This window comes from Parambassis ranga, chromosome 19 (genome assembly GCF_900634625.1).
Source record: "Parambassis ranga chromosome 19, fParRan2.1, whole genome shotgun sequence".
NCBI classification, from domain to species: domain Eukaryota; kingdom Metazoa; phylum Chordata; class Actinopteri; family Ambassidae; genus Parambassis; species Parambassis ranga.
In genome coordinates this window covers 16993447-17106387 of record NC_041039.1, presented here as the reverse complement: position 1 = coordinate 17106387, position 112941 = coordinate 16993447, and the positions used below count along the sequence as shown (strand labels likewise).

Below are 112941 nucleotides of genomic sequence, written 5' to 3'. Positions count from 1 at the left end.
TAGCTCATGCTCGTTTTTACTGTGTTCGGGGATAAATACTTGTTTAATTGGCTGCTCTCAGATATTTGAAGTCTTAATAAAGGATTCATAAGTTAGAGCTGATTAACCTTCATGAGGTTCATAAATAATTCACTCATACAGATAAGAGGTTGTCATTAGACTAACAGCTCATTAGTAATCTATAATAAATTAAGGAACTAAAAACAATGAAAGAATATTAAAAACACAACAAAATGAATACTGAAAAAACTAAAAATAATTATATAATGTATATAATTATATTGATGACACAACATGTTATAGAATTTATATAAATGAATCTTTTTTAATAGCGTTATAATTAAATAGATTTTATTTGTTCACGATGTTTATTCGTCTGACTTTCATGTGATTTTCTTTAGTTTACAGTTAACCCGTTCAGCCAGGTGTAATCTATCATCTCACCATTGGATGTCACATTTTACATGATGGTCCTTTAATTTATTGGAATTTTTCTTCTTGAAGTTGACTAAAAAAAAAGTGGCTTCCGCATTTTTTGATTTTTATTACTCCATCAAAACAACAAAGTGTGATCTGTTGCTTGGAACAATCATTTGTTGTAAAAAGTTCAGTTATAAATTCTTAAAGACTCCTCCTCCTCCTCCTTCCTATCAGAAAAATATTTTTCAGTCCAATTTGTGCAGCACGTCTCCAACCTGAAGAGAGGGAACGAACAAAATGAAAGAAACCGTGCAACGCATGTGTGCGCCCGGACTGAGCGGCGTCCAGATTTTAGGACGCCACCCCTAGCGGTTTGAAGGACAGCAAAGACAGACCGAGCCGGTTTGAGCGTGGACGCCTGTGTGCAATCGCCCCGGTTTGAAAATAGTTCTAAACGTTTTCGGGGGTTAAAACTACTCCACACCCGCAGGTGTCAATAGTGTGTATTAACCGTTCAAATCCATATTATGGCAAGGAAGTGAAGAGATGATTATACATCATTATTTTAGAACAGGAAGGGCCTTCATGGTCATATTGCTGCAAAGAAGCTGCTACCAAGTAACACGAGGGGCAGTAGACCCACAGAAATCTGTACTTAGGAGTTTTGGTTCCACCGTGTTCTTTCTGAGGCAGAAAGCTGAGCAGATGCTTTCTACACTGTGTGGTTCGCACTGTGAAGCATGGAGGAGGAGCTGTGACCAGCACGGCTTCCACAGCATTCTGCAGCAACATGTCATCCCATTGTGCTTTCTGGGACCAGATTTCCACAGGACAATGACCCCAAACACACCTCCAGCCTATGTGAAGGCTATTAGACCAAGGAGAGAGACACCAGACCAAAGCCCGATGGTAAGGATGGTTTGGGATGAGTTGGACCACAGGGTGAAAGCAGTGGTCTCTGGGAAATCGAGGTGACCTGGTGGCAAAGCTGAAAGTGCTTACCTTGAAGAATCACAGTTTTGTCTTCAGTATTAATCTATGAAGTAGAAAATTAAGAAAATGAAGAAAGCGTTGAGTGGAGGCTGGTGCAGTGTATTTAGATGCAGAGCCATGTCTGCCTGGTTGTAGCACATGGATTCCTCTCCTCCCTACTTTGTCCTGCGCCTCTGGAGATGGTAGTAATACTTGTATCGCAGAAGAGCACTTAAAGCTCCTAATATAATTATCTATCGGTTCACAGCCACAGACAAACGAGTTCAGCCTGGAGATGGCTTTATTTCCCTGTGGAGCGGTCTCTCTCCACCGACTGATTCCCAGACTCTACCTCGCAGCTGCTTACATTAACAAACACACAACGTAATAGGAGCCATTTATATTCCAACACACTCTCCACTCACTCCAGCTTTTCCTGCACCTCTCGCCCTCTCCAAAAAAACTTTTTTTTTTTTTTTACCTCAGGTTATCATGACTCCTAACTCCAGCGCTGAGTTGAACGACAGGGCAGCGGACAGTGGGCAGTTCGCAGTGGCTGCTCGCAGGTTGGTGAGGGCACCATCTGGCCTGCTTTGGTCCAGTGGCTTCTGGCTGGTGGTGGCATGAAGCCAGTGGGCACCTGAGTAGTGGTGGCACAGCAGGGCAGACTGGTCCTCCAGCTGGCTCCTAAATGTCCAATTTTCCATGGCAGCGCTGAACCCTCTGCAACAGATGCCCGAACCCACGGGGAGTCCACTTCACTGCCTGTCCTTTATTCAGCGTTAATGACCACACATATCATCGTGATAGTGGCAGCAGCGAAACATGTCTGTTTAACTTTAACAGTGTTTAAGCAGATAAATGCCGACTCAGTCTCTTTATTACACTTTCTGTGATCTAAAGTTCTTCAAATGGCTCTAATTGGTCTACAGGAATCCACCGCAGTGGCATTTAATTATTTTATTTTTAGAGGGAACAGAAGCGTGAAATTACTGGGCGGTACTCGCATGTTTGCACTTGACAATCTCATCTGTGCAGTCACGTAGAGGAGAATCACAGGGACACTTGCAGTTTGAAGCATCTACATGTAGAATGTTTACCTCCCGGCGCTGCAGGGCCGCTCTGTGTTTTCTGTGTGTTGTGACAGCTCGTGCTGTCACAAACAAACATACATACAGGCTCAGTTAAAACACCGTGCGGCCTTTCAATCATTTAAATGACAACGGGCACATAGCACATAGGGCACACAGACGCCTGCAGCACATATGAATGATTAAAAACACACAAAAGCTGATGCTGTTTCGCACACATCACACTTGAAATAGCCGCATGCAGCATCTTGTAGGTGAGGGTCCACATGATGACTCAGACACTGATCGGTGTGGAAGGCTCCTCCAACAGGCGAGGATCATATCAACATGTATGCATCCAAGAGTCCATGAGATGTTCATGTCATGCTCAGGAACGTGTACAGGTGTTCTTTGTGTCCAAAATTGTCCAGTGGTAGTTTATGCTCCATCTGTACTGCCGCCTGGAAATCCACCTCCGCTCAGGTTCCCCAGGCATCACATAGAATCATGGAAAGTAGCTTCTCTTTTTAACCCGGTCCAACAGCCGCCTCAGCCCAGACAACCATCCTTATGTACAAAAAAAGAAGAGTTAATCTGGTCTCTCTGGGCTTGAGCTGGATTTCCAGCGGCCAGCACCAACAGACGAAGCATAAACTCCATCTGGAAAAATGTGGATACAATCAATCAGAGAAATGAAGCATGTGAAGTCGGCAGAGCCACAGCCAGACTAGAAGACATTTAAAATGGTGTGCAGTGGAGTAGGTAGCCCGTCCCATTTTAGATAAACGCTAACCAGTACTGAGTGGAAGTGGACGCGTGTTAGCCATGGAGACGATGAAAGGAGTTTACTGTTTTCTCTGTGAATTTCTTCAGAGAATCAAACTCACTGACTCACTTCATATGACGACTACTGTCAGGTGTGTGTGTGTGTGTGTGTGTGTGTGTGTGTGTGCCTGATTCCACCATCAGATTTTCTTGGTCTTAATATTCTCTCCATTTGATTTGACTGGAGAACAGTTTCTCAGGATGTGATCCTCTTCCTCCCACAGCAGGAACAGGAACAGTGAGGCAGACATCATTACCACAACCCCCCCGCCTGGGGATTCAGTCCTCAGAGTGAGTTGTTGGAGGTGCTGAGAGATTTATCCGGGACCACATGTTCCTCACAATGTATCAGAAACCCGCAGAAGGACTCGGTGATGAGTTCTGTTCCCTCGTGGCCTCTCGGGACAGAAACCGTCTCAGGCTCGGTGAAAGGACTGGGGAGGGTGGGGGGGCATCTACTGGCTGACTGGGACTGACACTGATAAATTTCAGCGGGTCTCTGAGAGTCACGGAGCTGTCAGCACAGAGTGATGGGCCATGCCAGGACATGATACACTGATCTAATTGGAGGGGAGCTCAAAGACAGTGGAGGAGATTCCAGCTGATCTGTAGCCGTGGCTCGGCCCCTCCGGGGGATTCTCCTGCTTTATATTTAGCTGCAGGTGAAACAATGGCGCCTCGCCTTATGATGTGAGCCGAGAGAAGACTGTAAATGTTTCAAACCCGAGTCTTCAGACAGTCTGAACCTGTGACGTGGAAAAAACTAAAGAAGCTCTCTAAATATTTGATTAAAAGCGATCGATACCAACACAACCGTTGCATAAAGGGAAGTAGTCGATGCACCGGTAACACAACATGGGCTCCAACGCCGCACAAACATTTTTGAAACCCCGGTTTTGATGTGTTCTCTCAATTACTGCATGGTCCTCCAAAAAAATCAATATCTCATTTCTCAGCCCAACGGCAGGCTTGGAAGAGGCCGCAGTCAATCAGCTGATATGCAACAAGATTTATTTTCCCAAACAAACAACGAGCAACAGTCAGAAGACCTCAGGTGTTCCTTCACCTGCCGGGCTTCCACACAGCGGGGCTGTTTATTCTGACACCATTAACAGCATCAGGCTGAGGCTCTTATTACAGGTAATTTACAGCAAGTGGCAAGGCAGCGATTCAGTGCCGTGGATGCAATTACACTTCAGGAGCCGTGGTTACTGATGATGGACTGCTGCAGAGATTAAACCTGTGATGTCACGCTCACAGATGAGACTGCCGTTCCATCACTCTGCTGTGGAGAAGGTGGATGCATTAAAGTATGAGGTCTGATTGGACTCAGACAATCTGCCCTGTGTTCAGCCTCTCAAATATTTCATAGGCATTATGTTCACTTGACCACGGGTTCGTCAGCGTATAGTAAATAGTGAGAAAAAACTCATCATCATGGCACCTTTATGTGTAAAAGTCAGATTTATTGTTATTATTACAACATGAATCATTGTTGTTGTTGCTTCCTTTTGTTTATTTATTTCACATTTTTAGCTTCTAGTATAATAATTCAGCATTTCCCTCTGTACCCTGGCAGCATGTGGACCCAGGATTCCATAGGATTCAGTGTTCATGGATCAGTGTAGACCTGATGGCTCTGCGTACATTATCAGTCATCTCAGCACTGTGCCGATACTTTTGCTCTCTGTTCCTGAGGGTCCTGAGCCGTTCCTCGGATATTTTTGATCCGATCTATAACTTCATTTGTTCTCAGAATAAATCCCACCGGGAAGCTAAGCAGGTTTACAGATTCAAATGATTTCCCTCTGGCATAAATCACCCAGCAGACAGGCCCGGAGCCGGGCTCCTGCTAATCTGAGCTGGGTGTCATGTGCTGCAGGCTCCACGTTCAAGTGTCCTTGTGAAGATAGTATCATTATTTCTCATGTCGCCCACATTAATTGGGTCAGCAGCTGCAAGAAGCTTGACCTGTGCTGTTGCTTGGCAACTATTTCCCAAGCATATAGGAAAAACATAAACCAGAACTTTTCTCACTGGGAATTACTTAACAAGATCAGAAACCTCGTTCAGGAGAGATTCAGGCATTATTGTAGAACTGTAAGTAAGCCACGCGTAGAGGTTAGAACAAATGTATTCATTTATTGGAAACACAACATAGGACATATGTACAGTACACTGCCGACACGCTCAACCAGCCCCTCTGCTTCAGAAACACACAGAGGAACCGAAGGAGGCGTCCAAACGTAACCCACTGACAGGAGTCTGAAGGACAGAGACAGAGCCCTCGCTTTGAACAGAAACACAATCACAGACGTATCAGAGCGCCTCCATGTCCACAGAGGCGCTGCCCTTTGGTGCAACACCAACATCTGAAGTCTTCACAGAGGTTCATTATAAAAGGATCATTAGAGAACCGAGAGCTGCAAAGCAAGTATGCTAAATAAAATGACCTCTTCATAGAACGGCCTTTATATTGAAAACAAGTGCAACACACACACACACACACACGAAATGTGCCACCAGAATAATGAGGTTTTACCACATTAATCAATTAACAGAATGAACTGATTGATAATTACAGGTAACCTTATCATTACTCACACAGTTAAAATAGTGCTGATATAAGAACAGAGTGAGGATGCTGTTGAGAAATTGAAACATTTAAAGGGATAAAAATCTTTGGTGTTAGTATTTGCACCAAGCGGCAGCCTTCAGGCTCAGACTCAGGCCCATGCAGAAGTGTCAAAATGTGTAGTTCACACCGCAACCACTGGGGGCTGGCTCCAGCAGCGAGTCATTTCCCATAGACTCCCATGTAAAAATGGCCGACTTCACAGCAGAAAGGAACATGTTTACAGCCTGGTACAAAAACCACACTGGTCTCAGATGACAGGTTCTCTTCTAGTGTCAGTTGTCCGGGGGGGGGGGTGGATCTTTTTACAACTCACTCGTTTTAATTATATTTGGACTAAAAATTATGCATAATTATGGGCGACAGTTTCCTGCTTCCACGATCGCCCGCCCCCCTGAACGCCGCTCGTGCTCCCCCTCCTTGTCCACGTGACGCTGCCAACATGGCGGTGGTCAGAGCGTCCTGGAGCCTCCCACCGAGCCTCGAAACGGCTCTTCAGAAACAAACGGGTGACGTCACGGAAGCTCCGTCCATAGTTTTTACTGTCAACGCTTTGCACCAACCGACAGTCTGTCACCTCGGTCAGTGGAGGCGCAGTCACAGGTTTACATTGTTAGTATAAGAGCGGCGTTTCACAAAAGTCTCACTTTAGAAACATGCTGCAGTGACGAAGTGAATCCTCTCATCTTTTAGACGAGCCAATACAGATTAGATTACTGCCTTTCAGGATTATATTTCTTGGATTTTGGTCATAGATTGACACCAAAGATGTTTGTCCCTCAAATCATCTCATGTTTTACATGTGGGATTATAATCTATATCCAAAAAGCCTTGAAGTCATACAGTATGTGAAATAATGAACATGCTGGAAAGGTCTGCGGTGCTGTTTCTGGTGGCCCGGTCCAGACTCAACGCAAACAACAAAGCAAATGATGTTCATTTCATTCAAAGATGCTGGAACTGAATTAAAAAAGACACAATAGCACAAAGTGATGCAGGCGCAGCTGATACAATCCCTCATGACTAAATATTTAAATGCTGTATCATTTGGCATCTTTGGTCACAAACATATGCAACATATATCATATATGAGCTGAGATACACTGTAAATATGGATGATGCAGTAATGATTGAGCTGGTCTTTGCTTTCAGAGAGGAAAATATGAAACAGCACATTTTTTGACCAACGTGTGGATTACAGAGAACCCGGGCAGCACATGAAAACACAGATAAATGCTGCCGTTTTCCATCGCGTTTGAAATGAGGGATTATTTTTTTACAGTGGGTTAACATTCCAAATAAATAATTTCATGCATTTACCTGCAAAACTGCTTCTAAAACTTTTTTTTATCTAGACATAAAGAAGCCCTGAGCTTTGGAGAAGGCGCCAGCCCTGCTGCACTTCAATCGTTTGTTTATACCAAGGGCAAAAGCAGCTCTGCGGCTCCGTTGGTATTCAGCGAAGGTGCAGCCGCCACATAAGCAATCACAGCGCGGAGTGATGGTTTGCTATTTGATCTCTGATTGCATTTATTCTCTCTGCAACTAATATCAAGGAGGAGGTTATGAATAGGTCATCAGCCTGCACCCATCTTCATAATCACCTCATTTCAACAAGAAATATACATTAAAGATCAAAAAGTGACATCACAGGAAGAATAAATAAAAAAAAACCAGGATCCGATGAGGTAACAACATGACGTGAAAACACACATTAATAAAGCAGACTGTAAGTAGGACATCTTCCAATGTGTTGCCCGTGGTTTAAAGGCTGTCAGAACATGTTTCCGTCTGCATCTGGATGTATGAAATATCAAGGCACTGCTGTCACACACGACGTCTCTGACGTAGGCACCGTTAGTTTACCAGGACACAGGTGAAGTATGAAAAATCCAAGCCAGCACCAGGACAGTTTAACATCTGCTTGTTAAAAAAGGTTTTTATTACAAAAATATATAAATTAGACTGCAGTGTCCGTCAGGATTTGGCCATCGCTTCGTCCCTGTCTTTGTCTCTCGCTGATCTGAGACCGCAGACCGCCCTGCTTCCCAAACACCTGCCTGAAGTCCAGACCTTCTTAAGGTCATGGTGAAAGTTTTTGGACATCAAAAGAAACTGCTGGTTCATCCTGCGCCGCGCCGTCCACCACAATGCTCGGGTGTGTCTCTTGGGTTTCCATGGAAATAGTGGAGTTCGTGGAGGGAGTCGCCCCGAAGTGCGGCCCGTCCACCGACAAGAGCATCGGCGTTCCGGATCGTTTCAGGCTGTCGCTCATGGTCACGTGCATCTCCTCGGGCGTGGCGCCCATCTCCTTGCTGTACTCTGATGGCGACTTCCTCTTTATCCTCTCGTACGTCTTGTCCTGGTTTTCCGTGAAGGTCTCGCTGTCCTGAAACCTGCCGAACAACCAGATGAAGAACCCAAAGAGGACGAACGCCGCCAGGCTCGGAATAAAGGCGAGACATTTGACGTCCAGGCTGGTGCCGATGTAGCGGCTGTGGAGGAACATGTCGCGCTCCACGTAGGATACGTTGGTGGCCGGGTCGATGTTGGTGGAGCGCCACTCGTAGGTGAGCGTGCTGTGGTTGAAGTTCTGAAGCGTTTCCGGCTCCTCCACCGTGTAGATCTTCTCACCGGGCCCGACGTACTGACCATATTCATAGGGCTTGTAGAAAATCTGGTTCTTCCACATGTTGAGGTCCAGAATCAGCACGAGGAAGATGATGCCGTAGTTGAACCACTTACCTGCAACAAGATACTTGGATTAGATTACAAACCAAGCCACCTCTGACAGCTAAGCAGGGAACAAACATGTGCTGCCTGTACAGATCATTTAGCAGACACGCTGATGGATGCGTAACGCCAGCCTCCTCCAGACCAGATTTAGAGTCCGACACATAGAGACGCTGTCACATCCATTTATCAGGAATCCCCCTCGCTTTGCATGCAGACAGAGAGATCCATTTGCAGGTGCTACTTCCTCTACAGTATCTCCTAACGAGATCGCTATATTACCACAGACAGCCATCTCCCCAGGTTGACTGATAGCCGGCAGATGTCTCCCCACGTATATACGCGACACCACTCCCTTCCTCTCCCCGAGATATCATGTTAATAAGCTTTTAGTTAAAGCAATCACGTCTGCTGGAGCTATTTCCATAATGCTTAATGGATATGCACTGCATTAGGGTTAACAACCTTTTGCGAATCACTGCGCGTTTGAACAGCTTAACATTTAGCTCGGGAACATTGATTTTTCCATCTCTTGACGGGTTGTGAGCGACGGAACAAAATGGAGAAACCATGAGGACGGGTTTTAAAAAATGGGGAAACTGAGAACATTTAAAAAACATGGAGACGATTAGAGGGAGGCACAGTTGATGTGGCGGAGGCACCTGTGTGCCACAGTCGCACATGTATTATGAATACTCGCTGTGGTTTCACCAACAAACTCGTCCCCGTGGAGACCAGAGAGGGAAACTGGAGCAGCCACCACGCAAATCACAAATGGGACGAAGTTACAACTGCCTCATGCACATGTCTCACTACTGTTTAACCATATCAGCTGGGTTTTTGTTTGCAGCAGCTGTGTGTGTGTGTGTGTACCTGTGATATGAATGTGGTACTCCTCTTTAAAGATGCTCTTGCAGACAGGAAGCCTGACCTTCACATGTGTTGTTGACATTCCTGGTAGATTCATATCCAGGTCACCCATGAAGTGAGGAAACTCCCAGTCCTGAACCACACACACACACACACACACACAGAGACACACACACACAGAGAGAGAGAGAGACAGACACACAGACACACACACACAGACACACACACACACACACAGAGAGACACACACACACAGGTGATTTTATACACTACAAATAATGATTTTCCTGATGCTGTAACTCTTATCTTAACACACTGTCATGACAAATGTCACGCATGTTTCTCTCCTATTAGATGATATTAAATCTCTGTGGAGCCTCTTCATACAGTGGCTGGAGGTCAAGCACAGCGCCGGCCGCCGCAGACTCCACGCTGCACTGTGTGTTTACAGAGTGTACTCGTGTGCACTGGGATTTGAACACGTCAAAATACATCAACAGGAAGCCCAAACTGACATTTAAAAGCTGCCTGTGCCCTGTGGTGTCACTTCTCACTACTGTGCAGTTATATTTGGTGACTGTCAGGAAAACAAAGGCAGGATATGATGATTTAAAAATGAATGGAACAAGAAATAAAATGGATTTTTAATTAATTTCTTGGCTAAAGATCTGAACTGATTATTTTATCTGAAAAAATACAAACAATTGGAGATACGTAGGTATGTGTGTATGTAGGCATGTGTTTTAGCCTCCGGCCTCATTACTGTTCATTTGGTCACGCCATTTTGAAGATTTACGCCATTTTGAAGATTCAGTTAGTGATTAATATGAAGTATTGATGGGTCACAGGTCAGTTGAAGCACTTTCATTTAAAAACTCCGACACACCAGACAATTTGGAGAGGCCCACCTGGCAGGTGACTGGACCAACCATAAGTCTACAGCTAGCATGTAGCCATTAGCTGTTTGTCTCTGTACAGTAAGATGTGAAAAAGTAAAACAGTTGCCTCTGGCTGTCATGTGTACCAGGGTTCTGATTCCTTTTATTGTTAGGATTCCACCGAGGTACCGTTATTTTTGGCATGGTCTACCAACCGGTTTCCCACAGGACACTGTGATTTTAGGGGCATCTGTGGGACCAATGCAGACCTGACAGGTGGTACTAGTCTGCTACATGCTATCTGTGCAGAAATAAGGACATTTAAAGAGGCTCGGCAGCTGCTCTTTATTGCTGTGTTTTGTATTTTAGTAGTGTTTTCCATCACTTGCTACTACACTGGCTTTGAGACGTTACGGCCCTTAAAGCCTGTTGTGAGCTTCCTTTTAAAGGTAGGGGAGGAGATTTTAAAACTCAGTGAGAGTCAGCCAGATTTCAAAGTAAACACACGCGCCTTTCTCTTGGAGCTCACCCCGAAGCCACAGAGCAGGAAGAGAGTGACAACCAGCCAATACTCCTACAGGGTCCACCCGGAGGATTAGCTGATGTTTTTATGTTTTATAGCTTCAGATGATTCATATTCTTCATTTTAATGTGAAACTGCCGAACTAATCGGTTGGTATCGGACTGTAAAGAGAAGTTACACTGATTTAATAAAAAGTGCATCAGAGTGAAATCTCCTACCCGACCTTTAACCCTGCACTTCAGTGTTTGCTCCCTGGACAATACACATCTGACTGCAGCAGCCCACACAGTGGGGAGTTGAGTGTTTGAGTTTTCACAGGGATAATGCTCAGTCACAGACTTTCTGTGTGGACTCACCTCGTTCCAGTACAGGCAGAAACATGGCAGGTAGTGGTGCCTATAGTATGTTTACGTACATTGACTCTAAAAATGATGAATCACTGCCAAAAAAGTTAAAAACAATCATTTGTAATTGCCTCATTTTGTTCCTAAGGTTGTGAAAATGTCAGAAATGCTGTAATAGCTTTAGGCACACATCCTATTTTTATGTCTAAACTTATGTAACTGCAATTAGTGGCTTTACATTTCTGAAAGCACGTCATTAAAATGATAAACGCAAATGAAAATCGCAGAGAGAGGCCTACAATTAAAATGTTTAGAAACTGTTCCTTTCTACTGGGCTGACTTAATCATCTCACAAATGAGCTTTTGTCATTACAGAGAGGGAGAAAACATAATTTCACATTAGCTATGTTTCCCCTTGATTCTTGTTATTTGCACAGAGCGTCTCGCTGCATAAAATTACCACATGTCTGAATACACTATATTCTCATGTGATCCAGGGTCTCCTGCGCCGATATCTATGAACAGCTTAACAGCTTGGCGATAGCCCCTTTGGATATTAATTAAGTCCTCAGCTCTCCTTGCATGTCTGCAGTGTCTGCTAACAGGCATGGCATTTAAACCCTCCTCCCACAAAATAATGAGCCTCTGAGACAAACACTGCAAGGTGTATCAGCATATCTTCCACATATGTAAATGTGTGTATAGGCTGTGCATACACACAAAAAGGACACAAGAATCAGACATTAGGATGCAGAGAAGCAGCACAAATATACAAAAAAGAGTAAAACCCCACTGGAGGCCAATCCAGACAGGTCATTAATTGGGGCATTAATTAGTTTGAGAACAACACCACCCATCTTTTCTCATGGATGTGTGAGATTAAGTACAGGCAAGGCTCCAAGATGGAGGTGAATGAAGCTGTTGGGCTGAATTTTTATTGACCTGTTGGGAGGATGTAGTGATGGCTGCCGGTGCAAAGGGGGGGGGGGGCTCCTGTAACGGCGCGCGTTAACTCAGCTCATAAACAGCTGCAGTAAATGTGCTTGCTGTACACTGTGCAGAAAATGAGAAGGCCCTGTCGTAAACAAACCTCTGTGAGACAGGAGTGATGTACCACCAGGTTACAGAGACACACAGAGGGAGCGGGGAGAGTTCAGACAGGCTGAGGGAGTCCAGTTGTCAAAATAGGGACTTGGTGTCACATCAGGTCTGTGTCGTGAACAGGAAGCTGACTGGAAAACGGCGCCCTCAGGGGGCAAAGCATCCGTGTGAGGAAGTGCCTGCACAGTGTAAGCCGAGCCGTCTTATTATATAGCTGCATAATCACAATCATCGGGTACATGAACGAGGAAAAAACAGCACAGTGAAGTCATCGTGGCCACATCAGCCCGAGCCCTCCTTAAAAATAATGATTTGTTTCAGTAAATAAGTCCAGAAATCACTTCGCTCGGTGCACTTGTTCCTGCGCTCCATGTATCTGTAACACTCAGAGCAGCCGTGGCCTCTTTGTAATTAGCATAATAAACAGAAACCAGATACTGGTCGTCCTGCTGGTGGTGGAGTACAGTATGTTCATTAAGCTTTAGGAGGAGCTGCATGGTGAAACTTCTCCCACACTCTTCTTCCTCAGTTATGTGCTGTTTTTTTTGTCCAGACAAACACATTTGCATATTCATGAGCCACTGACACAGGCTGTATTGATGTACTCTCCTGTGGGAGGACAGTGGGTTGGTGGGTGGGTGGTGTGAGGGGGGAGTGAGAGAAAAACTCCGATCTTGTGAGTCATCATTAAGAAAAATAAACCAGGGAGCAAAGGCTGAGAGCCGGGTGGAGGAGAGGAGACGAAGAGGCGACGTAAAAGAGTCAACAACAGTCTGTGTAGCTACAGTAGATCTACATGCATGGTGTGTGTCTGTGTCAGAGCCAACTGACAGTGATCAAACCCCGTCTCTCTGCTCAGTGCCCCATCGAACAACATGGAGGCAGGAGGGGGGGCTGGCAAGGATGGCAGCAGAGTAAGAGACGTCCCAGCTCGGTGTGTGTGTGTGTTGTTTGTGTTCTCTCTCTCTCTCTCTCTCTCTCTCTCTCTCGCTGTGTGTTTTTTTTTTTAATTGGCCACAGGGGAGCGGCCTACCTGCATGACAATGAGAAGGTCGAAGACCAAGATGAAGGAGGCTAGGAAGGCTCGGGAGACCTCGTCACTGGGCAGGAAGCCTCGGTTCAGGTTGTCCCAGCTGATCCAGTCAGTGCTGATGACCAGAACCACCACTGATGTCAGAGAGATCAGCACGGTCCTGAGAGGGGAGGAGAAGGGAGGAGAGGGGGAGAGAGAAAGATCTCTGAATGACACCAAACTGGTATAAAACACTGAAATATAATTCCAAACCTTCACAGTTCACATCGTACATCTTGAAGACAAACGGTTCATGTGAGACAGCTACGAAAAAAAAAGATAAATCTGCCGGTAGCCGGTCTCTATTCACAGACTCAATAATGTATTGAACCCGCTTTCTTACCGAGATTTGACAAATGGCAGAAGAAACAGCTTCCAGGAAGATGAATGTGCAAAGTTGTGTTTGTTTGGATGCAGAGACGATGTAATTCAGAAGCCTGTAACTGCATACACATTTCCATGTATTTCCATATTTAACACCAGTCAAAATTCTTCATTTACCTGCATGCGGCGCCGGCTGTAACTCTGGCTTCACTGTTTACTGGAGAAAATATCCATCCAAGTGCAGCGAGCTACAGAGACGTTCGGTTTTAGTCTCCGCTCTGTATTTTGTCTCAATGTCACCCGACCATTATTGTGCTGATGTGTGCAGCCTCACGCCGCACGCCGCTTGGCTGAGCTGCAGATAGTGGCTGCCAGTTCGTATCCCGTCTCAACCGTTGGGAGATACATTTTGAGGGTTTTTATTATTCCGTTCCGGGATTCTGACGACTTTTGGCACCGTTCATTACAATTTTCCCAGAGGCCTTTGGGCGCATATTGACAAGGTGCGTTCGGCAACACATTTATCAATCACATCTCAGGCCCTGAATTCCAAACGATAGCTCGTCAAATCTGGCATTGATTGTGACAGCGCGCGTCAGGGCATCCATCAATAAAATGAAGGACTGCAGAAAAGTCACAGAACAATTCGTCTGCTTGCATTCTAATCGTAGGGGAATCAATTCTGCACACTGCAGGCGAAGTGTGTCGGAAGTTTGACACGAGTACGTCTTCAGCTCTCTGTGTGTGTACGTATCAAACAGACGTCAGGCTGCTTCAGTTTCTTCACCTGTCCTTCACTAGGCACGGCGACCTTAAAGTGAACCGGGCGGGGGTTTCATGTCGTACTTGAACGCCAATTACATCATACAGCACTTGACTGACAACACGGAGCCACGTTGGTCAATGAGCACCGCTGGGACCGTGCACTGGAGCTGTATTGCAAATCTAAAAGAGGGGGAATGGTTCGAGTAATGGGCGTATCAGACATGGTTTGCAGCATTTGTTTAGCACTAATTTCAGGGTTGCAGCTTGTGGTGCGAGCAAGTAAAAAGGCAGAGCTGTGGTTCGCCCCGTGACCTTGCTGTGTCCATTGATTTTCACCCTGTTTCTTCTAATTAAAGGTACTGACACTGAGTGAGGGAAGATTAAACACGGCTATTGACTGCATGCAACCCTGCAACAGCCTGGAGAGACCACGTAACACACACACATGCTCATTTACACACACCTACAGAAGGTGATGGATGACGTAAGCAAGCATGACATACCAGAAGAGAACGATCCGGTTGTTGCCTTGTTTCCAGAACCGTCTGGCAGCTTTGCCCCAGTCTGGGTAGTGCTGATCCTGGAGCATCATGTCAGTCACCTACAGGGGAAAAAAATATCTCTAATTACATATTAAGACTGGTTGTAGCGGTGGTTGCAGTTTAGCCTAGCTTAGCATCAAGGCTTTTTCTAAGAAATGTTCTACTGGTTCTCAGTAGGAAATTCCAGGTGAAGAAAGTCACCAAAATCCAAGATGGCTGCCCTGACAAAACCAGGTTAAACGTCTCTCCACATTTAGATTTACATAGCTGGGGACCTTTAACAAAGTTCTGGTCCCACAACATGTTAAAGGTCGGGTAGGAGGTTTCATTCTGATGCACTTTGTGTTAAATTAGTGTAACTTCTCTTTACAATCCGATAGCAACCGATTAGTTCGGCAGTTTCTCATTAAAACGAAGAATATGAATCATCTGAAGCTATAAAACATAAAACATCAGCCAATCCTCCGGGTGGACCCTGTAGGAGTATTGCTGGTTGTCACTCTCTTCCTGCTCTGTGCACCAGAGAGGTACGTGCATGATGGCCGAAGTCACAGACCGCAGCTCGTCTTCAGGTGATGTGCGTCCATGTGATTGGAGGCGTGGCTTCAGGGTGAGCTCCGAGACAAAGGGGCGTGTGTTTACTTTGAAATCTGGCTGACTATCAGTGAGTTTTCAGAATCTCCTCCCCTACCTTTAAGAAGAGCCTTTGAAATGGGGCTGAAATATAATAATATGCGTCCACATACTTTTGGACATGTAAACAATTAGAAACAGCAAATTAGTGGCATTATTTATGTGTGTATGTGCTGGAATTCATTGTTCCAGCTGCTGGTTACATTTCAATTTACACACTGAATAATGAATAGTGCTGCTCTATGACACAGTTATGAACCCGACATGTGACTCGTGGCTATTACTCTTCATCTGTGATTAGATGTACCGAGTACCTTCAAACATATTGGATCGCTTCATTATTAACGTTGTGTTTGTAGCAGTTCTTTTTCTAATGGATGCAGAGTTGTGTCTTTTTGTATACACGCAGCATAAAAATGTTCCACTGTATTCTTTACGTGGAGCCGCTGCAGAGGCAAGGTCAATTCGTCAATAAAGCACCTCACTGCAGAGAGCAGCGCCTGGTGTCGGGTGGGTGGGGGGGTGAATCTGAAAACTGTGAGATGTTTCGGGTGCTGCAGCATTTCAAAAACAGACGCTTCATGTCCACTCATCTGGTGAAGACACCACGGTAGATCTGTGATGCAGAGGAGACACAGAGGTCATCTTCAAAGTGCCGTTGAATTAATCCAACGTAAAAAAGAAAACGTTGTGAGTGATTTTAAGAATCAGCACTTTGCCTTGGCTTAACTTTGGCTCTCTTTTAAACACACACACCTCTGCCTCCCTTTTCACCTTCTCCCTCCCCCTTGCCTCCCCGGGCTCCCTTCCGACCAGACTTCTACATTTCCCTTTCCCCTTCACCTCTGTTTCTTACTTCTTCCCTCCCTCCCTCCTGCCTCTCCTTCCACCGCCTCTCTTTCTCTGCAGTATGTACTGTGGAATACTAATGTGAGCGGTGAGGAAGCTTGTCAAGCTGTCTCCGCTGTGTGCACGCCGGTGTCAGAGCCCCACTCCTCCCACCACAGGTAGTCCACTCCCACTGGAGCTCTTCTCCTCTTTTTATGTTGACAAATGAACAGAGGTAGGATCCTCCTCCCATGTATTCCGTCCCTCCTCGTGCATCAATTGTTTCCTCTGACCCTCCTCAGATCGCAGCTGCAGGAGACTCTGAGGGTTTGGTAGCAGGTTGAACTGCATTAGTGTGGAAAAGCTGTAGAGTGAGTGTGGCTGAGAGGAAACACCTGACCTACAAATTAGATGAATGTGTAAAGAGGAACTTCACAGTGTGTCCTGTCATCTGTCCTGATGTCCTGATCCGATCACGTGATTGGAAATTGGAGTTTGCCTCCCGATCAGGACTTGGATATATATTTATGAGGGCTCTCAAAGTTAACCTTCTGTGCAGGGTGGCTCTGTGTCCTGTAGTGTAGGGTTTGACAGTTTCCTTTTGGTGCGAGAGGTCCAGGGTTCGAGGTCTCGATGAGCTGCTGCGTGTCTGAAATCACCTAGCGTGGCGCTCTAGACACACACACACAGGTTTTGCTGCAACGAGTGACCTGCTATTTGCCGCCTTTATAGGGAATCTTGAAAGTATCGAATCGGGACTCGGTATCGGCAGATACTCAAAATCAAATGACTCGGACTCGAGGGTAAAAAAACCTGATCGGGACATCCCTAGTTAGCAGTTGATCTCACCATCCAAGCAGTGACAAAGTCTCCCATCCATGTTCCCACTGCTGCAATCTTCATGAAGCTCTCGTTCCGGATGCCCATGTATTCTGTCACCATGTGGGGCCTGCAAGAGAAGACGAGCAAAAAAAAATAAAAACATAATCTGTGTTATGAGGGTATTAGAGGCAGAAAGAGAAGACAAACAAGCGCCGAGGGGGAGACAGAAAATGGTCACTGTCGCTAAGTGTCATGATGCCAGCCGTCAGGGTCAATCAATATCAATCTAATACTGTGAAAACAATGAGTGATGGCTCCGCCTTCTGTAAAGCCCTCAGGATTGTAAACAATTTACGGCGGCGCAACAGAATTTATGCAGTATCACCACTTTCATTTGGTCCTGCGGCGTTTGGCAAATGATCCATTTGTTTGGCAAATTTGTCTTGTGTGTAGTTGATTTCAAGTCAACGCCGCCATCCCGATGAGCTTCCTCCTGTTACAGCGCTGGATCTGAGCGTGCTCAGTTAACATGAGCAGCGGCACAGGAGTAAAAACACAGAGCGGGCAAAGAGAAACAGCGTTGCATGCAATCGTGTCTGATAAAAAATGACATGCTTTCACCTAGTTATAGCTCTCATCTCTGTACAGTAGGAAAAGATGAGAAGCTTTTGTTCATCCCCACAAAACCCACCCACCCAACACACACACACACACACACACAATCACACACTCACACACACACACACACTCCATTTTCTCCAGGTAATAGCACGGGGGGGGGGGGGGGGGGGGGGGGGGAGGGAGGGAAAGTGGGTCAGTCGCCTCCTATATGGGACTTGCCAGAGAGAGGAGGAGACCAGAGGGGAGCATGAGGCCTGTTTGATCTCCTGGCAGCTACTGTCTCAGAAGCTGAGTGGAGCAGGTGGGCACCCATCACCCTCCATCTTCCCCCTCTCCAGCCTCCCTCCTCTCACCCCCGACAGGTCACACTCATGAATATAATAGATGGCGATGGATCGGGCTCTGGCTGTGCTTTCGAGGGGTCGTATTTGAAGTCAATGGTTCCATTTGTCTTTGTTTTCCTCGGTCAGTCTCTGGCCACGAGCAAACAACACAAATGTTTTCTATTGCACACAAGTCTCCCGAATACGAGGTCTATCATTGTGTTTCCTGTCCATGTTTCCCCATGATGTTTCATGTTCATTTCATCTTTTAGCTTCCACTTGACATGTTGCTCTTCTTGCAAATGAGCTGCTGTCACACAAGTCTAAACACGCCGCTGAAAAGGCAACAGAGGGCAATCTGCTAAAGCTATTAACTAATGTAGCAGCTTCAATAGGTGTTCATTTCTAATTAATGCTAATTGCTCGTGCCTTTTCTCCTCGTGAATGCAGATCAGAGAAGAATATCGGCTCAACCGCGATGCAGATACAACAATCCTGATTAATTGTGGCGAGGCAGTGACCCCAGAATGCCGAATGGTTTGCTTATACTGCAGCTGCTGCAGGGGGAAACATCCCTCCCTGGAAGGTAACAATATAAATCATACGTCATCAATGCAGCATGCATTTAACGGATTTGACAGGATTTTATTGACAAAAATGTGCAGCGCTGCAGGAGACGTATGGCCTCACTTAAGCTCGCAAATAAAACGGCCTTGATTGGAATGGCGATTTATATCTGCATTAAGTCGGTTAGACATTCAGTGGCTTGGCACTGCTCCAGTTACCAAGGAGATCCCATTGGGAGTCATTTACTCGCAGCAAAATTCTAATCGATACTTCTGGAAATGCTGTCTGGCACCACATGCTAGGCTTTAAATCTAAAAAACTACCCTGCTGCCAACCCCTGCCCTTCTCACATATTTAATTGAGCAAATGTTACCCCTGCACTGAAGAAGACTTTCTTTCCCTCCTCTTTCAGAGCACCTATGATGAGTTTGGGGACTCTTCGCACTGCATGATCAGAGGCAGAACTCTCTGACTTATTCATGCTGACTGAAAATTTAATGGCCTTTAGAGCTGGATGACCTAATGAGAGGATTCAGTGTAGTGGAACATCACTAACAGTAGCACCATGAATAATCAGCCCTAAAATGGCTCCCGTGGCTTAATCGCAGAGCCAGTCGCAGTGTCAGTGCCAGTGTGGCCGGCTGAGCCAGCTTTGACCCTCTGTGGAATGTTATCAGGTTTCCCACACTTGTTCAGACATGATATTCAAGGACATTTCAGCGCCCTCCTATCTCGTCTTGTTCTATCATACCCAAGAAATTGCAATTTTTGCGCTGTTGAGAGTAACAGAGCTTCAGAGTTTGGACGTCACCCCTGTTTGACTTTAGCGAGTGGAAAAAGTCAATTTTAACTGTTGCATTAATGTTTGCAAGGTTGTACAAATGTCACTGCAGGCACAGAGGCGCCGCAACAGAAGATTCTCATGCTTACACTAAGAACAGCATCTTTTTAATTACAGTAATAAACTAAGTTCTTCTCCCTGACCTGTCATGCTGCTTCTGCTTTTAGTCTGCCCTGCACTTAAAACGAGGCGATGCTGTTCAATGGTGCAGAGCCATTCAGCAGCATCCAGAGCTCGGGACAGAATGCTGCTTCAGCAGTGAAAGACACAGAGGCTTCAGTTATCTTTAATTATTTCACAATCAAAAGGTCCAAGACAGCGATGTACAAACAGCATTACCACTTACACAGCATATAATACTGTATATGACACATGCTGAGGCTGCTTTACAAACACACAGCAGAGGTTTGTCAGGTGATTGAGTAACAGAGACGATGTTGGAATCTGTTTTCAGTAACCTGTCATCAGCATAGCAATATCGAAAGTACCTCAAAATGATACTTGTATGATAAACCTGTTTTTATTTTGTAAGATTTGCACATTGCATCAACAGCTGCACTGTCATAGTTATAATCTGCTAGAAGTTCTTTTGTTTTTTATTATTATTTTATATTAAAGCGCTCAAGTGAAGGATTTCCAAGGCCGTATTAACCAGCGTGCTTTCACTCCTCTGAGTCATCAAATACCTTGATTCCTATTAATGTTTCCCCTGGGCTGTATATGCCTTCACGCTGCCTCCTATAAACTTGTTTTCTTTGTCAGACAGCCAGTGATTTAGTGACTGTAGCAACCCAGTGACCTCTCCTGCCCCGTAAAAAGCTGGACGCATTCACAACATTAAATTGCGACCTTGGCGTGCTCCACATTGAAATGCGCCTGCCGTCTCTCCTCCCTGTGCAGTACACCACCTCACGCTGTATTTACAGTATACAGTGGTGAGCGGCGGTAGTTACCTGGAGGCATAAAGCTGTCAATACACACTCTCTTCACTATCACTATAGCAGCTCCTGAGGCAACTTAAAGCACAATCTCAATTCATCACTCAGCGCAGAATCTCCCACGTATAGTATTAACCTGGAGGGACACTGAGTGCTTCAGTCCTTATCAGAGGCTGGCTCAGGGTTGGGAGTGAATTCAGTGCCGTATCAGGCCATTCATCCCGTCTATTAGCTTTACATTAGCTTCCTATAATCTCTACACACATTCTGGCTGGCTGTGTTTACTGCATGCTTTTAAATAGCACTTAACAAAGTAAAGAAACACAATGGTCAACAGGGCTACTTTTCAAAGATCATGATTATTGTAACCATAGTAACAATAATCATCTTGAAGAAGAGCCAATGATCTGAGGGTCACTGTAGGTGAAGTGAGTGGATATTTGGAGCAACAGAAGCTACTGAGCATCTCCCTCCCACTCATCAGTTATCCTGATAGATTTGTTACATTGCAGAACAAAATGAAAAGTGGAGCTGCTCATCTGCAGCAAAGCAACCTAAATACAGACAGAAAGGATCAATAACAAGAGGAAATTCAGGTTAGTACTGGGTATCCAGGTGTGTTTAGCTGGTGTTTAAATCATTCTGTGCCATATTCTCACATGCATGTCCACCTCAGCACCATCATTGCTTCTGTCTTCCATTACTGGTAATAAGGTCAAGAAGTGAAATGCAAAGCAGCAGTTAAAGCAGCGAGGAATCCTTGAGTCAGAGGTTACAGACATACAGAGGGTAAGATGCATGCATAATGTAAGGGCCATGTCTATCTATAGTGCAGTACATGTAAACAACAAATCAATCAAAGCACAGAGACAGCTCGCACACTAAATGTATGTAAAATACCTTAAATAAAAAAATAAATACCCTTAAAAATGGGCCTTCAGAACAGCAGTGAGTTGATGCAGCGTACACCCGTCCACCTATCACACACGTGCGCATATATTCCCAGATGACACTCTTCAAGGTTATAAAGCTCATTGTTTACACTGTTTTTCCATATGTGACAGTGACATACGGGGAGGACTGCGGCCACCGCTGAGGCTCCGCCCCTCTGTCCCAGAAAACAGCAGGATAATATAATCGACCGAGCGCACCGCTTCATATAGCACGCAGTCTGTTCCAGAGATGTCCCTGGAGGAGAGAGAAGGAGTCTGGGAGGGAACACTAACTAAACGCTCATTATCTCTGTACAGTAATGAGTCATAGTTTCACATCATGTGTGTGTAGGAGTGCGAAAGACGTGTGTGTTTGGAAAGTAGGTGTGGGCGAAGGAATAGATAGATCAATTAATCTGAAGAGGATGGAGCTGCGTTCCGATGCCAATAACACTATGACGTCACAATAAAAGTACCAGGATGTTCTGGTTACATTCTGCAGGCTGGTCCCGGAGGAGCATGTGTGTCTGTGGTGAGCTTAGAGAAGGACACAGGGCAAAGCTTCCTGCAATGGTTGTGTTAAAGGCATCGTTGGAGTTGTTGTGTACTTGTTGTGTACTTGTTGTGTACTTGTTGGCTGCTTTGCCTTCACTCTGCTGTCTAATTGGGTTTAGGGCGGCTGAACGTGGCACCTCTGTCACTCTGCTCACTGTCCTGTTGATGTGTTGTGTCCCACTAAGCACAAACCAAATGGGATTGGGTCAAACACATTAAGAAGGCAAAAGAGATTACAGAGATTAACTCCAGGCAGAGCACACCTGTTCATTTGAAACCATTCCAGGTGACTGGACTCACGAAGCTGACCACGCTGTCATCAGATTTGAAGACATATAAAACAGCTCCACTGTTTTAGGTTTACTACATTATTCCATACGTGTTCCTTCAGTTCTAATGTCTTCACTGCTAATCTGCATTGTAAAAACCATAAAAATCAAGAAAAACCATTGAGTAAAATGTGTCCAGACTTTTAACTGGTAGTGAACATCATCAATGTTTTTGTGAAGGACGGTCAAAAGCTACAGATGCAGCCTTATATACAGGGTCTGTGAGGGTATAGATTGTGATTAGGACCATGTGTAGTGCATGGGAAATTGATAGTTTTGGACTTCAAATGACACTTTACAGTGCACCAATGTAGGTGTGATGCACCCTTGTGCCAGGGATGCTGAGGGCATTAGGCAGCTAGCTGACACTGATCAGCCTGTAAACTGGGCAGATGTTGACATCTCATTTTCTTTAAGGGTCGGGCAGGAGATTTCACTCTGATGCACTTTGTGTTCTCTTTACAGTCCGATAGCAACCGATTAGTTCGACAGTTCAGTAAATAATTTTAACATATTTCACACATTGCAACTATATTCAAGAAAATACATGCAAATAGTCGAAGCACCAGGAAATACTGAACTGCTGTTTGTTGTTTATGCAGCTGAGCATTAGGCAAAGGGCAGCTCATAGAAGCCATTGTTAGCACTGTGCCTCTGTATCGTAGGCAGCAGCATGTCCCATGTGCGAGTGCATGCAACAGGAGGCATCTGCATACCACAACATGCTATTTATTTAGCCTTTTGTCCGTGGTATTACCCCAGCTTAGTGCCAAACAAGCACCCAGACAGACGAGCGGGGCTGGCATGCACGCAGCACAAAGGGATCAAAGACAAAAACACTTATACAGTGGGGTCTAATCCCGCTCAGGCGCACACTCTACTCAAATGCCAGATCCAACACTCTCTGCTGCTCATTAAATGATATCCACCCCCCATCCCCCATCCCACAGCTTACACCTCTCCCATCATCCTGCCATCCATCCATCCATCCATTTATTCCTACAGATGTCATTTTACAGTTTAGTGTCCCTATCCCACTCCAGCTTACTATGAGATCCCCACAACCTTCCTCCCTCCCTCCACCTCTTTGTACTTTACCTCCCCTCTGCCTCTAAATTAGTCATGATTAATGTGTACGCCGTGCATTGGGCCGTCTTAATTAAATAACACCATCTAATTAGGGGCTGATTTCGGCTGGTAATGGCACCGTAAGATGGCGGAATGGGATTGTGCGGCGTGACAGAGCACTCATGAAGCCCGTCAAACTCCGCGGGCGGTCACACTCTCCTGCTTCCACACAAACAGCCCCCACCTAATCTGACAGTTACATTAAAATGCAAATAGCCCAGATGTGAGGGTTTGGTAACAAGTGTGGATTACAGCTCCCAGGGCACCCCCCCCCCCTCTTCTCCTGGTGTGACATAAGCCAGGTAACAGGTTGATAGCTGTTAACCCAGAAGTGGCTGTTTAAATATTGGATGGAACGCTGCTGGACGTGTGTACACAGTCTGGAAATCTCTGTGACTGATAATGACACTGATGGATCCATTTTACTTGACTAATCATGGATAAATACTTGTCGAGCAAAAAGATACACAATCTCTTATCAGTGATTTGTTTGCGGCTCTGATGGCACTGTTTATCTTCTTTCCTTGTGGATGTATCCCTGGTTTTAATTAAATCAAGCTCAAGACCGGCTGAAAGGTCAAAGAAAATTAAAGCATATTAATGAGCACAGATCACTGGCTGCATGCAGCATCAGGTCAGGGAGACAGCAGGCGGGGGACAGGCGCCAACCTCCCGCTCCCACCTTGCCACACACTCCCACATACGTGTTCCTGCGAACTTGAGCGAGGTGTCAGACGTGGACAATATGTGTGTGTGTGTGTGTGTGAGAGAGAGGGAGAGAGGGAGAGAGAGGGAGAGATTGAGAGACGCCCCCTGTAGCCACCAGAAGAGCATCCCCTGCAGTGCACCATCATGGCTGGATGTCAAAGCCAGCAAACCCAAGCCAAAATACCTACCCTTTAAAAATCCTTGGCAGTAATAATACCTCATAGCAGCTTGTTCTTTCAATATAAATGAAAAGGAAAAACAACATTCATCCGCACCGAGGGGCAGCTGCACCCACAAAGGGACATTGTACTTTCCCTTTAGGCTGTGGCAGAAAGAGACAACTACAGCAGCCTTGCTGCTGTGGGTGAGGAGTGAGAGGGGAGATGCAAATCAGACTTGGACATAGATCAAAAGACTTAAGTTTCACTGCATCATCTGGGCTGGAGCTCTTCTCTCTCTCTCTCTCCCTCCCTGCTGTCCTCCGTCACCTTTCCGCTCTCTCCGCTGCCTTCATGGTATCGGCAGCCCGGAGTCTGTGTTTCTTCAGAGGGAGTGTCCTGGCAGAGTGTGAACATTGCTCTTACATGTCGGTCTTGAACAGAGATGTGAACACTAATGGTTTTTGGCAGGGCCCGGGTCCTTGGTGGACACACTGTTGGAGCAGAATGAAAACAAGCGGGAAACAGGGACAGGAGGGGGGTGCAGAAAGCGACCAGGTGTCTTGGCAAGCCGGGTTCACTCGCTTTACAACAGCACCATCTGTCTTTGTGCGGCCCGCTTTGCAGCGCTGGATCACTGATGCTCTGCACACTAAACACTTCGGATGTTGTTGTTGTGTCAGCTTGTGTAATTGTTTAATGGGCTGTTTTGCTTTGCTAAATTATGTGGACAAGAGGGGTGCAGCTTCTTGCAGATGATAGATGAATAGAAATTATATGTTACGTCTCTCAGAACGTCTGAGTAAGCCATTATTTCTCTCTATGAATTAAACTGATGTCATCTGATGAAACACTCCTGACAGTAAAAATGTAGTGAGTGACTCAAAGAGACCCATTTTCTTTCAAGGCTGAAATGAGAGGCGGTTTAAAAAAATGGAATCCTCTTTGTGACAGATGCTCTAAGTGCAACTGTGAATGTAACTTTTCCCTGAGCAAGCAACATTCAGCGCCTCGGCTCTCGGCGGACTTGCCCCTCTGCTCAGCCGCTCGCTTCCTTTTTCTCGGGCAAACCACAGAGAGAGTGAAACAAGATGGATGCCGGTGTCACCGCGCTGGCCAGAGTGACAGATGGGCTGATTATACAAACTCATCCCTCCGGCCATAGAAAAACACAGCACCTTGCCTGCTAGCTAATAGCCTTCATCTGCCTTCCACCTTATGGATAGCTTGTTGTTAATATGGAAAAGCAGAAGCGTGGTATGGACAGGTCCCATTACAGCCCCTGCCTCCCTCTCCTGACAGCTTGTACCTGAACAGACACCTGCCACGCTCTGTTTTTACAGTCCAAACAAATAAAATGGTAAATCACCCGGCGGGCGCCCTGGTGTCTGGCTGGCTGGCTTCAAGGGCATGTTTTCCCTTCCTCTGGATGGACACATTGCAAATGCATAAACGGATTCCTGTCACTGGCTTGATGTGTGGGTGTCAAGCTCTGCTATGCACGGTGCTGTCCCAGCAGGTACAGAAGGACAAATACCAAGATCCCAACTGAGAGACATGGCAAACACAGTTTGGTTTCATGCCAGAGAGGTGTCAAAAAAATAAGTCAAGATCATGGGAGAATAAGTGCAGGTGCTGAAGGTGATCTTTCAGGATTAACCACCATCCCCGCCTGCACCTACCTGTGATTTAAAGTCTGATTAATCAGGACCACTATCGAGTCTCTGTTCAGGCAAGACATTTAGATCAATCATGCCAGCCAGGGGGGAGTACAGTGGCTCTAACAAATGGGAAGCACAGAATGGGGGAAAAGGGACAGAGACAGAGACAGATTGAATGTCTTACTCCATGCTCCCAGCCATCAGCAGGAAAAGGTTGTAGATGTGTGAGAAGATGAAGAGGAAGAGGATGGTGCTGAAGAACATGGTCATCCAGGAGCCATGATCCTCACGGAACATTTTCAGGCGCAGGTATCGACCTAAAGGAAGCATGACAAGGACAGCGCTGTCAGTGGCTGTTCAAACAGCATGTCAACATGTATGGCCACGAGAATGAAGATGAAAGCAAATAAATTAGTCACAGAGATCAATAACGTCCTCCCTGTCGCACACGCACCCTTCACACAATGAAATTAAGATTAAAGACCACTTAGAGGTGTCACTTCCCTGACCCTGCAATAATTGTCTTCTCCTGACCAATTTTAACAGTCGCCATTTTGTCATCAATCTCGGCAGAAAATATTCCGCACGCACATCATTTTATCCTCCGTCAGCGCAGCTCGCTTGTGTTTCACGAGGCGTGTTCTGCATGATTAGAGAAATTATTCAAACATTTGTGACCTGTGGTGTTTTTTAATATAGTCCTGGCTTGGAATCAAATTATGGAGAAATATCTCTCTGGCAGAGCATGAGATTGATTCGGATCTGCAGCTTTCTGCACAGAATACATAATCAAACATGCCTGTCTTATGGCGGCAGGCCTCAGAGCAACACATGGAGGGTTTGTTGTTAGCTACACTAGCTTGTTGTTGTGCCGGGGAAGAAAAAGCAGGTGTTTACACTCCTCCTTTTGAAATATCCACAGATCGGGAATGTGTGTGAGGCGTTCAGACATAATGTAACTACACAACAGTTGTCAGAGTTCTCGGGCTACCCCTGACACTCAGAGGAAGGATCTTTGTGCGATGACGTTTGTGTGTCTGTTACTGCCACCGCCATTAAGGTCTTGGTCAAGGTTTTAGGTAAAAATAAAGGCATTTAAAGGCAGTTAAAAAGATTCAGATTTAAAAAGTGTGCACAGACAGATTCATTAAAACTGATGCAACAGAGGCAGCGGAGTTACAGGAACTGTTTAGAATTTTCTATCTTTCTGCAAAATTAAGACTTAAAGCATCATCAGATTTTCACAGCAAGTATGCAAAAAGATCCCAATTAAATAAATGATGCAAAAATCCAATATCTCTCATCAATGAGAAGCAAAAAGCATGTGAACCTCTGCATAGTCCACAGTCCGACATTTTTATTTTTATTAGAGACCAATAACCTTCTCAGTAATGGACATCCACTAAAAAAAAAAATCATCCGCAGAGAAGGGAAGAAAGATGCTGCTGTAGTTTTTCCAGTGGGATCGGAATCAGCCTCAAGAGGCCACTCAGGGAAGTGCAGTTGTGGATGTTTTGCTTAAGTGTTCAGCCGCCTGGGGGAAGCCTGAACAGGAATGGTTGCTGCAAGGCAGGACTGCATGTGGAAATCCACTGATCCCTGAAAAAGGCACTGCTTCATCACCAGTTTGCAGCAAATGGGGGTTGATTTTTGTCTCTTCCATCTATGTATAGATAGAGATTCAAGATTCAAGATTCAAGATTCAAGAAGTTTATTGTCAAATGCACAGCACTTTAGTTACACTGAGCAATGAAATTCTTACTTTGCGAGTTCCCTTCATATGACTTTATACACAACTAAATTAAGATAAAAAAAGGCATAAGAATAAATAAAAATATGAATAAACAATAGGAAAAATAAAATAAAATAAGCAAAATGTGCAGTTCTATGTACAGAATGCAAAAACAAATATGTGCAATTTTTGCATTGTGGAAATGATGTTACAAGATAAATAAATGTTCAGTCAGTGGTTCAGTAGCCTGATGGCCTGTGGATAGAAACTGTTTTTTAGTCTGGTTGTCCTTGCTTTCACGCTCCTGAAGCGTCTGCCTGACGGCAGGAGTGTGAACAGTAAGTGCTGTGGGTGAGTGCGGTCTTTGATGATATTGTGGGCCCTCTTTGTGACCCGGGCATTATAGATATCCTGTAGAGGTGGGAAGGCTGCTCCACAGATGAAAAAGATAGCTAATGAAAGCAAAAAAGTGTGATAGTTTTTCATTTATTTAAGGCTATTTATGGCTGAGTTTGATGTTTTGTCATACTTACAAAAAAAATATAGAAGATTTACAAAGATTTCAGGGTACCGGTAATTATATGTGACCAATGGCATCAGTACATTTAATGATGGACACTCTGAGGGCTGATGGTTTGGTTCAAGCTGGTCTTGGCGCTCCAGCATGTTGCACAGTAACTCACTGCCGTTACTGCTCGAGTGTATTAGAATGTAACGGTTGAATGAGAATCAAACTGAGAAGCACTTTGGATAAAAGCTCAGGTTAAGGATAAAGCAAGCCATTTAGTTTTTGGCAGCACTGTTCGAGGAAATATAAAAAAAGAAGAACACATACAGCTGTGAAAAATAGCTGAACTGCCCCTTTAACTATAAGAAAGGAAACGTCAAAGTATTTGACAGTCAGTTTATAATTATCTCTCCAACCCTAAACTGCCTTATTGTCATTAAATTGAGCACTAATTGAGAAATCATCTTTGAGCAGGCTTGGCTATACATCTCTATCTCTGCTGTGTGTAACATATTGTTCTCTCCATCCCTCCCTCCCTCCCTCCCTCTCTCTCTCTCTCGCCTTCATCTCTGCGAACTATGATCTGTTGCCAGCATCAGCCATCTTCCCAGGAACAACTCTTTGTTTTTCTCTCCTCCAGCTCAGTCAGCATCCCTCTGAGTTACAGCTCCTCAGAGAGCTCATTGTGTTTGTGTCCACTTCTCACACACACACACAAAGACAGCCAGAGAGACAGCAAAGCAGAATGCTCCATTTATTTTCCCATTACAGCCTGGCTGGTTTACTCTCCAATAGTTTTACATGCTGTTCAATCTCTGCTTGCTCCCTGTTTTCTGCTGCGCACTTAAAATACAAAGACGCCGAGAGTCCCGTAGGGAGGAAGATTTTTGTCAGACAGGTTCCAGTAAACAGAAAAAACTAACTCATCATCATTATCGATTAAACCTGCGGGGTTTCACATTGTAAGCTGTGTAGAAGAACAAACTGAAATGTTAAGTGTTAACATGCTGAAGGGTTCCAGTGGCCCAGTGTGCGGCCACCATACGTCTTGCTCTGTGGTATTTCAGGGCTCATCACAGTTGCATAATTGAATTGACTTGCATGGGTGAACTTAATTGCCTGCTGTGCCAATGAGCCCTGGCTTAGATGTAGGTGCAGCGTGTGTATCGGCAGATCTGACTTTTAAAGCAGCACCAGCCGCCATCGAACATGGCAGCCCCCTCTCTGCCTGCACAGGCAGGATTTAACTAGGGGGTGATTCAAGACTATCCAGCCATGTCGTCTGAATCACTGCACCTCCCTACAGTAGAGGACCCCGATAAGGAGTGATTCATGAGCGCTGTCTTACTTCGAGGCTCGGCCCAGCAGGGGGACAGCAACACACACTGCCGAGGCAACCCGCACGAACACTGGCTCCTTTAGGGAGCAGAAGGTGGCGCATTACTGAAGAGAGTGCAACTAATTTACAATATTTTATCGCATCAGTCCTCCTAATTTATTAAAACTGTTCTGTCTGGTGGATCACACCATGGCCAAAGATGTTTCTAAACCAAACCAGACATGCAGCTCTGTCTCCATCTACTGGTCAGACACAGATGTGCAACAAAGCTCAGCAAGAGAACCTCGCTGCACCCACAGAGGTGGGCATGGAGGGCACAGCCAGACCAAGTATGTCCTCTTGTATTATTACTTCCAGAATTACGTGTACGTGTTGCTACTGCAACAGTATCTTAAAACACACCTGTGAAGGCTACTGTATCTCCAGGCATACATGGACTAGTCCAAACCTCCAGCACCTGGCAAATACAGCAAAAATGACTTTTCAAGATCAATCACACACTTCCCAGAAACAGATACAGCAACAAAATAAATCTTTGAAAATAAGAAATGTTACAAGACTGCATGAGTTGTAGTGATTCTGAGAGTGGTGCAGTCTGTCCAGATGGTCTCATGTGAGGCTTTCAAATATCCTTCATGGTTGCTGCTCTGCTTCTCGGTCCGATAATAAGATTGCATCAATTCTAGAAAGTGCTCAGGTTATAAAAACACCATATTTTATAGCTGTAATCCATTTAGCACTCATACAGCAGATAAAACAGTGGAGGAAAAAAAATGAGCAGTACACCCCCGGTTAGACACGTGCACTGGCACACGTGGACAGGCAATTATCTCTGATGTTTAAACAGTAGTTTTATTAAATCCTGCTGCATGCATCACACACACACACACACAGTCTCACAGGTACAGCGGTACACAGACAGTTCCAGCCAGATGAGAAGCACACAGCTGCTGGAGGAGGGAGTGAAGGTGGCTTGAGATATGATCATAGATCTCCTTCATCATGATGCTACTCTTCAACAGCAGCACATCCGACACAACTGCAGCAGGTATGTTATATCTGAACACACTGATCAGTTATCAGTACCTTAAATATACTACGTACTTTAGGCTTATCAGACTTCATTTGTGGCAAATAGATGTTTAAAAATGGCTGTATAGTTTATAAATGTCAAACCAGCCCTGTAGGAACTACACTATAAACAGAAACATGTAACTTGCTCTATCTGCTCTGCTGAACAAAATGAATGAACGTGTTGCCTGATTAAGTGCAAACAGTAACTGACACAGTGAAGGCAACAAATCAGCAGCCGCACAGGTTTCATTGTTCACTGCACACTGACACACACTCGCTTCCTGGACACACAGGTGACACTCAGAGGCTATGGAGACAGTTACTGTAAATACAGAGGGCCCTGAGTGAGAGTGGGTGGACACATCTTTCTTTAAGTCCTGTCAGAGTGCAGAGCTCAGCAGCAGAGTCCATATAACTTTACTGAATATAAGGATGTATATATATGTGGGGCTTGGTAGTGGTTGGTTTGTGTAAAAAAACAACAGGGGGTCTAATAATTCTGTCTCTGACTCTATCTCCTGCCTTTAAATCCCAGAGGTTCTTCCCCAGTTCCTGAATCAGTCGTCAGTGTTCTGCAGCCATTTTGAGAACGGCCGGTGGTATTGCTACGTGCTGCTGGTGCTCCTCAGTTTCACGCTCCCTTTGGGTATCCTGGGAAATGTGGCGGTTCTAATCAACTGCACCTGCTTCAGGAAAACCTTGAATGCCAGCACAGTGTTCTTGTTAAACCTGGCTCTGTGCGACTCCGCCTGGATCCTCACCCTCCCCTTCACTCTCTACTTCACCTTCCAGACGCCGTACGTCAGAGACAATCAGATCTTCTGCCGGTTCAAGAAGATCTCCTTCAACATCAACATCTACGGCAGCATCCTCTTCCTCACCTTGATCAGTTTCGACCGCTACGTCGGAACGGTGCATCCTATCAGCTCTCTCCGCTGGTGGAGTGTGGGGAAGGCCAAGCTGTGCTCGGCCTGTGTGTGGCTCGTGCTCATTCTGAGCTCCATTCCTGACTTCTTTTTTACTTTTTCTGTTCAGCGATCAGAAAACGTCACCGTGTGCATGGACCACATCCAGGGTCCTTTTCACTTTGTCAAGACAGTTACCCTCATCAGAACCACTGTGGGCTTCCTGCTACCCTTCGGCATCATGCTAGTTTTTTACATTATGACGGTTCGTGTTTTGAGGCAACTACCACACAGCAGAAGGAACAGAGGAGCCCAGGGAGGGAAGCCACTTCGCCTCATCACAGCAGCCATTCTGGTCTTTGTGGTCTCCTTTGTACCCTACCACACAGTGGTTATTACCTTGGTGTTCATGAGGGTTCATAACCTGATGACGCCCTATAACACCAATGTCCTCCACGTCTCCTATGAGCTCGCTGAAGCCATGTGCATTCTGAGCAGCTGCCTGGACCCAGTGCTGTATATTCTGGCTGGAGAGCAGTTCCAGAAGAAGTTGCTGGCCTTCAACAGAGACCAATACAGGAGGCTGTGCTGCAGAGTCAGCAGAAGGGTTGGGGTAATTGGGTGACTCGATCAAATGTGTGTCAAGTGCTGTGATGTCATGGCAACTGTTGTGTTAGCTCAGTTTCAAAATGTTTAGAAAAGTCCCGAATATATTTTTTGTCATGTGGATGTTTTTATACGAGGCACATGGGCTCACTGAGCGAATCAGCATGACACAAAATGATGCCTTTACGGTCCAGAGTTGCAGAGAGTCTATTCAAATGAGCATCGAAGCTCTGCTGGCAGCTCATGCCAACCCAGTCCCATTCTATTTTTCTCCTTTGGACTCTCTCCTGTCGACATGCGATGGTTAGGTCTATCTTCTGGTTACCTTCACACCTGCCGACTGTCTTATCGGTCTCCTGTTCAAATATTTTGACTGTCATTCAGAGAGCAGGACACTGTCCATGGAACATGTGATCTGAATGAACAATGAAAGAAGTAAACACACCTGGTCTTCAAAACCCAAAACATGGCTTATGTTATGGAAAGTGATATGATCATATCCATATCATATCATATCATATTACAGCTTTCAAGCCATTAATTTAGACATGTTATGAGGTGTGCTATTTGAGGGTTGAGTGTCAGGGTGCTACTCTGTGCAGCTTTGAATGTGAGCATCAAAAGAAGGATGCTGCCCTCCTTTGGGATCTGTTCTTTCTGTCAGAGTGCAGAGAGCCTGAGCTCCATCTCTGTCTGCATCTGTGCTTGTAAACACCACCATCCCCATTCATCACCTCACAAACTCGCTAGGCTGAGGGGGTTTGAAGGGGGGTCGGTTGGAAATAGCTATGACTATGGCCGCTAAAGGCCCCAGAGCCAGACTGCTCTGTGGTAAGATAATAAATCAGAGGTGGGAAGTGACAGCAGAACTCCCTCTGCAGGGAGACTGCAGCAAGTAGAACTGAGACACAGAGAGCTGGCTACTGGGCCACTGTACCACTGTGCCTGTTCCAGAAGCAACCTGCTAGATCATTTCATCTTGTTATTTATGGCTTAGCTCCAGACCGAAGGAGTCGTACATTGCTAGTAAACAGGCAATTTCCTTTTGGCTGGCTTCCTTTGTTTGCTACCTCTTGTCATTATTGCAGCATCTTTGTCTCCGTGTCTGCTCTGCAAACACTCGGCTATGAGCACATTATTAACGTCTCTGTGTCAATAAAACACTATCTGTAGGCTAAGAAAACATTTCAGTCTTTTATAATAATAAGAGAGACTAAGACATTATAGCAACTAGGGAGGAGCAGCACAACACACTATAATCACCACATAACGTTAATGTCTGGTTAAACTTATGTTTAAGAGAAATGCAGCAGCGATGGTGGCTTCAGGCAATCCTAAAAGGCCAGAAGCCCAACTTGGCAACACTTGAGCAGTTATCATGGGATGACAAGACCTGGCCCCTGTCTAAGGGAATGGAAAGGAGGCAATAACTTCATTTTCATGAAATTCTGCATGTATCACTGGTCAAATCCACCTCCAGCAAATTAACCAATGCAGCTCTGGCAATTGTGCAACATTTTGCACAGGAGCTCAATTCACGAAAAGTACAATGTAGTTAAAATAGTATAAAAAGCACTGTGATAAAAATAACACACAAAAACCAAACAGTAGGGAGAGATAGTGCAGAAGGAATTAAGGGTGAGTTTTTGATTTGTCAGCCCAATGGGACAGAGGATAGAGTCCATGCACTCTGGCTCCTGTATCTTCTGCCAGAGGGCCGGAGAGAGAAACAATGTATGTCCTGGATGGGGGCAGTTCTCTGCTGGAGCTGGAGATGTCCTCCAGTGAAGGCAGAACGGTGGTCCTCACATCATCTCCCTTACATCTCAGCCAGCGTACCACAAAGTATGCTAGCACAATCTCTATGGTGACACAGCAGAAGGACACCACAGGCTTCTGTTTAGACCTCTCTAGAAGTGTAAACACTGCTGCAGAGGTGTGCACTGTCCAGCAGAGGTCCTCTGAGATTTCATGGTTTTCACACATATTTAAATTATGTTCAGGCTTAATTTGGAGCATGATTACTTTAAATACAGTCTCAGATTGTGAGCTTCATGCTTGCCTAGAACTTGACAATATTTGGATAAAGTGGGAGTAACCGCTGAAAAAACCTTTATTTACAGTTTATGGTGATTAAAAACTGTAACTGTGTGGTCATAGATGTCTTTTATGGCTCGCCATGATGAGACCACCGTCTCTGGCTTGAGCTAATTCCATTTAAATTTAAATTATTGATACAATAAAATAGCAACATGTATCCTCACACATTGCTGTGAACCCTTCCATGCAGTCACTTGTGTCAGTGCAGCGACATGATTTGTTTCCCTAAATTACACAACAGGCCCTCTGTAGGGTTTGTGTTATACAACTACCATCTGTGGTGTTACGGACCTTTCCCGTAGACTGGGATTCAGCTTAAACTGGATTCTCACTCCCTTACAACGTCGCTGACAAAAGCTAATTTTGGGGGGCACACATCAAGTTCAGCATCAAGTTTTAACTGAAAAAGGCTGCCTGCACCTGCTGCAGACCAGGTTACAGGCAGTAAAACATCTGGACTGCAGATGATTCTTACACCTTTGAGTGCTCCTCACAGTTTGTAGTGTCAGAGGTAAGGCCTTTAAAGAGTCCATTTTTGTTCTCTCTCCATAGCCAGAACACATTTATAGCGATCAAACAGAGAAACCTGACAACATTATTATCAGGTCCCATAGCCACACATGCATAAAACACAGAGCTTCCTCTCCTGTCTCCCACACAGTCACCGCATACACACACTCAGTAACTCCACACACTGCAGTACATGAGCCATCTCAGCCTTTCGCTCGCCACAGTAACAACATATGACAGAATCCAGATGGCATCCTGCAGGCTACAATCATCAGGACTATGGAGGGAGGGGGGTTTGTGAGGCACTCCAGCAGCAGAGCACCCAACTGCATGCCACACACTCTTTCACACACACAACAGAACATCCGACCATCTTAACAGGAGGTCTGTGATCAGCCCACTGTCACCTTTCTGGTGCTGTTAACAAAAGCTGGAGCCTCAGAGGACTCGTCTAAGTGGAGAAGAGCGGTCAGAGCTTGATTGAATGTAAGTGTCTGTAATAACATGCAAAGTAGGGTCTAATCCGGTTAGGACAGTGCTCCACATGCCTGACAATTTCACTTTAATTTACCTTTCAGGATCTGCAAAGCCTCTGAGAGAGAGTGAATATTTTATGCTAAGTTGCAGAACAAGAACACATGAGAGAGAGAGAGTGATGAGAAGTTTTAACATTATGGAGACTGGCAGGAAGATTTACTGCAAAGGTAGCCCCGTGACGATATAAAGCTTTAATGTAGTGCTACTGCAAAAGACAAACTTGTGTGGGGCATTTGCTGTAATATATAAATCTGCTTCCTGCTTCTCTCAAGAAATGTCAGCACTCTCAGTCCACTGCACTCTTATCTCTTATGTAACAGATTACTCTTGAAACTTGGTATGTTACCACACAATAATATCATGTTTTTATAGTTCTTTTCAAACGGTTTGAAATGAAAATCTGACCTGTGGCACTCTGATTCTGCTTAGAACACATGCTAACAGCTATGTTTTCAGCATCCTTTGCTGTCACTTTCTACAAACTATGGATGAAATCGACATCTGGGACATTTATATGAGTAATAAGTAAATGACTGATCTCAGACTCTTACAAAAATATGTGTAATGGCTTTTTTTGTGAAAAGACAGAACAGAAATAGTGGCAGGAGTCCTTGACTGTGATCAGCCCAAAGCAATCAAACAGTGGCCTCATCTGATCCATGGCTGAATGCAAACAAACCACACTCAAACTGAAACAGGCAACTCACAAACCCAGTGTGACCTAAGACTTCATACAAATGTGTAATGACAGCCAGTCTTGCTCTGAATGACCAGAAGTCATTGGCTACCACCCACTCCATTAGAGAGCACACATAGCCTTAAGTGGAACGACACAGGTTGTTCCTTGAACCTTAAATGTAGCCTTAAATCACATAATCTGTCACAAGTAATTCATCGTACTGGGTTTATGTTTTATTTGTCTCCAATAGAGAGAAAAACATTACAGAGCACCTCAGCCTACTCGAGAGCAACTGCACCAAAAAACATACAAAAACCACCAAAGATGCTGTTATGCAGCAGCTGGATTAATAACTGTGTGGGCTTCTTGAGGGAGTAAATCTCATATTGTGAGAAAGAAAGAGAGGATGGGGAGGAGGAGGAGGAAGAAGGGGAGGAGGAGGAGGAGGAAGAGGAGGAGGAGGAGGAGGAGGAGGAGGAGGAGGTGTAATTCACAGGGAAGATGTGCAGATTTTCTAGGTCACCATAAATGATAAATGATGCAGGGGATGTGTCACCTTTCAAAAACAGCATCAGCATTCAGGTTTGTGACCAGCTGGAATAAAGTAAAAGTTTAACTTCACAGTTATGCAACGCATCGGCTCTGTTAAATGGTAAAAGGAGAAAAACTCTTTTTCTCACATGTGATCTCACAGAAACTCTTTAAACTGCCACAGACTGTGAAATGCTCAAACCTGCCCCCCCGCCTGCCCACGTATCAGAGTGTAGAGGAGACGGTGGATAGAGACCAGGACTTTACATGACGGCAGTAGGTGGGTCTGAGCAATAGATCTATGATGGATGATAGATTTTGCCTCTACAGTGCAGCACTTTGGGCTCTACCTGGGTTTGTGATTACATAACAACTCTACTGAAATGTTGTGCAGAACGTACTTCGCCTCTTTGGCACATTCGCTTCATCCACCCTTTCTCAACTCACGCTGCACACTGACCTGTTCACTCACTCTCTCACACACACACACACACACACACACACACACACACAGACACACACACACAGACACAGAGGCACAAACCATCTGTTCTGAGGCTTGTTGAAGTGCATTAGTTAAACCTGGCTGCAGGAGGAGGTGAACTCTTTCTGTCCTCTGTACCCCTGCAGTACTCAGTGATGTGCACAGGCTGAGGGTGTAACGTCTCTTGAAAATATTAGTTGTTTCTTGTGTTTTGTTGGTAGTCTCATATTTCTAGTTACTCTGGATCATTTACAGTAATAGTAACTATGATCCTGAAAGCTCGGCTGTCTGTGGAGGCTGATGCTGTGCAGGCTGTTATTTAAGAGCTAGAACCATAACTTCACCAGTGAGCTACTACACTCCCTGACTGAGAATAACCAGCTACAGAAGCCCGTAGCTCTCCTTTCTCATAGCTGCAGCTCTCAGCAGACTAGACGTGTTTTTCCCATCACTCTGAAATTGGAGGGGAAATGTTCCACAGTGACAGACACTGGTGTTGTTGACCTGTGAAATCTCACAGGCCTCAAGTTATGAGTTAACTGGTGTTAATTGGTGTGCTGTGGGAGGCATTGGCCACACTTTGTCATGTTTCTTTAACTTTCTTTCATGTGTTTTCTTCACAGAGGTTAGAAGAGTTATGTCTGTTCGCAGTCCTTCAGTGGTCCTTCAGTTCTCTTCCTTCTTCTGCGGCCTGATTGCTTGAGAAAAGTACCTGCCCTTTAAAAACAGCATCACATGACAGCCTGGGCCGACATGTCAGGAAACTCCACCTTGTGTGTATACACAAACTGGTGACATTATATTTCAGAGCTAATTTTATCCGCAGCATATCAAATGACATGTTTCTAAAAATTCCCCAAGGACACACTTGGCATACATGATCAAAAACTCAGGACAGGAAGGAAGAGGAACATCATCATACATGACCTAAACATTGGATTTAATAAACAGATTGCAACCTGAGCAGACAGAGAGGCTGTGATTATTATTAGCTCCATTAACCGTTCACTGTGTACAAAATAACACAGGCGCCTCAGTGACGAGTCTGCATTTGCAGAAAGTTGTGTCATCGTGCGCTCTCAGCTTTCTGTTTACGCTCAGAGGAGATGATCACTCTGATCCCCACCACCGCCACCTCTCTGTGCACTTACAGTCATTAATGGTTCATCCAAAGATAACTGTAGCCTATATGAACTGGTGCTGAGTGAGTGGTGGAGTACAGTAGGAAATGAGGAGTTCAATCGGAAGCACAATTAAATGCTGCAAAGTTTAAAGAAGTGAAGGAGTGATGGCACTGGAGCCGCAGCCTCTAATACATTAGACAGAGCCGAGCAATCAACATAACGACGGGAGGAAGAGCGAGAGGTCATAAGAAGAGATGATTAAAATGCCAAGTGGGTGAAAACAAAGAGGAAATGTACCAGGCAGGCGTGAGAGGTGAGGTGTAGTGAAATATGTAACATGCTGATGCAGATGTTCTCCTCCTGTCACGCTGCGTCAAACCATCGGTGTAATTAACACCATCAATTAATGATGGATTCCAGCTCAGAGTCCTGCTGTGGCTAACATCTATTGATTCCTGGGGACAGTTTAAACGGAACAAAGTCAGTGTTAATGCTGCCAGCTGTCCTTTCATTTCAATGACAACTTTCATTTGTTATTTCAAAAGTTATTGTCTCATGCATGATACATGGACCCTGAAGCTGACAAATGTCAAGCAGTCATTATTAAAAGGGACTTCCACTGGTTTCTGTTTCTACTATTGTTTACAGTGCTTAAGAATCTGTATTGCTCGTCAATCTCAGATCATGACTGACAGTGAGGGGCAGCTAACAGTATCTGCAGGCTCGGGGGGATTCAGCAGTAATGTGGCGGCCCCTAAGGCTCCAAAGGGACCCTAATGGACAAGGCCTACCCATTTACCACATTTCAATTCTGTGAGCCCTTGCTGAATTTTGTGGCAGAATTATTTTATGTGTATTGGTTTAACGTGCACTTTATACTGTACATACATTCATTTGCCTTGTCTGGACATGCCACTGCAACTCGTACTCCGTCTCTTTGGCTGTATTTGGATTAACCAGGAGTTTATGCAGACTCCACCAACATAGTAGTAGTTGCCGTCTCCCACACAGCTCTACAGAAACCTATCTATGCCATACTTTAAATATTTTCTAGGGTAATAAATCAAGTGAGAAGTGGGGTCATTTTCTCATTTACTTCTGTACAATCTGATTGTTTTTAGTGCAACCAGCTCTGTCTTCACTTTTCACACCTGCCCATTTTATATACAGCCTATTTAAGAGACCTAGATCTGATGACAGGTGAAAGATAGAGAAGAGTTAAACCACTGTTTGCACATTGCACTGATGAATGTGGAGATTTTATGAGAGTTTGAGACTTAAAGGGGCTTCGCACTGATGAACAACCACAACAACAACTCAGGAGGAAGTTGCCCTCCCACAGCAGATCCATTACTCTGCACATTCCTCAGCATTATTGTGCGCATGACTTACCAAAGAGCTGCCGGTGGAATATAAACTTCCCAGCTACCAGGCCAGTGATAACAGCCAGTATCCAGCATATTACTTTCAGGATGTTCCACCCAAGGCCCGGGTACTTGTTAAACAGGAAGGAGAAGCAGTTGCCCACCACAATCATGTGGGCCTCTGTTTGACTGTGAGAGATGGGGTCCTCGGCGAAGATGAGGAAGTTGAAGAAGGTGACGAGGTAGGCCACGATGAGACGTGACCATGGGTGTTGGAAATAGTAGCGAAAACGGGCATCTATTTCCATCCTGCTGAGCCCCCCCAGCCGCACTATACCTGGGAGTCAAGAGACAGGGAAAGAGAAAGTGCTTCAGATTACATTACGCTCAAATCAGCAGAGCAGATTAGAGCAAAAACATCCCTCAGACTCAGATTAGTGGTAGGAATATGGGATTATCCGTAGCTCAGACGACTCAGATAGTTCTGCATTATAGGAAAAAAATGTGAGAAGTGGAAAAGTGGCACCAACACAGCAAAGATCCACCGATGAAAAGTTCACACCAGTGAGTGGATACAAGTGTCATACCTGGATAATCTTCAAGCGCTATAAACCTGTAAACTGCAACTCGCTGGCTTCTGATGGCTTTATCCTCTGAGCCTGTCTGCCCTGCACTGCTCTCCTTACCAACAAAACACCCATAAACTCCACTTCTGACAGATCTGACTTTCACTGGGCTGAACATCCCAACTGACTTTCTTGCACTGACACCGTTTCCTAAAATACCCCACAGTGGAAGTTTGGAATGATGCCTCAGAAATAGAGCTGCCACTGTGAAAACCCCCATCTGCCTATTACATTTCACCAGCATCAGGTCTGTCGTGTCACTAGGTGCCACCTGGGGTGATAATAAGAGGATAATTCCAGATGTAGAACAACACACGAAGAGGAGGAAGCCTTTCTCAGGGGGTATGGTACCAACCTGAGGCCAGGAATACCCCTAACAAGAGCAGGAAGAACAAGCCCACTGTGAGTTAGTGTCCCCTTCATCCTGCTCAGACTCAGATTTGGGCTGTCCAGTGTTAATAGTCTCTATGTGTGCCTGTTCTGAAACAAGTCTGAATGCACTTAGAGTCTGTGGTGACCACATACATCCCGTCTGATGACGCCGAATGTCACGTCGCCGACCCTACCACAAGCATCTATCTCAGCGATAACGCAGCGTCGGTGGTGCACGAAGCGAGATGTGCGGGACGTGGGCGAAAATTTCGTGCAAGCACCTAACTACCTGCATGCACGTCGGTATTTATTCATTATTATTTATTCACGATCGTTAACACACCTGACTCCACACGCCGTGCCCCCCTTCCTCAGTGGACAGCCGGGACCAGAAGCCCCGCGCCCGCACAGGTTCGGTACCACATCAAGCCGACAACCGCGGCGCTCTGAGCATCCCAAACACCAGACGATGCGGTCGGGTTGTAGAGGGATTAACCATGCGACCTGTTGTTGATGTACGACAGAGGCACCCCCAAATCCTCTGCCATGGTGCCGGAGAGTCCATGCGCCGGGGCGAGCTGGCCCACAGCCGGGCAGTGCTCCTTCAGCGGGACCCCACACAGCACGGTACTGGTTCTGGGCTCCTGATGGGACGCTGCTGCTGCTGCTGCTGCACAGTGGATGGAGACGGCTGGGTCTACACGGCACGCATCGCATCAGTGCCACGCAATGTAGCCAACACGTTGATTACAGCGCCGAGTCAGAGCTGCTGCAAGCACACTGCTTCCGCCGCGCCTTTCAAAATAAAAGAGTCCGGCATATTTTCTAAACAGGTTGACGGAGAAATTCTACCGATAGCTTCCTGTTTTTACCTTCAGGTTTAGTTACAAATTTTATTCCTTTAGCTTTCATTTAGAAACACATAAACAAAGTGTTTTAAGATAGGACCAAAAATTACACCTTCACGATTCGTACATTTTATTTTGAAGAAGATACAGTTTCCGGTATGCCCTGTATTTCTATTTTTTATTTATTTATTTATTTATTTATTTAAGGAGGAGGGACACAGAGGGCAGAGACAGGAAACCCGGTGCCTTCCAGATGTTGCTGGATTTTTAGGCCAAATAGGATCTGCTGCCTGGAGGGGTGGAGATGAAATGTTATCAGACCTGATTCAAAATGGAAAAAAAAATCTTCTGATTTAATTCCATATTGAATCAGGTCTGATAGCGAATGGCTTAAATAGAACGGTTTAGGGACCCTTAGGCAAATTTTACGAGATATTTTGTTCATTTTCCAAGATGTTTTTATAATTTTTAAGATACTTAAAAATCATTCAGGTGTGAAAATTAGGACGAGATCTGGAATGTTATTCTACTGTGCATAAATTAAACCTACAACAAAAAAAACTGCAAAGCGACATCTGGGAAACTGAGAGCTGTTTTGGAAAAAGTGTACAAATTAAGTACTAATTTATTTACAAGGATCATCACATGTTAGCAAACAGAATGTTAGCAGAAGCGTTTATACTGAAGCATAGTCATCATTAGGTACCTGTACGTTTTTTGTATCATTCGTTGTAGTGTGTTTTAGCCGTTGTAATGTATTAAATTTATGATTCTTCATCACTATTCAATAATAATAATTCAAATACACGAGTGAAATGATTCAATAGATCACATTTATAGATAAAGCTATTATAAAACATATAAATGACAAATTTCAGGACTGAGTCATGTGATGTGTGATGTTGATGACGACACGCCTGGGGCGGGTCTGGTCGCTGTAGTCCACTTCCTGCTTCTCTGCCCTGGTTTCGCCTGATCAGCTGCATCAGTCCTCTACCCGACGAAAAGACACAATGTCACATCAAACGGGCATTCAAGGTAGATGCGTTTCTCTGCTTTCAGCCTTCCTCTGTCTTTTCACCTTGTTCTTGTGAGTGCGTGATTTCCGGGACCGGATTTTTGGTTCTTCTAACAATTCATTGCAACGAGAAGCTAGCTTCAACTTAGCTAGCCACTCCTAGCTAGCTCTGAGCTACCGTGATATGTGTGTGTGTGTGACCGGTGTTTGAACACGTTTATGATCAGGAAATCACATTTTTGAGTCTTTCGCTGGCCACTAAAGCTCATTTAAACACAGCTACTGTTCTGTGTTTTCACTATAATACCAGTGCCCTTTATTTTACATCCGCTCCTCAGCATAAGATGAACAGTACCGCCGGGTTCGGCTTTGAATGGAGGGCGACGCCTTCATTTGAACTGCTGGCCAGCTGGTCCATGCCATGATCAGCTGGACAGCTTTAACAATAGCCTGTGTTGTACCATTTAAAATGAAGGGTGTGACCTCGTGTTATGTGTGTTATCAGGTCAGCACATTTGTTTGTAGTGTGTAGTCACAAATTTGTTTACCCTGAGGTAACGTGCAAAATTCCACATGGTTGAAGATGCACCTCCTGATGTCTGTTACCTATGCAAAGTCAATACTGGAGTCTAAAATTTTGATGTGGACCATAATTTAAACCATCCCTATGTAGTTATGTCTCCCAAAATAAAGATTAACCCCAGTAAATGAATGGCAGACCAGAATGGCAGTTTTTGTACATTTAGGAAGCTTTTAATCCTTTATGCTCCTGTCTGCTGTGATGCATCTCTCATCTTCCTGCATAATTTATCGTACAATCCTATCTTTATCCTTTGTTGGACCTGTGCCCCAGCTTTGGCAAGGTTAGGATAGAACAGAAAACTGCAAAGTCACTGCAGCAAATGCGGATTTGTGTGTGAGCTGCAAATCAGCTTTATTGTTACCAGGCTTGGGGTCAAATCACGTTGGGGTTCAGATGTGACTGAGCTAATTATTCCTTGCCATAAGTTCATAGGATGCTCGTCACAGTCCATGCTTTAAATGGCCGTCGTAGCAGGAGTGTGTTGTTGTCCAGCCTGCACTTGTTTTAAAACATACCTTTCTCTTCTCAGCGGGAAATGATGTGAAGGATATATTTGCCAGCGCCAAGACTGGAGACCAATACCGAGTCTTAAAGATTGTCATTGAGGATGGTAAGCAGAGCGGCAGACTCATGGTGTTTGTTTGCACCTAATCCTGCCAAGAAACATTCCAAACTGAGAGTTGACATGAGAATATAAGCATGATGAACAAATGTGCTGAAATCTTTGTTGCTGACATCTTCTTTTCCAGAACAGCTGACTCTGGGCGGCACCAGGAAAGCATCAAAGAAGTGGGACCAGGAGTATGACTCTCTGGTCCTGCCCCTCCTGGACGATGACATACCCTGTTATGTTCTGTACCGACTGGACTCCAGTAACAACCAAGGCTATGAGTGGATCTTCCTGGCCTGGTCACCGGACCACTCTACTGTAAGAACACCCAGCCTGTCCTCCTCTGCTTTGGGTATCAGATGGGTGGGGTTTCCCACATCAAGGCAGACATTCTTTGCATGTGCTCATTACCTCCTAACAGAAATCTAAATATGGCTGTACTTGGGTGTTTCCAAACAACATGGCACTCAGTTTCAACTTCTCTCTTTATGATGTTAAATTGACTCTCTTGGACATTATAAGTGAGGTAGAGTGATCATGTGATGTTGTTGTTGGTCATGCAAATGTGTGTTTGCATTTGATATGTCCCTGCCTCACACACACACACACACACACACAATGTCTTTGTCCCTTGAAACCTGATGATCCACTTGTGAAGAGCCACAGTGAATCAGAATGGGCATGACAAATAAACAGACACGTTTCTATGACAGTGGAAAGAGGAATGTTACACGAAGGGAAGACCAAGGCCAGGGACTGCAGCATGTTGCAGGAGATTTGTTGCAGTCTGAGCTCAGACTCACTTTCTGAACCATGCAGCTAAGCTTCACATTCCTGCTCTCGAGCTCAGAGTGCAGCGCAGCTTCAGGTTGAGGCTTGTCTGGAAGTTACAAAATAATTTCACAAGCGTGCATGCATGTGTGCGGTCTACTTTAGTGACCACTAGTTGTGCTTCGGAGCCATGTGTTTATGAAGCGCTTCTCTTTTATTACAGAAGCAGAGATTTGAATTTGAAGTGTCCTTTAACAGTAAAAACACAATCTTACAATACATCGTAACACCTCGTTGCATATTTTCTCTACAGGTGCGACATAAAATGTTATATGCTGCTACCAGAGCCACAGTGAAGAAAGAGTTTGGCGGTGGACACATTAAGGATGAGATTTTTGCTACAACAAAGGTTGGTGACACATTCACAAGCCTCAGCACTTATTAATGAGTCAGCTGTATTGGTGTGTCATGTGTAATGCTGCTCTGTTTTTTTGTCCTCAGGATGATTTAAACCTCAGTGGCTACAGGAAGTATCTGACCTCGCAGGCTGCTCCCTTGCCCCTCACTGCTGCAGAGGAGGAACTGAGACAGATCAAACTGAATGAGGTAAACACAGACACAGACATTTCATCTTTTTTATTCGAGATCATCTCAGAGGAAATAAGCATGATGGCGTTATCTACACTGAATCCATCATTGTTGCTTGCAGTGTCCTGGCATTGTAGCCTATTGTATGTCACTTACACATGAGACTTCTGTGGGGGTTCAAAAAAAGCATAGCTCAGTTATATCCTGTGTGAGAAGCCAGTGTGCACTTTTTAATGAGGGCCAGCGATGCAGCCTTCCAAACAGCACAAGGTCAGCAGCAGTTCAAGTGTGCACATGTGCTTGCCTGGCACTGTCAATGCAGTGCAAAAAAAACCGCTAATGCATTAGAACAGCATGATGGTGGTAGGGATGAATCTTATCAGGTATGAGTGGCTCAGACCCGTAGCTCCACAGAAACAGAACTGCACACAGTTTTAAACTTTGTTTAACCCGATTAGCCTATTGGCTAGGAGAGTGTTCCAATCTGAAATGGTCAGAGATGTATGCAAATAGGAGTGTGCTCTGTGGCTCTGAGTGTTTGGCAGTGATTCTGCAGGCAGGTGAGATGTGTTATTGTGCTTTGCCTTGTGTTGTGATAAGATAAAAAACATGGTGTAACATGATATCTGTTGCTTGCTGGTAAAGGGCGTCCGTGCAGTTTCCACTGTTGTTGTAGGTCACAGCCGGGTGAGAAATAGAACTTTGAGCCAGTAAACTCTTCAAACTTTGGGTTTTTATTTATATATATATATAAATGAATAAACATCTTCTTCTCTTCTACGAAGCTGTAACCTTTGTAATAGCTGCTCTCCTAGCATGCCTTATAAACAAGAAGTGTCTTTCTTACCATATAAGGAAGTGTTTGGAGTGTAGTGCAGCCTCTCTCCACAGCATGGTCAATTAAAAGCAGCAGTGCAAATGGGAAGTGAGGTTTGTTCTTGTCCCACTTGACCAGCTGTTCAGAGAAGATAATATACCATTAATCTGTACGGCCCAGATGAAAAAAAAGAGGCTTTGAAATATTTATCATTGCCATGCCTTGGAGACTGCCTGACTTTTACTAAGCAGATGGATAAAAGACCTGCAATCCTTTTTGGTATGCGAGGTAGTAGCTACATCAGAGGCTCAATCATGTTTGCATGGCATTTCATTTTGTGGGAAAAGGCCTCTAAAAATAGATGCAATCCATCAGTGTAATCCTTCCAGCCTTTCCAGGTTTCTGTGTGATTTCGTGCAGACACACTGTCACTTCTGATACAAGCAGCTCATCTATAATCATCGTTCTCCCACATTGAAACTGTTTGTTGCACTTATGCACCTTTTTAGTACCTGATGACTGGAATGAAGAATATTTATTTCACTTACCCAGAAGTCATTATGGCACCAAAATCATCACTGAAATCCTGTTAACATTGTATTGATTTGTCTCGGCGTGTGATTGAATTTAAACAGCAGACTTTGCCACTGTGTGTGTGTGTCTGTGTGTGTGTGTGTCTGTGTGTGTCTGTGTGTGTGTGTCTGTGTGTGTGTGTCATGTTCTTGTGAGCACAGTAAGGCCAGAACACCATGTACTTACCATACAACACAGGTTCTCTTATTACATACATGTACATATTATCGTGTTCATATGATCTCATCTAGTTCTCGTTCTCTATATTTGCTGTTTAATGTACCAGTCGGCCTATTTAAAGACCTTAAACTCATAAAAGGGAAGTAAGAAGAAGGCTGAAGGGCTTTTTGTCTTTGTGTGTTTTCCCAGGTGCAGACGGACATCAGCGTGGACACCAAGCAGCAGACTCTGCAGGGAGTGGCTTTCCCTGTTCACAAAGATGCTGTTGCAGCACTTGAACGTTTTAGGGACAAGAAAATCAACTACGTACAACTGGTGAGTTTTACAGGGCCAGTCAGCAGTGCCGAGGTCAAAGGTCAATGGTGTCAATGGTGTCAATGGTCTGATTGGACAGTTCTTTTATCTTAGGTTGTTTGGAGAGACAGTGGTGTTTTTGGTCATGAGATGTTTCTAGATTGATACAATGAGTCACTCATTTAGCTCCAAAAGCCTTTGTGTCGATTCTTCTCATTGAAATTCAGAAGGTCACAAGATGAGATCAGTGCAAAGGACAAAGGAATAATTGTGACACGGCTGCGGGCTCTTTGTTCCCTTTTTGTTTTTTAATTTAAAGAAAAGCAATTTGTTTGGTGCTTTCCAGGATCACTTCTGCACACCAGCAGCTGTTGAGTCAATGGAGTCTGTGATTCATTGCCCTCACACAGACCCCCCCCCAAGTTGTCTTGTATTCAAAGTTTCTGTACCTGTTACTTTCTTTGTCAACAGCAAGTAGACGCTGAGCGGGAGCTGATTCGGCTGTGCAGCACTGAGCCAACAGAGTTGAAAGACCTGCCAATGAGAATCCCAAAGGATTCTGCACGTTACCACTTCTTCCTCTACAAACATTCCCACGAAGGCGACTACTTGGAGTCCACAGGTGAAAAGATTGTCGCAACCTACTATGACAAATTTAGTGCATATTGTAGGATGCTATGTCCTTATCTCACGCTGCTTTTCCTCCTTTGTAGTCTTCATTTACTCTATGCCAGGGTACAAGTGTAGCATCCGAGAGAGGATGCTGTACTCCAGCTGCAAAAACCCCTTGGTTGACATGGTGGAAAACACTCTTCAGATTGAGATCGAGAAAAAGGTAAGAAACATGTTCAAATTCATAAGTAGGGCCCTATAACATCCGTTTTAAAATTCTGTTTTTTCTATTTTAACTTAAATTTATTGAGGTGATGTTTTCCTCAACGTGCTAACACACAGTAGTGCATCAAAAACAAGCAGCAAGTCATGAAACTTCAGTTGACTTATTATAAAACAACCAAACATTTGAAACTTCTTCAAGGGGAACTTAAACAGGTTAGTTAATCCCTGTGAGCTTCCCACCTCCTCACCTCATCTGTGCAATAACTGTTATTATGGTATATGTTCTTATTTTAATTCTCCTGTATCTTTATTGGTAGTTTTACTTTATACTGTATTTTTTTATCTTGTCCTACTTTTAATTCGACTGTGTCTGTGCTGTTGCAGTAACGTAATTTTCCCACCATGGGACAAATCTTAATCTTAAATAATTTCCCCTCAAGAGATAAATAAACTTATTCTGATTCTGACCAGAGACATCACCACTGAAACACATGACTGACAGCCTGTGTGCTGAGCTCAGTGTCTGTCTGTCTGTGAGGAGCTCTGCACTCAGGCCTCTCCAGTAGTTATTAGTATCTTTAAGTTTCCAGTCTCCGGAGTGTTGACAGAATCTGTAAAACAACAGTTCACGTGGCGAACAGAAGTCGTTCGGGACCTGCTCGGCTCTGTACCGAGGGGCTCAGTCTGTGGAAGGGGCTTCTTGTGCCTCCCGGATTAGCTTCCCTCCGTGCAGTTTTCCCCGGACATACGTTCCTCTTACACACGGAATTCTGCATTAAAATGTAAATTCTGTTTTAATCGGCCAATTCCGTAATTCCGTCCGCAATTCCGTGATCGCAGAAATCACAGGGCCCTACATAAGGTCATGTGAGTCATGTAGAGATAGAAATAGTGTTAAGAAAAGAAAATACAATAGAATATAGAATAGAAACAATCTGTACAAAGAGCAGAATAGTCTGACATTCTACCTTGATTGGAAGAAATTGTTCTGATTTGTGGCCCTATAACTGTGTTACACACGTTTGGATGATCTCTGCTTCTAGCTGTAATCTGGCTGTTGCCACAGAGGTGCAGTACTTTGTATTGCAGTGCATTAAAGTTGCTTATATGTATTTTTCCTAGCTGGAAATTGACAATGGTGATGAACTGACAAGTGACTTCATGTACGAAGAGGTGCATCCAAAGCAGCATGCACACAAGCAGGCCTTTGCCAAACCCAAAGGGCCCGCTGGTAAGAGAGGAGGCCGCCGCATCACCAGACCACCGGGCGATGGAGAGGAGGAAGATTAAAAAGACCTCAGCACCCCATTCACCACCTCCAACCCCCCAAGCACGTTCCACACTGGAACACTCCTGCGGCGGCGGGGGGATCATATTTGACACACTTGTTTAAAAGAATAAGACGACGACCTCAAGTTCCCGCCCAGAGTTCACCCAGAGATCCAACTATGCACGCCAAGGACAACTGAGCAATGACACAATTCAGAATTTCCATTTGTAGCTTGCCAAATGGAAGCGTATTCATGTATGTTAGTACATTCACAAAAATACTTTAAACGATCCAGAGAGGCCCAAATCGAGTCCGAATTTGAGGTTTTTACATTGTTGCCAGCTCTGAGAGTTTCAAAATTGACTAATGTGAACTTGCGCCAATATGATGAATTTCCCCCACTTTAAGTTCACATGCTTGAATTCCTAACTTGCATTCCTTCAGTCTGTGTCAATTAATGTTTTTTCTGTGTCTAATGTGTTCAACATTTTTGTCTCCTACTGTTTGCACAATGAGGTGCTCCAAAGCAGAAATATTATAATGATCCCACTTGTGTCTATTGATTCATTTTAACAGTGTATTTTATATTTGGAAAAATTGACTTCTTTTTTGATATAACTGTGGTTTACATGAAAAAAATCATCTGCTGAGAAACTTATTTTTCTATGCAAGTGCTGTAAATGTACATATTGTAGCTGTGTGATGCTCTATGATTAAGAAACAGTCTAGTCTGTTCTGGTGATTGTCAGTGTCGGCGAGGATCACAGTGGAAACAACTGGGGCTTCCAGAAATATTACATCAATACATCTCAGATTTCACAAGAGGAAGCAACTCACACTTTGCTGGTTCCTACCTAAGAGGGAAGGCCGAGCTACCAGATAAAGGAAAGGGAATACTAGAAGTACCTGATCAAAATGTTGCCACTTCCACTGGTCTACTGATTTAATATTAGGCAAACTACTAAGCTCTCCTCATGTTTGAAGGGACAAACCCTTTATCTTCATACGGTGTCATTGTAATAGAAAAAAAATCTTGTTTGGTCTTATTTGTTTTCTTACAAATCTTTCTTTTAAAGAGGAAAAATAAAATATTTAAATCATGTGGTCTAATTTATTTAATGCTTTTTACACTGTCTTGATATAAAAACACTTAGTAACACAAACAACAGATTTGACCTAATGTGCCTGCAAACATTAAAAATATGTTCATCATTACAAGATTTTGACGGGAAATAACTCCCCATACTTTCAGAAACTGCTGAGAAAATATCAGTCTGTACAACCGGAGCAGGTTCGGGAATCCTCGGCTCACTTCTATGTCAGTGAAATGCTTTTGACCACTCCGTGAATCTCTAGAAGAACCTGTCAACACAGAAAATGAAGTCAATAGACATTTGTAAGCAAAAATTGGAAAAAGCGGTTCTTAAGCTTGTCACATACGGGCAGCAGTGGCTCAGTGGTAGAGCAGGGTTGTCCAGTAACCAGAAGGTTGGTGGTTTGATCCCAACTCCTCCCTAGTCACTGGTGTGTGTCCTTGGGCAAGACACCTTAACAGCATAGCCTCCAGTGTACTCACTGGTGTATGGCTCTAAGCAATTTCCCCATTTTCCCCCCCCAAATTTTAATTTTAATACTACACGAGAACAGAGAAATTTGTTCTTGCTCTCAGTGCTCTGAGAAGAAAAATATACTTTGACATTGGCCACACCCACTCTACAATTCCAACAAATCACACGATAGTTCTTGCACCCGACCGAGAAAAAAGTTCTGCTGAACAAGCGCTCAAAGAATGATGTCATTTCCTTTTTTGGAGCGCCGAGTTCAGAAGGTCACAGTCGCCTCACTGAGAGCATTAGGGAAATGTCTCATTTGAGGCTTTAGCACTCACGACGAGATGCTAACCCTAGCTCTGCATTAGGGTTAGGGTTAGGGTTACAACTAGGGTTAGGGTCATAGAGTTGTGGTTCAAAGTTTAACGCATTCTGCTCACTGTGACCTTCCTAACCCTAACCCTAATACAGAGCTAGGGTTAGGTTCTCAGCAGTCGTGAGGTTTAGAGCCTCAAGTGAGACATTTCTGCAATTGTCTCAGTGATCCAAATGCGTTAAACTTTGAACCACAACTCTGCAACCTTCCATACTCTAACCCTAATGCTAACCCTAACCCTAACGCAGAGCTGGGGTTAGGTTCTCAGCCATTGTAAGACGTAGAGCCTCGAGGGAGACATATCTGTAATGGTCTCAGTGATACAAATACATCAAACATTGAACCACAACTCTGCGACCTTCCTTACTCTAACCCTAACCCTAGTTGTAACCCTAAAGCTGGTTACATACTCCACGAGAACAGAGAAATTTGTTTTTGCTCTCAGCGCTCCGGGAAGAAAATTATACTTTGACTTTGGCCACGCCCACTTTAAAATTAGTCTCAAAACACGGCGCACAGGAGAGGAGAATATCTGCCGCAAAAGGTGCTGAAGCCTGCATATTAAGAATTAATCCCAGTATTGATCACAGCGTTTTCAGCGGCTCGACTGCAACATTAAACACCGGAGACGGGATGTATTATTGCAGACAGTCCTCCACATGTTCACATTGAATTCACACACACCAGAGGTCAAACAATAGTCAGCTATTGGGGACAACAGTGGCGCAGTGGGATAGCAGGGTTGTCCAATAACCGGAAGGTTGGTGGTTCGATCCCAACTCCTCCCTAGTCACTGTTGTGTGTTCTTGGGCAAGACACTTCACCCTAGCCTGTGGCGCGCCTTGCTAGTCATTGTATGACACTGCTTGTGCAGCAGCCGTAACGAATTTCCCTCTGGGATTAATACAGTATCTAAAAAAAAAAAAAAAAATAAATAAATATAAATAATCTAATCTATTATCATGCTATGAGTGCTTAATACACCCACTCCCTGAGCCAGGTAACCATGACTGCACACCTTTTGTGTGTCGTGTGCTGGAGTCAGAATGTCTTCTCCTGGACAAAATGACCTCATGCTTCTCTTTTAATGAGCACATTTCAGGCTCTGACCAATCTATGTAGTTTAAGGTGACATAAATAAATGTGTGCAGCTGACACACTTTAAGATCTGCTGGTGTCTTTCCTCACTGTACCTGTTTCATGAGGGGCCGTCTGTTTTTCCTGTCATGCAGACAGTTGCAAGCCAACGTGTAGATACACTCGGCCTGGCTCAGCTCCCAGTCTCTCATCTTTTTGTCCATAAAGGCCTCCAGAGTCAGCTCCTCGTCTTCATCATCTATATCATACACGATCTCCATCTAAGAGAGGGAGGAACGGAGAAAGCACCGCTACTTGAATTTTTACCATCAATCAAAGGGAAAGGTGTGTGTGTGTGTGTATTTGTGTGTGTGTGTGTGTGTGTGTCAAACACAAGTCAACTGTTTCTCTACTGGCTGATAAACATTAATAAGCAGCAAAAGCAAACTGCATCTTACCAAGAACTGTGGCTCACGGCTATCATCAGCTGGTAAAAGTCCAGACAGTATTTCTAACAACACCTGTGGATGGCAGGGAGAGACGGGGTTAAGCTGGATCCATACTCCGCGAGACAAAGACATTTTTCCCCCCTGCAGACGTTACGCCCACAAAATGACGTCATTTTTTTGTCTCTGACCGCCCGCTGATCCGCACTCCTGTGCACAAGGTCCGGGCCGAACTTTGTCTTTCAAGGCTGTGCGGCAACCATGCTGTGATTGGTCGGAATTTATTGTGGGCGTGATAAAAGTGGAGAAGCGCAAGAGCCTCTCCAGGTATATAGGTAGGTGTATAAACAGCACTGATTCAACAGATTTAGATAAGACCATACCGGTTTTGCATGATGAGCAATAAAAGAAAGAAAGAAAGGCAAGTCAGGGTGATTTGTCACCAATAACTCCAGACAGCCATTCACACATACCAGATGGTGACTGTTATTACCATTCTATATACTCCTACATACCGGGCATAACAGGCTCGGGTAATCACATGGCTGTAACAGTTCACTGACAGCTGCTCTAATAGGAACATGAGTCTATGTTCTGTATGCTCAACAATGTGAAGGCCTGACAGTCTTATACAGTCATGTCACAGTGGACGCTCACACAACAGGATACTGATGATACACAGTACAGAGCTGTGTTTTCACAAAAGGGGAAGAACTGTATCCCCCAACGTGTGTGTGTGTGTGTGTCTGTGTGTGTGTGCGCGTGTGTGTCCGTGCATGTGTGTCTGTGTGTGTGCATGCGTGCGTGTCTGTGTGTGTGCGTGCGTGAGTGTGTCTGTCTGTGTGTGCGTGTCTGTCTGTGTGTGCGTGCGTGTGTGTCTGTGTGTGTGCGTGTGTGTCTGTCTGTGTGTGCGTGCGTGTGTGTGTGTGTCTGTGTGTGTGTGTGTCTGTGTGTGAGTCCTTCGGTTAAACTGCTGAGTGTGTTACAGTCCCGCTGCAGTGTCTGCACAGAGCGTACCACTCCGAAACTGAAGACATCAGACTTTGGTGTGATCTCTCCTCTCAGCGCCTCGGGTGCCATGTAGGCACGAGTACCCACAATCCTCTCTGTCATCATGGTGGCTGAGGTGCGCTTGGCCGAGGCTCTCGTCAATCCAAAGTCTGAGATTTTTGCCACCAAGTTTTCATCTAAAAGGATGTTTGCACTTAAAAAGTAAAAGGTTTGGTCAGACTTTGTTCACGGATCATTTTTTCTACATGTATATATCCTGCTGGTTTATCCTGTCTCACTCTTTGTAGCTTTACATGTAAATAAGCGGCTGCTGACATCACCTCTTTGTGTAGGAGAGTTGTGCGTTTCCTGCTAGTTTTCTACCAACATCCTCAACAAAAACTACACAGGCTTTGATTCCAATCCAAGCACCTGAACTCTTTGAGTGTTGTAACAAGCAAATACACTGTTAAAAGCAACAATGCAATACAATAACAGCAGAAGATCTTTGTTTGCTTTTCTGTGAACTCATTGTTCTTTTACAGTGATGCTACCCCTGAAAACTACAGGTTTGCATGATTACAGGACTGCTGTGCAGACAGACTTCTGTCTGTGTACCTCTTAACGTCTCTGTGGATATGATGGTTGCAGTGCAGATGCTCCAAACCTCTCGCTGCCCCTTCTGCTATCAAGCACCTCCGTTTCCAGGACAGCGGAGCACTGTCATCCTAAGAGGGATAAAAAAAAACAAAAAAACATGAAGCCCTTTGTGTGCAGCTGTGGTAATGGAGTGCAGACTGACGGTGTTTACCAAGCAAGCCAATCGGTCTTGCAAAGAGCCATTAGCCATGAAGGAGTAGACTAAACACAGGTGCTCAGCGTCACAGGAAAATCCGACCATGTCCACCAAATTCTCGTGTTTCAACCTGTGGATGAGACATCAAATCAGGCCTGAAGATGCAAATGTATGAAGCTCCGCATGTGTGTCACTGACAGCTACATGTATGACACTTACATTTTCAGAGTTTGGATCTCTTGGTTGAACTGATCCTGCAACTTGTCCATTGGAAAGTCCTCGATCTAAATGAGAATGGGAGCAGCCTGCTGTGTTATCATTTAACAGAGGTTTGGTGTATGAAACCAATTTCCACTCACTGGGTTGAGTTTTTTCACTGCTACAGGGGTGTTGTTGAGGAGACCTTTGTAGACGGTCCCGAAGCCTCCCTCTCCGAGCCGGCTGCCACCTTCTGACATGGAGCGGTCGTCAAAGTTCCCAGTAATCCTCATAAGGTCACTATACAGGAAGCTGGAGAAACCTGATGAGAGACAGCAGAGAGCAGGCTGTGGTTAAAAGCCGGCGCTGCCACCTGCTGGCCGACTATGTGAACTCACAAGGCATTCATTTCCAAAACCACAACACTAACACAGCTGCTCATTGCTTGGCCTCTGTGCTGGCGCCCCTCTCTGGATCTCCACACTGGATCTGGTAGCAGATAACACCCTACATCGTCCTGCTACCTGTGTCTTCCGGCTCGGTGTCCTCCACCGGTTGCTGAGCAGAGCTGTCGGGGGTCCCGCTCTCTCCCAGCAGCCTGGTTGGAGCGTTGTGCTGCGTCTCCCTCTCGCCCACAAGCCTGGTTGGAAGGGTGCTGTTGTTATTTTCTCTTGCAGGGACCAGCACTGTCACAGCGGCATCTTCCACTGCAAAGACACACACATATAATAAGTTAAGAGGCTGATGAAGACCCGCTGCACAGCATACATGATAACAGTTCACTTATCTGTTTTTGTGACCTGTGTGTATTTTTTTTTAGATCAAATGTTACTGTAGAGTCGTTTAAGAACTATTGATACCAGGTAGCAGAAGACTTGCTGCAGCCAGCAACTTGTGACTCTTCAAAATGTCCACAAGGTCCCCCACGGTGCTGTTGGTGGTCCCCCAGTCGTTCAGCAGCTCCTCCGTGGGGCTGCGGCCCTGCAAAAGCATACCCTGGTATCTCCTACACACACACACACACACGAATTAAATGCAATAAAAAAACAAACACGGAAGCTCTTGTTGTCCCTGTCTCACCTGACGTGATGCTGATTGAACATCGGCTCCCCGCTCGGCTTCCGTATGGAGCCGACGACATCTTTCCACCTGTCATAAGGATCCAAAAAGTCGCACAACTTCCGGCGTAAACGTAAACCGAGGTTGCGAATATAAGTAGCGGAAGTTACCGAATGATCCATGCTGCGAGGGGAAACTGTTCGAACCTGCGGCTGTTGTTACCTGACGGTCAGGGGGACAACATGTCGCCTGAGTGCACACGGTTATAGGAGAAGAACAGAAGAAAAGCTGCCCAGTGAAAAACTGTTATTTCCGATATTGGGCAACTTCCCCAAACGTAACACACAGCGGGACTGTCAAAATAAAAGTCTCCGCCCATCATGCGGTGTGTGTGGTTCCGCATGAGTAGAGAGAGAAACACGGTGCCCTCTAGCGGCCAATAAAGGGATGTGGAGTCTGTAATAAACAGGGAAACCTGGTTACCTGCTTAAACTAAAGGACCACAGGAATCAGAATTTCCAGACATTTATATACATATGAATGTCTAGAAATGTTGATACTGGTATTACAGGAAACAGACATGTTGTATGTCTGTTTATTATTAGCATGTATGGATAATATTAGACATTTACACATGAACGAAACAGAAAACAGAGTCTTCCTGTAGCCCTCACCTCCCTCCCTTTGTTTAAATGGACAAAAGGCTCATCATCACAGCTGTCTTGTAATAAAGGGTTATAAAAAGTAAATGAAAAGTGCTAAATATTTACCAGAAGTGTCAATACTAAAGATAAAAGAGCGAAAATGTTGGGCTGAAGTTTCAGCAGCCAGTACACCCTGTAGAGTGTTGATTGTTATCCAGCCAAACACAGATTAGAGATAGAAGTGTGCTCCTGAGGTTAGATGTATTCTGCCCTTTCTGTCTTGGCACAGCTTCCATCACAACCTGTATTCTGTAACTGAATACTTTTTAAAAGTATCCTTCCCACAGATACTACCACAGATACTGAGGGTGCCGTCATCAGTATGACAAGACTAAGGGTTCTATTATAGAACATGAGGAGGAACAACTGTTGAGCTCAACAAAGGCGGAAAGCGGATCCACTTTGAAGCTGTGGAGAAGAAAACTATTTTGCAAGAAAGGAAGGAAGAAAGGAAGGAAGGAACAAAGGAAGGAAGGAAGGAAGGAAGGAAGAAAGAAAGAAAGGAAGGAAGGAAGGAAGAAAGGAAGGAAGGAAGGAAGGAAGGAAGAAAGAAAGAAAGGAAGGAAGGAAGAAAGGAAGAAAGGAAGGAAGTAAGGAAGGAAGGAAGGAAGGAAGGAAGGAAGGAAGAAAGAAAGAAAGAAAGGAAGGAAGGAAGAAAGGAAGGATGGAAGGAAGGAGGAGGAGGAAGGAGGAAAGAAAGAAAGGAAGAAAGAAAGAAAGAAAGGAAGGAAGAAAGGAAGGAAGGAACGAAGGAACGAAGGAACGAAGGAAGGAAGAAAGGAAGGAGGGAAGGAAGGAAGGAAGGAAGCAAGAAAGAAAGAAAGAAAGGAAGGAAGAAAGGAACGAAGGAATGAAGGAAGGAAGAAAGGAAGAAAGGAAGGAAGGAAGGAAGGAAGCAAGAAAGAAAGGAAGGAAGGAAGGAAGGAACAAAGGAAGGAAGGAAGGAAGGAAGGAAGGAAGGAAGGAAGAAAGAAAGAAAGAAAGAAAGAAAGAAAGAAAGAAAGGAAGGAAGGAAGGAAGAAAGGAAGGACGGAAGGAAGGAGGAGGAGGAAGGGGGAAAGAAAGGAAGGAAGAAAGAAAGAAAGGAAGGAAGAAAGGAAGGAAGGAAGGATGGAAGAAAGAAAGAAAGGAAGGAAGAAAGAAAGAAAGGAAGGAAGGAAGAAAGGAAGGAAGGAGGGAAGGAAGGAAGAAAGGAAGAAAGGAAGGAAGGAAGAAAGGAAGGACGGAAGGAAGGAAGGACGGAAGGAAGGAGGAGGAGGAAGGAGGAAAGAAAGAAAGAAAGAAAGAAAGAAAGAAAGAAAGAAAGAAAGAAAGAAAGAAAGGAAGGAAGGACGGAAGAAAGAAAGGAAGGAAGAAAGGAACGAAGGAACGAAGGAAGGAAGAAAGGAAGGAAGGAAGGAAGGAAGCAAGAAAGAAAGAAAGAAAGGAAGAAAGAAAGAAAGGAAGGAAGGAAGGAAGAAAGGAACGAAGGAAGGAAGGAAGGAAGGAAGGAAGGAAGGAAGCAAGAAAGAAAGAAAGAAAGAAAGGAAGGAAGAAAGGAACGAAGGAAGGAAGGACGGAAGGAAGGAAGGAAGGAAGGAAGGAAGGAAGCAAGAAAGAAAGAATAAACAAAGTACGGAAGAAAGGAACGAAGGAACGAAGGAAGGAAGAAAGGAAGGAAGGATGGAAGCAAGAAAGAAAGAAAGGAAGGAAGGAAGAAGAAAGAAAGAAAGAAAGAAAGGAAGGAAGAAAGGAAGGAAGGAAGGAAGGAAGGAAGGACGGAAGGAAGGAAGGAAGGAAGAAAGAAAGAAAGGAAGAAGGAATGAAGGAAGGAAGGAAGGAAGGAAGGAAGGAAGGAAGGAAGGAAGGAAGGAAGAAAGAAAGAAAGGAAGGAAGGAAGGAAGGAAGGAAGGAAGGAAGGAAGAAAGAAAGAAAGAAAGGAAGGAAGGAAGGAAGGAAGGAAGGAAGGAAGGAAGAAGAAAGAAAGAAAGAAGAAAGGAAGGAAGGAAGGAAGGAAGGAAGGAAGGAAGGAAGGAAGGAAGAAAGAAGAAAGAAAGAAAGAAAGGAAGGAAGGAAGGAAGAAGGGGGGAGGGAGGGAGGAAGGAAGGAAGGAGGAAAGAAAGAAAGGGGGGGGAGGAAGGAAGGAAGGAAGAAAGAAAGAAAGAAAGAGAAAGAAAGGGGGGAGGTAGGAAGGAAGGAAGGAAGGAACAAAGGAACAAAGGAAGAAAGGAAGGAAGGAAGTCTGTTAGTAGAATCCTGCCTCTGTTCTCAGATGGTTCTGGTTCTGGTTCTGCTCTGTGTGAGTCATGGTCCTTATTTCCCTCTGAGCTGCATCGTTGACTGAACGTCTCTCTCTTCCCCTCTGGAGAAAGAAGCTGTGAGTTCCGACCTCTTTCCTGTTTGGACTGTAAGTTCTTTTTATTGATTGAATGATTCAGATTAATGTTGTTCATCTGAATTATTAACGACACGGCGGACTACCCTCCTGGTTCGGGGTTGTAACTAGTCTGGACTGATCTCCAGTCCCTACCCTCCTGGTTCGGGGTTGTAACTAGTCTGGACTGATCTCCAGTCCCTACCCTCCTGGTTAGGGGTTGTAACTAGTCTGGACTGATCTCCAGTCCCTCCTATGAGCTTGAGATTTCAGGTCTGTTTCAGGACATGTGGCTCTGTCCCCTCCTCCTCATCTTCTGCCTGATGGCTCCTCCCGGCCGTGCTGAACTTTCAGGGCACATGTTTGACCCACGATGTCCAAAGGGACATGTTGGTCCTCCAGGTGTTAACGGACCACGTGGACCTCCTGGTGCTAAAGGTCCTCCAGGTGATGGTTTTCTCTGGCAGTAATTCTTTCACTGGGCGTTCCTTTATGTTCATTATTAACAAAACAAAAACAACGTTTCTGCCAAGATCTTTAGCTCTTCCAGCGTTTTTAATCATGTTTCTAATTTGGACCCTGGGTAACCAGGAAAACAGGGTCCGACGGGACCTCGTGGGAGACCTGGATTACCTGGAGCACCTGGACCAGTTGTAATGTGTGGAAGAGGTGAAGTATTTTGGAACTTTTTGAAATTACAGTCGTTCCATTTCTATGTTTTCATTGTACCTGCTACAAGGCAGTGCTCCTTTATCTTGTTCCATCCAGATCCTGTTGGCCAGGATGTTAGAGCCCTGCAGAAGGCCGCTGCACGGCTCGGTCTGGGTAAGTGTTTATTCAAGGACAACAAGTTAGTGTCACATGGAGTAAATGCGTATGAAATCCATGAACATACAACTGTGCACTTCATACTAACTGACACTGCACGCGGTCTCTGTTTCTCCAGCTATAAACTTTGACTGTGTGCGGAGAGTGGGACAGAAATACTTTGTGTCCAACAAGGAGAGAGGCCCGTTCCAGAGGGCGGTCCAGTTCTGCTCCCAGAGAGGCTTAGAGCTGGCTTTGCCCCAGAACGAGGAGGAGAACAGAAAACTGACCCAGGTGTTCGGCGAAGCCGACAAAATGGCCTGGATCAACGTAAAAGAACCACCTCTGACCTTCACCAAATGGGGACCAGGGCAGCCGGACGGATCCGTGCTGGACTCAGGCTGCACCGTGGTGACAGAAGACGGCTCCTGGAGAGCGACGCATGACTGCTTCCTGAATGCTTACATTGTTTGTCAGATATAGAAAGTGTTGGATACACGTTTATTCTCTCTGCGTGTCGGACCTCAACCATCCTGCAGCCTTTACTTTGATCTGTGGTGTGACAACATGAGTGTGTCCTGACAGCATATGCCATAATAAAGTTCAGATGTTCATGTATTAAAGACTCCAGATGATCCAGTTATTGTATGTCGGCTCTGTCCTCACAAATGAAACCTCACAATAGAATTACTGTTCCCCATAATGGCACCTCTCTACGACTACACATGTGTCAAGGTTTGGCAGCTGGTCACAATGCTGACTGTGCAACATTTACTCTGAACATAACACAAGTTTCTTTAAGAAATCTGTTGCTAGCATCCTGCCTCTGTGTTCTCAGACCATGTGGACTCTCTGGTTCTGCTTTGCTCGTGCTGCTGTTTCCCATTTTCCTCCGAGCTGGATGTTTGACTGCGGTACACAGCTGCATTTGGAGGAAGAAGACGACGCTGCAGGTTCAGAGCTCTTCCCTGTTTGAACTGTGAGTTGAGTTTTTAATCATTTTTTATTTAAACATGCTAAAAACTCAGTTTGTTAATTTAATTTGAAGACGATAGGAGACGTAAACTACTTCTGAGACTAACCGGCTGTCAGAAGATGGCGCCGTGTCTCCTGCTCTGCATCTTCAGTCTGCTGGCTCTTGCTGACAGTAGCAGTCCAGGTCTTCCTTTGAAGTGTATGCCCGGTCCATCTGGGAATCAAGGAACACCTGGTTTAGCAGGACCAGCGGGACCACCGGGAATTCCTGGTAAAACCATAGAAAGCTTCCTGTGGATGACACGGTCATGTGGCTGTGTTGAAGCGTGGTGTGATGTGTGTCACAGATTTGAACATGGTCACCCCTCAGGCTTTGAGGTGTGTTTCGACCCATTCACACAGTGCCTTCTTGTCCTTTTTTTTGGCCTCTGGCTACCCAGGACCAATAGGTTATCAGGGACATCATGGAATACCTGGACCTCAAGGACAACCTGGAACAATGCTTCTGTGTAAACAAGGTAATTTAGGATTAGTGAGGATACACACATCACAGCTCAGCTACTGGACACAGTTCATACCGTTTATTGTGGGTCACACCATCTACACATTCTAGAGGAGCTCAGGGACACATTTAACTAAGCTTACTTTGCTTGATCCAGAATACCTCGGCCCTGTTGCCTGGGACATTGAAGCCTTAAAGAAGACCATGGCTAAGTTAGACCAGGGTGAGTATCCTATTCTGGAGGTTGCTTCAGGTGAGGACACTATTTTAGTAAATATGACTTCTTTATTCTCCAGCTATAAACTTTGACTGTGTGCGGAGAGTGGGACAGAAATACTTTGTGTCCAACAAGGAGAGAGGCCCGTTCCAGAGGGCGGTCCAGTTCTGCTCCCAGAGAGGCTTAGAGCTGGCTTTGCCCCAGAACGAGGAGGAGAACAGAAAACTGACCCAGGTGTTCGGCGAAGCCGACAAAATGGCCTGGATCAACGTAAAAGAACCACCTCTGACCTTCACCAAATGGGGACCAGGGCAGCCGGACGGATCCGTGCTGGACTCAGGCTGCACCGTGGTGACAGAAGATGGCTCCTGGAGAGCGACGCATGACTGCTTCCTGAATGCTTACATTGTTTGTCAGATATAGAAAGTGTTGGATACAAAGCACACGTTTATTCTGTCTCTCTGCGTGTCGGATTTTTCAGACAACCCATTTATTAGAAGTGATCAGAAGTTAACATGGAAAAAATAAAGGTTATTTTTACAGGAGAGTATAATGTATACTGTATATTTGAACCCTGCCTGTTGCTGCAGGCTTTGCTTAAATCTGTCAGTGCTTAGTTTGGACTTGTTTAAAATGAAGCAGAAGGGGATTCTTTCTCTTTTTAATACATCTGACGAACCTGACATCTCCATGACATCAGAGAAAAGCAGATTATGTATTACGACCACATTTAAGTGTTGCTGTTGTATCCACACGTCCCATTCAGCCTGAATCCTTTTCTCTCGTCAGAAACTTCGTGACACTTCAAACAAAAGCTTCAGCTCAAAATATGGGGCTCTTTGTTCTCAGAACCATGTGGACTCTGTTCATGTGGGTCATATTAAATATTCCCAACTGTTTTCCATTTTCTCCTGAGCTGGATCTCTCAAAACTTTCTGAGGTATTTTCTTTGCCACTTTGTGCTTGGGGAAAGTAAAGAAGCAGCCGAGATCCTTCCTGTTTGGACCGTGAGTTCAGTATTTTAATGAGTAATTAATGCTAGATTAACAGTGTTCATGTCAATCAGCCATTGATTGATGTTACTCTGTTTTCATACAGAAACAAGATGATCATTATTTTCATGCTGTTTTTAGTTCTACGCTCAGACAATGAGGCTGCATGTCCTTTTCTGCACCCTCTGCCTGCTGGTTCCTACAGACTGTGCTGACGTTGTTTACATAGGAATGAAAGGGCCCCCAGGATCAAAAGGACTACCAGGACCGGTCGGAGAAGGAGGAGAACCAGGTGAAGCAGATGGACCATAGGAAGTGCAGCATTTTGTCCAGGCTTGGTTGTGGAGTGGAGGGATTCTCCACACTGTCTGTGTGCTCTTCAGGCTGGGGCTCATTTCTAGTGGGGGGAGTCACACACAGGTGTCTGAGAGCCGTGTGTGTGCAGCTTTTCAGATTTTAATAGAAGTCCTTTACCCACAGAGAAATGTATACTGGGTGGAGGACTTGTAACCATGGTAACTGAGAACCAATCAATCGTAGATCAAACTGAAATGAGGTCATCTGGTTGGAAGTCCTGCATTGTTGTCCGTGTGTGTCTCTACTTTCCCTCCAACCCTGGTTCGCTACCCTTGTGTTGAGCTTTAGGCGCCCCCTTGTGGATGGAAGGAAGAATTTTCTGTTTTCTTTTATCTGATGCCACCCTCAGACCAAAATTTCAGTTACACTGAATTTCTATATTTACTTTTTCTCATTTGAACACTGCATGCCCAGGAGTGCCTGGACCACTAGGACCACCGGGAATACCTGGAGCACCTGGAGCACCTGGATCCCCAGGACTGCCTAAACACTGTACAATAGGTTGTGACATATTTGCAGTTTACAAATTGCAATAACATATATTATGTATTTTATTTGTATATTTATTTGTGTCTTTATCTTAATCCAGATCTCGGTGGTCCTGTTGCCCGTGATGTTGAAGCCTTAAAGAGGACCATTGCCAGGTTAGACCTCGGTAAGAAGCGCTATGGTGAATGGATGGCATGCATGGCGACGACAAGTCAGAAAAGAACTTCAGGATGAGCTTCACTAAAATTAAATTAACAAACAAAACCTAACAAATAATCTACGTCCCAACATACTGGGCGACATCATCTTAACATGGGACCAGTAAATCCACACAAGTCCAAGGAGTCCCCTTACACCACGAACCATTCCAGTTTCACTTTCATGTTTAAATCCAGGTGGATTTTGGCAAATTAGAAAGTACTGGTTGAGATTTGGATTAAAAACAAGGGATTAGGTAAAGAAATACTCTCACATCCGCCTTTTTGACCTCATGTGACATCATCCTGGTGAGGATGAACTGTATGTTTTTCAACGTACAACAGTAAATTCATCAAAGTGTTTGATTGACGATGTGTTCCTGATTTTGGCTGCGGGCTGTTTTTCCTTTTTCCAGTGATAAACTTTGACTTCGTCCGGAGCGTTGGACAGAAAATCTTTGTATCCTTCAAGGAGAGAGGCTCGTTCTCGAAGGCTGTCCAGTTCTGCTCCCAGGAAGGTTTTGAGCTGGCTCTGCCTCAGAACGAGGAGGAGAACACCATCCTGACTGAAGTGTTTGGTGAAGGTGACGAAGCAGCCTGGCTCGACGTGAACAACAGCAATAATCTGATCTTTACCAAATGGGGCGAGGGGCAGGCATACACATCTGTCCAGGCCTCACACTGCACTGTGCTGACGGAAAGCGGCATCTGGAGAATGACACGCGACTGCTTCCTGAGTGCTTACATCGTCTGTCAGACTTCATAAACTCTTTGCTATCCCATGTTTGATAGTGATGATGAATGAATCAGTTATATCACATTGAATTTGCATTTTGCTATGACTTTATTTAGCAGCAATGAATTATTAAAACTTATGCTACAACAAAGTATCTGAAACATGTTTCCATTTATTTCAATGACAGGATGAACTAGTGGGTTTGCCTGCAAACACTTCACCCAGATCAGAGAACATTTTGAGATTCAGACCCAAATGCAGACAAAGTCTTAAACAAAAAAAAACGAGCTTTACCAAAAACACAGATGAAAAGAGGCTAACTGAGGCAGCAAGGATAAGCTAACCCAAACAAAGAGCTGAGCGGGACAAACCCAAAAACACAAATCGCCAGGAGACACAGGTACAACGCAGAGGAACAGCGACGGAACCATCAGAGGTGGCAAACAGGAACACGGGAGAACCCAACACGGACACAGGACGCACCGACAAGGACAGAGGACTCAAACACACGGGAGAACACTGTCAGGCCAGGGCAGGTAACCACAGATGGAGGAAGTAAAACATAATGAATAAGCAAACCTTTCAAAATAAAACAGGAAACGTAACCAAAACCCTGGAAAATACAAAATGCTAGAATACCTGTAGAAACCAAGCATAAAGAAATGAAAACAAAGCTGAACCACGGCGTGCAGAGCAAGACACTCTCCACTCCAAAACAGAAACACTGCTGCAGTTTGCTGAAGTTAATGTGGACAAACAAGAACCAGACTGGGGAAATATTCTGTGGACATTTGGCTTAATAAGTGAGAGGGTTTGGAGACAGAATCGCGCTGCATTCCAGGTTATGAGCCAGGTGGTGGTGGTTTATAGTCTGGTGTTGTTATGACACAGTACACGGTGAAGCTTCTCAGATGTTCCTTGTGCATCGTGCCAGGGACGGTCATGGCTGGAGGTCAAAGCTGCGACCTCAGAAAACATGGTTTTGACCTCTGTGGATAAATTGGATGAAGTGATTAGAGGTCAAAGGTCACAGCGACCTCACAGATACTGTCCATAATTTAACAGAGAGAGAAAGAGAACTTGGGAGGATCCTGGACTCGAGCTATCCTCCTCTTATCAGCTCCCAAATGAGACGTTACATCTGCTGTTTACTTTAGAAGGAATCCTTCATACATGAGTTCCAGACGCTTCACTTACTTTTCTTTGGAAGCAGTGAAGAAGCAGCACGGCCTGCAGATCACGCCTCAGTTATACGGTGAGTTTTTTCACTTCATGCACTTGTTCAGAAGATTTCATGTCATAAAGACTTTTTAAAATGTATCTTTGAAATCGATCTGAACCTTTAAACAAATCTGCTTCAGCTGTTTAACGTTCTACTGATCTGTTATAATCTGCTGTGAGATGCCGTGTTGATGATTTTTGTATGTTAGTTGTTAAAAATTGATGAAATGTCACTTTTCAGGTCTGCGCTGCAAGATGAGGCTGCTTCTGTCATTGTTGGTCTTTTGCCTGACGGCCCCTTGTGGTCGAAGTCAGGAGGAGTGTCTTGCTGGTCCTAAAGGCGCAAGGGGAAAGCCAGGTTTTGTTGGGGCAACTGGAATGCCTGGGGAAAGAGGGCTCAGTGGAAATCCTGGTTTGCCTGGAGTAAAAGGTGAACAAGGTAAAAAAAATCACTCTGGACTACAAAGAATATTATTTTTGACCAAACCTTTTGTTTCTGTTTTATACACACACAGTATTTGTTTTCTGGCTCTACAGGGGATGAAGGACTGGTGGGAATACCTGGACTTCCTGGACTTCCTGGACGCCAAACGATGTGCAGCGAAGGTAATGTTAGCCATGATAAGACTGGACAAGATGGTCAGGGGCCTTAGACTCATCAATATCAATATTGACAGGTATATTCTGCCTCCACGGGTTTGACTGGTTCTCCTATGACTAATATAACAGCTGAAGACAGCACTGCAGTATTTCAGGTTATTTCTTGTTGGCTGTTCCTGGCTACATGTTGTTTGCTCACACTGACCCCACTTGGTCCCAACAGTCTAGCAGCTGGCTGCCATCACTGAGGCTCCAAACGGCCACATTCAGACAAAGAAAACATGAGGTGCTGAGATATTAATGGCAGCTATTGTCAGCTTTCTCAACCTGTGTTTGATCCAGGTAGCGCCTTTGGGTGCTCGGACGTCTATGCTGTGAAGAAGAATCTTGCAAACTTAGAGCTGGGTAAGTAATGTGGCAAATGTGTCCTTTTGTTTTCATGACTGGGCTCTGTCATAATAAAAAGTGCTTCTTTCTTCTCTTTTCTTGTTTAATTGTGCATTTTCCTGCAGCTATAAGTTATGACTTTGTCCGAGGGATTGGTCAGAAGTACTTCGTATCCCTGAAGAAGAGAGGCTCCTTCTCCAAGGCCTTGGAGTTCTGCTCCCAGCGAGGCTTAGAGCTGGCTCTGCCCCAGAGTGAGGAGGAGAACAGCATCCTGACGGAGGTGTTCGAGGAGTACTCTGACAGAGGAGTCTGGATCGGTGTGAACAATAAATGGGCAGAGGGGAAATTTAGGGCTGATATGAAAAATCAGCCTCTGACCTTCTCCAAATGGGCAGAAGGACAGCCAGACAGGTCCATCCGGGGCACAGGCTGCACCATGCTGAAAAATGACGGCATGTGGAGAGTGACAGATGAATGTTCTTCATCTAGTTACATAATCTGTCAGCGTTAGAAGGAGCTCCTGTTCACCGCAAATCCTGCTGCAGAGGTCCACACATAATGTCTGACGTACTTTGATTAACATGTAGCCTACAGTGGAGTTCAGGGGAACGTCAGGAACACTTCTATTCACTGACCGTTTGATTCCCACTGTTCTCTACATACATTAAAACTATCATCTGCTTTTTAATCTCAGTGCATTATTACGACTGCATTACTAATATATGATATAACAATACATCAGCAATAAAGCAGTTCACCTCATTCTTTTCTCTATCACACTCATTTCTATTATTTTGTTGTTTGAACGGTCAAAAACAAACAAAGTTAAAGTTCTGAAATCGTTTACATTTCCAGTTTATGATCAATAAATGACTTCTGTTCTTCTTCCACTGTCAGGACTGAGAATCAGCTGATCGTATTCATGCAGAAATACAGAAAATGTTAAATTACACTAAATGAAATACTTTTATGTTCCAGAGGTTCCACATGTAGTGATAGCATATAGTGATGGTGTGGCTCTGAGCTACATTTAATGTCTATATAGCTGTTTTTATTTGGACACTGTATGTTCAGAACCACCTCAGATGTTTAGGAAAGTCCTGACTTGTTGGTAAAAGTGTTGGATATACACAAAGATAAGCATGCAGCTCTGCAGATTTTACACTGCTGGGAGGATCCTGGACTCGAGCTATCCTCCACTTATCAGCTCCCAAATGAGACGTTACATCTGCTGTTTACTTTAGAAGGAATCCTTCATACATGAGTTCTATCAGACGCTTCACTTATTTTTCTTTGGAAGCAGTGAAGAAGCAGCACGGCCTGCAGATCACTCCTCAGTTATACGGTGAGTTTTTCCACTTCATGCACCAATTTGTCAGAAGATTTCATGTCATAAAGACCTTTTAAATAATAAATGAACGTCTGTCTGCATTAGGTTTATCTTTGAAAATGAGCTTAATTGTTAAGCTAATTAGTAGTTCTGCTGGTTTATATATATGGGTTTTGTTAGTACATCAGTAATGTGTCTGTGATTAGTTTTCAGTTCTGACCTGCAGGATGAGCATGCTTCTGTCATTCTGTGTCCTCTGCCTGATGGCCGCTGTCGGTCACAGTCAGGAGCAGTGCCCTGCTGGCCCTAAAGGGGAGAAAGGATATCATGGTCTTCCTGGGCCATCCGGGCCAAGTGGGGCACTTGGGTTTCCTGGGAGCCCAGGTATACCAGGAGTGAAAGGTGACCAAGGTAAAATGAAAGACTCTTGATCACAACAGTGTTTCAGAGAAAATTCTTTTTGAGTAATCTCGAGGCATTTCTTGTTTTGTCTGGACACAGTGTGATATTTGTTTTCTGCCTCTACAGGGAATCCAGGACTACCAGGAAGACTGGGACTTCCTGGACAACCTGGAGCCACTGTGACGTGCAGAGACGGTAAAGTTACTGTGATGAGACTGGACCAGATCAAGGGGCCTTAGACTGACTGTGGAAGTGCACAGACACCTCTGTACCTCCATGCTGTTGTAAAGGTTAACTAAACCTGATGTGTTTGATCCAGGCGGTGCATTTAGATGCTCGGAGCTCCAAGATGTGAAGAATAATCTTGTTAACTTAGAGCTGGGTGAGTACCGTGATCAGAGCAGAGATTTTCACATCTTGCTTTCTTAATGACACAAATTATGTGTATTTTCCTGCAGCTATAAGTTATGACTTTGTCCGAGGGATTGGTCAGAAGTACTTCGTATCCCTAAAGAAGAGAGGCTCCTTCTCCAAGGCCGTGGAGTTCTGCTCCCAGCGAGGCTTAGAGCTGGCTCTGCCCCAGAGTGAGGAGGAGAACAGCATCCTGACGGAGGTGTTCGAGGAGAACTCTGACAGAGGAGTCTGGATCGGTGTGAACGATAAATTTAGGGTTGATATGAAAAATCGACCTCTGACCTTCTCCAAGTGGGCAGAAGGTCAGCCAGACAGGGCCATCCGGGGCACAGGCTGCACCATGCTGAAAAATGACGGCATGTGGAGAGTGACAGATGAATGCTTCCTGTATGGTTACATTATCTGTCAGCGTTAGAAGGAGCTCCTGCTGCATATAATGTCTGTCACGACCTGAGGTTTGCTCGAAGTATCCTGCAAATGGAAACTTTAGGGACATTTCTAGTCACTATGTTTGCGCACACATGTAACCATCTGCTTCCCTCTGTCCTTTGGGTATATATAAAAATCAATTTGCTCATTAATCTTCAATGTACATCTGAATAAACTGGATACAGTTCAATAAAAGGGTTTCACCTTTCATTCTCTGACTTTTTATTGATTGTGCAGATTTATCACAAAGTATTTTTTTTCCATTTTTGATTAATAAAGGTAATAGTTTCAAAATCTTGATTCCATCCACCCATCTTCTATTAACCCGCTTTGTCCTGGAGTGCAGGGTCACGGGGGGCTGGAGCCTATCCCAGCTAGCTTTGGGTGAGAGGCCAGTCCATCACAGGGCATGGATTCCATACATGCAGAATTAAATAAAATTAACATTTTAAATTAACCATAGAAATCCTATGTGTGTCAAAGACTTGGTAACATTGGACTGAGGTTAGAAATGAAATAAACATTCGGAAGATTTACGTCCCCACCTTCAGCCCGGATCTGTCAACAGACGAGGGAGGGTTTTGGACGCAGATTATCTTCTCTCACATGAGACCTTCCATCTGTTGTTGTTCTTGGTCATTTTTCTTTGGACGTAGCAGAAGCAGAACACGCAGCTGGTCGCTGGTACAGTGAGTACGTTTCGTCCTTTCATCAATCTGTTATCAATCAGTCTGACGTTTTCAGGCTGAACGCAGGTTGTTAGAAGTCATTTCCTTGAGGGTCTGTTCATGAATGAATGCAGTCAGTGTATTAACTGGATTTCAGGTGTGTGCAGAGAAGATGAGGTTATTTCTCTTCATCTACATCTTCTGCCTGGTGGCTCCTTTTACCTATGTGATGTCAGGAATTCCAGGACCTCCTGGGCCCCCAGGCGACAAAGGAGATAATGGGATTATAGGGCCGTCTGGGGCAGATGGAGCACCTGGGCCACCTGGTCCATTTGGTCGCAAAGGTGGGTGTCAGACCGCTTTTTTTTGCACTGATATAATAGTATGTGCAGTTTATACTTGTTTTAAACATTAAACCTCCTCAAGAAGGTGAACAACCTTTTTTTGCCATTGTCAGATTCTCCTTTCTGTGTTTTGTATCAAATTCCAAGTCACCATCAGGCTGCTTTAGATCTGCAGCATGCACCACAGGGAGATGCCACATACATGGAGCTGGAAAAAATGACCTCCTGATACTTCATCCGCTGTTTTAAACACCTAATGCTGAGTGAGAGGAACCGAGTGTGAACTGGTGCAGCTGTTACAGTAACATTTGAAGCGTTCACTATTTTTACTTGCTAAACAGGAATACAAGGTGAAAGAGGACCACCTGGATTTCCAGGACCTCCTGGACCTCCAGGACCACTTGGAGATTGTGAAATATGTAACCAAGGTAACCACATTTTTGTCATACACAAAATACTACATGTATGAGGTTCAACTGGCTACTGACTCTTTTTGACGCAGATACCATGAACCGAGACATCGAACTCTTAACAAAGAGGATTTCTAAAATAAATCAGGGTAAGAATCTTTTTTAAAGAAAGGACACCTGAAAGGAGGCCAACTGTATTACAGCTTTTCTGTGTTGTCTCCTCTTTTCTCAGCTATTAACTACAGCTTTGTGCGGAAAGTTGGTCAGAAGTACTTTGTATCCCACAAGGAGAGACGCTCTTTCTCGACAGCTGTGCAGTTCTGCTCCCAGAGAGGCTTGGAGCTGGCTCTACCCCAGAGCGACGAGGAGAACAGCATGCTGATGGAGATCTTTGGAGATGTTTACAAGGCGGCCTGGATCAATGTAAACAACAAAAGGGCAGAGGGAAGTTTTGCGGTTGATATGAAAAATCGACCTCTGACCTTCACCAAGTGGGAGGAAGGACAGCCGGGCACATTCACCCAGGACACGGGCTGCACCATGCTGACAGAAAACGGTATCTGGAGAGTGACACAAGAATGCTTTCTGAATGCTTTCATTATCTGTCAGTTGTAGACGGATTTTGTATCACACAAGTTTTTGTTATTATGCAATATTTCCTATGCTAATCTCAAGCGCTGTAGGAATTAAACTTTATCACTGATGTTGCAATTCCCTGTAACATATTAACAATAGATAACACTTAGACAGATAACACTTAACTTTGTAATTACTTTTCATGGTTCACTTCATAAAAAATACATTAAAGCAAACAATACAATTCAATGTCTGATATTCGTTTTAAGGTAAACTTCAGCCAACTACAACTACAGCTAAATAAAGAAAACAGCCTCACCTCATTTTGACAGGCCACAGGACACCAAATACAGAAACACGGTGCAGATACATCACCAACAGACTTGAAGTAGGACCATAACACGGTGGAACTGTTTTCAGGGACCTTAAAAGGTGACGGACCTGGCTGTGGCTGGGACCACACGCTAACAAAAAGCCGATGCATAAAACATCCAGGGATGTCATAATAAATCTCATTTGCACCATCACTAATGATTTTAAGACGTAATCATTTTTAAAGACGTTAAAAGGGAATAATAATAATAATAATAATAATAATAATAATAATAATAACAAGCGTGTTCCGGCAGGTCCGTCATCGAAAACATTTTCGTTGTTTAGTCAGTGTGCTGTATTTGCATTCGCAGTCGTGTATTTCTCGTGTTGTGAGATTTTATTTTATTTTTTGCGTGCTGGTAATCACAGTAGAACTTGTATACTTTCAATATACATAGCTTTCTACTCCGTCCTGACCACCCTATTTATACCCTACTTTTCCGAAGCTTGATGTGCTAGCAGAGTGGCGCAGCGGAAGCGTGCTGGGCCCATAACCCAGAGGTCGATGGATCGAAACCATCCTCTGCTAGTGTTTTTTGTTTCTCTTGTTTTTTAAACTTAAGTTTTTCAGGTTGTTCCAAATATGTAACAGTCAAACTGCGGTAATTATGAATTCATAATTTTATAAATTCGTAATGTTAGCAGGCACTTCTTTTTCACTTTATCTTACTTCATTATAGTGCAGCACACTGTGTGCAGCACAGCACACATCATATATAAGTCAAATTACATGTCTGAATAAAACAATGAATTTAGGCCAAGGGTGTATTTAATGTAATATATTGTATTTTAATTTTTTTAATATACAATACAATGTTAAACTGTTCATTCGATTGAGATCTTACAAACAAAAACACTCCTAAAATATGTATATCAAGCAACATGGTTTAAAAAGCAAATTATCTGCTGAATTCAAAATAAGAAATGCACTACAAATGCACATCAGCTGCTATGAAGGATGCAGAGAACGTCAGCCATAGGTTTAGACAACAGGGGGCATTGTTGTTCCTAATGTCAACATTTGATACATAAGTAGGGGTGCTGTCTTCACTGGGGAAATTTGTGATAAAATGAGTAAGCCCCTGTTGGGGATGCAGACTGTGGTTAGACATGGAATCTCCGATATGAGTAAGTGTATAAATTTGTGCTGACAAATATAATAACAGTGAGGCTGGTACTTCTAGGTTGGGAAATTACTGAAATGTTAAATGCTCATGTTTGGGGGAAGTGTCATATATTTATGTGTTCTATGGCTTTTTAACCTCCTTGAACTGTCCTCCCACCACCCAGCCTCCCCAGCTGATCGACACCACCCCTCTGCCGCTCTCATGTATCTATTTGCTGCATCTTTTTCTGTCTTCTTTCTCATACTTTTTGCCATATTTCTCTCTCAATCTCTATTTCAGTCTCTCTTTTACTTCACCACATAATGATAGACCTGCTGTGTATTAAAGGACCCTGCCCATGCGTCCTCTCCCTGTCACCTCCCTCTTCTTGGGCCTTTATAAGCCTCTCACATGGGGATGGCACTACTTTCAGAAGACGGGACCAAGCATCTGGAAGGTTAGTGTGTTCACAAAGCAAACCTCGCCTCCCTGAACACTAACCATGGACAACCATTCCTACAACTTCCCTTCCGACTGCACCCCGCTCACCAACTGCAAGTCTGCCCGTAAGCCAGCTGGGTCCACGGTGGTGAACATGGGCAACAACGGCAAGAACCCTCCCCGGGACTATCTCCTCTGGTCGCTGTGCAACACCTTGTATGTTAACTTCTGCTGCCTGGGTTTCATGGCCCTCATCTACTCCATTAAGGTGAGACCTATGTTTTATATGGCAGTGTTTACTCATAGTTAACAGAGGAAGAGATCTGGTCAGGATTCTGTTGTATTAAGCTCCTATTCACACAGCTCATAACAGGTGTACAGACAGACTGATCTAAGAAGAACCCAGGCTCCATGTCTTTTCTAAAGTTTCTAAAAATGTTGTAATTAAGACACCACAGCAGCACCTTTCTCTAAAAAAGGGGGAAATTCGCATTTTCCGCCAATGAGATCCCAATATTTGCATGAACAAATTCATCAAAGCAATACATTTCAAACTTTGTACAGACCTGTTATTGTCCAAGCTCAGATGGCACACAGTAGAATGTTGGTGTGTCCTTCACCACAGGAATCTGGCTGCAAAGCAACAAGACAGAAACAAATATAAAACAACAACTACAGGGACCTTGAAAATGTCATGTTCAAACCAGCACTGGAAACACCGAAGGCCCACCTGAATCCAAAGGTTTCGGAAAACCTCACCACAAAAGGGCGTGTGTGCCCTTTATTTAAGACTTTTTTTCTTACGGGTGCAGCTCTGAAATCACAGGCGGGCTCCTGGCTCTGCACTCAAATTAAAGGCAGGCACTGGCTGCTTGTCTTGGGAGTTAAAAATGGCGTAATTGGCATCTGCCTAATAGGCAAGTACTCATGGGAAATTAGAGAGTGCGAGGGAAAGACTCAGCCCAATCCATCCAAAATATACGGACACCCTAAGAGGCAGGATTCATATCACTGTGAGCAGCCTGCTTCTGGTCTCTGTAATGATGAAGATGATAGAAGATTATAATCCATTATAATCCAGCTGCTTCTCAGTGTTACTGTGATTATTCTTCTCAGTGACATCAGTGGTCACATGTCATCATGTAATCACTTGTCTTGTATGCGTTTTTGCAGGCCAGGGACCAGAAGACTCAGGGCAACCACCAGCTGGCCCAGGAGTGCTCGGACAAGGCCAAATGGTACAACATCCTGGCTGCTGGATGGAACATGCTGATTCCGCTCCTGGCCGCCGTGCTGCTCGTCCTCCTGCTCGTCCACCTGGGCAGATCTGAGGGCTCCTTTGACTTCTTTGGAGAAGACGGCTTCCAAAACTTCATGAAACTGTTCAGCTGGTAGATAAATAAACAGGAAGCGGCTCTCAAATTCAACCCAATCACTGTCAGGAGAGGGCTAACATTAAAGCTCCTAAGAATTTTAGCCAAAATGAGCCTTTTAAATTGAATCCTGGTCCCGTGGGACTACTCAATTAATCGCCGACACCACGGCTGGATTCCCTCTTAGGGATGTGTCATTAAATACTGGATCAATACAAGACTAAAAATAATGCAACAATGATATAAGTTAGCTGATAAAAACGTTTAGAAAAGCAGCAGTTTGATTATTAGGGTCTGTTATAATATGGCCGCCTCCTCATGTCAACATTTGTGGGTCAGTGGAGGTGTGACCAAAACCAGACCTAAAATATGGAAATGAATGCTGAGTCCAGGTAGAGGGACCAAGCAAGCAGCTGCCGTGCCTCATTTTTATTTGTATTTATTGTATTTATGCTGAGTGGGAATCTGAGTGAGAGCTGAAACTATCTGTAAGACAGAAAGAGCAGAGAACTGTGGAGTCTGAACCACACCACGATAAGAAGCCACTTTTCTAAGGACAATCCACATTCACCTCCCTGTGGCAGCCACTTATTTTACTTTCACTTGTATTACTGTTAAAACATTCTTATATTTTTGTCATTATTCATGTTTTTTATTAGCATTTTGTTGTTTTAACTAGTTTGGTTTTACATGTATCTTTTGTGACCCTCTTCTCAGTGATATAAATAAACCTGATACTGTAAATGCACATTTAACCGCTTACATTAAGTTTTTTTTATTTTCTCTTAGCTAAACACGGTAATGAAGAGATGTTCAAACTCACATGGCTCTTTGCGGTTCTGCTGCTGCACCTACACCCAGCTGTAAAGCCATCATTTTGGGCTGATTCTGGGGCGTGTCTATGGGCTGTGCTGTGAGCCTGCCGCTCTGCCGACTATATACAGAACGTGCCGTTTTGGGAAACTGTTTAAAATGCGCCCTCCTGCTGCGAGGCAGGTCCGCCCAGGCAGACCACTACAGAGGAGTGGGCAGCGACCTGAAGGCCTGCAGCGGCCTGGCACGGCTCATTTCCACTCCGCCTGCTCTCAGATTACAGACATTTAGGTTGCTTCATTTAGTGCTACAGGACATTGTTCATGCCCCATGTGTGGATATGTTTTTTTGCAGATGGCACTGCTTTGTCCTGCAAAACTGCAAAATCATTGTTTTTGTTGAAATACCTTGTTTTACTGCTTGAAATGTTGCATGAGTGGACTAACATCCACGATGGGAACAAGCCACATTTATTGGTATATAAAACACCATATGTCTCTGTAAACAGTGTTTCTAAAGGACCTATGGATTTCACAGACACTTAGTTACCATGTATTTTTGGATGAGAACCACAAGTTGTTTCAGCAATGGGCAGACCTGCTAATTATAAAGTACACACACTGATAACTCACACATGAAGCTTCATCACTTATCTTCCTGCTCCTCCTCCTCCTCCTCCTCCTCCTCCTCCTCCTCCTCGTGTCTGGTCTTTGATGACTTGGGTGTCCGACCTCCCACCCTTCAGTCTCCCATCATATTAGCAGCTTCTCCTTTGCTCCCAAGTGTATTTATACACCAACCCAAATCACAGCCTCTGCCTTCCAACTTTCTATTTTCCTCTTGTGGTCTGACAGAAATGCTTCCAGATGTCTGAGCTGTGGAGAATTACAGGATAGGACTGGGCACTGCAGATGGAAGCTCCCTGCTCTTTCTGGGTCGCCGTTCACGTACACAGTGCAGCTGGAGCATGAAAACATGCAGGAGGTGCACTTGTTCTCTGTTTCAGGGAGAGAACAGACTTCTCTTTTCTTAAATTAGTGAAATATATTCTTCAGTCAAACACAGCAGGGTCATGCATGTTACTGGCAGTGCTTCAACTGCAGCTTTTAGGGATTTAGTATCAATGTTTGTATGTAAAGAATATGTAAATAGGATTAAATAGGATATAAAAGCACAACCAACACATGACAAAAGGGAAACATGAGAGGAAGCTGAAGAGGACGCTGGTTTTCCTGATATTTGGCGCCCCCATGGGGACTTACTCCATGTGACCAAAAGTAAGTGGACACCAGTATCCTGCTCGTGTTTTTAGTTGTAAAGGTGGAAAGCTGCAGCTGGTAATTGTTTGCATTATTGATTGATTATCCACAGCTGATTAATCAATGTATTACATAGATATATATGGACAAACCGAAAGTATCCTGAAAATATTTCTATTTGCAGAATAACAGTTTAAAACTCGTATTCGTTGTATTCATCCCCTTCATCAGACACAGGCTTGAAGGGCTTGACGGGGACTTTTGCGGCTGTGTGGTGCCTAACTATGCATCCATAGGTTCTTTTAGCATAAACCTGAGCTTGTGTTGTATCTGGTGGACGTATTATCGACCAAATGTGGTGTTTTTGTGTGCGGACATGTTGAGACTGACAGCCTGTGGCTTGGACTATTGTTTTTTCTTCAGCACAGGGGTCAATGTGTGGAGTGTGCTTGCTTTTCTGTTATCAACCCTGGAAACGTCCTTGAGTAAACCAGATGCTGCAAAGTAAGTCTCCTGTGTACTGAGTCCTGAAGGCAAAGCTGATATTTGGCTTAAAAGCTGGATTTTAACACTAATGAAGGGATTCTCCATTCCCTGCAAAGGTACACGCTGAACATTCTTTCTTCTCAGTCAATAACCTGCGTATACTAAAGTTCTTAGAGCAGAAATTGTGACTAAACCTGTTCTATGATTAGTATCGAGGGTTATTATCAATGTGTCTGTTGACTTTTTCATTGGAAATTACAAGGTTGTAGCAGGAGGTTTTACACCCTTCACTCTTTGTTCCTGCAGCATTACAAGCTGAGACATTAATACAAATAGGCCCAGGGCTTAACACATACACACAGTCTCTTCTGCTGCATGGTGTCTTTTCCTTTTGTTGAGCATAGTTAAAAAATGTTCCATGTCCGGTTATACAAGTGTCTGTAAGTCTCATTTTCTCTCATAATGCCTGGACACAAATAAACTGCCTGACTTGAATATAGAACAATTTATGTACTCTTATGTAAAATGACCATAGTGAGGTAATGATATTTATATTAATAAAAACAGATGGGACTATTTACATTATATAAACTGTTGGGTAGTTTATTAACCAATACCTTGTGTCATTATATTATATATATATATATATATATATATATATATAATGATATAGTCCAAAATATAGTGTATTATATATTGGGTATAAATAATTACATAGCATTCTGCAAAAAAAGGAACAGGTTTTGTTACATTCTTCAGGAAGGAGGTTTTGCACCTTGCCCATCGTTACGCATTATACCATCTTTCATCGTCAGAGATGACACCGTGCTTGCCTAAGGCTGTGTGTTCCTATTGGCTGCACACCTGTGACTTTATTGCCACCTCAAACACACACCAAATGGAGCTTCACCCTTCTAGAGCACTATGTTCTGCAGACAGCATCATGCTCCCAGAAGGCACAGCCCTCCATGACTCCAGGACCTCTCCACTCAGACAGGTCAGCCAAATGTGACTTGTCTGATGGCACGCACACGCACAGAGACTCCCTCCATCAGACCCATTTCAAAGCCTCTCCTCCTCCTAACACGCCCCCTCTGGAAACAGACAAACAAAATACCTGATCGACTTGACAACACTGGGCGTTACTCAACAAAGTCTGGCTTGAAAAGCAAGTTAAGTGCAGCATCGACATCACTACAGATAACCGGCAGAACCACAAAACTCCAAAACTGACGGAGCGCACAGCTGGACGGCCAACATGAGCAGGTAAGAGCCGGTGCTCTCCAATCAGAGAGGATCAGTCAGGAGTGAGTGGGCTGAGTGGAAAGAGAAGATAGAAAGACCTGACTTTAAATAAATGACTTAATGCTTGAATTATTGATTATTTTTAGATTTAACCACATACATTTTCTTATTAAATGAAACTGCATAGTTGTCAGCAAGCAACGTTATCAAAGGCACGTAAATATTTCATTTCATTGTTAATGTGCAGCAGGAGCAGTCATAGTTTGTCTGAGAGGCTGAAATCCAGCGAAAGCGAAACTCCTGCATGAGGCCACTGGGTAGAGAGAGGAGGAGCTACAAGAGAGAGAACCATATATACAACATAATAATGCAAAGCATGCATGCAGAATATAATGCACTGTACATAAGGACAGAGCAGCACTGAAGCTAGTTATAGAACAGCAATACAAGAAGGGCCCTCACAACCTCTGTTTATTTAAGCTTCCTTTTTTAAGAATAACTGAATGTATTATTGCTGCTTTGAAACCTGTGAACACATGTCAAACATCAGGCGCTGTTATGTGTTGACTCCAGTTAAACACATTGACAAGTTTGCAGTTTCTCTGCTGTCTGCATGTCCTTTGACCCCTTTGACCAGGATCACTGTCCATAAACTCGATCACAGACACTTCACCTCTGCTGTCTTACTGTGAGTGAGAAATGTTTTTAGTCTGTTAGAACAGCCTCCTGAACAACCGCGCAGCATGAGGGTGTTTCTAAAAATGTATTTTAATCTTTGAGCTCCACTCTAGCAGCCCGCTGCATCCAACATACATCCAGCCACTGCAAGCAAAGGTCAGTGACCTCACCTGAAAGCCATAGATGACCCTTTGTTTATTTGTGCACATAAGGATTTTTTGGGGTTGCAATACAACTGTAGGTAGAGTAAAGGTCAACATGAGAAGTGCTAGAATGAAGAGAAACTATGAAAGAGTCAAGATAAATCAAGTTGCACTTTTTTTGGGGAAATGTTTTTATTAAACTGCAGGTCGAAGGGTGTTCAGGGGGATTATTATTGTAATAAAAATTCTAGCACCAGAAAGAGAAATAAAAAAATAAAGCGAAAAATAAACTTCATACATATCTATTGAAAAAACACAGAAAACTGTAATAAAGAACTCCCAGACATTATAAACATGTAGTTTAGGGTGGATTAGTGTGTACAAAATGAAGGTTCTAACTATAGTACAAAAGTAATTTATTACATCATAAGTGAAAAAAGTGCCATTCGCTGCATTGATTTTAATGCTACTGTTACACACTGTAAAGAGGGAGAAGATCAAAGGTTTGATTGCCTAGCAACGGACATCAAACTAACAACAGTGTATAAGGAGTGTATGACAGGGATCTACAACACAGAAACATGGCGGAATACATGGATAGCAAGCCTAAGGTGTCCTCCCTTCAGAGCAAGAAACTGAAGTCTCTAGTTTTTACCGTTCCGACTTTGTAAAACATGCGCTCCGGCATTGTATACGATGCCGTCGACTCCGAAGGGTTTTAATAGACTAATTATTTGGTCATTTAAGAGTTAAAAATAACTAGAAAAAAAGCATTTCCTGCATGTGGAAACGATCCGAAATTAGAAAATTCTGAATAAAGTTTGATAGAGCAGCATCTAATGAGCATTTTAGGACTAAAATGGAGTCTTTAGCGTGGAAATTGTAGGAGATGCATTTGGCAGATGACCCTCGTTGAAGGGCTCTCTCATAGACTCTCATGTTAAAAATGACACCAAAATTGCTTAATAATTGAAAAACTATCATTTTTTGAAAAAAAGACCCAGAATGTCCTCTGAGAGATGAACATTTTGATAGTTGAATGGCTGAAATCGGTCAAAGTATGCTGAAGATACGCTGTGCCAAAAAACATACAGAAGAAGAAGAAAGAGGAAGAAAGAGGTTTGGTTGCCTAGCAACGGCCATCAAACTAATGAGAAAGCTTTATTGTTAAAAAAAACAATCCTAATTTTTAACGTAATGCATGACAAAAGCTGTACGACAAATGTAGTCAGTCAATGGAGGACCCTGAAGAGGGTTAGTTTAAAAAATGACATTTTTACACTTTGGTTTTGGATCCAGTCTCAATGCTAAGCTACAGGCTAACTGGCTAGCTTTCTTTTAGTGGTGAGCAGATTGTCCTACATTAAAGCAGTGTGCAAGAACAACTGTGTTAAAGTGCACCCTGTGTGGTAAACAAACATAAAGCAACACGGCAGCAACAGTTTCCTGAGTTCAAACAGAACCAGGCGTTGTTGTCGTGGCTCTTTATGGGGTCATGTATTAAACATGTGATAATGTGCTCAGGTCAACAGAAAATGTTTGTTTGTGGTTGTTGCACAAGCTCTGCTGAACTTTCACTGACTTCCCAGCAGAGCTTCAGTGTTATCACTGACGTTACCTGTATTGTTATCGCTAGCTTGTGCAATCAGCTCAGCTGAATGTTAACCTTACATTAGCATGGAAACGCTAAGCCATGTCCAAAATTTGGGATAAAGGTTGTAAACATTTCTTAACCTGCTGTGGCCTGTACTACGGGATCATGGGGATCCCAGCTGTCAATGGGCGTGAGGCGGGTACACCCTGGACGGCACCCCAGCCCATCACAACGATAATACAGAAGGACAAACATCATCATTCAAGCTCTCACTCACATCTAACAGAACGTGAGAATGCTGAATTGATGCTCGCACGGGGAGAACATGAACTCCACCAAGAAAGGCCTCGGCCAGATTCTAACCAAGACCCTTCGAGTGCTAACCACTGCAGGACTGTGCTGGCTCCAAATGATCATAAGTGTTAATTAAATGTCTCCTGTCGCCCGTGCAGGTGTCTGATTAGCAAGTTAGAGGTCCAAAGTTTCATTGAGAGGTGCATGACGGCAGTTGGCACCCAGCCGCATCACGCCCGCAGCCTGGCTGAAGTGTTGGTGGAAGGAGACCACAGAGGCCACTACAGCCATGGCCTCAATAGGATGGGTGAGTGGGGATCACTTCGTCTCCTTCTGAGGTCTTTATTTCTGTGACTCTGATGATACTGTTCAATAGACATGTACGTAAAGGACATCCAGACGGGTATCTGCGCCAAAGACGGTGAGCCGGTGGTGGAGAAGGAGAGCGCAGCCACGGCGCTGGTGGATGGGAAGAACCTCCTGGGCCCAGTGGTGGGGAACTTCTGCATGAATCTAGCCATGAAGAAGGCCAAAGAGGTCGGCATTGGCTGGGTGGTGGCACACGGTAAGGCCCGGGAAAATGATTGTGACTTCACTTTACAGGCTTGTATTTGATATAGAGGGATTGGCTTCCTCTCATTACTCGAGTCTCAAATAACTGGTAATTAAGTTTGGAAGAATAGAAGCCGGCACTGAAATCATGCAACATTTTCTCAGGTTCCAACCATTATGGGATTGCTGGATATTACGCCATGCAGGCCCTGAAGGAAGGCATGATTGTGAGTTTTTTAAACTTTAAACCTTCATGGGAACTTTCTTTATTGATTGATTTATTTGACGATGTGACCTCCACAGGGCATGGCCTTCACTAACACATCCCCACTGGTGGTTCCCACCCGTGGCAAAGAGGTAAATATTAATGATACAGTAGAATACACTGCACTGCATGCCGCATGCGACCCTTCACATGAGCGTATGTTTCCTGCTGTCTGTAGTGCACTTTGGGCACCAACCCCATCAGTGTGGCAGCTCCCGCTAGCGATGGAGACAGCTTCGTTCTGGACATGGCCACTTCAGCAGTGGCGCTCGGAAAGGTGAGATGTTAATAATAAATTACATTAAACTGATGGCATAGCTCTGAATGGAAAGACACCAGCTATTAAAAAGAAACTAAACCCTCTCATTGAAATGAGGCCGTCCAAACTGCTGAACACACAGTTCAATCAACAGCTAAGTGTGTTTAAACGCCTCCCAGGTGTTCTAACTCTGAGAGACGTTAAACGGGTGGAGGCGTCTTAGTCAAATCCTATAATTGCTCCAATCAAAATGAAATGGTTGAACTGGCTTTTGTTGATGCGCTCAGGTGGAGCTCTACGAGCGGCGTGGAGATTCCATTCCTGAAGGATGGGGCTGTGACACAGAGGGGAAGCTGACCGCAGACCCCAAGAAGGTCCTGAATGGAGGGGGACTGCTGCCTATAGGTGGCAGTGAAGCTACAGGTCAGAAACAGTTTATGATATTTTAGGTGAATACAGACACTGCTGTCTGTGTAACAAGCCAAGCTCATATGTATTATTCAAGCTTCTTTGGGTGCTGGACTGTGTCATGTTCGATCGATGCTCCAGTTCTCTCTGCTGGTGGCTGACATCACGTCTGTTTTTTCAGGGGGGTACAAAGGCTACGGGCTGGGGATGATGGTAGAAGTGTTCTGTGGCATCTTGGCTGGCGCCCAATACAGCAAAAACATCCGGACGTGGAAAGTGACCGACCGTGTAGCCAACCTGGTACGTTTTGTTTGTTTGGCCCCAAATACATGTGCATGTCAATGATGGTGTTGATGAAATGCAATTCAGGATTTCACAAGCAAACGACTTTACAAAATAAAAAAGTCAATATTAGAACGTCTGCAATATGATCAAGAGAACTCTTCCGTGAACCCTGACATCCCTGTTAGACGTCTGGCCGCTGTTATCTAGAAGATAAGCTCTGGGCTGTTTGTTTTGGGTCACTTCATGGTGCCGTCTGCTTTGTTTTCAGGGTCAGTGTTTTGTGGCAGTCAACCCAGAGAACTTTGCTCCTGGGTTCAATGACAGGATGTCTGACCTGCTGTCCATCCACAGAGGCCTGGACCCTGTGAGTAGATTCCCCCTGACGCATCATTGGACTGTGGTTATTCATAGTTTAACATTATTGTTCCGCTGGCAGGCCGACCCTGACACTCCTGTTTTAACTGCTGGAGATCCAGAGAGGACGAACATAAAGGCGTGTGAGGAGATGGGTGGGATCCCCTACCACATCAATGTTGTCAATTACATGGTAAGCATGATGTGAGAGGAGGTGGTATATTTACAGACAAGTGACTGCACTGACTCTAACATTTTATCTCCACAGAATGAATGTGCCAAGAAGATTGGCGTCAGCCAGCTGCTGCCATGTGACAAGTTTGTCTCCAATTAGTTGGTCCAATCAGAATCCTCAGCTCTGGACACCTGCACATATTGAAGCAACTCAGAAGGGTTGTTCTGTTTACACACATGCATGTGAAGAGTTACACTGAATAAAAAGGTGCAGCCAGAGGCTGCTGGTTGAATATGAAGGAGGTTAAACAGGCTGAGATCTGCAATCAAAGACTCCTGTTTGCAATTGTTCTGTTATTATTGTACTGTATAGTCACTACAAATCCTGCATGAGTGTTTTGTCTGATAATCCCTTTAAGAAAGATTGAGTACTTTTTAAATGTCCAAATGATCTTTTAGAGGAAACTCATAATTCCATGTGCCTTCAATAAAAGCTGTATAACATCCCTTTCCTCATGTCTGCCTCTCTCCACACTAGATGGTGATCTAAGCATTTAAACCTCACTTCATGATCTCATGTGCCATTTGGAACAACTTTAAATACTTCTTCAATGGAACTCCAGCATCTTGTTGTGTGTTCGAGTTAAATATGGATTTAGTGTTAAAAAAACTGAAAAACTTTCAGATCATTGGTTTAAACAGAGGTAATAATATATCAATACCAAACTAACACTCTGTTAATGTGACAGTGTAGTGTATAATGTTCCTGTATGTACTGTGACATTAGATTACTGTTAGCTGAGCATCTATGTGAGCTGTAGCACCTGCAGGAAAGGCTGTTTGAATTCATTTATAGACAATCATCAGATCAATACAACACTAATACAACATGATCAGAACTGATGGAGGTGCTTGGAGGAGCAGCGCAACTTGACTGACCTGGCGTCTGAGAATCTTAATCGACTTGTGTTGCATATAATTTTGCCACTAGAGGGCGACAGAGTACAAGTAAAATTTGGGCACTCTAGATTTCAGTTACTTAGGTATTACTTTTTTGTTTACAGAACTGGATGCAAAAAAACAAATAAATAAAAATCATTCATGAACAAAAAATAAAACACATGATCTATAGACTTTGGGCTGTTATGTTTCTCTACAATAAACCTTTCAACCTATACAGTACTTTGATAGATGATCAGAGCGTGTGCTGGCTAGTGTTTTAAAACGACAAATTACTTTTACTAGGTTAATGTATAAATTATTTAAATTATTTATTAAAAAATAAAATAAAATGAAGGGCCTTTTTATAGGACAAGCAAAACACTGTGTGTTTTTGTTAGCTGCCCTCACCCAGTCTTTGTTGTTGCACGGCTCAGTTTATTTGGTTGTGAGGTTAAGATCAGCTTGTAACTGGAACAGCTCTTTTAAAATAACTAAAGAGGAGGCCTCTCTCGGAGCCAGCAGAGAGAGAGGGAGGACTGGATATTGACAGATGCCCAGATTAGGACCCTAATCTGCCATGCCAAAAGTCCTGGCACCGAGCTCCGGACCCTGGATGTCTCATTAACACTTGGCCGGCCGTAGACAAAAGAAGAGAAATCAACAAATCAATGGGCTTTCAGCCCCCACCAGGCGGAGGAGGAGGGGTGTGTGTAGGGTGGAGTGTAGCTGGGTAAGTGAGTTCTGGGCTGGGCCAGGTTTGAGCTGAGGGGGAAGGTGGCTGAGTGCTGGATGAAGGGCTCCCCCTGGTCCAAGGATTAAGAGGCCAATTCAAAGTCTTGTTATATAGGGGACAGACTAAGAGGCGTGTGTGCATGGATGGATGGGTGCATGGTGGGGGTCTAATCTGCCCTGGCCTTGGCCCGGTGCCCTTGTGCAGATTAGACCGGGCCCCTCAAGAGCCAGAGAGCAGGGCCGCTGGCTGGTATTAAACAGATTCTAACAGGTGTTTTCCTTTGTGGTGCTGAGGGGCTGCTGGTCCATCACTCACTCAACGAGCAAATCATGAAGTGATTGGCTATTAGTGATGGGGCCCATGATGCCAAAGGGCAGGGCAAGTGTGTCTTGGTCAGTTTCGGACATGTACTAAAAGACACAACTGGCTTTTTAGGGATGGCGGTGCATTGATTTATGAAACTAAACTTACACACAGGTACACAAACAGACTTGGAGAGGAGACGCCCTGATTGTTGTGACTGTGAAGCAGCAGGTTGGAGAAGATTAGCACTGCTGCTGGTGGAGAGCAGCACTTTCACACCGTAGGAGGATCAGATCAGAGCAGCTTAGAAGACACAGAGCTTTGTCACCGACCACTTAAGCTCAGATTTAGAAACTCAGGCACACAAAAGACAGAAAATGGTTTGTTGTGCGCTTCACTGTGTAAGAACAGGCAGATGAGGCGACACAGAAGCAGCTCCTCAAACCGACTCATGTTACCAACCTGGCGATGGAAGAGGGGCAACAACAGGCAGGAGGGAGGAGTAGAGGGATCAAGCAGAGCAGGCAGCGCCTGAAGAGCTCTGCTGCCGTCATGCTGAGACTCTAATGAAGTGAAACGACTTCCTGGTCTGCTCTTCCCAGCTGTTGTCGCTGCAAAGCCAAGATATTTGGCCTTGGCTCTTTGTCCTGCTCGGGCCACCATACCTCCAAATGACCACGTTAAAACTAAAAGCAGCAGCATCTGCTGTCCCGTTCCCTCCAACTGCTCGGGAATGCAACCGTGTCTCCATCTGTTGTCTCAGTTAGTGGTAGCCTATTACAGATGATCATGAAACGTGTTTGGACTTCTGTCTTCCACCATTGTCCATCATGTTCATATTTTCCACTTAGAGAAATCAGGAATACAAGTTTATATTTGTTTTTCAGCAAAACATTAAACAGGTTTTCTCTGTTGCTGCTGTTGCCGTGGCAACAAGATGTTGCAGGTAAGCAGTATATTTAGAGAATAGTTCGATTGCTGCTAGGCAACAATCAAACTCCTCTTTCTTTCTTTCTTTCTTTCTTTCTTCTTCTTCCGTATGTTTTTTGGCGCAGCGTATCTTCAGCATACATTGACTGATTTCAGCCATTCAACTATCAACATGTTCATCTCACAGAGGACATTCAGGGTCAACTTCAAATTTTTTTTTTTAAATTATAGTTTTTCAAATATTAAGCAGTTTCGGTGTCATCTGCCAAATGTATCGCCTCCTACACATTTCAAGCTATAGACTCCAGTTTAGTCTTAAAACGCTCATTAGATGCTGCTCTATCAAACTCAATCAAAAGCATACACAGCAGCCATATTTGTAGTCTTTATCAGACTTTAAGCATTGTATCTGTCATATTGATCATCCTTCAGCTGGATACTACTTAAGATAACAGCCTGAGCTTCTTACAGTCTGATGGTTTTATTCCAGCCTCAGACCGTTCATATGGTTTATTCACAGGCTGTTCTTTAAGGTCATGACTTCATACTGTTCTTGTCTTCAGCTGTGTCTCTTTTATATCTTCATGATATTAAAACATTTTCTACTTTTCAAAATAAGAGCTTCATTTTTTCAAATTCTTAACCGTGTTTCAGCAAATTAAGTTCAGATTGCAGATTCTCCAGCAGTTCAGAGCAATCCTTCACCTCAGCGTTCAAAGCTTCAGCTGCAGCAGTCAAACTGGCATTTTCTTCAGGAAATGCTTTTCTAGGTAAGTCCAGCATAGACGGGCCACTCATTGTATTTATTACATTTTATTATATACATAATCATGCATACTCCCATTCATCATGTGCCTTCCCTCTGTTATCTGTTAAATAAAGCTGCGGTGGGCTTATTACACTATGTGAGCATGGTAGTGTAGTAACATCAGAAGAAGTTTATCTTCCAGAAAGCCGGACTTTCTAAGACCAGACTGCTGCTCTACTCTCACTGCAACGCCTCACTTGCAAGCTTCTTTTCTGCCACCTATGTGAAACTGTCATACAGTTAATACTGTGAGATTGGAAGTGTGACATTGAGAAGTGTGAAGGATTCTGTCCTCATGTGAACCAGGTGGTTCATGTGCTGCTCTTTTGGTGAAGCTAAATGAGATTAACAACTTCTCCTCATTTGGGGCACTTTGTTGTGACGAGTGGATCTCATTCGCTACGTGTGATTAGCACTTAGCACGCCACAGGACTGGCAACACCTAGTTCTTACAGCCAGACGTTGACGGACAGCTGAGGTGCTAGGCAGCCTGTCTGTTTCTGAGGTCCTAATAACACTGTAATGACCTTTTAATTCTCTTGCCCGCTCATAATTTTCTGTTATCACTGTGTTGTCTTGATGGATTTTGTTAAAAGGGGAATTGGTGCCACGAAACCTAATGTATCTCCATTCAACTCCATTAAATTCAAAAATCCATGGCAGGTTTAAGACACACCTCGGTGGCACTCATGTGTGCAGCTGTGGTTCAAAACAGAAGCAGGTGGCCAGCTCCTCTGTGTTTGTGCCAATTCTCTCATGTTTCTCGCAGGAGCCTGTAATGTGCTGGCGGAGTTAAACGACACTTCAGCTCACACTTCCTGTGAACAGTCAGCTCCTGGGAGCGTGAAGATTTTGTCACTTTTTAGCGCTCAGGCTCAGGCTTCAGTCGACAGGAAGGCACAGCTGAAACAGAAGCATCACAGGACAGTGCTGCATTATGACTTCAAACTACAGGCACTGATCTCCTTGAAGGCGGTCAGCAGGATCCTGCGGTGTCCTGTTATGAGGTGACAGGTATGACACAGGCCAACAAACTGCCACAGACTGACCTCTTTGAATACAATTATTGCTCAGTAGCCTTGACTGCTGGTGGCAGGCCAGCTGAAGGGAGAAGAGGAGGATTCATTGACCATTTGCTAACCAGCTGGTGATCACTTGTCACGGCTTTGAGCCTTGCAATAAATCAACAGCAGCAAAACTTTGCTGAAATTAAAAGCATAGATAATTTCAAGTAATCTGTTACTACAACTGACAGGAGTGAAGGATTACAGTGCTGCTATCTGTCTGTCTGTCTGTCTGTCTATCTGTCTATCTATCTATCATCAACTTTGAGAGCAACAGTACTATTTATAGTCTCAGTGACAAAGACAGGTATGAGAAAGATGCAGCTCTACAGGTCTTTCATGGCTGTGAAGAGTCTTTACACAGCACAAGCAAGTGGTGTTCATCTGAAATGGGAGATTGTCTGACTTCCCCCTGGGATTAATAAAGTATTTCTGACTCTGATTTCATTACAAGAGCCTCACTAGATGGACACTGTGAGTTTGCCTGCTTCAAACCTTGCCGCTCTACCTCCACTTTTTGACTGCTCTAGCACTTCTGTGTAAAATTCTCACTGACATTTTCCTATGTCTCCATAAACGTTGTTTAAAAAGTTGTCTGTTGGCTTTAAATGCAAAAACAACAGCTGTGTAAAGACCTCAAGTGCTGCAAAGACCACTTCCAACCAACAGGGGGCAATATAATCCTTAAGCCATTTCCCCAGGCACATAAGAAGCCTGAACATAAACCAAACAGGGTGTTATAGGTAGCCCTGCTACTGAGGGCTTCTAAAAAGCATTGATACATATTTCCAGACCTGTAAAAGGTCCTGTTAGCAAGGATAGTGTAAAAACACGTTACTTCACTGATGTACAGCACCGCCCTGTGGAAGGAGAAGGCGCTGCTATCATGCCACAAGTCAAAAACTCCTTTTTTCTTTTCTTTCTGTCTGAAAACTGAGTTCCTGAACTGTCCTCACTGTAAACGCAGTTCTCAGGCACCCAAACCTACACAAAACACCAAGATGCATAGGAACGTCTTTGATCTACTATGTGGACCAGGGCTCAAGTGTAACGCTCTTATATATGTGGATCAATGAGGTAACATCAAAGCATGAACAAAACAAAGAGGAGCAGTTTTCCTTTTTGCTTTGAGGTCTTTAAAGGTTTTTTGCATTTTCCATTGTGATCTTGTTTATTTCTCCCCTCTGGGCGAAAGAAGCCTTCATCTACAGTAGTTAGGATTAGACCCCAACCCAAAACACAGAGGCGACCCCCAACACCACAGAGGATGCTTCATGAGGGCCAGCTGCCACCCGGCTTTCTGTTTGTAGCCAGAGGAGTCAGGGGCTGCTGATGTGTAATGACAACAACAGGTGACAGGTGATGGAGGGAGGGACGGGACAGCAGCTCACCTTTCTCTGTGGTCAGTCACTCTGTGTTGGTTTAGGGGCTCCAAGTCCAGTGCCTGGGGGGCTCTGTGATGGATGGGTACAGCTGAGCTGGTGCCTGGTTGTGGGGAAACTGATCTAATGGTGACCTGACCTTGAGGACACTCCGACCTCCAACGTCCTGCGCTGAATTCACTCTCTCACTGAAAAGCAGTGGAGAAATGCATCGGTCTGCTGGACAGTTTACAGGCGTTTTATTAGTTTGGTGGGCAACCAACGAGAGAAAAGAAAGAGAAAAGAGAGAAAAGCAGTGGTCTGATATCAGATGTTGTAAGAGAGTCTGCTTCTCCCACATAAACACAGTTTGTAATGTGTATATGACCATTTAGGGGAATAAGGTCAGTTTTATCGGTTTTGTTTTACTTGTCTTGAGTTTCAAGTTTATTTATCTTCTTCCTAAAATTAAAAAATGTAAATTTAAATTAAAAAAAATCTATATTACCACAAAAATGCTATTTTATTAAAAAAAACACACATATAATATTTAATAAATAAAATTTCTGTCTTGTTGAAAAATAAATATGAAATTTTACTCAATGAAATAATTTTGGATGATTGATTACTATAAGAACATGTTTCTGCTTCTGTTTTGAGGATTTAATGAGATTTTGGCTTAAATAACTCTGACCGTTTGTTTCCATCATATTAAATCAGACTGTACGTTTATTTTCAGTTCATTTACGTTGTAATTTCGTTTAGTGTCATCTGGATGGATGGAAGCTTCAGAAGCTCCAGCCCTTCATGGCATGTTGCCATCGTCCTGCCTGTTCCGAGCCATAAACCCACTTCCCATCCATCATCCATCTGGGGCCCCTCTTTACTCCCTCCTCCTCCTTTAGCTCTTCCTCTCCTTCTCACACACTCACTTGGTCATCTAATCAATCCCTCCTCCTCCCCTCATAACGTCACACATGAAGGAGCTGACACAGTTTTCAATTTGCTGCTATATTATTGTATAAATTCTAATACAGATACTATGAAACTTAAAATATACACTCAACTTGGATTTTAAGGGCAGGGACACAAACATTTAAAGGTTTACAATAAATTTGCTTATCTGAACAAGCAGCTGCCAAATAGGAGTGTAAATGTTTGAGCGTGGCTTTATCTTCTCAAAGCAAACCTATCTGAGGTGAATAAAAGCTCAAATAAATCAGGCATCACGTCCCTCACGCTGATATATCAGGGCTCTGTTTATCCAGCTGTGCTAATGGACTCATTACTGCAAGTGTAACTCATGCAGATACGACTGGAGCTGTATGCAGACCCAGAAACACGTACACTAGCTCCTTTTACAGACATCTTCTGTCTGAGTTTTCATGGCCTAAAATAGAAAATCCGGTTACAGCAAGATAACAGTGGGGTCGAATGTATATAACGTCTCTAATGATAAAAACGATGACATGCAGTTGTTTTAGACACAGTATTGCAGAGTTTCTGTCGCTTTGGCACTTCAGCACCATATATGTCCGTAGTGTTTGTTACGAGAGTACAGAGCTAAGACTTCATGCTCTACAGATTTAAAAAAAATTAAAAAAAAAGCCACATTTTTCCCCAATCCCCACAGACTTCCATGTTATAGTGGCCACTAACTCTACAGCAGAAAGAACAACGTGGTTTCCTTTTCAGTGGTTCTTCATTCTTATGTGCATGTTATGATGCATAAATATGGGCGTGGCTGCTTTGAGTGACAGGTGTGCGCCTTATCACAGCACCAGTTTCCTGCTTCCACACCTGCCCGCCCACCTCAGCTCCACTCACACTTCTTCCTCCAATCATATGCTCCACACACACAGGCCTCATGTCCTCTTCATTTCTGTGACATCTTAAGTTGATATATTGATTAATAGCTGGTATTTGTTTGTTTAATTGTACCTGAGCAGGTCTACTCATGTCATTTCTTACTCGTGTGGTCTTCAGAGGTCAAAGAGACACTGTGCATTTCCATGCATGTGTTATCGGGGTCTGGAGTAGTAGTGGTGGTGGTGGAGGTGGAGCCTCCACTACACCACCTCCGCTCAGCCAACCACCACAGTGAGGAAGTCCCTGGCCTGTTTGATGCGCTCATCGGGACAGCTGGTGCCTGGGCAGCTGCACGGCTGCGGGGTGGCTGGGAAAGAGCCCGTCCCAGGCTAACCCAGGAGGGGCTACTGCATCTGCTCAGCTGTTACACACCCACCCACCCCCACCCTCTTCATATCCTCCCAGTCCCCCCATGCTCCATCAGCTGAAAGCTCCAGGAGAGACAGCTGGCCGGTGCTGCCGAGAGGGGGGGGGGGGGGTGTTTATATATGTGGGGGGGGCAGACAAAGCAGCGGTGACATTACCACCGAAGCGATGCTTTAAATCCCTTCACACAGACTGTTCGGATCGTGTTTGCTGGAACTTCTCCGGTGTTATGAAGACAGATTCAGTGTAGTTGCTTCTATGGCAGTAAATGATATAATCAAGCAAAGACTGCTGGTTGTAGCTGCTAGAACCATGACCCGGACTGGACTGAACATGTAGTGCCTGACATAACCACTAGTCAGAGATAAACACATAAACGGGACAGAACGGTGTCTACCCACAGCTGAAAACAGTCCCACATGGAACCAGATATTTTTGGAAACTGTGCAACCTTAAAGAACAATAAAGCTTTCTTCAGCTGGAGCCTGTGGGGAAATGCTGAGTTAGTATCAAAAGACTGTAGGTTCTTCAGAGAATGCACTGCCTCGTCATTAACTGTGTCCCAACTTTTCGTCTGTACATATTTGTTGAGTTGCTCGGTGTGAGTGGGGGTTGGGAGCTCTGTGGAGTGGGGGGGAGGAGGTGGAGGAGGAGGAGGAGGGAGGTGCATGTACTAGAAAGCAGAGTTCCTTTGTCCTCAGAAAGTCTGGCCTTACAGGGGTCAGGAGCGAACTTGGGTTCAAGAGAGAGGTAAAGAAAGGAAGAGAGGCTGATGTCTGAGTGCAGCTGGTGATGGAAAATCCCCATCAGTATATAAACAAACTCATGGAACACTGTGATGTATTAATATTTAAAAATGTTTTTTAATTAAATATGATAATTTTGATATGTTTGCTTCTGTTTGTTTGTTTCATACCTGGATTGTTTTTTAGATTGAACAAATATTTGTAAGAAATTCGATTATTTATAAAGTAATGAATATCTAAATATAGCACAATACATAAATAAATTATATAGATATAAATATCAGTCCTGAAGATCTTTTTAATTTTAGGGGAAAACACCTTCTTACAGGCGTAACTTCACTGTATCCTCAGGGCTAAAAATCAAAATAAAACCTTTGTTGTGGGGGAGAGTTGTGGATGTAGAGGGGGTGGGTGCGATACATATCCATCTGTCTCATCTCTACTGTCATCCAGTTACTGTTTCATCTAAGTGGCCACAGCCCATCTGCTCCGAGCACGAAAGGTCACTGCTGATCATTGATCCCGCACTGATTCCGTGGATGGTTTAATGACCAGCAAGGTCAATTCATTAACCATTTGCTGTGTGTTTTAATTCAATTTAAGCCCACTGATTAATTCTGGGTCCCCAATGGTGGAGATGAACCTCACTGTCAATGGTGGGATTAAGAGGAGAACAATGGCTGACAGATGACTGACAGAGCATTGAGTGGCTTTGGAAAGCTGTGCTGATGTTTGTATTGTAGATTTTAATGAGTGTATTGTGTCACGGGACTCTGGAGCTGAACAGGCCATATTGGTGCAATTTATTTCAGACTAGCACTAGAACATATTGTACAATTTGTTGTTATTTTTGTGAGGTCAACCCCGGCCGAGAACAAAGGCTGATTGGCTGCATGGTTTCATATTTGTGTCACAGAGATGTGACACTGAAGCTATTCATTAGTCTTAGAAGGACGTGTAACCAGGATACTTGGTGCCCTGGACGTGATTATACTCAGGACACTAACGTGCGTGTACGCTCTCACCTCGCTGTGTGTCGGGTGTCAGGTCTGTCCTGTCCACCACTGCTTAATCTCAATGTTTGTTGACATCAGTGTCACTGTGTGTTTGTTAGTTCTCCTCTGTCAGCTTGGTCTGCGAGAAAGTCCCAAAGTCTTGAGTGAGTGAGTGTGTGTGTGTGTGTGTGTGTGTGTGTGTGTGTGTGCCTTAGATTGCATGAGGCTGTGTGTATGTTCTCCTGGCCATGCCAAGATAACGTCAGTAAGTGATGAACTTAATCACTTTCTATCTTGAGGCGCAGGTTATCAGTGTTTCCTGTGTTTGATTAAAGGCAGGCTGTCGGCCCTGCTTTCACTCTAAAAGCTGCAAACATACTGTATCTGATCCTGAAACACCGTATCATGCCTCATTATGCTCCAATGAAAACATTTCCCAGAATAACTTTAGCAATAACTTTGTTGTTGTTGTTGTTTTAGTAGATATCTTATTTTAGAAAGAAACAGTGGCACAGCGAGGAGCAGTGAAGAGCTTTGGTTGGTTTGGAAGAAAAAAGAGATTTAAAAACTGGTACTACAGAGTGCCTTGGTGAAGGTAAAGAACCATTAACATATCGACAAAGATGAAAAATGAGAAATTTTGATGCTGATACTTTCGTCTGTTTTTTTAATTTCTCTGCTGGCAAACACATGTTTTAATCCTTCCTCAAAAAGAGACAGCATCATGTATAGTTTAAGATTAACCTCTATAACCCACTGTTAGTGTGTTCATGTTGCAGTGAGAGGATAAATAAATGACCAGTCTCGCCAGCAGGAGGCAGTGTTACACTTCTTTTCTAGTGTAAAATATTTTTTGTCTACTTCTTGGTCATCTGGCAGCAGCAATAAAAATGATCTAAACCTTTTTAAGACCAAGAAGCAAACAAACAGCAGAGTAACACAAATAAACAAATAAACAAAAGCAAATCTAAAGCAAGACATGTGTTTGTTATGACATTGACCTATTTTCAACATTGGGTTGCTGGATGTTTAAGCGCTGGATGTCGTCTATTTTTTGGTAAATTCAGTCGTTTGATCACCTCAATCAGAGCAGCACACGTGCAGACACTCCCTCACACACAGGCCTGCCTCTGTCTGGCAGCCCAGCACTGAGCCACACCCCTGTTACAGAGAGCTGCCTCTTTGTTGGGGTTTGATGTGTGTGTGTGTGTGTGTGTGTGTGGTATGGATTGTGAGTGGAAGGTATCGCTGAAAGGCCACTCTGTGCAAAGTATGGTGACTGTGCTGTTTTGGTAGCACTTTTCATACTTTATGTGAAGGTAATGGGGTTCATTTCCTGACGTGTGTGTGTGTGAACCGTGTGTGTGTGTGTGTGTGTTTGTGTGTGTGTGTCTGTCTGCGTGTGTGTCTGTCTGTCTGTGTGTCTGTGTGTCTGTGTTTGTGTGTGTGTGTTTGTGTGTGTGTGTGTGTGTGTGTGTGTGTGTGCTTTTATTTTTCTTTCCTTCTGAGGACCAATGGGACATTTTAAGGGTCCTCGGATGTACAAAGGGCTTTCTGAGGGTTTGTAATTAATTTGAGGATGAGGCTTAAAGTCTCAACTTAAAACTGTTACAACACGATTTTAATCTGAACGACATTTAAAAATGTGTTACTTGGTTTCTGTCCGCAGTCAAAGCCAGATTCAAGGGAAAAACTGCTCATTCTTAAGGTGTTTCAGAGACCAGTAGGGGGCAATAGTGATCCATTTCTTTAGTGTTCTGCAGAGCTTGTGCTGAAATACTAAAATCTCCCTCCTCTCTCTCCCTCTCCCTCTCTTTTGAGAGAAAACACTGAAATCACATCACTCCTCTTCAATATAGTAGAGTGTGTGTGTGTGTGTGTTTGTGTGTGTGTGTGTGTGTCACAGCAACCTAGGAGGTCACAGGAGGAGTCGAGGAACACTTGGTAATGGCACCCAAATGGTCGCTCAGTCCTCTGCTCTTCCACCTATTGTTCCCAACAGCAGTAAAACAAACAAACAAACAAACAACTTCCGATCCAACCCAAACACTGCTGGACCGCTGCCAGAGTGAAAGCTGCATTAATGTGTGTGTTCACCAGGTGCAGATAGCTGTAGGGGCTGCTGCCTCACAGATCTGCGCACTTTCCCGTTAACGAGCTAAAGGTCAAATGCTTCCTCATATTGTGTCACAGCTGCGCTCATGGCACACTCGCACATAAACCAGTACTACAACATGAGTGTGTGTGTGTGAGAAAGAGAGAGAGAGAGAGAGAGAGAGAGAGGAGAAGGAGTGAGTTCTGAAAGACAAGAAAGACAAAGAATGATTAATACACAGTGGAGAGTGGACGCAGCCCTGAGCTGGGCGTGTTGAAGGTGTGATGGATGAGACCTGGGGCCCATCATGAGAGCTTGTATAGATAGGACTGGACCATATTTTACCTGCAGGCAAGTATTTCAAAAATCTCACTTTACAACTTCACCAAATTGAGATCTGGTTGGAAAACACACACACACACACACATCCAGATGTTTCTTCCTGATGTGGCCTCTTGGCCTGCAGTGGACAGACCACACCTGTTAGCAGCGTGCGGAAGATTTAAGTCCAAACACTAAACTAACATCTGAACTTCAGAACAAGTAGGTGACATTTTAAACCAAACCTCTGACAGAACGCCTGAAAAACAGAGAAGGGATGCTTTCAGTGTCCACAGCATACTGTGTGAACAGTGTTGTTTTTCTTCTTCACTCATTCCCCTCACGGCTTACAAGTTTCACTTCCTCTAGAAACTGTGAAAATGCTGCCATGGTGTTTAATAATAATACATGACCTTCACAGAGTTGCAGTCAATGTAAGGTTACAACAACAAAGTGGGTTTATAAGGTTAACCATTATAAAGCTGCTATAATTATAACTGCAAGTATGATCACACATAACAAGCCCTCGAACTGCCTGCAAAATATTAAACTTACTATTTTTGATCATTAAAGAAGGCCGGGTCACGCTAGGGGAGGTGGTCAGGGTGCATGAATGGGTTAACAAAACATTAACACACTTCATTTCTCATGTACAACATGAAAACACTTCTTCCCTAACACCAACCACGTGTTACCCCGCGATAACAAAGCTGCCTCAATCCCAGCCAGGTGCCCTAAAGAACATGTTTATATACAGCTAATCAGAATCAGAATCGTGTTTGTTGCCATGTAAGTGAAGGGGATTCACATTACTAGGAATTTGCCTTAGTGATTGGTGCATACAAAGAACATATAATAATTAACATGAAATAAGATAAAAGATAAAACATCATAGACACACACACACGGCCTTCCTGTCGCTCACTACCATGATGCAGTGTCTCTGCAGGATTTACAAAGCACCTTGAATCCACCACAGGACATCTGGGGAGCAGAGCGGTCCTGATGTGACTGCATGGTACAATAACTGGGTGCATAGGATTCATTCATCTGATAATTCTGCTGTAATTGAAGAAATTTACAACATTCAGATATGTTGCAGCTTGCAGTTATTTTTCTATATGAATATGTATAATACAAATTGCTGTTGTGCTTACTGCCAGTCGATTCATATTTTCCATGCTGCCATATGGTAACAGGTTGAGAAACACTAACAGAAAGCGAATCTGAAGCCTGACATTGGCCGATTCATGCAAAGTGCCATCTCTACACCGTGGTCTTATCACTCTGTCATCGGCCTTTTTAATCCCCAAGCCTATGAGCACCATTGTTTTTATGCCAAATACTGCAGATGAAAACTAAACTTTACCACAGGCATCCTCCCATGGACTTTTGCAGCGATCGTGTGTCACTTCTGGTGAAAATATATTGATTGTTGTTCATGAATGTGTGTTAGGTCTTACCTACCTTCACCCTTCCCCAGCACTCTGAGTGGTACAAACATACAGAGGCAAACACATTCACTCACACATACAGGGTACTGTGTGTACATTGCTCTCTGTGCACCTGCATTGGCATCAGACAGCACGGCTGATCCATGGCCGCCGTACTGGCCTGGCAGGACTCGCAGAGACCCCGCTGACATCACGCCCTCCTGCCACATCCGCACGGGCCCGGTGCCACTCTGCTTTTGGCCCTTTTTGCAGAATGGCCCGCTCTATGAGGGCTTTCATGTCTACTGGGCCATGTCATGGGTTTAGCTATGAGTTCATTTCCCAGGCTGGAGTCCAGGGGATGTTTAATTTGGCCCCAGGCTCTAATCATTTCACTGAAGTGGAGGTGATGGCGATGTGTTTATACACTGCTCATTTCGAGGAAGTGTGTGCGGACTCTAAATGCGTATTTGCCGAAGTAGCTAATATGATGTGCCTGGAGGAGTTTGCACGTTTTTAAATACCTGCGGAGAAGGCCGTTATTAGTTCTGTTTGTTGTTTGTGTCAGACGGAGAGGAGAGGTGCTTGTGTTTCTTCAGGTTGGTGCACTGAAAGTACTGGGTGTGTGTCTAATTAAAGACTTAAAGAGTGATGCAATGTGCATGTGTAGCAAATGTGTGAATGGCAGGGGACAAAAGTTGTGTTTTGTGCCCTGCCATTCACACACAGCCAGTTCTGTTTCCATCACTTCAGAGGACATTACATGGACTTAAATTCTATTCAAACAGACTCACCCAGACCCCTAACCACTACTTGCCTAACTCTAACCCTAAGGCCGGGATTAACCTCATTTGCAAACACCATGGATCTGCAGCTGTGCTTATTATTGAACTTTTTTAGTCTAGTATCCTTTTGTCTTTAATCTTTTCAAGTCAAAATTATATACATATAGGCTGGGACAGTCTTTACTCAGCCCCAGCTTGGGTTGTGGCCCCGTTCACACTGAGTGTGAACACCGCAAATCGTGCTATATCCAGCTTAGATACAGCATACAAAAGCCGTATGTAAACAACCGCCGAACTACGGCAGTTTATTTTCCACAGGGCTACAAAGGAATAAACTGCTTTTTAAAGTGAAAAAACACAAAGGAACCAGCGACACGGAACAGACAAAAAAAACGCATGATGCATACACATACGCGGTCCTACTGCGGCCTGAACAGACTCTGTATATTACGAGGCGCCACCTAGCGGTTTGGAGGACCGCAAACAAGCCGGATTAAGCTGGATTGAGCACGGACACACATGTGATAGCCAGATTTGAAAATAGGTCTGGACGTATCCAGCTTAACGTATCGAGTGCTCTGTATGCACTGCTGGTGTCCTTTTAGCTGGAATCCATGCAAACACCACAAAGATGGACATCTGATGACAAGACTGACTTCACACAGATCTTTGTGGACTCTTCAGTGCTTACAGATGTGGAACACTATGACCTAACCTGTTTCTACAACCATATATTATATCCCCACAACAACTGTGTGAAAAGCTTCATGCTCGTAAAACATGCAGATCACTACAAACTCATAAATACAAACAGCACTGAAAGTTTCCCTCCTCTCTACCCGCCGTCCTATTTTGTCCCAATGGTTCAGTGAGGATTAGTCAGTGATAAGTGACATCAGGCTGAAAATGTGGACCTTGACCCAATGAGTCAACTATACACACACACACACACAACATTGAGTCATGCCTGTGTAGCAGTGCCACTGAGGCACAGAGAGATGACATCATGTCAGAGTGTGTGCAGGGAGAGGGGGGGTGCACAGGGTGCAGCTATTGTTTGGTGAGAGGCTGCAGGCTGCAAAGGTGAGGGGGTCTGGTGATGTGTGTGTGCACGCATGCCTTCACACCAGCCTGTGTGTAAGAATTTGAGTGTGATGATTCAGGCTGAAGCAGACTCTGACTCACCGTCTGTCTGCAAGAGGTGACTTTCCAGGTCTGCCTCAGTTTTCCCGCCAAAATCCCCCCCCCCCTTTGTTTGTTCCTCCTCCACCCCCACCGGTGTACCTCCTCCTCCTCCTCCTCCTCCTCCTCCTCTTCACACCCTCCCTTTCTCTCCTTGGGCTTCATTCTATCTCTTCTGACCTTTAACCCTTTGCCCCTGTTGACTCAAGAGGCCAGGAGAAGCCACTGAGAGCTCCTCGTGCCTCTGGCCAGAAACAGACCTTGTAGAGAGGCTTTTGAAACTGTGATCAAAACAACACAGAAAGAAATCTGGTTAAAATCAATGATCTGTTCCACTGCAAATAAATAAAGATGATCAATTATAGCATTAAACAGCCACATTTACCAAGAGTATAGATCACTCTTTGGCTGCAGTTGATTTAAATTCTTCTGAAAACACAAATATGACAGGCACAGGAGGAACCTGGAAGGACGAAGGAGGAATTGAAGTGAAACACATTAAATTGTTGCACAAGTCTTTGATGACACATATCCTGAATGATGTTTCCTCTGAATGGACAAATGTGAAGTGAGGGTGTGGCGACACTTCTGATATAAACGGTGGCGATAGAAAACAGGTAAAGTGAAGGAAATGACAGAATGACACCACTGACAGGTTGCAGATGATTTGCATTTGTTTCCGTTCACACAGTCTCATGTTTAGCAACAACAACAACAGTACAGTGTTATATTTCCAGGCCAGGAGTCATATTTACAGCATAATATACGTTATTTACACATATCATGTGACGACAGGTGAGGTCTGGTTGCAGGGCTGATGTACTGGAACAGTTGATGGCCATGTTCAGCTGTCAGGTTTTTGTGTCAAACATCTTATGTCATTTCAGAGGACAGAACTTTAGGTCAGTGCTTTGTTGTCACAGAATTTAGAGAATAGCTTATTTTTTTCCTATTAAACTTTTCTATGGTTTACTGCAGCATAGAAAACTTTGTGTTGAATTTTATAGAGGCAACCTTCTATCCTGAGACATCAAGCTTGTGCAGAAGTGTTATAAATTGCAGTTCACCCTGCGGCCTCTAGGGGTTGGCTCCAAAATTGAGTCAGAGACTTAAAGCCGCCTACCTACAAGTGATGCCATAGGTGCTTCATCCATAGATACTTTCTCTACTCAAGACATATTTTAAAGTAAGACTTAGGGCCGTAAGAAAAAATCGATTCTATTTGGGGATACTGGAATCGATTTAAGTTGTGGCCAAATCGATTTTTTTTATTAATTATTTATGAGCAAATATTATTTTCAGCATCTTACTTTGTGGTGCACACTGTCTCTTTAAGCAGCTCCGCTTAAGCCACCAGGCGATAGCTGTTTATTCTCTAGTCTCTCGGTCGTTACACAGCTCAATGTTGACACTGAACATGGCTGACAACGAGATATGAGAAGTGTGTATACATACACACACACACATAATCGCAATATATCGTCTTTGTTATAGTATCGGGATATATCGTATATCGTGACGTGTATCGTGATATGTATTGTATCGCCAGATTCTTGCCAATACACAGCCCTAGTAAGACTATCAAACTTCTGAAGAGGCACAAAGTTCTGTCAGGATTTTCTGTCAGTTCACATTAGTAGCTTGTCTTTCTCCCAGTGGAATTTAGTCATTAACATTTTGTGCTTTTTGCATGCATGTCTCAAACTGTAAAAGAAAGAAATTGCTTCAGAAGAAGATAAAGTGTGGGATGAATGATGGATCAGTGGGTATTCCCATAAAAATGAGACAAGGGTCAGTCATGAACAAAGAAAACGTCTTATCACTCGATGTCACGGCCAACCTGTGAGATGCTACTTTTGTCCTACATATGACACTTGTTGTAAAACGTTAACCGGTGTCATCAATAATATTATGTAAATGCCACCAATAACTAAGCAAACGATGTCAATACCACGAACAAAAGGGAAAAAGCAGACACATACATGTTGCAATGTCACAGTGACTCACACAGAGTCAATAGCTTTGACCACACACACACACACACACAGCAGCGCCTCTCAAAGAGCAAACACACATAATTGTCAGAGCCCCTCGCTCCTCTACACTTACTCTTTACTTGTTTGAACGTCCACTGAATAATCTTGACCTCTTCGGTTCAAGAAAGACGCACAAGAGCCAGTCATATGATGTCATCGGGGTCAAAGGGCAGGATTGTGATGCCTACACAGCCAGACTGACTGTGGCCTACGAACAAACCCTGACATTATTTGCACTGACCTACTGGACCAGATACAGGATTGTATAGAGACACAAAGAAGTTGAAGCCAGAAAGAGTGGATCATTTTCTACTCGTCTGCCAGGAACAGCTTTCGAACATTATTCAACATAAAGAAAGCGGAGTTCAGAGACACATACTGCGATGACAGAAAACCTGTGCTGTCTTTAATCTGATCTTTTAATCCATAGAGGCTTAAGATGCTAAATTAAGCCATGAACTAGTGTGCATGGGCAATGGTGAATGTTTGTTTTTAGAACTTACTAAGGATTGTTATGGTCTGCTCCTATGCAAAGCAACAGAAAACATTTTATTAGTAACAACTGGAATCAAATTTCTTCAGTGTGTTAACATGCCTCGCCAACCAAAGCAGACAAATGTAAAGTTCTATTAGCAACTCAGCTAACAACGTCAGCTAACTGTCAGTCAGCTCTGCTTGTAGTACCTATTTAAAAACCTGACCGCATCCCCTGTTTATCAAGGGCAAGCAGATAACGTCCCTCTGCAATGACTGATATAGTGCCCTTTTTTCTGTGATGTCACTGAAAGGACATTTAAAAAAAACTCAATATCCTGTAAAAGTAATAAAGGTTTTAAGAAATCAGCTGAAGAAGACAGAGCTGTGGAAATCTGACAGATAAGAGGTAGATATTGGAGCAGGGAGGGTGTGTCCAGGCTCTCTCCTCACACAAAGTGCTATTGTCCTCTGAGCCCTGCACATGTCAACAATGGGTTTGAGTGACAGACGGCTCCCAAAAAACCTGAGGGTCGGCAATGGCATCTTTGTTTCTTTGGCTCACATTGTGGTGGACAAAGAGTGCTCTGCAACTGGCAGAGTTGGGGGGAGGCTAAATTGAAAGTGTAGTTTTACAAGCAGCCACTTCACCCTGGAAGAAGTCAGTCAGCGGGGAGAAGAAGTCACTCTGGTTATAACAAGCAGATTAAAAACCAAAATAATATGAGATTCTGTCAGCCATGGATCAAAATCGGTTTTTGGGCAGATATGGCCTCAATACAGATAAATATAAATACTTAATATAGAACACTATTTTCTGTTGGAACATCCATTAAAATGATGATCTGCTAAGTAAATATATCACATTTCTAATCCTTAAAATGCACACGAGCCATGATGTTTGTATTATTACTATTATTAGTTATTATTCTTATGTATAATAAATTGAACGTGCAACAAGTATAAGGCTGCTATAGGGATTGTCCTTGGACACAATTCATCACGTCTCAAACAGCAGCTTTATCAGGCACCCACACTGTTTCCCCTTTTTAAGCTGAGTGTATCTCTCAGGCCTGAGCGGGGGTGCACTGATTTGACTGATATGTCTCCTGTTGGTTTCGTTGCACCTGCTAGAACAATTTACGTCTTTCAGCAGTGATAAACATAATTTGACTTTGAGAGCTGGAAAATTAGTGTGTTCACTGGTGGCTTCATCATCATTCAGTCATCTGACCTGGGAATGAACACTGATTGTCCCCTGTGACACTGCAAACAAAGGCCAGATGTGAGTGGCTCTTAGTGGCTTTTCTAGTGTGAAAGGGAAGGTCAGCATTATGAATCCTGGCTTTAGGTTTTCTGACTCTTCATCTCAAAACTCTGACTTTAAGAGTTGTTTATGTTAAACTGGGCAGACATTCCAGTACTTCTAATGTGTGATTGTGATCGCAGTGGACCATAGGATATAATGGCACATGACTTGTGTGAAGTCATGGTTTGGAGATTTAGCATAATGCGAGTCATGAACGCCTCTGGATAAAGGGATGTTTGGCCTGCGAGGGCACAAATTTGTAGCAACCATCTGCCAAAACTGTGGATTTTTGTTCACACAGCACAGGAACAGTCCACCTCCCACACAGACGCAGTGACACTCTGTGCATGAGTGGAATCACCAAAAGGTGCATCTGTTTGTGTGCAGTGGACAACTTGCAGGTCTTTTGATAGCAGCCGCTAAACCATGACACAGCTGGCCTCTGAAGTCCAGTTCTCCGTTCTCCCCCCTCCAACTCTGTCTTACTCATCTTGCTGATCCTTCGGACTCCGCCTGGGCAACCTCCCCCCTCCTCCCTGTCAGATGTGGCCCAGCCGAGTGTGGTGGAGCTTGCCTGGTTTAACGCAGCGGGGACCAGCGGAGGCCATTGTGCATAATCTTGCAGCGCAGCAGGTAGTCGGCAGAAGCCGCATGTCGGGAGCCTTTGAAGAAAAGTCGACAGGGGCCAAGTTTGTGGGGATAGATGGGGTGTACAGAGGAGAAAAGAAGGAGGCAGGGGGCAGAGAAGGAACCCCCAAAGCAGTAGTTTAATAAAGATATTTAATACCTCAGAGAGGCCCTGCTTTGACTCTTTTGAGGGAACATGGACATGAAAAAAAGGGGGCCAGACATCTGATTGTACACCACGGACCAAGAGGAGAGGGGAGCGGGGGGGACTTAGAAAGAGAGGAAAGAAGACAAATGACAGTGACTGTATTAAACAGTCATAAAGAACGAAACGGTTCAAATTAATATGTACAAATAAATACATTAATAAAATAAAACAAATTCTTTGAGTCCCAACCCCCCTCAGACCAAGTTTTTAATGCTTAAAAATGACGGTCTTGGATGGATTTGAATAGTCTTGGACCTGGGGGCCCAAGTTCAAAGTCCTGGGCCCTGTTAGTGGTGCTGAAAGTGCTGCCTCTGTGTTACATACTGTATGTGACACCACCATGTCTTATCAATAGTGTCTAAATCTTGGCAAAGAAAAACACTTTTCTTATAGATAGAAAGGTTTACATCTATCGACAACACACCACGGAGCTCTGGTTTTATCAACAGGCAAAGTATCTCTTGCTGCTTTTGGTCTTTGCTTTTATTTCATTCCTCGAAGAAGAACAGATGTATTTATCCCTAGTGGCCAGTTCATTTGTAGCTTTTCTGTCCGTACGTTCACTCACAACAACCAGTATAAATATGTCTGTATTACTTTTGGAGCAAAGTTCTTATCATGATTGAATCGAGCTCCCAGGAGAGGTGCACACACAAATACACAAATTCGCTCTGCCCGGCCGAGTCTGCGCGGCCCCACCAGCTGAAAGAGCCTTGTTGTCTCGTGTAGTGGCCGTGGGCAGAATTTTCAATCTATGACCAGGCTTGATGTGGAGTCTAGGACAGGAGCGAGGCATTGTGCCCCCAGCGCCAGCCCTCCTACATATTCATACAACCAGAGTGGAATCTAATAAACGTAGGCTTAGGGGGAATCAGTTGTCTCACATGGGAAAAGCAGCTAATTGTCCTGCATCACAGGCAAACAATGCCACAGCTATGAGAGCGTGGATGCACTGATTCTTAACTAATGCTTAACTGTGCTCTCATTGCCGAGAATGAAAAAAACGCAAGTGTGCATATATCCGTGAGAACATACATGTAGGCTGTGCAGAGCCTGCAGGCGGCATTTTTGCATCTTAAAATATTTTACACTCACGTTTTTCCTTTCTGTTCCTTTCAATCACAAGACGTCCCATCCAAATGACCCCATGGGACAGTCGGTCCCCTCAAGGTTCATTGGTACACTGTGATGGGAGCAAAGGATCAGAGATCAGAGGACAAAGAGTTCCAAAGTCCAGGAGCACTTCCCTTTTTTAACTCAGTTACCTATTTAACCATAGCATGTCACATGCAGCTGCTACACTAATAGGTCATATCACATGGTGACGACAAACAACTGCCCAGTAATAAGGAGCAGTTTGCCATTTCTGAGCGTCGGTGCAGTGAAAAGTGCAGAAAGATGGGGCGGTAGCAGGTGGATACAGACGTACCGTTAAACTGGCTCATTCGCCTAAAGGGTTATTTAGTTTGGAAGCTGTGTTGCTGCTTTTTACCCCTAAACTTTTCTATACACAAACACATGATTTACACCAAATTCATAGATGAAACTCATGGGAAACGTGTCTACTGAGAACACAGAGGATGAGCTTGTGAAAATTGTTCGGTACTTGCCTTTAAGCAGGAAGTATCATGTCATCACTCTGGTCCTTTGTCTCAGGTTGTCCTGTACTTAGTTGTGTTACTTATGTAAGCATGGCCCTCAAGCACAACTATGTAGACGGCATTTCAATTTTATTTTAGCATTTTGTGATGATGGGGCAGATTGTCTGTTAATTTCTATCCCTGTTACATTTGAACTATCACAATAATGTATACACAATCTTGCACACAGTGGCATGAAGACAGTTTTCAGCAGCTTTCAGCTCACTAAACTTTGCCCCTCTGCATCAGGCACAAGCTATTTATCACCTTGAGGATCTAAATGGCCCAGTTAACTGAGGATCCCATTACCAGAGCTGCTGCAACTCTCACTTTCCTCCCCTGTCGAGCCTTGATTTGTTAGCTGGTAATCTGTCTCCCCAAGGCCAACATTCCCCCCATATCACATCTCCTGTGGATCGGTGACAAAATGTCTTATGTTTACAATCTTTTAAGGTTTGCCTCTGCTCTGTGGCTGAGAACAGGAACGCAGAAATCATAAAGGGTCACAAGGTAGACGTGGTGAGTGGTGATGGGAAGTAAAAAAAGCTGCAGCTGGCAGACACACAGCTAGTCAAAGGGATCATATTTAGTTTGCTTTAATGAGTCGTGGCCAAAAAGGTTGTAAAACATTGTCTGAACCACAAAATGTCCTCGTCAAGGTCTCACAGCGTTTTAATACACCAAACAGAGCAGGCTGGACACGCCTCCAAGGCAAGCCCTGGTTACAAAGTGTGCATTTTCTGTCAAAGCTGCACACAACAAGCAGGTAGAAGCCCTCACAGAACGCCCTGATTATCACCAAAATGCCTCTCTCTAACTCGTCAAGATGCAGCACAGATATCACAACCTGAATGGCCCTGTGTCCATTGTGATTTTGGCTGCTGAATTCTCTCATTGTGGGACTAATGGAGGAAGAGATAAGATTTTTTTTTTGGTACTGTTTAACACCGCAGTCCCCTTGGCTCCAGCACTTGCGGCTGGCCAATGGGCTGTCTGGCTTAGAGGCAGGAGGTGTAGGGTTACAGACGAGGAGAACAATGGGGCAGAGCGCCTGAGTCAGCACTATCTCCTGCTACACTCACCCTTTTTTCCCTCCAACAAATCTGGCCAACCAATAGCAGCTTTGTGCTGTGGAGGGAGAATACACACACTTTACAAACACACACACACACACACACACACACACTGAAGAAAGAATAAAGTCAGTGGGGGTTGGGTGGATTGTGAGGCAGGAAAAAAGCAATGCAAGTTCTACTGTCTGTGCAGATGTGAAAGGTAAACTCTTCACTGTAAACTGGGAAATAAATCACTCAGCACTCAGATCATTCTGTTCAACTGCCTGGAATGAGTAAGAATGACCTTTATAATGTCGAGATGAGAGGGTTCCTGTTGATCTGATCATCTTAATCTCTGTGTCTCAGTCTCTCTTAAATATGCTCCAAGGTACCTGGTGGAGAGGTGAGTGCTGGGGAGAGGTTGGTGGGTGACTCTAGATGTAACCATTGCTTTTGTTGCATTGTATATTAAGCTCAGACTAGTGTTCCTGGACCATGCCCTCATTTACTGTGAACCTTAGTGGTCCACAGCTTAAGGGGAAGGGTGTGACATGATAAAAAAAAAGACACACACACACACACACACACACAGGTTTAGAAGACGCGCCGCTGCTGCCGGCAGAAACAGCACCGAACTTAAAGGTGGAGTTTGTTTTATGTTGGTCATGTTCACATTAAGCACACAGAGTTGGCTGAGGGAAAAACTCTATACTCTTATATGAAGTCAAAAGAAGAAGAATGGCTTTACAGAAGGTGAACATCCAACAGTCACTGCTTTCATCTCTTATTGTATAAACCGTCTCAATCTGCCGGCTGGACCCTTCAAACCTGAAGCACCTGGCAGGAATCAGGTTATGTTGCTGAAGTGGAGAAATCCAGTGTTCTGGGACAATAATGACGGGTCATTTTAAACAGATAAGTGCTGATATTTCAGGGTTCAATAGATATTTTGAAACAGTATCTGTGCCTGCATGTGCTTTTGCTGTATAGGGTTACATGTTTAAAGGCATCTTCCAAACTCTGTGCGCACCATCTGCTCCTCAATGTAAACCAAACCCTAAAACATATCCAGTGTCTCCTAAAGGGAAGATAAAAGGTTAACAAAACAAATCACAGCAGGTGAGTATCCCCCTACAACCAAAGCTACCTGCAGCCTCTTTATTCTTTCAGTTGATGTATGTAAACTGTAGGTATCCATATGTTTCAACTTGTTTAGCTACTGTGCTTTTACATCATAAGAATGAATGTTGGAGGTAAAGGAGGGTTGATCTGGACATGGACAGTCAGTGAGGTGTTTATATATTATATATATCTGTGTGCCTTCCTGTGGACCCTTGTGTACTCTAGCAATATATTTTCATTATGCACAACTTGATTTCTGAAAATATGGAAACAATCATTTGTGCTATGCAGGTACCAAGAGGTTAAATACATAACAAAAAGCTGAACCAGTAACCAGCCATGTTAGCAACTCTGCTGTTTATGCTAATGCTCCAGCATCAGTGCATCTCTTCAAAGTCTGAAGTCTGAAGTTCTGATTCCTGTGCTGTGCATCTTGATGAACTCTAGGGCTGCAACAAACGAGTATTTTGGTACTTGGATACTCGCCGATTATTTTTGCGATTATTCGAGTACTCAGATCACTCGTAGATGTTACAGTTTTCTCATAGATACGGCTGCAGTGGCATTGCTTCAGTCCGCGGCTGCCTCCACACTCGGCGCCAAAAACCGCGCGTGTGTGTGACCTGCAAACTGCTCGCCCACGTTTCGAACCCAGGGCCTCTCGCACCCAAAACACCGATCGTCCCACTGCGCCACGAGAGAAACATTCTCAATGACGTCACTAACGAGTTATTGAATACTAAATTAGTTGTCGATGCATTTTGCCCTCGAATATTACTCGAGTACTTGAGTAATCGTTGCAGCCCTAATGCAATCAATTTAAGATAAGCACCCACATGGAATGTTCATGTCAGAATACCTGCTTGCATTTCTGACCTACAGTACGCTAACAGAGGACAGCGTGACCTCTCTCACTTTCACACACGCTGACACGAGTCATGACGTCCTCTTTCCTGGTCTGAGTTTCCTCTCCCCCATAGATGTGCCCTGCTGAGTGTGTAACAAATTTACATCTCCTTCCTTTCCATCAGGGAACACAAGGTGTGCTATATTTGAGTGTGTGGGGGTGTCTGACCTTTTAGGATTATGTATTAAACACTTCCTCCCTTCTTAAGCGATAATACTGGTTTTATTGATGTGAAAATTAATGAAGAAACTATTTAATCATCAGAATTTACTTTAAGAAGATATGATGAACTGTCAGGATCTGTCTGTCTATCACTCACTGTCTGTCTGTCTGTCTGTCTGTCTATCACTCACAGTCTGTCTGTCTGTCTGTCTCAGGGACTCATTAGTTGATGGTTAGCTAGCTGTGGAGCCAGCTGGATTCCACCACTGGTCTATATTCATTGCCTCCAGCCCTAAATCAGCTCAAACATACACACACACACATGCACGGAGACACTATCATCACACACACAGGCAGTAATCGCAGCCATTAGCCTGTTTGGCTGCCATCCGAAATGAACGCCATAAACCAGAGAGGGGGTCGGCTCCAGCCCTCCCTGAGGGCCACTGTTGCCTTCTTACACAGATTGTTGCCTCACCCCGACTAAGAATGCCCTGTTCAAACGCTGTGCATTTATGGCAGGTGATACTAAGGGGAAAGGTCAGAGGCCAGGTCAGAGGGACTGTGTTGGTCAGTAGGAAGTAAAAGGGCTGGCGGGTGGGTAAACAGCAGGAGATGGATGCACAGGATTGTACGTGCTCACATAAAACACATTTGTTTCTACAGTTGTTTTGATCACAGAGAGGTGTGTGGGTTCTGAAAGATATGTAATGTGTTCTTATTGACAGATGAAGTGACAAATGACATTTACTTACTGCAGACAATTTATGAATTAGCATGTCACAGACACAGGAATGTGTAACTAGCCTGGACTGCAGCTTGGAATTCACGACTACATGAGAACGTTCAATCAAACATCCTGTACATGTTAGGTAATATTTCATGTTCTGTGCATCCTCAGACAGCCAAGAGTGGGCTCAACCTAAAGTGAGTAAGAAGGCAGGAAATGTAGAAATGATTCTCTGTGTAATAATACTTAAATGCATTAGCAAACTGTGCTAACACACCAGACATATTATTAAATCAGAGTTAGGGATGCACTGTTCTTTACAATGTCACATGCAACGTTACAACTTTGCAGCCATCGGACTGTAAATCAACATGTAATGACAAAAAGTCAAAGATGTCGACCTCTCTTGAATCAGCTAGTGTTAGCAAATGGTGTCACACCACCTGTGTGGTGTTGACTGACGTTGCTTCAATGTTGAGTGAGATGTCGACCGCAACACAGCGGCTTTAGTTTAGTTTTTCGCGGCAGCGTCGTTCCTCAGAGGTTTGCTTAAGGGTGTGTAAACAGAGGAGGTGAATGTGTGTGTGTGTGTGTGTGTGATCACCCAGCTCTTTCCTTACCCCTGCCCAGCTGTGTGGATACAATACTGTACCCAACAGGACGTGTTGTTTTTTTGTTCTCCTCATTCTTCTGGCTCTGAAAGCAGTTTGACAGACATAAACACCCTTTTCTGATTACTTTTAAGCATGTGCATGAGAGTGAGGGTTGTAAATAAATCTGAGAAGAATGGTACAAAGGATCATCTAACAATAAAGCAACACCTTTAAGAGGGGCTCACCTGGAATGAGAACTAGCTCAGGATGTTTGTGGTTGCTAACATGCTTATGAGTATTCCTGTAGCTGCAGTCCAGATCAACATGTCAATCAAATGTTGCCATAACCCAAATGTGGACATTAAATAAAATACTGTTTGCATGATCGCATTCAAATTTGCCTAATGATGTTTTATCAATAAAAGTGATCCAAATGACTACTGGTATTTAAACACTAATCAGAGGTCAATAACACATCACTGTCTTTACATGTTCTGCTTCACTGTCCGTGCCGCATGTTACATTTGTGTGTGTGTGTGTGTGTGTGTGTGTTGTCTGTCTGCCAGTCCCAAAGCGCTAAAGTATTACCCTTGGGTACACACTGACCAAGTGCCCAGCAGCTAACGCCCTGGAGAACAGACAGGGCAGTGTGTGGGCCTACAGGAAATGTGTGTGTGTGACTTTGGAGAGGAAGTCAGACGGAGCATTTGCACAGGTGTGTGAGGTGTGTGTGTGTGTGAGTGCGTTTGAGGTCTTACAGCTAAGGTTGCCCTTTGAAAACTGTCATGTAATGCTCTTTCTCCTTCCATCTTTGAACATGTCCCGTGCAGAGGAACCAGCGTGTTTCAACGTAAAGTTACAAAGAAGGCGCTCTTTGTGCTTTCAGCAGCTGCAGGAGTCTCATAGAGCTCTGGTTACTGCCAGGCTGTCGTGCTGAAGCACAGAATCAAGGTGAGAGCAGGAAGCATTCTGCTGCTCCTCAGAGCTCCATGAAGGTGTATTTAGGAAAAAAATACAAATCTGCTGCCTGGATGGGTTTTTTTTTGATTATCATGAAAATAATCACTAAGATCTGAAGTGTCTGCAGTTCACACTGGCCCATCTTTGAATGAGGCCTTAATCCACACTGTGCTAAGCTTTATTCTTCTTTTTCACTAGCACACAGGTGAAACAATCCCACTGTGTGGAAAGCCTTATCTCTCTTGTCAGTAAATTGAGCAGGGATAATCTTCTGTTAAGAGCCTTGAAGGACTCCAGGCATACAGTTAAAGGGCTTCCGAGGTGTTTAAGCTGAGCAAAGATCCTACGAAGTCATGTGAGCAGTTAGAGTTTAAACTCAAAACAGGCAATTCATTTGCAGCCGACCCCTATCCCTTACACCCAGCAACCACCGGTATCTAGTGACAAAACAACAATAAGCCCCACTTTAAATTAAGACTAGGGTATCAAGAAGGATGAGGGTCATTCATTTATGTGTCTATACTGAACTGATGAAGTGATATTTTGTGGTCATGTAAAGAGTAGAACAGTGAAATAGGTGGTACAGATTAACTGGCCTTCTCATCCCATTTACTACCACACAGCTGATTAGAGGATTAAAGGATGACATTATACTAACAGGCATTATATTAAATGTGTACTGATGTTTTTACGCAGTAACATCACTGATAGTACTCTATGCTGCGTCCATTTCTTTCAAGTACCGGCACTCCCCAGTCCATGTGCAGCCCAAAGCTGACTTCATCCTAACTGGCCACTGCCAGCATGAGCTCCACCAGCTGTACCTGTTCCAGGTCATGCAGCTCTGCAACGCTGTCATCACTCATTTTCTGCTCATATTATCCATCCATTCATTCTAATCTGCTTTATCCTGTAGAGGGTTGCTATCACAAAGCTAACACAAGGAGACAAACAACCAATCACACTTGCACTTTACACTTATGGCCAATTTAGAGTCCGACAGCTGACTGACAGGTCTGAACCTGCCTTGCTGTGAAGAGCCGACCATTGTGCCACCATGCCACCCCTGTTTATATACTTTATATATTTACTGATATTAGTTGCTCTAAAACTCCAGCATTAAATGATTAATTATGCATTTTGTATGCAACAAAAATGAAACTATAATTTTAGAAATATAGAAATTACAATTTTGTATATCAAGAGAAAAATTGAATAATGAAAAACTCACTAACTCACAAGCAGGAGCACACCATCATTTAGTCTGACATCATGCTGATGGGGCAGCATGGAGCTGACCGTGTGGAGGAGGCTGGATTTAAATGGCACTGAGATAATAGAGGAAAGAAAATAAGGAGGACAGGTGGGTCATGAGAAGAAACAGGTGTGCACCCCAGGAAGCCATTTATAGCCATATGACAGGAAGAGTGTTGGAGGTGGAGTCCTAAAATTATCTCCAAATAATGACAATAATCATTTGTTGCAGCCTTTCAGGACTAAGGGCTAGAGGACAGAGGACACGCTGACTGAACAGACGGCACTTGGGCCAGTTGTAGATCCATTTAAGCCAACCTGTTTGGACCGAGCAGAGGGCATGTGGGCCTCTCAAGTGTCAATAGGGCAGAAACGAAGCAAGTGTCACATTAGAGCACAGACGTGACCTGGAGGAGCTTCAACATCCCTGTTTAATCTTAATTTATTCTGATAAATTTTGTTTTAGAAATGTTTCCTGTTCCTTTCTGAATGCTGCTTGTTGCCGTGGTGATACTATAATAAAGTCTTCTTTCCCAAGAGGGGACTGTCGTCTTAGCAGCATAAATGGACAGACTGAAGTAGATAACAAACAACACAATGCCATTCTGCAGGCCACACACACACACACACAGCCAAACATCTGGGTGGTCCTTCAACAGCTACAAGGGTTAATGACAGTCCTGTTTGGAGGGATTGACTCCTAAGCCACAAATACACACACATCCATGTAAACACATGCACGCACACACACATTTTCTCACACAAATCTTGATGTGTAGTCATGTGGTCTGTCTGTTAGCGGCTGGAGATCACTGTGACAGGTTTCTGTACTCTGTTCATGGTCTGGTCTGTGGTAACATACAGTGAATCTGCACACACACACACACACACACACACTCACACACACACACACACACACACACACACACACACACACACACACACACACACACACACACACACACTCACACACACACTGTCTCGTGTAAATAACAGCGCTGCCTCGGGTTGACACGTTGTCAAGCTATCATCTAAAACCAAAGCAGATGGATTTCAGATGGTGAAGAACGATGACTTTGATAAAACAATTTATTTATGTGCCACATGTTTGCACAACATTACGATATCTGTGCACGCCGAGGCACTGTAAGTGTTTCAATGTGCATGACAAATGTAGGTAAAAATATGTTTATGCATTTGGACATGGGTGGACAAACGATAAAGTGT

At 44.1% G+C, this 112941-nt stretch overlaps 11 protein-coding genes and 1 long non-coding RNA gene across 16 annotated transcripts; 10 read left to right on the top strand and 2 right to left on the bottom strand.

The window, feature by feature from the left end:
* Positions 1-7843: 7843 nt before the first annotated feature.
* On the bottom strand, positions 7844-41325 carry tmem117 (transmembrane protein 117). 3 transcript variants are annotated; one of them, XM_028432244.1, is made up of 8 exons: positions 40199-40401; positions 39640-39948; positions 26303-26435; positions 17385-17484; positions 15036-15133; positions 13405-13564; positions 9529-9658; positions 7844-8667 (listed from the first exon to the last, which is right to left on the bottom strand). In XM_028432244.1, exons 1-8 carry the CDS (start codon positions 40353-40355, stop codon positions 8006-8008), a joined length of 1749 nt encoding a protein of 582 aa, XP_028288045.1. In that variant the 5' UTR covers positions 40356-40401; the 3' UTR covers positions 7844-8005. The 3 variants fall into 3 exon arrangements, with proteins under 3 accessions (XP_028288045.1, XP_028288047.1, XP_028288046.1); XM_028432246.1 differs by lacking the exon at positions 40199-40401 and adding an exon at positions 40953-41325 and having other exon boundaries at positions 8006-8667; XM_028432245.1 differs by having other exon boundaries at positions 8006-8667; positions 39640-40095; positions 40199-40337.
* Positions 35243-38036, top strand: LOC114452737 (uncharacterized). Its single transcript, XR_003672312.1, has 3 exons — positions 35243-35378; positions 36824-36919; positions 37747-38036. It is a non-coding gene; the product is annotated as an uncharacterized LOC114452737 (long non-coding RNA).
* A 1056-nt stretch (positions 41326-42381) lies between the features above and the next one.
* On the top strand, positions 42382-49542 carry twf1b (twinfilin actin-binding protein 1b). Its single transcript, XM_028432248.1, has 9 exons — positions 42382-42495; positions 43588-43668; positions 43808-43986; positions 44753-44848; positions 44941-45045; positions 46787-46912; positions 47363-47513; positions 47605-47726; positions 48851-49542. The coding sequence occupies exons 1-9, from the start codon at positions 42471-42473 to the stop codon at positions 49016-49018; spliced, it is 1053 nt and encodes a 350-aa protein (XP_028288049.1). The 5' UTR covers positions 42382-42470; the 3' UTR covers positions 49019-49542.
* Positions 49543-50089: 547 nt separating this feature from the next.
* On the bottom strand, positions 50090-55837 carry irak4 (interleukin-1 receptor-associated kinase 4). Its single transcript, XM_028432247.1, has 11 exons — positions 55512-55837; positions 55292-55437; positions 54956-55138; positions 54593-54753; positions 54453-54517; positions 54249-54363; positions 54056-54165; positions 53465-53651; positions 52460-52522; positions 52118-52282; positions 50090-50360 (listed from the first exon to the last, which is right to left on the bottom strand). The coding sequence occupies exons 1-11, from the start codon at positions 55670-55672 to the stop codon at positions 50313-50315; spliced, it is 1404 nt and encodes a 467-aa protein (XP_028288048.1). The 5' UTR covers positions 55673-55837; the 3' UTR covers positions 50090-50312.
* Positions 55838-58539: 2702 nt separating this feature from the next.
* On the top strand, positions 58540-59837 carry LOC114451694 (mannose-binding protein C-like). Its single transcript, XM_028430490.1, has 4 exons — positions 58540-58580; positions 58832-58994; positions 59316-59372; positions 59494-59837. The coding sequence occupies exons 2-4, from the start codon at positions 58835-58837 to the stop codon at positions 59835-59837; spliced, it is 561 nt and encodes a 186-aa protein (XP_028286291.1). The 5' UTR covers positions 58540-58580; positions 58832-58834.
* Positions 59838-60449: 612 nt separating this feature from the next.
* Positions 60450-61471, top strand: LOC114451693 (mannose-binding protein C-like). Its single transcript, XM_028430489.1, has 3 exons — positions 60450-60600; positions 60989-61054; positions 61128-61471. The coding sequence occupies exons 1-3, from the start codon at positions 60450-60452 to the stop codon at positions 61469-61471; spliced, it is 561 nt and encodes a 186-aa protein (XP_028286290.1).
* An 800-nt stretch (positions 61472-62271) lies between these two features.
* LOC114451692 (mannose-binding protein C-like) lies at positions 62272-63849 on the top strand. The gene is made up of 4 exons (XM_028430488.1): positions 62272-62332; positions 62812-62889; positions 62987-63052; positions 63500-63849. The coding sequence occupies exons 1-4, from the start codon at positions 62272-62274 to the stop codon at positions 63847-63849; spliced, it is 555 nt and encodes a 184-aa protein (XP_028286289.1).
* A 1087-nt stretch (positions 63850-64936) lies between these two features.
* Positions 64937-66715, top strand: LOC114452230 (mannose-binding protein-like). The gene is made up of 5 exons (XM_028431425.1): positions 64937-65074; positions 65282-65479; positions 65578-65646; positions 65983-66045; positions 66153-66715. The coding sequence occupies exons 1-5, from the start codon at positions 64993-64995 to the stop codon at positions 66536-66538; spliced, it is 798 nt and encodes a 265-aa protein (XP_028287226.1). The 5' UTR covers positions 64937-64992; the 3' UTR covers positions 66539-66715.
* Positions 66716-67287: 572 nt separating this feature from the next.
* Positions 67288-68812, top strand: LOC114452673 (mannose-binding protein C-like). Its single transcript, XM_028432149.1, has 5 exons — positions 67288-67372; positions 67571-67768; positions 67886-67954; positions 68079-68141; positions 68218-68812. Exons 1-5 carry the CDS (start codon positions 67288-67290, stop codon positions 68586-68588), a joined length of 786 nt encoding a protein of 261 aa, XP_028287950.1. The 3' UTR covers positions 68589-68812.
* A 368-nt stretch (positions 68813-69180) lies between these two features.
* Positions 69181-70846, top strand: LOC114452674 (mannose-binding protein C-like). 3 transcript variants are annotated; one of them, XM_028432152.1, is made up of 5 exons: positions 69181-69291; positions 69428-69614; positions 69956-70042; positions 70117-70173; positions 70257-70846. In XM_028432152.1, the coding sequence occupies exons 2-5, from the start codon at positions 69443-69445 to the stop codon at positions 70637-70639; spliced, it is 699 nt and encodes a 232-aa protein (XP_028287953.1). In that variant the 5' UTR covers positions 69181-69291; positions 69428-69442; the 3' UTR covers positions 70640-70846. The 3 variants fall into 3 exon arrangements, with proteins under 3 accessions (XP_028287953.1, XP_028287952.1, XP_028287951.1); XM_028432151.1 differs by having other exon boundaries at positions 69231-69295; XM_028432150.1 differs by lacking the exon at positions 69181-69291 and having other exon boundaries at positions 69311-69614.
* Positions 70847-72294: 1448 nt separating this feature from the next.
* LOC114452676 (interferon-induced transmembrane protein 5-like) lies at positions 72295-74476 on the top strand. Its single transcript, XM_028432153.1, has 2 exons — positions 72295-72790; positions 73696-74476. Exons 1-2 carry the CDS (start codon positions 72584-72586, stop codon positions 73915-73917), a joined length of 429 nt encoding a protein of 142 aa, XP_028287954.1. The 5' UTR covers positions 72295-72583; the 3' UTR covers positions 73918-74476.
* A 2953-nt stretch (positions 74477-77429) lies between these two features.
* On the top strand, positions 77430-83210 carry LOC114452642 (uncharacterized oxidoreductase YjmC-like). Its single transcript, XM_028432066.1, has 11 exons — positions 77430-77719; positions 80566-80714; positions 80784-80972; positions 81125-81186; positions 81263-81316; positions 81403-81501; positions 81771-81906; positions 82073-82191; positions 82445-82540; positions 82613-82723; positions 82799-83210. Exons 1-11 carry the CDS (start codon positions 77712-77714, stop codon positions 82862-82864), a joined length of 1089 nt encoding a protein of 362 aa, XP_028287867.1. The 5' UTR covers positions 77430-77711; the 3' UTR covers positions 82865-83210.
* The last annotated feature ends 29731 nt before the right edge of the window (positions 83211-112941 follow it).

Coding starts and splice junctions, on each gene's coding strand:
- tmem117 (XM_028432244.1), bottom strand. CDS start 40,355: ATGTTCAGCCCAGTGAAAGTCAGATCTGTCAGAAGTGGAGTTTATGGG. Junction 13,565..15,035: donor AACCGGATCGTTCTCTTCTG/GTATGTCATGCT, acceptor CTCCCCTCTCAG/GACCGTGCTGATCTCTCTGA. Junction 8,668..9,528: donor GTACCACATTCATATCACAG/GTACACACACAC, acceptor ATCTTGTTGCAG/GTAAGTGGTTCAACTACGGC.
- twf1b (XM_028432248.1), top strand. CDS start 42,471: ATGTCACATCAAACGGGCATTCAAG. Junction 45,046..46,786: donor GACAGATCAAACTGAATGAG/GTAAACACAGAC, acceptor GTGTTTTCCCAG/GTGCAGACGGACATCAGCGT. Junction 47,727..48,850: donor AGATTGAGATCGAGAAAAAG/GTAAGAAACATG, acceptor TATTTTTCCTAG/CTGGAAATTGACAATGGTGA.
- irak4 (XM_028432247.1), bottom strand. CDS start 55,672: ATGGATCATTCGGTAACTTCCGCTACTTATATTCGCAACCTCGGTTTA. Junction 54,518..54,592: donor CAGTGAAAAAACTCAACCCA/GTGAGTGGAAAT, acceptor ATTCTCATTTAG/ATCGAGGACTTTCCAATGGA. Junction 54,364..54,452: donor GAGATCCAAACTCTGAAAAT/GTAAGTGTCATA, acceptor TCTCATCCACAG/GTTGAAACACGAGAATTTGG.
- LOC114451694 (XM_028430490.1), top strand. CDS start 58,835: ATGTGGCTCTGTCCCCTCCTCCTCATCTTCTGCCTGATGGCTCCTCCC. Junction 58,995..59,315: donor TGGTGCTAAAGGTCCTCCAG/GTGATGGTTTTC, acceptor TGTTCCATCCAG/ATCCTGTTGGCCAGGATGTT. Junction 59,373..59,493: donor CGCTGCACGGCTCGGTCTGG/GTAAGTGTTTAT, acceptor CTGTTTCTCCAG/CTATAAACTTTGACTGTGTG.
- LOC114451693 (XM_028430489.1), top strand. CDS start 60,450: ATGGCGCCGTGTCTCCTGCTCTGCATCTTCAGTCTGCTGGCTCTTGCT. Junction 60,601..60,988: donor GGGACCACCGGGAATTCCTG/GTAAAACCATAG, acceptor TGCTTGATCCAG/AATACCTCGGCCCTGTTGCC. Junction 61,055..61,127: donor CATGGCTAAGTTAGACCAGG/GTGAGTATCCTA, acceptor TTTATTCTCCAG/CTATAAACTTTGACTGTGTG.
- LOC114451692 (XM_028430488.1), top strand. CDS start 62,272: ATGAAAGGGCCCCCAGGATCAAAAGGACTACCAGGACCGGTCGGAGAA. Junction 62,333..62,811: donor CGGAGAAGGAGGAGAACCAG/GTGAAGCAGATG, acceptor CTGCATGCCCAG/GAGTGCCTGGACCACTAGGA. Junction 62,890..62,986: donor CCCAGGACTGCCTAAACACT/GTACAATAGGTT, acceptor ATCTTAATCCAG/ATCTCGGTGGTCCTGTTGCC.
- LOC114452230 (XM_028431425.1), top strand. CDS start 64,993: ATGAGTTCCAGACGCTTCACTTACTTTTCTTTGGAAGCAGTGAAGAAG. Junction 65,075..65,281: donor GATCACGCCTCAGTTATACG/GTGAGTTTTTTC, acceptor GTCACTTTTCAG/GTCTGCGCTGCAAGATGAGG. Junction 65,480..65,577: donor TGGAGTAAAAGGTGAACAAG/GTAAAAAAAATC, acceptor CTGGCTCTACAG/GGGATGAAGGACTGGTGGGA.
- LOC114452673 (XM_028432149.1), top strand. CDS start 67,288: ATGAGTTCTATCAGACGCTTCACTTATTTTTCTTTGGAAGCAGTGAAG. Junction 67,373..67,570: donor GATCACTCCTCAGTTATACG/GTGAGTTTTTCC, acceptor ATTAGTTTTCAG/TTCTGACCTGCAGGATGAGC. Junction 68,142..68,217: donor TCTTGTTAACTTAGAGCTGG/GTGAGTACCGTG, acceptor ATTTTCCTGCAG/CTATAAGTTATGACTTTGTC.
- LOC114452674 (XM_028432150.1), top strand. CDS start 69,395: ATGAATGCAGTCAGTGTATTAACTGGATTTCAGGTGTGTGCAGAGAAG. Junction 69,615..69,955: donor TGGTCCATTTGGTCGCAAAG/GTGGGTGTCAGA, acceptor CTTGCTAAACAG/GAATACAAGGTGAAAGAGGA. Junction 70,174..70,256: donor GATTTCTAAAATAAATCAGG/GTAAGAATCTTT, acceptor CTCTTTTCTCAG/CTATTAACTACAGCTTTGTG.
- LOC114452676 (XM_028432153.1), top strand. CDS start 72,584: ATGGACAACCATTCCTACAACTTCCCTTCCGACTGCACCCCGCTCACC. Junction 72,791..73,695: donor CCCTCATCTACTCCATTAAG/GTGAGACCTATG, acceptor GCGTTTTTGCAG/GCCAGGGACCAGAAGACTCA.
- LOC114452642 (XM_028432066.1), top strand. Junction 81,317..81,402: donor TTCCCACCCGTGGCAAAGAG/GTAAATATTAAT, acceptor TGCTGTCTGTAG/TGCACTTTGGGCACCAACCC. Junction 82,192..82,444: donor CCGACCGTGTAGCCAACCTG/GTACGTTTTGTT, acceptor CTTTGTTTTCAG/GGTCAGTGTTTTGTGGCAGT.